This window comes from Hydra vulgaris, chromosome 01 (assembly GCF_038396675.1).
Source record: "Hydra vulgaris chromosome 01, alternate assembly HydraT2T_AEP".
NCBI lineage: Eukaryota > Metazoa > Cnidaria > Hydrozoa > Anthoathecata > Hydridae > Hydra > Hydra vulgaris.
In genome coordinates, this window is record NC_088920.1 from 34,880,678 (window position 1) to 35,015,000 (window position 134,323).

At 28.7% G+C, this 134,323-nt stretch overlaps 4 protein-coding genes across 4 annotated transcripts in view; all 4 read right to left on the reverse strand.

Annotated features, from left to right (window-relative positions):
• The window catches only part of LOC136075303 (fibrillin-2-like), a 79,587-nt gene extending 67,327 nt beyond the window's left edge, over positions 1-12,260 (reverse strand). The window contains exon 1 of the mRNA XM_065787985.1: positions 12,167-12,260. Within this exon, the coding sequence (XP_065644057.1) occupies positions 12,167-12,169 (3 nt within the window). The 5' untranslated portion in view covers positions 12,170-12,260. The remainder of the gene's footprint in view (positions 1-12,166) is intronic.
• An 18,830-nt stretch (positions 12,261-31,090) lies between these two features.
• On the reverse strand, positions 31,091-103,445 carry LOC105845966 (fibrillin-2). Its single transcript, XM_065786674.1, has 88 exons — positions 103,051-103,445; positions 102,758-102,904; positions 102,479-102,625; positions 101,734-101,880; positions 101,441-101,587; positions 101,162-101,308; positions 100,417-100,563; positions 100,112-100,303; positions 99,845-99,991; positions 99,100-99,246; positions 98,807-98,986; positions 97,490-97,636; positions 96,161-96,352; positions 95,894-96,040; positions 95,301-95,447; positions 95,017-95,163; positions 94,127-94,273; positions 93,392-93,538; positions 93,190-93,254; positions 92,220-92,369; positions 91,495-91,642; positions 91,309-91,362; positions 88,449-88,595; positions 85,775-85,959; positions 85,525-85,675; positions 84,652-84,801; positions 83,701-83,787; positions 82,748-82,894; positions 80,143-80,289; positions 79,861-80,005; positions 79,209-79,303; positions 78,240-78,386; positions 78,051-78,103; positions 74,421-74,568; positions 72,518-72,664; positions 72,325-72,378; positions 70,576-70,760; positions 70,418-70,477; positions 69,488-69,583; positions 68,762-68,854; positions 68,428-68,572; positions 67,599-67,744; positions 66,598-66,663; positions 65,639-65,786; positions 64,953-65,048; positions 64,692-64,763; positions 63,014-63,157; positions 62,726-62,875; positions 61,845-61,991; positions 61,110-61,256; positions 60,825-60,971; positions 59,933-60,079; positions 59,206-59,352; positions 58,925-59,068; positions 58,034-58,180; positions 57,296-57,442; positions 55,393-55,539; positions 55,109-55,255; positions 54,219-54,365; positions 53,484-53,630; positions 53,200-53,346; positions 52,310-52,456; positions 51,857-51,875; positions 51,575-51,774; positions 51,291-51,437; positions 50,401-50,547; positions 49,666-49,812; positions 49,382-49,528; positions 48,492-48,638; positions 47,757-47,903; positions 47,473-47,619; positions 46,583-46,729; positions 45,848-45,994; positions 45,564-45,710; positions 44,674-44,820; positions 43,939-44,085; positions 43,655-43,801; positions 42,765-42,911; positions 42,030-42,176; positions 41,746-41,892; positions 40,857-41,003; positions 40,122-40,268; positions 39,838-39,984; positions 38,948-39,094; positions 37,217-37,336; positions 36,555-36,698; positions 31,891-32,013; positions 31,091-31,553 (listed from the first exon to the last, which is right to left on the reverse strand). The coding sequence occupies exons 1-88, from the start codon at positions 103,118-103,120 to the stop codon at positions 31,462-31,464; spliced, it is 12,006 nt and encodes a 4,001-aa protein (XP_065642746.1). The 5' UTR covers positions 103,121-103,445; the 3' UTR covers positions 31,091-31,461.
• A 300-nt stretch (positions 103,446-103,745) lies between these two features.
• Positions 103,746-106,595, reverse strand: LOC136074368 (adhesion G protein-coupled receptor E2-like). Its single transcript, XM_065786675.1, has 7 exons — positions 106,430-106,595; positions 105,685-105,831; positions 105,392-105,538; positions 105,113-105,259; positions 104,368-104,514; positions 104,075-104,221; positions 103,746-103,942 (listed from the first exon to the last, which is right to left on the reverse strand). The coding sequence occupies exons 1-7, from the start codon at positions 106,593-106,595 to the stop codon at positions 103,746-103,748; spliced, it is 1,098 nt and encodes a 365-aa protein (XP_065642747.1).
• A 69-nt stretch (positions 106,596-106,664) lies between these two features.
• On the reverse strand, positions 106,665-119,750 carry LOC136074369 (fibrillin-1-like). The gene is made up of 23 exons (XM_065786676.1): positions 119,423-119,750; positions 117,447-117,494; positions 116,991-117,137; positions 114,903-115,049; positions 114,610-114,756; positions 114,331-114,477; positions 113,586-113,732; positions 113,281-113,472; positions 113,014-113,160; positions 112,269-112,415; positions 111,964-112,155; positions 111,697-111,843; positions 110,953-111,099; positions 110,648-110,839; positions 110,381-110,527; positions 109,636-109,782; positions 109,343-109,522; positions 109,064-109,210; positions 108,319-108,465; positions 108,026-108,172; positions 107,747-107,893; positions 107,002-107,148; positions 106,665-106,888 (listed from the first exon to the last, which is right to left on the reverse strand). The coding sequence occupies exons 1-23, from the start codon at positions 119,748-119,750 to the stop codon at positions 106,665-106,667; spliced, it is 3,708 nt and encodes a 1,235-aa protein (XP_065642748.1).
• Positions 119,751-134,323: the final 14,573 nt, after the last annotated feature.

Below are 134,323 nucleotides of genomic sequence, written 5' to 3' on the forward strand. Positions count from 1 at the left end.
CCATTTTCCTTGGCATATTGAATAGATTCAAGAGATACATGAGATTCATGATTGTCCAACAGCAGCAGGAAAGGTTGTTCAACTGTTGGTTTACAATGTTTCACAAAATGTTTCAAAAATAGAAAAAAATTCTCCCTTGTCATCCAGCCAGAAGTATGACATGCTCTAACAGAGCCGGGGGGACCTCAATCTACCATTCGTTCACTATACCTGACCCTAGGAAATATGAACATTAGAGGACATGCATGTCCCAAGGCATTGACTCCACAGCACAAGGTTACTAATTTACCCCTCTCTGCACTTGTTACAGCTCCCACTTGTTTGACGCCTTTTGGAGCTACTATTTTTGATGGTTTCTGAACTGTGGTTAGTCCGGTCTCATCCACATTCCAAATGTTGTGTGGTTCGAAATGGAAACGAGTGTACAGGCTCTCTAAATTGTTCTAAAACAAATCAACATTTACCCTGCTAAAACTCATTCTACTTAAAGAAGTGGCCTCGGGCGTTCTGATAGACAGGACATTTTCATGTCTTTTCATGAGCCCTTTAAACCAGTCTACTCCTGCAGATTGAATGGCATGCCAGGAACAAGGAATCATTTTTTGTAGACTCTTAGCATACTGATATGCAAGCTTTCTTGTTTCTTTTGGCGAAAGACCAAAAATGTTTTCGCTACGTCTAGCCGATAATTAACAAGTTCTTGCTCCCCTGCAGCAGTAAATAATAGTTTGTGTTTGGAATAACCAGATGTGGAAACTCCTTCCTTGACTTTTTTTGTAGAAACAAATTAATGTCATTTTATCTAAGCCATGGGTCAAGGCGGCAGTTCTGAGACTTTGCTTTTTTGAAATAACTTTCTCAGCAGCAAGTTTAAGGACTTCCAATGAGGCCGTAAAAGTAGTTTTTCTTTTATATGTTCGCACCATCTGAAATTATAAAAAATTAAAAATGTTTACTTTCTCTGGTAATTTAAATTTATATTTAATACCAATATAATCACAATACGAACTTTTAAAATGTTTACAAATATACGAAAACATTGATACTAGCGGTACGGCAACTTAAACTCTGTTATAATTTTCATTGGTTGATTTTGAAATTTGGGCGCGTTTTTTTAGAAACGTGAAATATGAGAATGGAACAACTTAGTTGGGTTGCAATCCAAAAGATTGGATTGCAAAAATTTTAAATAGTGGTATTAATAATAGTTAGGTCGTTGACCTAACAATGTTTTATTAGGCCTATTCACCTATTTACTATCTCTGCGAGAAAAAAAACATTAGTCTACCCCAAACAATTTAATTGCATTAATGCAAATACATAAACAAAATATTTTCAGCCATATTCAAATGCTTTACCAAAGGGAAAAGATAATACAGTGTATCAATTTGCCCAAAGTGGTCTGTATCAACGTGCCCCTTTAGACAGCGTTGCATTAAATTCGTGTTAAATTTTAACAGAAGCAACGAACAAACAAATGACATATACAAAATCATTTAGCAATGTTTTCTTAAACTTATGGAAGGGTTGATGAGCTAAATGTACTTACCTTTTTTGTAAAATCTCTTACGAAACACGTTGTCAGTTTTTTTCGAAAGTTGCTCGATTTACAAAATGCTTCTCAGCTTGATCAATTTTGAAATGAACGGAAATCTTTTTACATCGGACGTTTGGGAACTAAAAAGCTATTTCCCGTACCAAATCTTATTCGCGCAATTAGTGTAATAACTGTTTTATTAGCTTTGTATCAATTTGCCCCCGTATCAATTTGCCCCCCTCGTCCCTACATTGCAAAACCTATACAAAGAACAGTCAAAGCTTTTTGATAATAACTGCAAGAATGTAAAGGCCTTAAAAGATGATAAAATTGGAACCAAAATTAGAAACCTCATTGCATACTTTAAACAATTCTTTACAAAGAAATTATTTAAAGATAACTATATAATAAAATTTGTATTCTTCACATATAATCCTAATAAATATTAGTGGTCACCAAAACCCTCTATAAAATTTTTAAGTTCTCAAGCTGTCTCAAAAATGTCTCTAATTTGTTACAAATGGTAACAAGGTTACGCTTTTTTACTTATAACTAAATAAAATAACTTTAAAATGCAATAAATGCTTGTTTATTATTGTCATATTGCTATTTATCACGTTTTAATTTATTTTTAATGTACAAATATTTTGTCTTAATTGGTTACTTTGTAACAAAAAATAAATAAAGTTATAATTTGCAACAATGACAAAATTTTTTTAAATAATCCTAAAATTCCTTATATTTTTTACAATATCTTTCGTTTCAATCAGTTACACTTTTAAGATATGCATACCCTATAACATATTAAAGTTACGTTACGACTTAATCGGTTACAATTGTTAACAAGGTTACATTCTCTAACTTTTAATTAAATGTTAAGTAAATAAACTTGATAATGCAAAATGTTTGTTTATCGTTACCGTATTGCAAAATACTATCTTGTATGTTATTTTTATTGTAAAATAGCATTCATCTCAATTGGTACCGTCACAATTGCGAAACGAGCTTATTCGCTAAACGACGTTTTGAAGTCTATAAAAAATTTTTGTAGGTCAAACAGATATAATTGTGAAAAAGAAAATTTTTATATACCAAAATGTTTATAATAAAATTTTATTTTCAGTGTAGCAACATATGAACATTTTAAGGTTTTATTTTTTAAAATAACGATAAAATACCAAATTTCTTTCGAAACGAAACTCTTTCGCACCGCAACAAGCGTAACAGTTCTTATCGGAAAAAAACTTACGAAACGCGGCATAATAAATATATTTAATTACCTTTTATGAATCAAATACGTATAATTAACTAAGTAATTAAAATACTAATTTTTTATATGATATTGATAAGTTTCAGTTTTAAACTTCTATAAAGGAATCAAGACTTTCATAAAATATACTTTTTAGAATGTCATTTAATGAATAAGAATTAAATAATGAAGATAATTTGAACAACGTTAATATACGAATGCAATTGCGAAATTGGGAAACAATTCCTTTGTTGAAATCAAAAAAGACCTAATTTAAGTGATGAATGCTAAAACTTAATTATATAATAAAATGCCTAAAAATAGCTCTTACTTGTTTTCAAATAGAATAACTTTATGTTTAGTCAGCTTCAATTTTTCTATTTTTAAGGTGCTCTGTTTAATGCTCCTTTGCTTTTATTACCTCAATAACAACAAGTAAATTTAAAAAAACTTAATCACATCCTTTTCAATGATTTTTTCTTAAATATTTTCCTTAATAAATAAAAAAGTAAGGGCGGGAGGGTGGGAAGGGCATTTGTTGTCCCTTTTACCATTGGCCCTGGAAAATGCTTTGAATTTCAACATCCCAACGTTATTGGGACTATACAACTGCTGAAAGTTTTAAAGCTTTAGCTGTTTCGGAGAGAAGTAAAAAATTAATTGCGAGATTTTGTAGCAAAAAAACTTACAATACGACTCTTCCCCGGGTCTTTACGCCTGGAAAAAATTTTAACATAGAAGCTCACCAGGACTATACAAACGCTGACTAGATTCACAGTTGTAGCTAGTCTAAGAGGTAGTGATAATTTAATTGCAAGATTCAGTAAGAACTGACAGCGGTCAAACAACACTTAAAGTTCAATTAAAATTTGTAATGGAACCAAATATTTTACTAAGTTTTTATATATGAGAATATAAAAAGTAAGCCTCCAATTCTGCTAAGCCAAAGGCAATAAACAACCGAGTATAAACATTAATAAAAACTGGCATAGAGACATGTTGCGGAGGGAGCGTTGCCCTTTCTCTTAAAACTAACTCAAAGTTTCAGTTTTTTCTATTTTAATTTTAGCTGCGTTAGACCCCCTTACTTTCTGTTTCAGCCCCCCACCCCACCTCCCACCCTGCATCCTAACTTTCTTAACATTTCTAGGTCACTGTATATATATATATGTATATATATATATATATATATATATATATATATATATATATATATATATATATATATATATATATATATATATATATATATATATATACATATATATATATATATATAGAATCATAGAATCATTTAACAACATTATCTACTTAAATAATAAGTAATAACACTTTTTGTTTAACAGCTTAATAAATGCTTTCGAGTCTATTCCGTAAGCGCACATTGCGAAACACTAAAGAACTGTTTCGTAAGTATTCTTTCGAAATGATTTGTTTCCGTAGTTTCTTTTCGTAAATGGTTTTTACGGAATTATTATTATTTATTTTTTTCGGATAATGCATTTCGGAAGGTGAATTTGCGCAAGAACAACTTCCGCAATAGCAACTTGAAATACGGAAGATAAAAATGCGAAGTTTTTGTTTACGGCAATCAACCCTATCTCAAACATATTTTTTTAACGTTATGTTTCGTCATAATTTGTTACACTTTAAAGAAAAAAAAAGACGTAACGTAACATAAAAAATTTTATATTTTGTGACGTACTTTAATTGCGTTAACGTAATTAAAATACGTCAATTAAATACATTTAAGAATTAAAACGTTTTAATTCTTAAATGTTTTACGTTATGTTACTTCCGATAGGTTATACCTTTAAAGGTAATAAGTACCTTAGATTGCTTAACCGTACCGTAAGTTATTTTAACTTTTAAAGGTACATTTTTTGTGTTTTTCGTTACGTTACTTTTAAAGCTTTAAAAGTTGTATTTACCTTTAAAAAGTATTTTAAAAAAAAAAAAACCACAAGCGTGGGTTAATTTTTTAAAATACTTTTTTAATTAAAATATTTTTGAAAAACGTGTTATTGCGTTTCAATCAAATACATAAATAATCAAATACCTAAATAATATTGTAAATAAAACAATTTTGTTAAATACCGTAACTCATGATCATAAGTTTTTTAATTAAAATATTTTTGAAAAACGTGTTATTGCGTTTCAATCAAATACATAAATAATCAAATACCTAAATAATATTGTAAATAAAACAATTTTGTTAAATACCGTAACTCATGATCATAAGTTATGGTATTTAACAATGGTATCATTATGGTATTTAACAATGCGTTTGTCGAGACATTTGTAAATAAAATTTTTTTTTTTAAACTGCTAAATATTATTGTTTATTTTAATTGTAAAATAGATTCATTTTAATTAGTTAATATTTTTTTTGTAACTAATTTGTCGCGAAAAAAAAAATTTCAACTCGCAAAGTTACGTTTCTTTAACTGAAACATAAATTAACGTTGAAAAAAATCTATATATTACAATATTATGTTACAATATTACGTCTCGGTTACGTAAAAATAACGGACATTTTGCACGTAACGTAACGAATCCCGTTTACGTTACAATGTGTAACGTAACTTTAAAATGTTATAGGGGATATACTTTTAGTATTTTTTGTCAATCAGTTGTCAACCAACTGAGACGTAACGAACCGTACCGTTACGTTACGCATAAAATGAATGTAAAATATACGTATATTTTATAAGTGGAATTAAGACGTAAGGTGACGTAAAAAATATTATAAGCATTAAATAACAAAATTACGTCACTTGGACGCGATATTTATTTTTCGTGACAAAGTAACCAATAGAAACAAAACTTTTTTACATTAAAAATAAAATAAATATAATATAAACGCGTATAAACAGGTAAAAATTGTTTACCGGACTTAATACTATAATCACATTTTATCTTTAGTGTTGGTTTGTTCAAACAATGCAAGCGAAATAAATGAAATACGCATGCAAATTTTTTTTATACTATTTTGTGCTAGATTAAAGATGTAATAATGGAGGAGTCTAGTATTATTTGAATTACTCTTTATATATAAGAACTTCAGAAGAATATATAATATTGCAGTGTATTTTGCGTTGTGTATGCGTAATTATACTACCTATGAGTAGCACCTGCAAGTGACAAAATAGTTTAGCCCCAATCGGTTTATTTGTAACGGAAAAAAAAAAAGATTTTACGTTTTTTGAGATTTTATAATCCCATAAGCAAAAAATGTATATAAAATATCAACTCTTATTTTGTTTTAATTTAACAATAGTTGAAGTTTTCATGTCATGGTTTAAATATTATTATTCAAAGTAGTGATTTTTAAATATACTTGACTAATCTAACTCTTTTTTATATATTCTTTTAAATATACTTAAAATTTTTACAGATTCTTTGAAACCATTTTTAAATATAAAACATATAAATATTATTTTAAAATCAAAAAAAGTTTGTTATATTTAAGTATTTATAAAATACCACGCATTTCCACACATTACATTGTTATACCTCATTACGTAAAAATGTTACGTCTCAGTTGAGTAAAAATGTAAAACAGAAAATTCTAACCAAACTGTAGCGTATAATGTTACGTCTCAATACATATCATTGTTTTAGGGAAAATGAGCTTAAAAATTTTTTCGGGTTTCTCATGTGGATGCCAAACTTTCAAACACAAGAATACACTGGAAAGGGTCCTTGATTAATTTCTTAGGTCCTAAACTTTTTAGTAAGAATATATCGTAAACAATAAAATAAATTTGCACTTTAGTGACAACAGTTATATACCCAAAATGGCTCAAATTTTAATAAGCTTTTTAAAATAAGAACAGTAATTTCGAGGTTATGAAAAAGAAATATATTGGGAACTCCAAATGACATTTTATCTGTGTTGATAAGCAAATGGTTCCATTCAAAAAGCATTCTTGAAGCGTTGTATGCCAAACAAAGGTCATAAGTAGAGTTATAATTTTTTTTATTCAATTTTGAGTTCTATATCAGGTGCTAATCTTATAGAAATCAAAGAATTTCAGAAGGAAAGTGGACACAAGAAGGAAAAGAAACAACTATAGATAATGTATGAGCAAGAGTTATAAAATTAATATGAAAGTTATCTTTGTTCTACGTTTGCAGAACCGTTGAATGAGCGTTAATTTTATGATGATAAATAAAGAGAAGTTTTAACTCTTCTTAAGCCAAAGATTGCTAACATTTGCAACACTTTTATGGGAGGTGTTTATTTACTCGACTGCTTGATATTACTAAACAGAATTAATGTTTTATCAAAGAAATTTTACCAAAAGTTTTTTTTTTCAATTCATTGAAATGGCTGTTATCAGTTCTTGACTTTTTTACAGAAAAAATTCTGTTAATTATAACACTTGATTAAGGAATAGGTTTAACTTAAAAGATTCCAAAATTGAATATTTTAAAACCTTTGCTCCTAGAATCTAAACATGGTGATATATCTTCATAAGGCAGCCAGCACCCAGCCTTGATAGTGAAATTTTTACGAAAGAAAAAAATTAGTCACTTAACAAAGTCTATACCAAATCAATTAGCGCGAATTAGTGGGTATTACCATTTCCCGGAACTTAATCTAAGCAGAGATACATAAACCCAAGCTGTGTAGAAAAGCCAGTTTAAAAATGTTCAACGAGTAATGTACCTCTGTATTAGCTCCAAAAATAACTTCTTTATAAAGCTTCATTCAGCATATTTTTGGCTAAGAACTTGATATTATTTTTTATAGAATTTTTTTAAGCAGTTAAAGAATTTCTTTATTATTATAATAGAGTATTATGATTGTAGTTAATTTTCTTCAAACTTTATGAATGTTTAACTTTAAAGCTCATAAAGACAAGCTGAATTTTTTTTGTAGTTATTAATGTGATTTGAAAGAATTTTTTGGTTTTATCACAGAACACGGTGGACTAGGAAATTCACGCCTCCTTCTTTACCCATATCCATACCTTACTAATAATATACAATGCCCATATGGGCATTGTATATTATTAGAAATTCAAAACTTTGACTTTTTTTAGTCATTGGCAACATAAACTAAAACAAAAAGAAAAAAAAAATTGACCAGTTATCATTAAATAACACATTTGAAATTTTCAATTATTTCAGCAAAATCCGGCTGAAAGATAAATCCAAAGCAAGCTTTTACAACTAATTAGAAACTTTTGAATGCTTCAATTATGTGAAAAAAATTGAGAACCAAGTTTTTGACAATCATCTTGAAAAGATGATTGACAACTCCTATAAGAGATGCAATTCCATCGGTGGGATTATTTCCAAACTCAGAACATTGTCAGGCCTACTGATGATTGGCTTTCAAATGACATTGCAAAATAACTTTGCACGATCAACATCCCCGCCAGGTTGCAGAAAAGACTCAAGTTTAGATTTGATTGAGCCCAGTATACAAGTTTCCAGATTTGGTAAGATACTTGAATTTGACGTCACGCCATCTATTAGCGTGCATACTTGAATGGGTTTGAAGACCACAAATTATATTTCCAACTTATTGCAAGTCAAAATTAGTTTAACTCCATTAGTATTAATCAATGGTAAGATTTATTCAATGTTGCAGTAAATTTTAGGCAAATCTTCTGATACCGCACGAAGAATTTGTCTCTTAACTCTAGTGTCTTTGCCATTCCTTTGAGTGAGAGGTTGTTTTTGAGGCGGTGAGCTAATATCATTCTTAGAGCAGTATCAACAATGCTTGAATAAAACTTGAGAAAACCTTTACCACCATCAATTCCGAGCTTAACAAAATATCCAACAGAAATTTTGCGAGATTAAATAACATGATTTACGAAATTTAATAAACCATTTCAGTGAACAACAACCCGAACTGTACCAGAATATCCTTTTCCTTCGGTAATACTTAAGCCACTGCAGGTGAAGAAACCACTCAAGTGTTAACCTGCTTTTAGGAAATTCTTATAAATATTAGGTTCTACCATCTTGCTGCATGATGTTTAGTTTACACTAAACTAAATTTGTTCTTCACAATTCGCAGAGTTCTTGTGGCACCTGACAATCACTGATATTGATCTTTGTCTCGTTCAGTTGGTATACTTAATCTACTCGTAAAGCAGTAAGCTGTCTTAAACATTTTTTAAGAAAATCCAACTATACTAAATCAAACTATCCCTTTTACAAAACTTAACCTGAATTTATATTGCATAACAATCCATACCTACAAATATTATTAATTGCAAACGATTAAAATCAAGGAAATAATTACTTAAGTTACAAGGAAATAATTCTTACATAATTCTTTCCTTTAAAGGAAATAGATATTTAAATTAATGACACTTGTCATATTTTGACAAATAGAGATTGTCATAGATTGACAAATGAGATTTTATTTGATGACACAAAAAAATATTACTGCTCTTTAAAAGACTATCTTCCTTTTCATAAGCAGATTTTAGTGCGACTATTGCTACATTTGCACAAATTTTTATTAAATAATATAAAGTGGTTCTTATTTTACAGGTGTTTTTATTGTCGCATTAAGCGTCGCAAGTCAAAGTTTCACTTAGTTTGAACATACAAATTAAATTATTTTCCGCGGACAAAATTAAAAGTTTTCAAAGTTTGCATCATAGGGTACCTTGATGTGTACGCTCTCACCCCATATAAGTGACGTTAGCATTATTAGGATCCATGCTAACCGTGTATCAAAAAATAGATGTACCACTCTGAAACCGCACGAGTACGCTACAAATTTATACTGACTTCTAGCCACTAGGCATATCAAGTAAGCAAGAAACACCAAAAAGTCCAAAAAATCACCAAAGAATCATCAAAAAGTCATAGAAGCACTTAAGAGATTACATGTTGGGCCAACTTCATTTTTTTTTAAGCTGGTACAACAGCATTGTAAATATTCAACTCAGTGACGTCATTTTTATGTCAAATCTTTAGAGTCGCGTAAAAAAAATTTTTTGTACAGCCTTGACATTGTGTAAAGAATAGGTGTACACGAATAACCATCTAGTCATCCATGTACTCCTTTTGTTTAAAAACTTCTTAAAAAACCCTAACAGAAAAAGCTACTAGCGCGGCAAAATGCAGGTTCACTAAAACTGTGATGTTTCTGAATAAAAGGAACCACTCATTTGATGATACAATCTGGTGATACAAAGTAAATTTCTTTGTTTAAAGCCACTCTAGTCAAGTCTACCAAGCCAAACAAAAACATTCGACTAATTTTTTATTATTATTATGATGCATCATCAGGCTTTTAATTCCATTCATTTGAAAAGTTCAAGTTATTACAAGTTAAACGAAAACAAAACAAATAATGCGTTTTACTAAAGTATTAGGTATATTCTTTATTTTATGTTCAGGGTGATGGCTATTATAGTTTATATAATGATGTAAATTTATAAGTTTATAATTTTTTGTAATTTTATGAAACGAAAAGTTTGATAATGATGCCCCAATGCAATGCCAATTAAGTGAAGTTTGCATTATACTAACTAAGCACTTCTGTCAGCAAAAGAAACAGATAAAACTATGTATAAAGATTGGACATATATACTTTTAACAATAATGATTATATACAATACCAACATACCCGCCTATCATATTCCAACGCATTGCGAACAGTAACACCTCGTCAAGTTGATATAGCGCCTATAACCTTATATTATTGGTGCGCTAACGTAAGCCAACCTAGCAAAATATACGTTATATGAAAAGGGTTGCCAACTGTAGAACTTAGTATAGCCAAAGTAACGCCGATAAATTAAATCAAAAGTTGGCAAACATATTTTCAACAAGGTTGAGCATATAAAATTCCAACATAGGCACGATGGGCAGCCGACCATATATTAACACAACCCCAGTATGCAGCCGACTAAAACACTATGTCGGCTTAACAATAACAAATGCGTTCGGCAAACTAAATTGTGCTGCTTGGGGTGTCAGAGTCATGTTTTTTTGTTTTTTTTACATTTAATGTAAATTACACATATGAGATATAGTAAGTAATATAGTAAAGTTAGTAATTTGTAAAATGATATTTGGAATTATATATATATATATATATATATATATATATATATATATATATATATATATATATATATATATATATATATATATATATATATATATAGATATATATATATATATAGATATAGATATAGATATAAATATATATAAATATATATATATATTATATATATTATATATATATATATATATATATATATATATATATATATAAATATATATATAGATATAGATATAGATATAAATATATATATATATATATTATATATATATATATATATATATATATATATATATATATATATATATATATATATATATATATATATATATATATAGATCTTTAAACACACATCACACAAACATTTACTTTTTTGAAATCAACGAAACCCTATGTTAAAAAAAATTGAAATATTCATAAAAAATAACATTAGTATAGCTATCATAACTTTGTAACTCCGATAAAAAAAATTACATTAGTGTAACCAACGTTATTACAACGTTGTAGTTCTGATGAAAAGTAAGGTTATAGTAACCAACGTTAAAACAACGTTGTAATTCTGATAAAAAAAATAACGTTAGCGTAACCAACATTATTACAACGTTAGATTTAGTTGGTCAATGTCGCCTAACATGACCCAACATATATCCAACGTTGTATCGAAGTTGTATGCACACTGTTATACCGATAAAATACCTAAAAAAATATAAATACCTATATCAAAACAAATACTTAAAAACATAAAATTGTTGAAATGTTGAATTATATTTAAAAATTTATTTATTCTTAATAACTAATCATCGATTTTAAAAGACTTTATATAAAAAGTAATATGAAATAGTTAGAGAAAACTTTCTTCATCCGGGTTGTGTTGCGCAAATATTAAATTAACTTTCTTAATTATATTTTTTAATATTCTATTATTTCCTATGATTATTAAATATTATTTTAACTCTTAGCTTTACACGCATTATGAATATAATTCTGATTTTTCACTCAATATGAGTCATAGTAAAATTGACTAATTAACAAATACGTCATTACACAAGCTTGAATCTGTAATCTTCAGGTATTTGAAATCTTTAACATTTGTCGAAGTATAAATGGCGTAAGGCGTGTGGTAAAAAAAACGTGAGTACTTATTGAGTTTATTTAGTTTAGTCTCTACTACTCAAAATACTGCTATTAATGACAGCTGGTGTTTATTGATTAAATAAGTTTAAATTAAAAAAAAAAAGTGCGCTTAATCAACTCATTTTAAAACGTGTGCTTTGTAGTAAATTGTTTTTTACTAATGTCAGTTCGAAAATATAATATAAAGTTTTCTTACCATTTCTTTTCAAAAAGCAAGATTTTTTCTAATATTCCATTATAGTAATATTTGGCACGTTACCATTTGATACGAGTGGATTATAGTATTTACATTATTCTATGGATTAACTTCATACTTTATAATAAGTTATTGTACGCTTTATTTAAACTTAATGCACCATTTTAAAAAACAACAAAACTTTTTAGACTATAAAACTTTGTAGAACAAAATATTAAAAAGATGTTGAAAACATTCCGGACTTCGCAGGGATATTATAGTTTTTTTTTTTTTTTTGCTTACTTAAGTCTGCTTTGTTAAGCAGACTTAAGTAACTAATTGTTCAGTCATCATTTGATCATACTTTTTACGTTCCCTACATAATTACTTTATCAACCTAATTAGTAAACCAGTCTGCAACGAATTATACTATTTTTCATATAATTTGTTTATAAATAAAGAATAAATCATAATGTTATTTTTTGTTTTTGAATTATTTGTTGAAATTATGCAGTACCATCAAAAATGCGGATTGAAGGCTTGTTTTCACAATTGGAAATTGTGTTGTAACAGTTGAGCAATTTGTAATACAACAATTGTCACTTCATTAAGGACTCAAACCCAAAACTTTTATCATATAGTTTTAAGCACTGGATTTACCGCATAGACGGTTAGTACAGAAGCGGTTTTTTTCGATTATGCAAAAAAATAAGTGATAAAAAATCGCATTGAATCGCACGTGATTTTTTCGATAAAAATTGGCTCTCAATAAATCTTTAGCAGGTTAATCAAAATCGAAAAAACCATGTTGCAATTACCAAAACTAAATATTGCAATCGTAACTATTCACCCTTTATTCCTTACCTAAAAATCATTACCGAAATTTATCACATCATCGCGTTGCGGTAACTCCAGTGATTAGTTTGTTTAAAAATTTCAATTAAAAGTTTCAGCATTATTTATGTTTTTTTTACAATAAATAAAAACTTACAAAAATTGCAATTTTTATTTATAAATCTACTTTTAAGTTTAGATTTTTTTTACAACATGCACATTTTTTAATAAAAAAACACTTTTTTGTGGCATTGAAAAGCTTTAATTAATAGACATGAGTCCTTTTCAAAATAACAGATTTAAGGCAGCAGAATTCCATGATAATCAAAAAAAATTCCAAAATTTTTTTAAATTGATTTTAATGATAAACTTAACAGAGAAAACACTTTGTTGTAAACTAATTTAGTTTCTTAATTAATTATATTTTAGTGCAACTTATTTTATTTTTATTTAATATTTAATATATTTATTCAATATTTAATAATATATTTATTTAGTATTTTAATTAATATATTTTTAACATTTAATATAATTGTTTAATTTATTTAGTGTATAAGGGTTGCACTTTTGCTTTTCAGACTTTCCTAGCAACCCCCATAGCAACGAATTTGTCTATTGGTTTTTTAACTTTATAGTGAGGTTTTTGGAGAAAATTTTAGCCTTAAAAACATCCTGTTCGCCTAATATTTCACCAGTGCTCAAAAAAAATCTTTTGATAAGTATCACAGCTTGAAGTTAACTAATAATATCAAATCTTTTGATTATATTTGTATGCTCGCTTAAAAACTATTTTCATTAAAAATTTGATTGCATCTTTTATTTAAATAACGACTCGTTGTACGATTAAAAAAGATAAATATAATTTCAAAGACTTCGTTCAAAGTTGCATGCAACGAAAGGAAATTAAACTACAGCGTAATAACATGCTTTCTAGTACAAAAAAGTTTTTTTTTCTATAATGAATATATGACAAAAAAGGCTTCCACAGTAGGTTTCAGCAAAAAAAAAATTTTCTGATACCTAATACCAATTAAAGTTGGTAAAAGTTATGAAAAAAAGGTTTGCTGACAAAAACAAAAACAAAAAACGAATAAGGGACTTTGTATTCTGTAGCGATTTTTAGAATGATAAGAATTTTATGATTTTTTGTATGACGCAATATTTATCAACATTTTTCCGGCGTTTGATTTTTTTAATACTTTGCAGCACATAAAACTGGTTTAAAACTGGTTTTCTCAACTTCTAATAAAGATTATGATTTAAAATTTTTAGAAAAATTTCCTTGTTGTGTTGTCTGATACCGCAACAAAAGTCTAATCTTTCTTTTTAGTATATATTTTTATTTTTTAGAAACTTCATTTTACTGCTTTTAAAAAAAAGTTAAAAAAATCTTAAAAATTATTATCCGTTTTACACAAACGTGATAAAAACCCTAGTTAATAGTAGAGGAACCTATTGTACCTTTGACCTCGTTGTACCTTTGGTCACTCTACCCTGTCAGTCTACTATTATTATTTTGAAAAAACGAGAAATGCCATTTGAAATAATAGTCCATGACAACTCTTCTTACCGTGAAAGATTATACTTGGGATGATTAGTTATAATTTTTGGCTCGTAAAAAGTAAATATTTGTGTTAAACTTATTTTGGTATTAAAACTGTCATAAATTGTTATTTGAATAATGTATGACATTATAAACATTACCCAACACCTTTTTTGTTATGAAAAGGTTTGGATGATTATTTCTTACCGTAAATGAAGATAAAGACGATGATCGTTATAGAAACCCATCTCGTGTACCTTTGACCAGACTAGGACGTTGTACCTTTGATCGGAAAAAATTCTTTCCTCGATTATTTGCGAACATTAATTTATGAAATTCATTATCGAGTTTATCAGGCGGCTGTGCTTTATTGCTCGGTAAGCAGAAGATAGTATAGCTCAAAATGAGGTTTGTTTAGCTTTCAAAAAATGCAGACCAGACGTTATATTGATATAATGAGAACATGTAAGGGAGTGCTTCTCCATCGATTAATTTAGGTAAATCATGCAAGGGGATGCTGCCACATCGAATGAGGGTTTGAGTTAGGGAAGGTATAAACCAATCAATGTAGCAGCGCTCTTAAATTTCTTGCAAAAACAGTATGATATCTGGTCTGCATTTTTCTAAAAACTTAAAACCTCATTTTGAGCCACACAATCTTCTGCTTACGGTAAAATTTAACAATCTTAAAAAATAATAAAACAAAAAAACGTTTTTAAGTTTTTATAACTGTTTTCTTTCCTTATTACCTAATTGCCCATGCATGCAATGCTGTTGCTAGTATTATATAAATGAAATTAATCCATTGAATTGTAATTTAATTTACTATTTATTCTCGGACCACTACGGACCACTTGGAATAATTAATTTTGTTAATTAAGTTAATTAGACAGCTGTATCAATATTACTATCAACTTCATTTTATTACTTAATTTCCGCACAGCTAACTAGGGCAAAGGGAATTACAAGCATAAAATAGTTAATCAATTATGTTAATATGTTAATAAAATGCCAAGGAACAAGGTTGGTGTTTTTTGCAAGAAGATTTCTGAAACGGATACGCTTAACGCAGTGAATTTTGCGCTTGAACAAAAAAATGAGTTTAAGTGAGCTGCAAGACATTGCAACATTAAAAAATCTTTGATATGTCAGTTGAAGCAGTTTAAAAAACCTGGAAGTTGTGAATTTTCATATTCGCATACAAGACCAAAAAAATATTCTCAACAGAAAATAACTAATTTTGATAAACCACGGGACAAATGCTGCAATTATGCATTACTCATAAAATTGAAATTTCATGGATAAAAACTAAATGTGTTGTTGAACAATGGCTGCAAGTTTTTTTTTAACGATATAATAATAAGTTACTTCTATGTAAACCACAGTCTACAAGTCTTAGTAGAACTTCTGCATTTAATAGGCAAACCGTAAAATTTTTTTATATCAAATTTGCATAATCTTTTAAAATGTCATCATTTTGAACCATCTAACATTAAGAACTGTGATGAAACAGGAATTAATACAGCCCACGTACCCCAAGAATTCTAGCTCCAAAAGGCAAAACACAAATAGGGAGCATGACTGAAAATGTTTTTAGTGATATTAAATTTTTAGCTGCAAGTATTACTTATAGGCCAGTAGTGAATAATGAAACTTGCATTTCTAATGATAGTATTGATGTTAAAACTTAAAAAAATTAGTAAATACTAATAAGTAATACTGACTGAGTATCGTAACTTCGATACACAAGTCTTTGCAAGATTGTAGGGATTTTTCTAAATATTTTTAGATCAGGATAAGGCTTAAGAATTAGGATTTTCTAGATTAGGGTTTGGGATTGAGATTAGGATTACAAAATAGTAAAATAATAGTAAAATATATATTTTTTTTATTGAAGTGAGGTAGGCCAGAAATATCTTTATAATATATAACAAACTAAAATATTAAGAAGGTCAAAAGATTGCATGATATTTTAATAGTAACATTTTGATCATAAAAACAAAATGCATCAAAGGTACAACCTACGTGTTATACCTTTGACTAATTTGACTTCTTTTTTAAAATGCGGGAAAAAAATACTTCTTGGGGTCAATGAGAAAAAAATCTTAAGTAAAATTTATGCGCAAAATATGAGAGAATATTGCAAAGTGTAAATTATTTAAATTTATTCAATAGACTACACAAAAAACAACTTAAAGCAAATAGTGGTCAAAAGTACAACAGGTTTACCTACTCATACTATACCCAGAAAACTTGGAGTTGGCATTTGTGAAACTTTTATTAACATGTTTGAAAATTTCTCAAAATGGCTGCTTAAATGTGTAATTAATCCTTGATTACCTTTTTTTTTTTTAAATTTTATATTAATAGAAATAATAAGTTTTATATTAAAAAAATATTTAATTAACTATAAAACAAAATTTAATTGCAGTTGATGTTCCATAACAAAAACTTTAACAACTTTATTTTAGATGGATCTGCTAACATAATTGTTACAAAAACTGGTTTGTTTCTATTATCGCGAAATTTTTTTTTTAAATTAAGTTATGCAAAGTACGCAACAAAACATTTCTCAACAAAAATTTATATGTTTTGAAACCATTTTATGCTATTTCTGCAACTAATGGAAACTAGCCTAAAATGTGTAAGTTCTCCTTTACTCTATTAAAACCGATATTTTTAATAGAGTATCGATATTTTTAATAGATTCCGATTTTTTGAATATTATTGTTTTTATTTATTATTTTTTACTTTATAATTACTTTTTTGTTTATTACTTGTATTATTGTAGTTTACTCTTTTTATTATTTCCTTGTCTTAACATTTTTTTATTTTATTTGTTTATTTTAACAAAGTGTTACTTGTTTTATTAAAGAATAATTCAGTAATTTCAGTAATTTCAGATATTAAAGATTCAGTAATTTATGATATTATTAAAGTGTTACCATTGACTAGTTTTTAACTATATGAGTGACACCGAACCTAATTTTATAAGTTATAATTAAATTTGAAATTTTTAATTTTATGGTTAAATAAAAGGATTAAAAAAATGTTATTATAACTTTGATGTATTTTAATACTTTAGGCGTTAAACAACATGTTGGCAACATTTTTTACACAAATTTGAAATGCCCTCGTATTTATGCCTTTAATGTTACAAAGATTTTACCTAGTTGCTGAAAGTTGGTCTCTTAATAAATTTAAATGTTGAGGAACCAACTATAGTTTTGCCAAAATTACAAGACTACCCAGATAGCACATAACATTATTTCAACGCTGAGATTCGGTTGATACATGGTTGAAAAATAATGATATATTTAATAATATTTATGATGATGAAATTGGGTACTTATTTTAAGAAGCATTTAAAACAGATGTGCAAAGTATCCGTAAAACTTCGCATTTTACAAACTACTATTTGATTTTATAAATATTTAGAATGTCTAAATGGCTTCTAACTCAGGACGGGCCAAACGGGTTACCTATGAAGTCACGCAATCTGGCCGGATGGAAAGACCTGCTTCTGATGGATGGTTTGATATTTGCTCCGCATTGCCGTAAGCTTAAAGGTTCCAAAGTCCTTTTTCTAGACGACCATGTTTCACATGTAACGCTAAAACTAATTCACTTTGAAAAAAGGAGAGTGTTATTATTTTAGTTACCGGTTCACACAACTCACGTGCTGCAGCCACTTGAAGCGTTTTCAGAACAGTGATAATTAAATGGCGCGGAATCCTGTATAAGCATTTTATTCAAAACAGTTTCGAAAATCTCACAATACCTAGCTACCCTGGGTTGCGGCTATGTGCGTTCCGGCTTCAGAGCAACAGCTATTTTTCCATTGTGTCGGAAAAAAATAACTAATTAAAAATTAGCTATTGGATGAATTTTTGCGCCGAGTACACGAACCTTACCAACACTGCCTATACCAGTCACCGTTATTCCAGAAGTTCTTGCAATTATACAAAAGCATAGAATTTTAAGTACACAAACTTCTTCGAGCTCATTAAAACATGTTAAAGACCTTCTTTAGCATGCTGCACAAGTGTTTATGAGCATTTAAAGAAATCCGTTTTAAACACACTACATTCTGGCATGTCCAAAGCATCCGTTTCAAAGTCAAAGCTAAATGTTCCTAATAACATATGTTTAATGAAAAGTTAAATTATGACTTCTGAAGCAGCTTTGATGAACTTACGAACAAGAAAATAATGGCACAAAATAAAAAGAACAAAACACAAGCTAGAAAGGTTTTGCGTGAAAAAACAAAACAGGAGGCTAATTAAAATAGAACTCAAAACATTTAGCAAAGAAAGCTGAATAACAAACCCACAATTAAACAACGGAAGCGACAACTAGTGGAGGTAATCGAAATTCTGACTATATCAGAATCCAAAGCAAGTTCCATATATCAAAACAGTCAATTTGATAGTATTTTGAATTCAAAATAATGTCAAGGCTGTGACATTTTTTTTTGAAACAAAATTACAGCTCAACATCAATTATAGATGCGTTGTGAATCATGTGACGATTGGTTGTTAGATCTGGCTGCCCTCCTTTGGTCAACAATACGCGCAAGAAAAGCCAATAAACATACAAATCTTATTTAAAGCAAAGTAGAATTTTTTTTTAATGGAAAAAACCTTTTTAACTTAATTGAAAAATATATTTTTAATTTTATTAAACTGTGGCGTAGAAAAGTGATAAAGGTCAAAGTAATAAATAGTTAACTAATTAAAATTTTATGCCTTTTTTATGTGCTCCTTGTTGTTTTATTTGGCGCCGAAAAAAACTTTTTATTTTGAGCCAGGGTCGACGCCCTGCTTATTTATTGGTGTTATTTGATATCATATCATCAGTTTATAATAAAACATCGTCTAAAAATTAGTTTTCATTATTTGTAACCTAAAGTTTGTGATGCGTTGTTAGGATTTATATTGCAACCGAACTGATGAGATGGTATTGAAAGTTCGGTCAAGGTACACTTTGACCTTTATTATATTATACTTAATTTCTCATTAATTTATCTTAAAAACTTATTATAATAAATTAATATATTATATTTAGTTATTATGACTATATATTATACTCAATTTCAAATGAAAACATCCATAGATGTTCTGAAATTAAATATTGAGTTCTAGTTTTTATTTTCCAATTTTTATTTTTCCAATTATCGATAAATAATTACAATTAACGATTAATAATCGATATAAATGTTTGTATGGAAAAAAAAGTTGAAAATTTTTATTAGTGATTGATAAATTCAAAGTTTAAGTGATTTGACTTTTTGACTTTTTACGGTATTTGAATATATTTGAAGTTACAATTAATAATATAAAATTATTAATAAATACTTCATTTAAAAAAATTTATTTATTAAGTAATTTAAATTATTAACAAAAAGTTTTCAATTGTTAGTTAGCTACAAAGAAAAATGGAAAATCTTGCTTTAAAGCATAGTTAAAGCAAGATTCTAAAGTAAATTTTATAATTTTTGTTATTATTTAAAAATTTAATGATTTTTAAATAATCATGGTCGTTCAACTTAAAATTGCGTTTTTTTGTGAAGGTAAATGGTTTAATCAAAATTACAACATGTGAAATACCAAAATTTTCCGCCCCAGTTTACAATAACCGCGAGAAAATATAACGAAACAAGTTAAACGGTTACCAAGAATTGTTATTTCAACCAAATGGTTAGAGATTCAAATAGCTAAAGAAAATGCAAATTAAGAAAAAGATATCAAAAAAATCAAACGTAAAATGAAGCTGCTGGAAAAAAGAATAAAGAGGATTGAGGAAAAAAAGAAAAATCTATAAGAAAACAAACTGGCGCGCAAGAAAGTATAAATTAAAGACAAAATAGTGTAAAAAAAGAAATTAAAAGAAAAAAATCTCCGATTCAGACAAAAGTTTCGATGGATACTTTTTTAATTAAAAAATGTTTCCTTTATTTAGAAATCATACTAAATTTATGCATTTTTACTTAATTTAAATGAATAAAATCAAAATTGAAATAAATATTTTTTATTCATGGTAGGTGAAGAATCATTCACAGTAGGTGGCGTCGTCAGGCCCGTTTTTAGGTCATCTTGGCCCATCAGCAAAATAATGGTTCTGGCTTCTCCAGTCTACCCTCCTCCCCACCCGCACAAAAATTCGTACTTAAACAAGGTGTTTTTTAGATGCTTTACATAATAAATACAACTGTATAAAATCAGAAACCAACAAGTAAATGTGGTAATTGTAATAAGGAAATCCAAATAATAAACATTGGACAATCAGATCTTTTTTATATATAATCAAAACACTTCAGCAGGTTAAAACAAGATATAGATATTTCTAAAGTATAAATAGTTCTCATTTGTGCTACATATTTCCATTCATAAGTTGATAAATTATTTTGACATCTTGCGGCGGCTTTTTAAATCAACGAAACGATCAATCACACCTTCCACGTTGATATCTTTTAGAAGAACTATTTCAAATTGAAAAACGGCTAGCGCTGACAGGCGTTTTTGTCCACTATTAAAACTTCAGCAATTTTTCATCCTTTTTAAAGTTGAAAATGATCTTTCACCAGTACAATTTTTAAACATCAGCAGAAAGAAATATCTTTAGAACAACGTCGACACTAGGAGTGTGGATTAAAGTTTCTTTGATCGAATAATCAAAAGTAAATCTAAATGATTTGGTTTTCTAGTTTCACCAGTACCAATTTCAATTGAAGTGGGAACAAAGTATTTGAAATGCAGTCATTAATTCGGAAAATAAATATCTGCATTGTTTAGTTAGATTTTTTCTTGGGCGTGCAATGTGATTGCAACAGAATCTATATCTGGAAAACAGACAATAAATCCAAAACGAGAGATAAGTAGAGCATAAGCTTGCTTTCTCCTCTCAAGCTGAGTAAAAGTTCAACCCATGATGATATTAAGCTCAGCAATCGTTTTTCTTCTTCCAGTTTTCTGATGTCTATATAAACGTCAATCCGTCATGTTGGTTTTTGTGCGTTTCTTTTCGTTTCTGGTCATCAGAATACTTGTCATTGTCCACCAACATCATAGCTACTTTTTCAAATTTGTCAAAACTTGATCTAACTTCTTGTAAAAAAATAGAAAGAGAATTATACAGTTCATTCGTTATTGTTAAGTAGATTTTAACGGCTTAAAGCATTTTGTTCACTCTGTTGTTAAACACAAATCGTTAGATTTTGTTAATAGGCCTTCATAAATATAGTAAAAAAATAGGTTAAAAAAATGAATAATCTTAAAATATGAATGTAGTTAAACTTTACCTGAAAGAAAAAATTTGGTGAAAGATATCACCCGACGTTACACATTTCTCCAATATTTCTTTTCACTTTAAACAATATTGCAACTGTTCAACAATATTGCAATTAATCCTGCATTCACTTTGATTAGCTAGGTTTGCAGAAAACACTATCCCTCTTAGAATAATATACCAGCCAATAGCATTTTTTTACTTTTCCATTTACTAGTTTTCAAAAAAATAACTCTTTTAAGCCGCGTAAAAAAGTTTCAGAATTATCATGGTTTCAGACCTCAAGAAACCAGTGGCGTTGAAGTCTTATTTTTGCTGATTTGTTGTGATGAACTCGTTCAGGCTATTATTTTGACGTATTCAGTCGGCAGGGTCGATAGAATATACTTTGACGTTCTAAGCTAATTTTTCACTGCACACTAATGGAGTCCAAAGTTGCTGCCTCTTCATTAAGATCTTCATCTCCAATCAACGATTCAGAAATACAAAATTTTAACTGTGAGCTCTAATAAAATTGAAAACTTTAAAATATGTTGTTACTTTTTTAGTTATCATAAATCATTATCTAGCATAGTACCTAAAAATACAAACATACTTATTATTAATAAATGGTTAAGCTCAAAATTTGACTCAAAAACGGAGTTATAGTCAATTAGCGTAATTTTTGTGAACTTAAAATAGCTAAAGCCCTTGGTTTAATGTAAAAGTTTATTTTCAAAATTAGCCTTTTATCTACCATATTTATAAAAAATACCTATTGGGTATTGTAAGAATAAAATAACATAGACTTATCATTAATTATCATTTTTATTAAGAGTCACCATCTTTGTTTTTTTAATTAAGAAACGCCATCATCAGACAGAGAATCAGAGCAGAGAATTAGAGTAGAGAATCAGACAGAGAATCAGGCAAAGCTCATTAGCGAGGTGTTTCAAAATTGTTATTTTTTTAATACGCTGTTGCTATTCTTAATAGAAGATCAATGGTAAAACTTTTATTGCAAAAATTATTTATTTGTTTTTTATATATTGTACTTCAAAATTGACAAATGTTTTAGAATTATCAACCAAATGGTGTCAAACGCATTTTCAAACAATGCCCATACTTTCCCATGGTGATTTCTTTTCATTATTGTATATTAGCGAGTTGAGACCAAAAAAAGGTAAAATATAATTTATTTTGTTCTTTTTATTACATTTTAAATAAGCAATATTTAAAATACAAATATATAATGATAATAAAAAATATATATAACGATCCGTTATAAAATATAAAAGAACGCGGGGACTCGTAGAAGACCATAAGATCTTGTCGTCGAGCACCGCAAAAAATGTTCGTGTTAAAATTTATAAGATATTTACAAGATAATAGTATTTACAAAATATTATTTTCAAAAATTATTACAAAATATAAGATATGATATTTACAAAAATAAGTTAACAAAGTAAGAAACTTAAAATATCCTGGTATAAATACAAGATGAGTTATATCTATTATATATGTACATTACAGTTGTTAATGATACATATCATATTTTTATAAATTCATGTTAAAATAGGGGTTAAAGATGGAAGATCACTAAAAATTATAAGAAATATATCATTAAATCTTCAATTGTAAAGTAAGTTCTTTAAGCTGATACAATGTCATTAGGAAGAGAGTTCTAATTATTTATTATTCTATGAGAAAAAATGTTCATACGTAAGTTTAGTCATGAAGAATATTTTTTTAGCTTATATACATGACCACGAGTAATAAATTGGCAATCTGTTTCAAATAGACTTCTATCACAATTATTATTTTTTGCACTATTTATAGACGTTAATAAGATCTGCACAAAGTATTTTACAGTTGTCATATTTAACACCAACAATCTTTGTTCATACGGTAGATCATGTAATCCTTTGATTCGTTTCGAAGCTCTTCTTAACACAATTTCTATTTGCCGTTTGTCTTTGAGAAGTCCAAGGTTACAAATTGATCCACAGAACTAGGTGAGGGCGGACTAGAGTTGAAATTAGTTTTTTGAATGATAATAAATCTGGATATGATGTAAATGTTCATTTTATTATTCCTATTATTTATGTTCCTTTGTTGACTTGAATAGTTGTGTGTTTGGAAAATAATAAGTTCGAATCTTTGTGAGCACCTAAATCACGTTCGCAATTTGTGGGTTTAATGTTTACTCTTATACTTTGTATTTTAAATCAAAACCAACTAAACTCAAAATCAAATGGTATTGTATTTAGTAAATTCGAAGCAAAAGATTATTTATCTAACCCTTAAGATGGGCTCAATATGACTAGATACAAAACATGATATCAGAGTAAGTAAAAAATCGTTAAAAGTTTTCGGCGAACAGATGTGTTTTATTGCAAAGAATTTTTTTTTTTTACAAATTTAAAAAAAAGTTTTATAAGTTAACATTTGTCATCAATTTAATTGTTAAATATGGCAGTTACCATTAGCGAAATAAGAAATATGTTTAGAGAAATGTTCGCTGAGTACAAGAAAGAGAGTTACTAATAAAAAAACAAGAAGAAAACGTTCTTACAGACAGTAACAGACAACAAAAAGCAGAATTAAATATTATCGACAGTATGGAAAAAATTAAAAGACTGTAAAAGGATGTAGTTGATATAAAAGAGAGCTTAAATTTTCTCGAAGAACTCATTGAAAAAAAGATTAAAAATAATATTGAATCTATCGAGAAAGAAAGAGTTTCCAAAAATGTAGCACATAAAAATATTGAGCTTACCGACCTTAAAAAAAAGCTTAGAGAAATTGAAGATTGGTCACGAAGAAATAATCTCAGGATCGATGGACTGAAAGGAAACGAAAATGAAACATGGGCGGAAAGTGAAACAAAGGTGATCAAACTGTTTGAACAGACTTTAGGGGTAAAATTTGTTAAAATTGAACGAGCACATCGCTGCGGATACAAAGATGCAAAAAAGCCACGAACAATCATGATAAAACTTTTAGATTACAAAGATAAAGTAGAAGTTTTAAAAAATTCTTTTAAATTAAAGGGTGAAAGTATTTTCATTAATGAAGATTTTTGCTATGAAACTAACGTAATAAGAAAAGACTTGAGAGAAAAAATGAAAACTGAAAGGCAACTGGGAAAATTTGCATATATATCGAATGATAATTGTACGCGATTGGGTGTCAAAAAAACCGTGCCAAGAAAGCAAGAGTTAAGTTTTATTGTTTTATTTGCAATTTTGTGTTTATACAAATGTCCTTTTTATTTTCTATTATTATCATTTTTTTTTTTTTTTAAACAAAAACAAATAAACAAAAAAATGGAGGAAAACCTAATAATTAACTTTTTTGATGAAAATATCATTTTTGGGGACGAGAATGACTTTGATAATTTTAACCAACAAATATTTAAAAGTCAATACTATACAGTTTTCGAACCTTTCCAATATCTACAAAAAAAGGAAACTTTTTTTTCCAATTTTAAACATTAATATTCAAAGTTTAAAAAAAAATTTCCAAAACTTTAAATTTTTGATGGATGAATTAAAACATGACTTTAAAATTATTTGTCTAACGGAAACTTGGTGTAAGTGTGGTAAAACAAATGCGCAATAGTATTTTTATCCACGACTCAATTAATTATAGTTTACGAAACGATCTCTGTGTGAATGAAATAGATTGTGAGTCATTATGCATTGAATTAAAAAACAAAAACACAAAAAACATAATTGTAAACGCGACATATAGACCACCATCAGATAATTTAAAAAAATTTCAAACTCATCTTAAATCATTCATAACAGCTATCAATAAAACGCGAGATCATGTCTTTTTAGCTGGGGATCTAAACATTGACTTAAAAAAAACTGCTTCAAATAATAATGTAAAAAATTTTTATAAACACTCTTCTTCAAAATAACTTAATTCCAACATTAGACAATCCAACTAGAGTGACTAAAAACTCTTCTACACTTCTTGATAATATAATAACTAATAACTTTCATAATAACCATCTTAACACAGATGTAATCAAAACTGACTTATCAGATCATTTCCCAACATTCTTAGTTACTAATAACATAATAAATAACAACATTCATTCTAAAACTACCGTATTTAGGCAACAGATCAATGAAAACTCTGTAAAATAGTTTCAAAACCTTTTAAGAAACAACGTTGATTGGAATTTGGTATTGTAATCAAACGATGCTAACAACTCATATAATCTATTTCTAAGTCAATTCTGCAAGCAATATGAAGCAGCATTTCCTGAAAAAAAAAAGATTGAGAACACAAAAACAGTTATGACTCCATGGATGTCTAATGGGTTACTAAAATTCTCAAAAAGAAAACAAAAATTATTTGATAAATGCTAAAAAAAAAAAATTATAAAAACGAAATGACATATAAAAACTACAAAAATTTTAAAACAGGTATTGTCCCGGAAAATTAAAAAATTGCACGAATCACATTGGTTTTTAAGACTGGCGATAACTTTATTATTTCCAATTATAGACCTATATCTATATTACCGTGTTTCTCAAAATTGCTTGAAAGAATAATGTACAACAGGCTATTTAATTATTTATCAGAAAACGATATGCTGTTTTCAAAACAGTTTGGCTTCAAAAAAAAAAATATTCCACTGAACATGCAGTGGTTGAAATAGTCAATTAAGTAACAAACGCATTATGTAATAACTACTTTATATTAGGAGTTTTCAGTAATCTGTCAAAGGCTTTTGATACTGTAAACCATAGCATACTAATAAAAAAACTTGAATATTATGGAGTAAAAAAATAATAACTTAATTTGGTTCAAAAGTTATTTGACCAATAAAAAGCAATTTATCCAATCTGAGCAAAAGCAAACAATATCATGTTGTAACTTGTGGTGCCCCAGGGCTCTATTTTAGGACCCTTATTATTCTTTGTATATATAAATGGTTTAAATTTTGCAACAAACTTCTTAAATTGTATTCTTTTTGCAGATGACACCAGTCTTTTTTATTCCCACAGAGATCTTAAAACACTTTTTGAAACAGGTAACAGAATTGGGTAAGGTTAATGAATGGTTTATGGGTAATAATCTGTCTCTAAATGTGAATAAAACCAAATTTATTTTATTTCATAAAGTAAATAAATTAAAAAATATTCCCATTAAACTGCCAAATCTTATAATTAATAACGCTAACATTAAAAGAGAAACTTCAGTAAACTCTTTGGGCGTAATATTAGGTGAACATTTACTTTGAAATGGTCATATAAAAAGTATTGAGAAATAAATATCAAAAAATATTGCCATGATATATAGGGCTAAACCATTTCTAAATAATAAATCTTTAAAAAGTTATTATTTTTCTTTCATTCATTGTATTTGGTTTATTGTAATATTGCATGGACAAGTACAAATCATACAAAATTGAAAAAATTGTACAGTAAAAAACATGCGTGCAGAATATTATTTGGAGCTAATAAAATTATACCATGCGAGCCTCTTCTGCGTATACTAGGCGCATTAAAACGTTTATAAAATAAACTTACAACAAGTCTTAATGTTCATGCATAAAATAAAGCTGGGACTATCTCGTAAAATAATTCAGTCCTATTTTGAAAAAGTAGTGCATAAATACGCGACAAATTTATTAGATAATAACTACTTTGTCCCTAAATATAATTCGAAACAAATTTCTTATTCAATTCAATTTCGTGGACCTTATTTGTGGAAAAAGTTTCCTAATATTGCAAATACGAAAAAAGTTAGTATACAACAGTTTAAAAATGAATCGAAGCAGGTGTTATTACTTATGGATTTTAACATATCCAATTTTAAATGCTTCTTTTAAACTAAAATTCACTTATATAAAATATGTCTCAGAGTTTATCAACTTTATTTTTTCATTAATTCAGTTTATGGTGCTTCCTCTAATCTTAAAAGTTATTGTTGAAATCTAATCTGAGTTCCTGAATATATATACATTTTTATACTATTAATGAATTGTTATTTATTTTACTTTTATTCAAATTGGTTTTAAAATATTCATAAATATTACTTATAATATTATCTTAATTTTTGCAAACTAAGTGGTCTTTTATTTTTAATTTTTTATTCTTTATTTAAATATTACTTTATTACAAATTGTTATATATTTTATTTTCATACTTTTCAATAAGTACTTTGTATAATATACGCAGATAGCGTGGCTCTCGTAAATACCTGCTATACGTACTATAATTAATTAATTTATTTTTTGTTTTTCTTTTTTTACTTTTCTTTCAGTTTTTCTTGTTTACTTGATTATTACTCTTAAAATAAATATATTGTTCTCGAAGTATTTCTAAACCTAATTGTTATTTATTCTTACATTTATAATTTTCAATAAATTATTTGTTAAGTATAAATATATTATGTGGCTATTGTAAATACGTACGATTAGGGCTCGGTGATAAGATAAAATAATGTCTTCTACTTGCCCCGCCATTCTTTTTTATTTATAAACTTTTAAATTGTAAAAGTTATTAAACGGCGAAATAAACAAACAAATAAAAATAAATAAAAAAAAGTAAAAAAAGATGTCTAAAAAAAATAGGAATAATAATTTAAATAAAATTCAAGTCATTTAAGTTAATTTATTACATTTTAATTAATCTTAAAAATTTTAATATTTGTAATTTTTTTTTTTTCTTTATAGTTGCCCCTAGAAGTCTTAACGGACTTATCACAGAGCACCGCGAATGATCATTTAATAGGAAGTGTACGCCTCCTTCCCAACCAATGTCGCAAAATTTGCCCAGAGGTGGGATTTGAACCACAAATCTTACGATTTTAAAGAGTTTTTATTTTGTTTTTATGTTTAGAGATTATAATTTCCTTTGCAGTTGAAATGGAATCACAAAAGCTAGCGATAGATTCACTTTATATTAAGGGTTATTGATTTATGTTAACTTGATACATTTTAATTATTTTTATAAATTTCAATATTTGTTTTTTTATGTTTATGTTTTTATATTTTTATGCAATATTTATTTTTTTAGTTTCATAACTATTGTAAGTAGAATGCTTTTTCAAGAAAAATTAAAAAGTTTAAAGATATAATTGTTTAACTCCATACAATATTGCTAATTTGATAGGTCGACATGGCTAGCATTTTTTATAATATTACCAAAGTAAATATTCAACTGATTCCAATTAGTAGGTAGCATTTTCTTCTCATCTTTCTACTGAAATCAGTTTTTCGAAAATTCGAATTGGTGTTCCTTTTATATTCAGCACTATAAATTTTATTTTGGGGTTTTTTAGTGCTGGGAGGGGGGGGGGGGGAATTAAATATAGTGTTACTTTTAATAAATTTAAAAGTAATTTTATTTTTGTTTTTAGGTTTTTTTAATTGCTTTACATATATCTATAGTAACTATTTGAGATTTATAAATATGTTTGAATGCCATTTAATAGATAAACTTGCAGAAGAGCTAGCATTACGATCGGTAAAGATGGTTTCGACAAATATGTTAACATGCGTATTCAACCGAATCTTAGAAATGTATTATTGATGACTCTGATAATAAATTACACTTCTACATGACACAATTTCAGACAAATAAAACCATAAACACAATTTCAGAAAAAGGTTCACGTGAACAGAAATAATTTACTATGATTTAAAAAAAGAATAAAGCATTTTTTGTTACATAATATGCAAATAAATGTTATTACATGTTTGCGCAAAAAAAAAAAAAAAAAAATGAGTCTAATTTAATTTAGATTTTAATTTATTTTAAACCTTTACATATTTGTACAATTTAATTCCAAAACTAATTTCAAATCTTGGTTTTATTAATACAGATGTTCATTTAATATTAGATACCAGATAGTCGAGCCAGAAATTTGAACTGTTATTTCAATATTATTCAAAATGTCATAAGTACATGAACAACTCGCATCTTTTCAAGGGAATGATATTCAGGAACTATGTAGGTATTTAAAATCTTTTTTAGCAAACTAGTAGTTGAGTTAAGTATATTGTCAAGTACCATAATAGAGTTATTTTGTGTAACACCAGTTATTGCTTTTTTTCAGGTAGAAATTTGATTAGTTAATTTAATTCAAATCTTAATCCTTAGTTTGGCACATAAAAAGTGAACAAGTTGAGTTTATATGGAAAATAAGGTTGTAGTTTTTGGCGATATATTCAGTAAAAATGGCAATATGCCCAGGAAAGTATGGCGGTATACCCAGTAAAAATAACTATTTTCAGACCTGTAAAATATATTTCGCCCAGAAATGAAATGTAGAAATTTACATTCAATTTATAATTATGTTTCTTTTGTTGTTGTTGTTTTGGTTGTTAAGATGCTTTCTGAGGTTCTTACACTTTTATAACAGAGCACTGCAGAAGAGCATTTAACTAAGAAGTTCATGCTTCCTTGCCTATTTTGCAACTATGGCCACACCTGGCATCGTACCTCGGATCTCTTGGTTTTTTTTCACTGAAACTATATAAATATATTTTCAGTGAAAAAAAAGAGATAATTAAGATTTTATTTAAAAGAATTGAAGTTACATTCTTGGAAAAGATCTTTAAAAGTAATTAAAACTATATTGTTCCGTAAATATGGTCAGCGAAATAAATAAAAAATTCTAAAACTAGTTTGAAATAACTGCCATCGAATTAAGTTATCATTCCATTAAGTATATTTATTTCTACCGCTTTCCAAGTTCAAACATCGAGAAGAGCCGGGGATGAGTTGATTTTACATTTATACAAAGTACAATAGCTGGTATATAAAAAAAAGAGCTTTTTTTTGAATACAAAACAGTATTTGCATGCGCAAAGCACCCTTTAAAATTTATAATGCGTACTCCATACTACAGTTAAACACTGTAAAAATGTTGTAGTAAGATTTCGGTAAATGTTTTTTTACGATTATGATCAAAAATAGTTAAAATGTTATAAATTGCTTAACCAATGATTTTTTAATATTAAATATTAAATCATTTTTTATTATTAAAACTTATAAATATTAAAATAATATAATAAAATGTTATAAAGCGCCTAACCAGTGATTTTTATTTATTTACTTATTCTTGCCAACTAAACAAAAAAGCTAACTTAAAAAAATAGGATAAAATAATAATAATAAATATATCGGTTTTATCTACTAACAATGTTAGAAATTTTAAATCGTTTATATAACAATAAAAAGTATCAATATCAAAGCTTTTAAAATAGAAAAATAAAGGTAAACAAAAATAAACATGAAAAAAAATAAATAAAAAAAAGGTAAACAAAAGTAATTTAAAAAATATATTATTTTTTTGTATATTAAAAATTTATAAACAATAAGCATTCAAAAAAAAAATTAAAATTAAAAAATTTTTTTAACAAAAATTTTAAACTATAAACTCATAATTTGCATAATTTAGCGGGTTTTTTTAAAGCCGATTCTGAAAAAAAAACAGATGTCCCAACTTTAACAACAAGTCATATCTTTTAACTAACTTTTTAGGGTTATAAATATCTGAATTATGACTTTATATTCAGATTGGATCTTATTGAGGTCTTATTTTCAAGCCTCATTTCGAACTTAGAAAAAAATTCTTTATGATGCTTTTTCAAAACTTTTTTAATAACCACATTTCTGATGAATAAAGTGGCAACTTTACTTTAACCACATTTCTGTCGAAGAGAACGACAGCCTCTTTTTTTTAATAACGCCATAACTTTATAAAATTCGTCAGAGGTTTCATTTTTAGTTCCTAAATTATTCAATAATAATTAAATAAGTAATAAATATATAAACAACAAATTATTAATTAATATGACTTGAAATAGGAATTAGAATTTTCGAAGGAAAAAATAAAAAAATATCTTTAAATTATATATATATATATATATATATATATATATATATATATATATATATATATATATATATATATATATATATATATTATATATATATATATAATTATAATATATATATACAATAATTATATAATATATATATAATTAAATATATATAATTATATATATTTATAATATATGAAAGTTTCAGAAATATTTTTTACTTTTCTTTAAATCATTAATACTCACGAGTACACTGATGTATTCCGTAATTAAATGAATAACCACCGGCACACGTGCATTTATAACCACCAGCATAGTTTTCACATTTTGCATTTGGACCTAAACACCACGTTAAGCACTCATTGACATCTAAAGCAAATAACAACAAAACGTATCAAGTTTCAACTTATCAATGACAAGAGCGATAAAAAAAGTGAAAAAAAAAAATCCTAAAGAAATATCTACTCTAGTAGCAAGCAACATTGGTGCAATATTGCACCACTATTGCACCACTATTTCTTGTTACTAGGAGATATACAAAAGTGTATAGATATTTCTTTTTAAAATTTCTATTCACTTTTTTAAATCTTGACACTGTTGATTTAACATTTCTAACTTAAAAATTAGAAATTTATATAAAAAATTAGAATTAAATTTCTGTTCATATTAAGATACACCAAGTGCCGAACGTCAATGCTTAAAAGTATTGAAAAGAAAATTTGTGGTGGAGGTAGATTAAAGGCAAGGTCAGCTAAAGGCAAAGCACTTGGTGTTTAACAATTAAAAATCTTTGCTAAATCGCTTTTTTTATTTAAAAACATTCCTATTTTGAAAATAAATAAATTTGATAACAACTGGGGTTTAGTAATATACAGGGAGCCAAAGTTCTAAGCATATTTGGAAGCTGGTAGGGAAGAAACTTATTTGAAAGAGACGAATCAGGTAAAGAAGATTTTAAAATGATTAATTCAAGAAATCATTTTTTTTAAAGATTCAAGCTAATTAGTTTATTGTTAAAACGTTTAAATTTTTTTGTGACAGTAATAAAAAGAAAATTATCAAAGAACTTCAATGCGATGCATATTTCACCAAAAATTCAAGATCTTGCACATAAGTAAATGATCGATTCTAAATTATTCAAATGCTTGGTATCTTACGTAATAAGTTTTTCATTCGTAATAAAGCCTTTTCATTTTGTCAATCGATTTGAATATTTTAAATAAAATGATAGTGCAAAATGTAAAGTGCTAATACCAGTGCATAGTGCATATACGCTGGTAACGAACCCAGAAAAAATTCTATTACCGATGCACCAATCATATCACATTATTTTTGGAATGCGACACGCGCATATTAAAACTGAAATTAAGTAAATTTCAAAAAGGTATTTAAATTTATTGAGCGTATTTAAACTGAAAATAAATAAATTTAAAAAAACTTAAAAAAGATTTTTCTTTAAATTGATAGATTGCTTGTACAATCCAAAACCCTCAGTCGATGTATGTACACTTCCTGCATGTTCTACCTATTTAGTCAATCGTTGTATGTACACTCCTGTATGCATGTTTTACCTTTAAGTCAGTCGAATTATGTACACTCCTTCTATGTTCTACCAGTATGTCGATGTATGCACGCTTCCACCAATAAAATAGATAAATAAACATTTGACAAAAGTATAAAACGATAAAAAAAGCAACTCAATATTTATGTAAAAAAAGAAATCACGTGTTAAAAATATCAGTGTTAGTTATCAAAATATGATTGGCGCACTGGTAATAGCAATGTTCGATGGTTTATTGCAGATGCACTGGCAATAGATTTTACGGTAGAAAATTATAACCACATTTTAATTTTGTTCAATAAAATGTGTTTTATCTCAATTTTTATTTATTCATAATACTTTGCTTTATTGTCGTAATTCTGAATGACCTCAAATAAACAATATGGCATACTTTCCGATTGTTTTCTGAGATTAGAAAGAGATAAATTCTTTCAAACATTTAAAACTACCTTTTTTTAATTCATTGAAATATGAACACTGTTTCCTTTCTGCGTAAACACATACGTTTTCAATAGAATTTACATCAAGTGAAAGGTTAGCCATTCCAATAATTGACTTTTCTTACTGTTGAACCATAGGATATTTGACTTTGCTCTGTAAATTGGAGCATCATCTTGCTGGAAAAAAAAAATTTGAGTTATCAAACTTTTATGAAAATTCATCAAATGATCTTCCTACAGATTTCTATAACCTTCAGCATTTAATTTAGTAGTGATAAAGCCAATTGCATTTTTTTTCAAAAAAACTGAACGCATTCAAAATCATTACTTCTCTGCCTTCCATGATCTTTTTTTTTTTAATGTTTTCTTTTTTCAAATATCATGTTCTAATTGAAGCCATCTAGACCATCAAGATCGATTTTTTGTCTTGAAAAAAAATCAATGGTCAAAAACCACATGATTTGGAAAAATAAATTGTCATTTATTTTACCGAATTATGTGGTTCTTGGCCCATTAAAGACGTTTGTGCGTTTTAGTTGGAGATGTGCGTTATTTTTCATATCTGAGAACGCCTAACTTATTAATTGCACAATTAACTGTCCATCTTAAGCATTTCAATCGCAAATCAGTGCCGAAATGGCACTGATTTTGAATTGAAAAATGCAGAATTGTTGTTGTCAGCAAGCTTTAGGTATCGGTCTTTTACCACTTGGATGATACTTGCAATAACTTGTTAAATTATTCACAAAATTATTGATCAAATAAGGTGAGCACTTCATTTCGCAAGGAATTGTCCTGTTTAATAAAGGCTATTATTTGCAGACTTCAATCTCGACTTCAATCTTGCCTTTTTCTTTGTCAGAGAGTGTATAGTTTAATATGGGATTCATTAACTCGTATTTGATAATAAACTCAATTTTTGGAATTCACCGCTATTTTTCAATGGTTTTTGATGCAATCTATATGGGGATTTTATATTATGCACTCTTGTTTTAAACAAGATTATAATTTGAACTAATTAAAGTATAAATAAAATTAATTTATGCTCTTAATTCTTATTTTCTTTCAATTAAAATTAAAAACAAATTTTTAACTTAAATTTTTATATCTATATAAAAAATATCATATTTATGCGCTTGTAAGCTAAAATATCTTTAGAAATAATAGTGGGCTCATTTTCACTCATCAAATTTTCAAGAAGTGTCCGATGATAAATGATAATATTAAATAATTGTTGTTTACCCTAAAACACGAGTCATAGGGCAATATCTAAAATATCCGTTATCTAAAACTGTTTTAAAAAGTTTTAGAAAAGAGTCAAAGCTATTAACAAATTGCTGACTCCATGCAAAAAAATCAGCAATTTTATAAGACCCTTGTGATCTGCTTTAACTCTAAAAAAAACATTGAATAATTGACTAAGTTTAGTAGTTGCTTCACTTCTAAGATTTTTAAAAGACATTTAAATTGAACCTGCATAAACATACATAACTCAACACAAGTTATGTATGTTTATATTATTTTGTTTATATTATTTCATTTAGTTACCTATATATTCGTTTTAAACATATTTCATTACAAATAAAGTTCTATGTTACAAAACGAAAATACTAAATATCACCATAAAATTAAAATGATATACTGACAATATTTAAAATCAATAGATTGAAAAAAAACTTTTACTCACATTGTAATATTTCTTTAATCTAATCAACTTTATAATGGTATTTTTTTTAAACTAATAAGTTACTCTACTACTCCTAAGAAGGCTGCCAGAACTATTTAGGTTGCGTGTTACCAGAAAACAAAGAATATTGTTTAAGAGCAATCAAACGGTTGCTTGGAAACAGGACTTGGAAAACTGTAAATTGAGTCGGAAAATATGGAAACAGAACAAAGATTCAAAGTATTAATGTGTGTAGAAAAAGATATTTATAGAGGTAGAGAATGAAATTGAGAGAAAAGAAATAGCAAATACAATAATGAAAGGCAACCTAAGCAGGTGCTAATGAATGGTATATATGGTTTCCATGAGCGATCAGTAGCAAATGATAATATGAGAAAACGTTAAGCATAGGACGGTTGCCATTCAACAATACATGCCATAGAGTGCTGCCATTCATCCATACAAAAATATCACTTGTTCTAAGCAATCAAATAGTGATGGCATCTTGTCAAGACCGAGGTGTACTGTTGTGTTATTAGTAAATAACCACTTTGAAGTAAAAGATAAGATAAGATGTGTAAACCAGCCCATGTGTAAACTGCTGGCAGCGATTAGACTCCAACTCATAAATATATAATGCTTTATACTATTTAATTTAACAATTTGATAAAATAATAACTTTTTAATAAATATTTTGAAAATAAATAACATTCAAAATATTAAAAACTTCATCATAAACTTTTAAAATAATAAACAGTTAAACTAATCACTATACATATATCTAAAATATATAAATATATATTTACAAATACTAGTATAAATTCATTTCCAATATAAATTTTGTTCAGTTTAAAATTTGGCCAAAATATAATAAACAAATATTAAAAAAAGAGTTTAAAAACTTTGCTAATAAATATTAACTTTTAATATGTAATTAAAAAAAAAAATAAAGTCTGTAAAGTAATAAATCGGTAGTTAAGTCAAATAGTACATATAATGAGAATAATAACCCCTACGCCCCCCCCCCGCTACTTTGCGACGGCCCTGCATACAATTAGAATAATAATATGATTATTACACCAAGAGCTGGAAAGCATCAAATTTATTTTATTACAAAATGCTTACATTTGAACCAATTTGAGTTATGTCTTACTCATGGAACCTCGGTTACACTCAACACTAAAGTTTTAAATAATTAGAGTTTTAAAAATTAAACCCAAATACAAAAAAATTATATGCAAACCTTCACATATATGTGTTTCTAATGATATTGCATAGCCTTTTGGACAAACACATTTAGGTTGTAAAGGAAAGTGAACATTAACACACAAGCCATCAGTTGGATTGCATTTATACTTGTTTATTATTCCTTGGCATTCATTTACAACTAAATAAAAATAACTAATATGACAAATAACAAATAAAATAACAAACAGTTTATGTCAAGAAAATAAATTTAAGTTTCATCCAAGAAAATATTCTTGGATGAAACTTAAATTTATTTTAGATTTATAACTTATTATACATCTTTTTAAAAATAATAAAAAAATAAAAAGCAAACTACAAATTAACTATATATAAGTAAATAAGTAAATAAACTAAGTGAACTAATGGAAAAAAAAAATTAAGCTAAAGTAATATAATTGTGTGATAGGTGAACACAATGTTTTCTTAAAAATTTTTTGTTTTTGAAACATCTACCTTAAAAACAGACACTCTCCATTTTATTTAAATTTAAGTTTTAACTTATGCTTGCTTTATAATATATGAATATTTATGAATATTTGTTATAATAAAGTATAAAAATTTATAAATCATTAATAAATAATATTTTGCATTTATACATGTGTGTGTGTTTAATATTGTAATATTCTGTAATTTTGAATATTCAAAAATTTAAGCGACCTTCACACATCATTGATGATGAATTGAATATTGTTCCAAACAAGCACTGACATTCATAAGAACCAATTTTGTTCACACAATTCAAATCTCCACATACACTTTGAGAACATTCATTAAAATCTAAATAAAGTAAAAAAAAATTGTTAATATTTATAAAGCTTAATTTTGAGAATTCATCAATAAGTTAGTTTAGAAATTATTGTACCAACACAGTTGAGATTGTTGCTTCCTCGTATACCTTGCTATTATTTAATCTTTCAATAGGGTTATAAGATAATTAAGTTAATTAAAAATAATAATAAATATATTTAATACAAATAAAAAAATTTTTTCATTCTAATTCACCCTCAACAGGGCTGCAAGCAACTACTATTATCTTGGGAGTTGCTTTAAAACAAAAAATAAAGTTAAGGAACAAGGAAATGGTTGATACAAGACTTGAAAAGTTGTAGGGTTGACCTTTTACCCAAAATTTACCGTTAAGTCAGTAAAATTGTTTTACCAACTTACCGGTAAAATTATAAATTTAAATAATATAAATACCGGTAAATTTCAGTAAATGATAATTTTTTTCTAACTAATGTGGGAAAAGTTGACAACAAAACCTGTAAAAAAATTCAAAAAGCCTAGGATTTTAAATTTTTTCCCGAAGAAACCAATTGAAGAAGTGATTTTGTAACTTACAGCATTGAGCATCAAACATATTACACCTATAGACAGTTTTAAAACCTATTTGACAGTTCAAGAAGTTCTGTACAGGAAGTCTTTCCAAAAAATCAATAATAACACACTGCAAGTAACAAGCGACGAAGATAATGTCAGCAATGACAAATTCAAATCTGACATCAGAATCAATTTTCTTGGTTATTCCATGGATGAAAATATTTTCATTCCAAAAATAAAACTACACTTGCAAACTCTAATCACAGTCCAAAATATCTATTATATTGCGATCTCTAATCACAAGTCCGAAAAATAGTCAAGTTGTTTCGAAAATCCCCAGTCAAAAATGGCGTCCTTGAAGTAGAAATCAAGAATGAGCATGGAAAAGAGATTCGCCTATTTGTGTCTGCAGATAAAACACTTAACTTAAGATGGCTCAATATTTTCTCAAAACTAAAGGTTCTATCAGAAAAGTAATGAAAGACGTTTCTCCACGTTAGATTTGCAGTGATGATGAAGTAAAAACACATTCAAAAATAAACTCGAGGAAGCAACTCAGCATTGGGTCAAAAACAGTGCTGCAATTTAAGCGATGAATTCAAATCCATTTCAAAAGATATGTTGGTTTATAAAGCTACTGGAAAGAAAACTAGAAATCTTGAACTTTTGTTCAATGCAGTGAAGACTCTTTCTCCAACAAGTATCTAGTCTGAGCAAGTTATGCTGCAGGATTATTGTTGATTGTTTGTTACAAACTTGATCCAGCAAAAATGACAAAATGGTTCTCTTAGTTTCATCAAAGCTAATTTTTTATCAATACAACAATTATCAATAAAGAAATTAGAAACAAATTTTATAAACACAGTTTAAAACAATTGTTGGCAATGTTTTGAGACAATTGAAAAAAAAGTTCATGCTGATTATTAGGCCGCATGGAACACACAAAAAATATTTTCATCACATCATTCTTTGTTAGACTTGTTAAAACAGAAGTTAGCATATCACAAAAACACAATATTAGTTTCAACAAAAATAACCATATCCCGTTTTTTTTAAAAGCTACATTACCTAGACATTGATTTGAGAGCAACTCAACTCCGCCATTAGTTGTGTTGAAACCACTTTTACACGTGCAGTTGTATCCACCAACAAAATTGTTACAGGTTGCATTAACTGAGCAGTTGTTATTGTCGGACAAGTCACATTCATTGACGTCTACAAATCGTTACAAACAAGAAAAAATGTATTTAGTAAGAAATAACATCATTTCTAGAGAAAACAAACAACAAAATTCAATAAAACAAACCAGTTTGAAAAACACAACTTTCAACAATGATATTTTCGAATGATGAAAATTCATCGAGTGAAAATGATGTGTAGATATTGCATTTAATACGGGCTCTTTATTTATGCAATATTTAAATGAAACTATACAAACAATTAACTGGTCATACATTTTTATACCTAATGCTAAAATAGCTAGTAACCTAAATAAACATTCATTCGACGTCTAACAAATTATAAAGCATTCAACAAAGCATATCAGCATTAACGAAAAACTCAAATTATATGGTCTTGTGACAATGTGCTCATATCTCGCTCAGTAACAAACGCTCTGTAAGTAATGAAAAACTATACGACATAGTGAAAAACATTAAAACATGAAGAAAAAAAAGGTCATTTTTAATCGACAATACTGTTATGAAAAAAAAGATGCTCATATATAAAAGCATCAAAATTTCTGCTCAGTTGAAAAACTAAGATAATTATTTGATGCATTTGTTAATTGTTCACACTGAATTTATTGCAACAAGATATCTTTTCTTTTTTGTCTTTTACTATTCAAACTGTTTTATTTATATGAATGTTTGTACAAAACTTTTGTACTTTTTTAGTATTTTTTTCGTTGGTTTCATTGAACTCAAATAAATGTGTTTACTGCGTACATATTTTATTACCGAGGCATTGGTCTGTGAGCAACTCGATTCCACCGTTACTCGTATTGAAACCACTTTTACATGTGCAGTTGTACCCACCAACCACATTGTTACATATTGCATTAACTGAGCAGTTGTTTTCGTTTGACAAAACACATTCATTAATATCTATAAGCATAAAAAAAAACTTATTAGTTGCAAAGTAACATATTGAAACAGAAGCTATCATATCATAAAAATGCAATAGCGTTCAAAAACAAAACTGACAACCAAAAAGAACTTAGAAAAATAATCGCTTATATTACCCAGACACTGATCGGAAAGAGATTCTATTCCTCCGTTACTTGTATTGAACCCACTTTTACATGTGCAGTTGTATCCACCAACCAAATTATTACATATGGCATTAGCAGAGCAGTTGTTTTCGCTCCACAATTCACATTCGTTAATGTCTACAACCAAAAAAGATATTAGATTGCACAAATTTTTATTCAAATTTAACAATCTTAAAAAAGATTAAAACAAAAAAACGTTTTTTCGTTCTTTTAATTGTTTGCTTTCCAATTTGCAAATAGCATAGAACAAACAAAACATGTGTTCCATCTCCTTTAATTCATATTATTCATGAAGTCATACTTTTTGTATGGTTTGTTGGCACAGGCCATCGTTTTCAACTAAATCTTGCTATATTATGCTGATTTCAAACTTGCTTTTAAGGCATAAGATTGACAGTTTGCCTCACAAAGATTACAACACGTTTCCAGCCTTTTAAGAAGATCATGCTGATGAAATTCGCTGTTAACCGATTCCTCCAATTTGCAAATGATCAACTTTCATGCAACGACAATTGTTGGCAATGTTTTGAGACAATTGAAAAAAAAGTTCATGCTGATTATTAGGCCGCATGGAACACACAAAAAATGTTTTCATCGCATCATTCTTTGTTAGACTTATTAAAACAGAAGTTAGCATATCACAAAAACACAATATTAGTTTCAACAAAAATAACCATATCCCGTTTTTTTTAAAAGCTACATTACCTAGACATTGATTTGAGAGCAACTCAACTCCGCCATTAGTTGTGTTGAAACCACTTTTACACGTGCAGTTGTATCCACCAACAAAATTGTTACAGGTTGCATTAACTGAGCAGTTGTTATTGTCGGACAAGTCACATTCATTGACGTCTACAAATCGTTACAAACAAGAAAAAATGTATTTAGTAAGAAATAACATCATTTCTAGAGAAAACAAACAACAAAATTCAATAAAACAAACCAGTTTGAAAAACACAACTTTCAACAATGATATTTTCGAATGATGAAAATTCATCGAGTGAAAATGATGTGTAGATATTGCATTTAATACGGGCTCTTTATTTATGCAATATTTAAATGAAACTATACAAACAATTAACTGGTCATACATTTTTATACCTAATGCTAAAATAGCTAGTAACCTAAATAAACATTCATTCGACTTCTAACAAATTATAAAGCATTCAACAAAGCATATCAGCATTAACGAAAAACTCAAATTATATGGTCTTGTGACAATGTGCTCATATCTCGCTCAGTAACAAACGCTCTGTAAGTAATGAAAAACTATACGACATAGTGAAAAACATTAAAACATGAAGAAAAAAAAGGTCATTTTTAATCGACAATACTGTTATGAAAAAAAAGATGCTCATATATAAAAGCATCAAAATTTCTGCTCAGTTGAAAAACTAAGATAATTATTTGATGCATTTGTTAATTGTTCACACTGAATTTATTGCAACAAGATATCTTTTCTTTTTTGTCTTTTACTATTCAAACTGTTTTATTTATATGAATGTTTGTACAAAACTTTTGTACTTTTTTAGTATTTTTTCGTTGGTTTCATTGAACTCAAATAAATGTGTTTACTGCGTACATATTTTATTACCGAGGCATTGGTCTGTGAGCAACTCGATTCCACCGTTACTCGTATTGAAACCACTTTTACATGTGCAGTTGTACCCACCAACCACATTGTTACATATTGCATTAACTGAGCAGTTGTTTTCGTTTGACAAAACACATTCATTAATATCTATAAGCATAAAAAAAAACTTATTAGTTGCAAAGTAACATATTGAAACAGAAGCTATCATATCATAAAAATGCAATAGCGTTCAAAAACAAAACTGACAACCAAAAAGAACTTAGAAAAATAATCGCTTATATTACCCAGACACTGATCGGAAAGAGATTCTATTCCTCCGTTACTTGTATTGAACCCACTTTTACATGTGCAGTTGTATCCACCAACCAAATTATTACATATGGCATTAGCAGAGCAGTTGTTTTCGCTCCACAATTCACATTCGTTAATGTCTACAACCAAAAAAGATATTAGATTGCACAAATTTTTATTCAAATTTAACAATCTTAAAAAAGATTAAAACAAAAAAACGTTTTTTCGTTCTTTTAATTGTTTGCTTTCCAATTTGCAAATAGCATAGAACAAACAAAACATGTGTTCCATCTCCTTTAATTCATATTATTCATGAAGTCATACTTTTTGTATGGTTTGTTGGCACAGGCCATCGTTTTCAACTAAATCTTGCTATATTATGCTGATTTCAAACTTGCTTTTAAGGCATAAGATTGACAGTTTGCCTCACAAAGATTACAACACGTTTCCAGCCTTTTAAGTAGATCATGCTGATGAAATTCGCTGTTAACCGATTCCTCCAATTTGCAAATGATCAACTTTCATGCAACGACAACTGTTGGCAATGTTTTGAGACAATTGAAAAAAAAGTTCATGCTGATTATTAGGCCGCATGGAACACACAAAAAATGTTTTCATCGCATCATTCTTTGTTAGACTTATTAAAACAGAAGTTAGCATATCACAAAAACACAATATTAGTTTCAACAAAAATAACCATATCCCGTTTTTTTTAAAAGCTACATTACCTAGACATTGATTTGAGAGCAACTCAACTCCGCCATTAGTTGTGTTGAAACCACTTTTACACGTGCAGTTGTATCCACCAACAAAATTGTTACAGGTTGCATTAACTGAGCAGTTGTTATTGTCGGACAAGTCACATTCATTGACGTCTACAAATCGTTACAAACAAGAAAAAATGTATTTAGTAAGAAATAACATCATTTCTAGAGAAAACAAACAACAAAATTCAATAAAACAAACCAGTTTGAAAAACACAACTTTCAACAATGATATTTTCGAATGATGAAAATTCATCGAGTGAAAATGATGTGTAGATATTGCATTTAATACGGGCTCTTTATTTATGCAATATTTAAATGAAACTATACAAACAATTAACTGGTCATACATTTTTATACCTAATGCTAAAATAGCTAGTAACCTAAATAAACATTCATTCGACGTCTAACAAATTATAAAGCATTCAACAAAGCATATCAGCATTAACGAAAAACTCAAATTATATGGTCTTGTGACAATGTGCTCATATCTCGCTCAGTAACAAACGCTCTGTAAGTAATGAAAAACTATACGACATAGTGAAAAACATTAAAACATGAAGAAAAAAAAGGTCATTTTTAATCGACAATACTGTTATGAAAAAAAAGATGCTCATATATAAAAGCATCAAAATTTCTGCTCAGTTGAAAAACTAAGATAATTATTTGATGCATTTGTTAATTGTTCACACTGAATTTATTGCAACAAGATATCTTTTCTTTTTTGTCTTTTACTATTCAAACTGTTTTATTTATATGAATGTTTGTACAAAACTTTTGTACTTTTTTAGTATTTTTTTCGTTGGTTTCATTGAACTCAAATAAATGTGTTTACTGCGTACATATTTTATTACCGAGGCATTGGTCTGTGAGCAACTCGATTCCACCGTTACTCGTATTGAAACCACTTTTACATGTGCAGTTGTACCCACCAACCACATTGTTACATATTGCATTAACTGAGCAGTTGTTTTCGTTTGACAAAACACATTCATTAATATCTATAAGCATAAAAAAAAACTTATTAGTTGCAAAGTAACATATTGAAACAGAAGCTATCATATCATAAAAATGCAATAGCGTTCAAAAACAAAACTGACAACCAAAAAGAACTTAGAAAAATAATCGCTTATATTACCCAGACACTGATCGGAAAGAGATTCTATTCCTCCGTTACTTGTATTGAACCCACTTTTACATGTGCAGTTGTATCCACCAACCAAATTATTACATATGGCATTAGCAGAGCAGTTGTTTTCGCTCCACAATTCACATTCGTTAATGTCTACAACCAAAAAAGATATTAGATTGCACAAATTTTTATTCAAATTTAACAATCTTAAAAAAGATTAAAACAAAAAAACGTTTTTTCGTTCTTTTAATTGTTTGCTTTCCAATTTGCAAATAGCATAGAACAAACAAAACATGTGTTCCATCTCCTTTAATTCATATTATTCATGAAGTCATACTTTTTGTATGGTTTGTTGGCACAGGCCATCGTTTTCAACTAAATCTTGCTATATTATGCTGATTTCAAACTTGCTTTTAAGGCATAAGATTGACAGTTTGCCTCACAAAGATTACAACACGTTTCCAGCCTTTTAAGTAGATCATGCTGATGAAATTCGCTGTTAACCGATTCCTCCAATTTGCAAATGATCAACTTTTATGCAACGACAACTGTTGGCAATGTTTTGAGACAATTGAAAAAAAAGTTCATGCTGATTATTAGGCCGCATGGAACACACAAAAAATGTTTTCATCGCATCATTCTTTGTTAGACTTATTAAAACAGAAGTTAGCATATCACAAAAACACAATATTAGTTTCAACAAAAATAACCATATCCCGTTTTTTTTAAAAGCTACATTACCTAGACATTGATTTGAGAGCAACTCAACTCCGCCATTAGTTGTGTTGAAACCACTTTTACACGTGCAGTTGTATCCACCAACAAAATTGTTACAGGTTGCATTAGCTGAGCAGTTGTTATTGTCGGACAAGTCACATTCATTGACGTCTACAAATCGTTACAAACAAGAAAAAATGTATTTAGTAAGAAATAACATCATTTCTAGAGAAAACAAACAACAAAATTCAATAAAACAAACCAGTTTGAAAAACACAACTTTCAACAATGATATTTTCGAATGATGAAAATTCATCGAGTGAAAATGATGTGTAGATATTGCATTTAATACGGGCTCTTTATTTATGCAATATTTAAATGAAACTATACAAACAATTAACTGGTCATACATTTTTATACCTAATGCTAAAATAGCTAGTAACCTAAATAAACATTCATTCGACGTCTAACAAATTATAAAGCATTCAACAAAGCATATCAGCATTAACGAAAAACTCAAATTATATGGTCTTGTGACAATGTGCTCATATCTCGCTCAGTAACAAACGCTCTGTAAGTAATGAAAAACTATACGACATAGTGAAAAACATTAAAACATGAAGAAAAAAAAGGTCATTTTTAATCGACAATACTGTTATGAAAAAAAAGATGCTCATATATAAAAGCATCAAAATTTCTGCTCAGTTGAAAAACTAAGATAATTATTTGATGCATTTGTTAATTGTTCACACTGAATTTATTGCAACAAGATATCTTTTCTTTTTTGTCTTTTACTATTCAAACTGTTTTATTTATATGAATGTTTGTACAAAACTTTTGTACTTTTTTAGTATTTTTTTCGTTGGTTTCATTGAACTCAAATAAATGTGTTTACTGCGTACATATTTTATTACCGAGGCATTGGTCTGTGAGCAACTCTATTCCACCGTTACTCGTATTGAAACCACTTTTACATGTGCAGTTGTACCCACCAACCACATTGTTACATATTGCATTAACTGAGCAGTTGTTTTCGTTTGACAAAACACATTCATTAATATCTATAAGCATAAAAAAAAACTTATTAGTTGCAAAGTAACATATTGAAACAGAAGCTATCATATCATAAAAATGCAATAGCGTTCAAAAACAAAACTGACAACCAAAAAGAACTTAGAAAAATAATCGCTTATATTACCCAGACACTGATCGGAAAGAGATTCTATTCCTCCGTTACTTGTATTGAACCCACTTTTACATGTGCAGTTGTATCCACCAACCAAATTATTACATATGGCATTAGCAGAGCAGTTGTTTTCGCTCCACAATTCACATTCGTTAATGTCTACAACCAAAAAAGATATTAGATTGCACAAATTTTTATTCAAATTTAACAATCTTAAAAAAGATTAAAACAAAAAAACGTTTTTTCGTTCTTTTAATTGTTTGCTTTCCAATTTGCAAATAGCATAGAACAAACAAAACATGTGTTCCATCTCCTTTAATTCATATTATTCATGAAGTCATACTTTTTGTATGGTTTGTTGGCACAGGCCATCGTTTTCAACTAAATCTTGCTATATTATGCTGATTTCAAACTTGCTTTTAAGGCATAAGATTGACAGTTTGCCTCACAAAGATTACAACACGTTTCCAGCCTTTTAAGTAGATCATGCTGATGAAATTCGCTGTTAACCGATTCCTCCAATTTGCAAATGATCAACTTTCATGCAACGACAACTGTTGGCAATGTTTTGAGACAATTGAAAAAAAAGTTCATGCTGATTATTAGGCCGCATGGAACACACAAAAAATGTTTTCATCGCATCATTCTTTGTTAGACTTATTAAAACAGAAGTTAGCATATCACAAAAACACAATATTAGTTTCAACAAAAATAACCATATCCCGTTTTTTTTAAAAGCTACATTACCTAGACATTGATTTGAGAGCAACTCAACTCCGCCATTAGTTGTGTTGAAACCACTTTTACACGTGCAGTTGTATCCACCAACAAAATTGTTACAGGTTGCATTAGCTGAGCAGTTGTTATTGTCGGACAAGTCACATTCATTGACGTCTACAAATCGTTACAAACAAGAAAAAATGTATTTAGTAAGAAATAACATCATTTCTAGAGAAAACAAACAACAAAATTCAATAAAACAAACCAGTTTGAAAAACACAACTTTCAACAATGATATTTTCGAATGATGAAAATTCATCGAGTGAAAATGATGTGTAGATATTGCATTTAATACGGGCTCTTTATTTATGCAATATTTAAATGAAACTATACAAACAATTAACTGGTCATACATTTTTATACCTAATGCTAAAATAGCTAGTAACCTAAATAAACATTCATTCGACGTCTAACAAATTATAAAGCATTCAACAAAGCATATCAGCATTAACGAAAAACTCAAATTATATGGTCTTGTGACAATGTGCTCATATCTCGCTCAGTAACAAACGCTCTGTAAGTAATGAAAAACTATACGACATAGTGAAAAACATTAAAACATGAAGAAAAAAAAGGTCATTTTTAATCGACAATACTGTTATGAAAAAAAAGATGCTCATATATAAAAGCATCAAAATTTCTGCTCAGTTGAAAAACTAAGATAATTATTTGATGCATTTGTTAATTGTTCACACTGAATTTATTGCAACAAGATATCTTTTCTTTTTTGTCTTTTACTATTCAAACTGTTTTATTTATATGAATGTTTGTACAAAACTTTTGTACTTTTTTAGTATTTTTTTCGTTGGTTTCATTGAACTCAAATAAATGTGTTTACTGCGTACATATTTTATTACCGAGGCATTGGTCTGTGAGCAACTCGATTCCACCGTTACTCGTATTGAAACCACTTTTACATGTGCAGTTGTACCCACCAACCACATTGTTACATATTGCATTAACTGAGCAGTTGTTTTCGTTTGACAAAACACATTCATTAATATCTATAAGCATAAAAAAAAACTTATTAGTTGCAAAGTAACATATTGAAACAGAAGCTATCATATCATAAAAATGCAATAGCGTTCAAAAACAAAACTGACAACCAAAAAGAACTTAGAAAAATAATCGCTTATATTACCCAGACACTGATCGGAAAGAGATTCTATTCCTCCGTTACTTGTATTGAACCCACTTTTACATGTGCAGTTGTATCCACCAACCAAATTATTACATATGGCATTAGCAGAGCAGTTGTTTTCGCTCCACAATTCACATTCGTTAATGTCTACAACCAAAAAAGATATTAGATTGCACAAATTTTTATTCAAATTTAACAATCTTAAAAAAGATTAAAACAAAAAAACGTTTTTTCGTTCTTTTAATTGTTTGCTTTCCAATTTGCAAATAGCATAGAACAAACAAAACATGTGTTCCATCTCCTTTAATTCATATTATTCATGAAGTCATACTTTTTGTATGGTTTGTTGGCACAGGCCATCGTTTTCAACTAAATCTTGCTATATTATGCTGATTTCAAACTTGCTTTTAAGGCATAAGATTGACAGTTTGCCTCACAAAGATTACAACACGTTTCCAGCCTTTTAAGTAGATCATGCTGATGAAATTCGCTGTTAACCGATTCCTCCAATTTGCAAATGATCAACTTTCATGCAACGACAACTGTTGGCAATGTTTTGAGACAATTGAAAAAAAAGTTCATGCTGATTATTAGGCCGCATGGAACACACAAAAAATGTTTTCATCGCATCATTCTTTGTTAGACTTATTAAAACAGAAGTTAGCATATCACAAAAACACAATATTAGTTTCAACAAAAATAACCATATCCCGTTTTTTTTAAAAGCTACATTACCTAGACATTGATTTGAGAGCAACTCAACTCCGCCATTAGTTGTGTTGAAACCACTTTTACACGTGCAGTTGTATCCACCAACAAAATTGTTACAGGTTGCATTAACTGAGCAGTTGTTATTGTCGGACAAGTCACATTCATTGACGTCTACAAATCGTTACAAACAAGAAAAAATGTATTTAGTAAGAAATAACATCATTTCTAGAGAAAACAAACAACAAAATTCAATAAAACAAACCAGTTTGAAAAACACAACTTTCAACAATGATATTTTCGAATGATGAAAATTCATCGAGTGAAAATGATGTGTAGATATTGCATTTAATACGGGCTCTTTATTTATGCAATATTTAAATGAAACTATACAAACAATTAACTGGTCATACATTTTTATACCTAATGCTAAAATAGCTAGTAACCTAAATAAACATTCATTCGACGTCTAACAAATTATAAAGCATTCAACAAAGCATATCAGCATTAACGAAAAACTCAAATTATATGGTCTTGTGACAATGTGCTCATATCTCGCTCAGTAACAAACGCTCTGTAAGTAATGAAAAACTATACGACATAGTGAAAAACATTAAAACATGAAGAAAAAAAAGGTCATTTTTAATCGACAATACTGTTATGAAAAAAAAGATGCTCATATATAAAAGCATCAAAATTTCTGCTCAGTTGAAAAACTAAGATAATTATTTGATGCATTTGTTAATTGTTCACACTGAATTTATTGCAACAAGATATCTTTTCTTTTTTGTCTTTTACTATTCAAACTGTTTTATTTATATGAATGTTTGTACAAAACTTTTGTACTTTTTTAGTATTTTTTTCGTTGGTTTCATTGAACTCAAATAAATGTGTTTACTGCGTACATATTTTATTACCGAGGCATTGGTCTGTGAGCAACTCGATTCCACCGTTACTCGTATTGAAACCACTTTTACATGTGCAGTTGTACCCACCAACCACATTGTTACATATTGCATTAACTGAGCAGTTGTTTTCGTTTGACAAAACACATTCATTAATATCTATAAGCATAAAAAAAAACTTATTAGTTGCAAAGTAACATATTGAAACAGAAGCTATCATATCATAAAAATGCAATAGCGTTCAAAAACAAAACTGACAACCAAAAAGAACTTAGAAAAATAATCGCTTATATTACCCAGACACTGATCGGAAAGAGATTCTATTCCTCCGTTACTTGTATTGAACCCACTTTTACATGTGCAGTTGTATCCACCAACCAAATTATTACATATGGCATTAGCAGAGCAGTTGTTTTCGCTCCACAATTCACATTCGTTAATGTCTACAACCAAAAAAGATATTAGATTGCACAAATTTTTATTCAAATTTAACAATCTTAAAAAAGATTAAAACAAAAAAACGTTTTTTCGTTCTTTTAATTGTTTGCTTTCCAATTTGCAAATAGCATAGAACAAACAAAACATGTGTTCCATCTCCTTTAATTCATATTATTCATGAAGTCATACTTTTTGTATGGTTTGTTGGCACAGGCCATCGTTTTCAACTAAATCTTGCTATATTATGCTGATTTCAAACTTGCTTTTAAGGCATAAGATTGACAGTTTGCCTCACAAAGATTACAACACGTTTCCAGCCTTTTAAGTAGATCATGCTGATGAAATTCGCTGTTAACCGATTCCTCCAATTTGCAAATGATCAACTTTCATGCAACGACAATTGTTGGCAATGTTTTGAGACAATTGAAAAAAAAGTTCATGCTGATTATTAGGCCGCATGGAACACACAAAAAATGTTTTCATCGCATCATTCTTTGTTAGACTTATTAAAACAGAAGTTAGCATATCACAAAAACACAATATTAGTTTCAACAAAAATAACCATATCCCGTTTTTTTTAAAAGCTACATTACCTAGACATTGATTTGAGAGCAACTCAACTCCGCCATTAGTTGTGTTGAAACCACTTTTACACGTGCAGTTGTATCCACCAACAAAATTGTTACAGGTTGCATTAACTGAGCAGTTGTTATTGTCGGACAAGTCACATTCATTGACGTCTACAAATCGTTACAAACAAGAAAAAATGTATTTAGTAAGAAATAACATCATTTCTAGAGAAAACAAACAACAAAATTCAATAAAACAAACCAGTTTGAAAAACACAACTTTCAACAATGATATTTTCGAATGATGAAAATTCATCGAGTGAAAATGATGTGTAGATATTGCATTTAATACGGGCTCTTTATTTATGCAATATTTAAATGAAACTATACAAACAATTAACTGGTCATACATTTTTATACCTAATGCTAAAATAGCTAGTAACCTAAATAAACATTCATTCGACGTCTAACAAATTATAAAGCATTCAACAAAGCATATCAGCATTAACGAAAAACTCAAATTATATGGTCTTGTGACAATGTGCTCATATCTCGCTCAGTAACAAACGCTCTGTAAGTAATGAAAAACTATACGACATAGTGAAAAACATTAAAACATGAAGAAAAAAAAGGTCATTTTTAATCGACAATACTGTTATGAAAAAAAAGATGCTCATATATAAAAGCATCAAAATTTCTGCTCAGTTGAAAAACTAAGATAATTATTTGATGCATTTGTTAATTGTTCACACTGAATTTATTGCAACAAGATATCTTTTCTTTTTTGTCTTTTACTATTCAAACTGTTTTATTTATATGAATGTTTGTACAAAACTTTTGTACTTTTTTAGTATTTTTTTCGTTGGTTTCATTGAACTCAAATAAATGTGTTTACTGCGTACATATTTTATTACCGAGGCATTGGTCTGTGAGCAACTCGATTCCACCGTTACTCGTATTGAAACCACTTTTACATGTGCAGTTGTACCCACCAACCACATTGTTACATATTGCATTAACTGAGCAGTTGTTTTCGTTTGACAAAACACATTCATTAATATCTATAAGCATAAAAAAAAACTTATTAGTTGCAAAGTAACATATTGAAACAGAAGCTATCATATCATAAAAATGCAATAGCGTTCAAAAACAAAACTGACAACCAAAAAGAACTTAGAAAAATAATCGCTTATATTACCCAGACACTGATCGGAAAGAGATTCTATTCCTCCGTTACTTGTATTGAACCCACTTTTACATGTGCAGTTGTATCCACCAACCAAATTATTACATATGGCATTAGCAGAGCAGTTGTTTTCGCTCCACAATTCACATTCGTTAATGTCTACAACCAAAAAAGATATTAGATTGCACAAATTTTTATTCAAATTTAACAATCTTAAAAAAGATTAAAACAAAAAAACGTTTTTTCGTTCTTTTAATTGTTTGCTTTCCAATTTGCAAATAGCATAGAACAAACAAAACATGTGTTCCATCTCCTTTAATTCATATTATTCATGAAGTCATACTTTTTGTATGGTTTGTTGGCACAGGCCATCGTTTTCAACTAAATCTTGCTATATTATGCTGATTTCAAACTTGCTTTTAAGGCATAAGATTGACAGTTTGCCTCACAAAGATTACAACACGTTTCCAGCCTTTTAAGTAGATCATGCTGATGAAATTCGCTGTTAACCGATTCCTCCAATTTGCAAATGATCAACTTTCATGCAACGACAACTGTTGGCAATGTTTTGAGACAATTGAAAAAAAAGTTCATGCTGATTATTAGGCCGCATGGAACACACAAAAAATGTTTTCATCGCATCATTCTTTGTTAGACTTATTAAAACAGAAGTTAGCATATCACAAAAACACAATATTAGTTTCAACAAAAATAACCATATCCCGTTTTTTTTAAAAGCTACATTACCTAGACATTGATTTGAGAGCAACTCAACTCCGCCATTAGTTGTGTTGAAACCACTTTTACACGTGCAGTTGTATCCACCAACAAAATTGTTACAGGTTGCATTAACTGAGCAGTTGTTATTGTCGGACAAGTCACATTCATTGACGTCTACAAATCGTTACAAACAAGAAAAAATGTATTTAGTAAGAAATAACATCATTTCTAGAGAAAACAAACAACAAAATTCAATAAAACAAACCAGTTTGAAAAACACAACTTTCAACAATGATATTTTCGAATGATGAAAATTCATCGAGTGAAAATGATGTGTAGATATTGCATTTAATACGGGCTCTTTATTTATGCAATATTTAAATGAAACTATACAAACAATTAACTGGTCATACATTTTTATACCTAATGCTAAAATAGCTAGTAACCTAAATAAACATTCATTCGACGTCTAACAAATTATAAAGCATTCAACAAAGCATATCAGCATTAACGAAAAACTCAAATTATATGGTCTTGTGACAATGTGCTCATATCTCGCTCAGTAACAAACGCTCTGTAAGTAATGAAAAACTATACGACATAGTGAAAAACATTAAAACATGAAGAAAAAAAAGGTCATTTTTAATCGACAATACTGTTATGAAAAAAAAGATGCTCATATATAAAAGCATCAAAATTTCTGCTCAGTTGAAAAACTAAGATAATTATTTGATGCATTTGTTAATTGTTCACACTGAATTTATTGCAACAAGATATCTTTTCTTTTTTGTCTTTTACTATTCAAACTGTTTTATTTATATGAATGTTTGTACAAAACTTTTGTACTTTTTTAGTATTTTTTTCGTTGGTTTCATTGAACTCAAATAAATGTGTTTACTGCGTACATATTTTATTACCGAGGCATTGGTCTGTGAGCAACTCGATTCCACCGTTACTCGTATTGAAACCACTTTTACATGTGCAGTTGTACCCACCAACCACATTGTTACATATTGCATTAACTGAGCAGTTGTTTTCGTTTGACAAAACACATTCATTAATATCTATAAGCATAAAAAAAAACTTATTAGTTGCAAAGTAACATATTGAAACAGAAGCTATCATATCATAAAAATGCAATAGCGTTCAAAAACAAAACTGACAACCAAAAAGAACTTAGAAAAATAATCGCTTATATTACCCAGACACTGATCGGAAAGAGATTCTATTCCTCCGTTACTTGTATTGAACCCACTTTTACATGTGCAGTTGTATCCACCAACCAAATTATTACATATGGCATTAGCAGAGCAGTTGTTTTCGCTCCACAATTCACATTCGTTAATGTCTACAACCAAAAAAGATATTAGATTGCACAAATTTTTATTCAAATTTAACAATCTTAAAAAAGATTAAAACAAAAAAACGTTTTTTCGTTCTTTTAATTGTTTGCTTTCCAATTTGCAAATAGCATAGAACAAACAAAACATGTGTTCCATCTCCTTTAATTCATATTATTCATGAAGTCATACTTTTTGTATGGTTTGTTGGCACAGGCCATCGTTTTCAACTAAATCTTGCTATATTATGCTGATTTCAAACTTGCTTTTAAGGCATAAGATTGACAGTTTGCCTCACAAAGATTACAACACGTTTCCAGCCTTTTAAGTAGATCATGCTGATGAAATTCGCTGTTAACCGATTCCTCCAATTTGCAAATGATCAACTTTCATGCAACGACAACTGTTGGCAATGTTTTGAGACAATTGAAAAAAAAGTTCATGCTGATTATTAGGCCGCATGGAACACACAAAAAATGTTTTCATCGCATCATTCTTTGTTAGACTTATTAAAACAGAAGTTAGCATATCACAAAAACACAATATTAGTTTCAACAAAAATAACCATATCCCGTTTTTTTTAAAAGCTACATTACCTAGACATTGATTTGAGAGCAACTCAACTCCGCCATTAGTTGTGTTGAAACCACTTTTACACGTGCAGTTGTATCCACCAACAAAATTGTTACAGGTTGCATTAACTGAGCAGTTGTTATTGTCGGACAAGTCACATTCATTGACGTCTACAAATCGTTACAAACAAGAAAAAATGTATTTAGTAAGAAATAACATCATTTCTAGAGAAAACAAACAACAAAATTCAATAAAACAAACCAGTTTGAAAAACACAACTTTCAACAATGATATTTTCGAATGATGAAAATTCATCGAGTGAAAATGATGTGTAGATATTGCATTTAATACGGGCTCTTTATTTATGCAATATTTAAATGAAACTATACAAACAATTAACTGGTCATACATTTTTATACCTAATGCTAAAATAGCTAGTAACCTAAATAAACATTCATTCGACGTCTAACAAATTATAAAGCATTCAACAAAGCATATCAGCATTAACGAAAAACTCAAATTATATGGTCTTGTGACAATGTGCTCATATCTCGCTCAGTAACAAACGCTCTGTAAGTAATGAAAAACTATACGACATAGTGAAAAACATTAAAACATGAAGAAAAAAAAGGTCATTTTTAATCGACAATACTGTTATGAAAAAAAAGATGCTCATATATAAAAGCATCAAAATTTCTGCTCAGTTGAAAAACTAAGATAATTATTTGATGCATTTGTTAATTGTTCACACTGAATTTATTGCAACAAGATATCTTTTCTTTTTTGTCTTTTACTATTCAAACTGTTTTATTTATATGAATGTTTGTACAAAACTTTTGTACTTTTTTAGTATTTTTTTCGTTGGTTTCATTGAACTCAAATAAATGTGTTTACTGCGTACATATTTTATTACCGAGGCATTGGTCTGTGAGCAACTCGATTCCACCGTTACTCGTATTGAAACCACTTTTACATGTGCAGTTGTACCCACCAACCACATTGTTACATATTGCATTAACTGAGCAGTTGTTTTCGTTTGACAAAACACATTCATTAATATCTATAAGCATAAAAAAAAACTTATTAGTTGCAAAGTAACATATTGAAACAGAAGCTATCATATCATAAAAATGCAATAGCGTTCAAAAACAAAACTGACAACCAAAAAGAACTTAGAAAAATAATCGCTTATATTACCCAGACACTGATCGGAAAGAGATTCTATTCCTCCGTTACTTGTATTGAACCCACTTTTACATGTGCAGTTGTATCCACCAACCAAATTATTACATATGGCATTAGCAGAGCAGTTGTTTTCGCTCCACAATTCACATTCGTTAATGTCTACAACCAAAAAAGATATTAGATTGCACAAATTTTTATTCAAATTTAACAATCTTAAAAAAGATTAAAACAAAAAAACGTTTTTTCGTTCTTTTAATTGTTTGCTTTCCAATTTGCAAATAGCATAGAACAAACAAAACATGTGTTCCATCTCCTTTAATTCATATTATTCATGAAGTCATACTTTTTGTATGGTTTGTTGGCACAGGCCATCGTTTTCAACTAAATCTTGCTATATTATGCTGATTTCAAACTTGCTTTTAAGGCATAAGATTGACAGTTTGCCTCACAAAGATTACAACACGTTTCCAGCCTTTTAAGTAGATCATGCTGATGAAATTCGCTGTTAACCGATTCCTCCAATTTGCAAATGATCAACTTTCATGCAACGACAATTGTTGGCAATGTTTTGAGACAATTGAAAAAAAAGTTCATGCTGATTATTAGGCCGCATGGAACACACAAAAAATGTTTTCATCGCATCATTCTTTGCTAGACTTATTAAAAACAGAAGATTAGCATATCACGAAAACTCCAATATTCATTTCCAACAAAAATAACCATATCCCGTTTTTTTTAAAAGCTACAATACCTAGACATTGATTTGAGAGCAACTCAACTCCGCCATTAGTTGTGTTGAAACCACTTTTACACGTGCAGTTGTATCCACCAACAAAATTGTTACAGGTTGCATTAACTGAGCAGTTGTTCTGTCGGACAAGTCACATTCATTGACGTCTACAAATCGTTACAAACAAGAAAATCTATTGATTAAGAAATAACATCATTTCTAGAGAAAACAAACAACAAAATTCAATAAAACAAACCAGTTTGAAAAACACAACTTTCAACAATGATGTTTTCGAATGATGGAATTTCATCGAGTGAAAATGATGTGTAGATATTGCATTTAATACGGGCTCTTTATTTATGCAATATTTAAATGAAACTATACAAACAATTAACTGGTCATACATTTTTATACCTAATGCTAAAATAGCTAGTAACCTAAATAAACATTCATTCGACGTCTAACAAATTATAAAGCATTCAACAAAGCATATCAGCATTAACGAAAAACTCAAATTATATGGTCTTGTGACAATGTGCTCATATCTCGCTCAGTAACAAACGCTCTGTAAGTAATGAAAAACTATAGGAACCATAGTGAAAAACATGAAAACATGAAGAAAAAAAAGGTCATTTTTAATCGACAATACTGTTATAAAAAAGATGCTCATATATAAAAGCATCAAAATTTCTGCTCAGTTGAAAAACTAAGATAATTATTTGATGCATTTGTTAATTGTTCACACTGAATTTATTGCAACAAGATATCTTTTCTTTTTTGTCTTTTACTATTCAAACTGTTTTATTTATATGAATGTTTGTACAAAACTTTTGTATTTTTTTGATATTCTTTCGTTGGTTTCATTAAAATCAAATAAATGTGTTTACTGCGTAAATATTTTATTACAGAGGCATTGGTCTGTGACAACTCTATTCCACCGTTACTCGTATTGAAACCATTTTTACATGTGATATTACCACAACCACATTGTTACATATTGCATTAACTGAGCAGTTGTTTTCGTTTGACAAAAACACATTCATTAATATCTATAAGCATAAAAAAAAACTTATTAGTTGCAAAGTAACATATTGAAACAGAAGCTATCATATCATAAAAATGCAATCAGTTTAAAAACAAAACTGACAACCAAAAAGAACTTAGAAAAATAATCGCTTATATTACCCAGACACTGATCGGAAAGAGATTCTATTCCTCCGTTACTTGTATTGAACCCACTTTTACATGTGCAGTTGTATCCACCAACCAAATTATTACATATGGCATTAGCAGAGCAGTTGTTTTCGCTCCACAATTCACATTCGTTAATGTCTACAACCAAAAAAGATATTAGATTGCACAAATTCTTATTCAAATTTAACAATCTTAAAAAAGATTAAAACAAAAAAACGTTTTTTCGTTCTTTTAATAGTTTGCTTTCCAATTTGCAAATAGCATAGAACAAACAAAACATGTGTTCCATCTCCTTTAATTCATATTATTCATGAAGTCATACTTTTTGTATGGTTTGTTGGCACAGGCCATCGTTTTCAACTAAATCTTGCTATATTATGCTGATTTCAAACTTGCTTTTAAGGCATAAGATTGACAGTTTGCCTCACAAAATTTCAACACGTTTCCAGCCTTTTAAGTAGATCATGCTGATGAAATTCGCTGTTAACCGATTCCTCCAATTTGCAAATGATCAACTTTCATGCAACGACAACTGTTGGCAATGTTTTTGAGACAATTGAAAAAAAAGTTAATCCAAGAAATATTAGGCCGCATGGAACACACAAAAAATGTTTTCATCGCATCATTCTTTGTTAGACTTATTAAAACAGAAGTTAGCATATCACAAAAACACAATATTAGTTTCAACAAAAATAACCATATCCCGTTTTTTTTTAAAAGCTACATTACCTAGACATTGATTTGAGAGCAACTCAACTCCGCCATTAGTTGTGTTGAAACCACTTTTACACGTGCAGTTGTATCCACCAACAAAATTGTTACAGGTTGCATTAACTGAGCAGTTCTTATCTTGGACAAGTCCACATTCATTGACGTCTACAAATCGTTACAAACAAGAAAAAATGTATTTAGTAAGAAATAACATCATTTCTAGAGAAAACAACCAACAAAATTCAATAAAACAAACCAGTTTGTAAAACACAACTTTCAACAATGATATTTTCGAATGATGAAAATTCATCGAGTGAAAATGATGTGTAGATATTTCATTAATACGGGCTCTTTATTTATGCAATATTTAAATGAAACTACTACAAACAATTAACTGGTCATACATTTTTATACCTAATGCTAAAATAGCTAGTAACCTAAATAAACATTCATTAGACGTCTAACAAATTATAAAGAATTCAACAAAGCATATCAGCATTAACTAAAAACTAAAATTATAAGTACTTGTGAAAATGTGCTCATATCTCGCAAAGTAAAAAACGCTCTGTAATTAATGAAAAAAAATACGACATATTGAAAAAAATTAAAACATGAAGAAAAAAAAGGTCATTTTTAATCGAAAATACTGTTATTAAAAATAAGATGCACATATATAAAAGCATCAAAATTTCTGCTCAGTTGAAAAACTAAGATAATTATTTTATTCATTTGTTTTTTGTTCACACTGAATTTATTTCAACTTGATATCTTTTCTTTTTTGTCTTTTAATATTCAAACTGTTTTATTTATATGAATGTTTGTACAAAACTTTTGTACTTTTTTAGTATTTTTTTCAGTTTTTTCATTGGAACTCAAATAAATGTGTTTACTGCGTACATATTTTATTACCGAGGCATTGGTCTGTGAGCAACTCGATTCCACCGTTACTCGTATTGAAACCACTTTTACATGTGCAGTTGTACCCACCAACCACATTGTTACATATTGCATTAACTGAGCAGTTGTTTCGTTTGACAACACATTCATTAATATCTATAAGCATAAAAAAAAACTTATTAGTTGCAAAGTAACATATTGAAACAGAAGCTATCATATCATAAAAATGCAATAGCGTTCAAAAACAAAACTGACAACGAAAAAGAACTTATAAAAATCATCGCTTATATTACCCAGACACTGATCGGAAAGAGATTCTATTCCTCCGTTACTTGAGTTGAACCCTCTTTTACAAGTGCAGTTGTATCCACCAACCAAATTATTACATATGGCATTAGCAGAGCAGTTGTTTTCGCTCCACAATTCACATTCGTTAATGTCTACAACCAAAAAATATAGATTGCACAAATTTTTATTCAAATTTAACAATCTTAAAAAGATTAAAACAAAAAAACGTTTTTTCGTTCTTTTAATTGTTTGCTTTCCAATTTGCAAATAGCATAGAACAAACAAAACATGTGTTCCATCTCCTTTAATTCATATTATTCATGAAGTCATACTTTTGTATGGTTTGTTGGCACAGGCCATCGTTTTCAACTAAATCTTGCTATATTATGCTGATTTCAAACTTGCTTTTAAGGCATAAGATTGACATTTTGCCTCACAAAGATTACAACACGTTTCCAGCCTTTAAGTAGATCATGCTGGAATGATACGATCTAACAAATTCCTAAACTGCAAATGATCAACTTTCATGCAACGAACAATGTTGGCAATGTTTTGAGACAATTGAAAAAAAAGTTCATGCCGAATATTAGGCCGCATGGAACACACAAAAAATGTTTTCATCGCATCATTCTTTGTTACAAGTTATTAAAACAGAAGTTAGCATATCACAAAAACACAATATTAGTTTCAACAAAAATAACCATATCCCGTTTTTTTTAAAAGCTACATTACCTAGACATTGATTTGAGAGCAACTCAACTCCGCCATTAGTTGTGTTGAAACCACTTTTACACGTGCAGTTGTATCCACCAACAAAATTGTTACAGGTTGCATTAACTGAGCAGTTGTTATTGTCGGACAAGTCACATTCATTGACGTCTACAAATCGTTACAAACAAGAAAAAATGTATTTAGTAAGAAATAACATCATTTCTAGAGAAAACAAACAACAAAATTCAATAAAACAAACCAGTTTGAAAAACACAACTTTCAACAATGATATTTTCGAATGATGAAAATTCATCGTAAAATGATGTGTAGATATTGCATTTAATACGGGCTCTTTATTTATGCAATATTTAAATGAAACTATACAAACAATTAACTGGTCATACATTTTTATACCTAATGCTAAAATAGCTAGTAACCTAAATAAACATTCATTCGACGTCTAACAAATTATAAAGCATTCAACAAAGCATATCAGCATTAACGAAAAACTCAAATTATATGGTCTTGTGACAATGTGCTCATATCTCGCTCAGTAACAAACGCTCTGTAAGTAATGAAAAACTATAAAAAAGTCCTAAGTGAAAAACATTAAAACATGAAGAAAAAAAAGGTCATTTTTAATCGACAATACTGTTATGAAAAAAAAGATGCTCATATATAAAAGCATCAAAATTTCTGCTCAGTTGAAAAACTAAGATAATTATTTGATGCATTTGTTAATTGTTCACACTGAATTTATTGCAACAAGATATCTTTTCTTTTTTGTCTTTTACTATTCAAACTGTTTTATTTATATGAATGTTTGTACAAAACTTTTGTACTTTTTTAGTATTTTTTTCGTTGGTTTCATTGAACTCAAATAAATGTGTTTACTGCGTACATATTTTATTACCGAGGCATTGGTCTGTGAGCAACTCGATTCCACCGTTACTCGTATTTGAACCACTTTTACATGTGCAGTTGTACCCACCAACCACATTGTTACATATTGCATTAACTGAGCAGTTGTTTTCGTTTGACAAAACACATTCATTAATATCTATAAGCATAAAAAAAAACTTATTAGTTGCAAAGTAACATATTGAAACAGAAGCTATCAATATCATAAAAATGCAATAGCGTTCAAAAACAAAACTGACAACCAAAAAGAACTTAGAAAAATAATCGCTTATATTACCCAGACACTGATCGAAAAGAGATTCTATTCCTCCGTTACTTGTATTGAACCCACTTTTACATGTGCAGTTGTATCCACCAACCAAATTATTACATATGGCATTAGCAGAGCAGTTGTTTTCGCTCCACAATTCACATTCGTTAATGTCTACAACCAAAAAAGATATTAGATTGCACAAATTTTTATTCAAATTTAACAATCTTAAAAAAGATTAAAACAAAAAAACGTTTTTCGTTCTTTTAATTGTTTGCTTTCCAATTTGCAAATAGCATAGAACAAACAAAACATGTGTTCCATCTCCTTTAATTCATATTATTCATGAAGTCATACTTTTTGTATGGTTTGTTGGCACAGGCCATCGTTTTCAACTAAATCTTGCTATATTATGCTGATTTCAAACTTGCTTTTAAGGCATAAGATTGACAGTTTGCCTCACAAAGATTACAACACGTTTCCAGCCTTTTCATCAGATCATGCTGATGAAATTCGCTGTTAACCGATTCCTCCAATTTGCAAATGATCAACTTTCATGCAGACGACAACTGTTGGCAATGTTTTGAGACAATTGAAAAAAAAGTTCATGCTGATTATTAGGCCGCATGGAACACACAAAAAATGTTTTCATCGCATCATTCTTTGTTAGACTTATTAAAACAGAAGTTAGCATATCACAAAAACACAATATTAGTTTCAACAAAAATAACCATATCCCGTTTTTTTTAAAAGCTACATTACCTAGACATTGATTTGAGAGCAACTCAACTCCGCCATTAGTTGTGTTGAAACCACTTTTACACGTGCAGTTGTATCCACCAACAAAATTGTTACAGGTTGCATTAACTGAGCAGTTGTTATTGTCGGACAAGTCACATTCATTGATGTCTACAATAAACAAACAAGAAAAAATGTATTTAGTAAGAAATAACATCATTTTCTGAGAAAACAAACAACAAAATTCAATAAAACAAACCAGTTCAGAAACAGATTTTCAACAATGATATTTTCGAATGATGAAAATTCATCGAGTGAAAATGATGTGTAGATATTGCATTTAATACGGGCTCTTTATTTATGCAATATTTAAATGAAACTATACAAACAATTAACTGGTCATACATTTTTATACCTAATGCTAAAATAGCTAGTAACCTAAATAAACATTCATTCGACGTCTAACAAATTATAAAGCATTCAACAAAGCATATCAGCATTAACGAAAAACTCAAATTATATGGTCTTGTGACAATGTGCTCATATCTCGCTCAGTAACAAACGCTCTGTAAGTAATGAAAAACTATACGACATATTTAAAAAAATTAAAAAATTAACAAAAAAAAAGGGCATTTTTAATCGACAATACTGTTATGAAAAAAAGATGCTCATATATAAAAGCATCAAAATTTCTGCTCAGTTGAAAAACTAAGATAATTATTTGATGCATTTGTTAATTGTTCACACTGAATTTATTGCAACAAGATATCTTTTTTTTCTCTTTACTATTCAAACTGTTTTATTTATATGAATGTTTGTACAAAAACTTTTGTACTTTTTTAGTATTTTTTCGTTGGTTTCATTGAACTCAAATAAATGTGTTTACTGCGTACATATTTTATTACCGAGGCATTGGTCTGTCAGCAACTCTATTCCACCGTTACTCGTATTGAAACCACTTTTACATGTGCAGTTGTACCCACCAACCACATTGTTACATATTGCATTAACTGAGCAGTTGTTTTCGTTACAACAAAAACACATTCCATTAATATCTATAAGCATAAAAAAAAACTTATTAGTTGCAAAGTAACATATTGAAACAGAAGCTATCATATCATAAAAATGCAATAGCGTTCAAAAACAAAACTAACAACCCCAAAAGAACTTATAAAAATTATCGCCTATATTACCCAGACACTGATCGGAAAGAGATTCTATTCCTCCGTTACTTGAGTTGAACCCTCTTTTACAAGTGCAGTTGTATCCACCAACCAAATTATTACATATGGCATTAGCAGAGCGGTCTTCGCTCCACAATTCACACTCGTTAATGTCTCAACCAAAAAAGATATTAGATTGCACAAATTTTTATTCAAATTTAACAATCTTAAAAAAAGATTAAAACAAAAAAACGTTTTTTCGTTCTTTTAATTGTTTGCTTTCCAATTTGCAAATAGCATAGAACAAACAAAACATGTGTTCCATCTCCTTTAATTCATATTATTCATGAAGTAGTCTTTTATCATTTATAGGCCATCGTTTGCAACTAAATCTTGCTATATTATGCTGATTTCAAACTTGCGCCGGAGGGCACAGATTGACAGTTTGCCTCACAAAGATTACAACACGTTTCCAGCCTTTTTAAGTAGATCATGCTGATGAAATTCGCTGTTAACCGATTCCTCCAATTTCCAATAAAGCGTTCATGACAATTGTTGGCAATGTTTTAGAACAATTGAAAAAAAAGCTCGTGCTAATTATTAGGCAGGGCATTGAACACACAAAAATGTTTTTTAATTCATCATTTATTTATTCATTTATTAAAACAGAAGTTAGCATATCACAAAAACACAATATTAGTTTCAACAAAAATAACCATATCCCGTTTTTTTTAAAAGCTCACTCCTAGAACATATGATTTGGAGCAAATTCAACTCCGCCATCTAGTTGTGTTGAAACCACTTACAGTCATGTTTATATGCACCAACAAAATTGTTACAGGTTGCATTAACTGAGCAGTTGTTATATATGAACAGTCACAGTACATTAATGCTGCAAACAATTCTTAGGACAAAAATGTATTTAGTAAGAAAACATATAGTTTCTAGAAACAAACAACAAAAATAAATAAAAACAAACCAGTTTGAAAAACACAACTTTCAACAATGATATTTTCGAATGATGAAAATTCATCGAGTGAAAATGATGTGTAGATATTGCATTTAATACGGGCTCTTTATTTATGCAATATTTAAATAAAACTATACAAACAATTAACTGGTCATACATTTTTATACCTAATGCTAAAATAGCTAGTAACCTAAATAAACATTCATTCGACGTCTAACAAATTATAAAGCATTCAACAAAGCATATCAGCATTAACGAAAGACTTCAAATTATATGGTCTTGTGACAATGTACTCATATCTCGCTCAGTAACAAACGCTCTGTAAGTAATGAAAAACTATACGACATAGTGAAAAACATTAAAACATGAAGAAAAAAAAGGTCATTTTTTAATCGACAATACTGTTATGAAAAAAAAGATGCTCATATATAAAAGCATCAAAATTTATGCTCAGTTGAAAAACTAAGATAATTATTTGATGCATTTGTTAATTGTTCACACTGAATTTATTGCAACAAGATATCTTTTCTTTTTTGTCTTTTACTATTCAAACTGTTTTATTTATATGAATGTTTGTACAAAACTTTTGTACTTTTTTAGTATTTTTTCGTTGGTTTCATTGAACTCAAATAAATGTGTTTACTGCGTACACATGTTTTCTTCCAGAGGCATTGGTCTGTGAGCAACTCTATTCCACCGTTACTCGTATTGAAACCACTTTTACATGTGCAGTTGTACCCACCAACCACATTGTTACATCTTGCATTAACTGAGCAGTTGTTTTCGTTTGACAAACACATTCATCAATATCTATAAGCATAAAAAAAACTTATTAGTTGCAAAGTAACATATTGAAACAAGAAAAGTTATCATATTAGTAAAAATGCAATAGCGTTCAAAAACAAAACTAAGACCAAAAAGAACTTAGAAAAATAATCGCTTATATTACCCAGACACTGATCGGAAAGAGATTCTATTCCTCCGTTACTTGAGTTGAACCCTCTTTTACAAGTGCAGTTGTATCCACCAACCAAATTATTACATATGGCATTAGCAGAGCAGTTGTTTCGCTCCACAATTCACATTCGTTAATGTCTACAACAAAAAAGATATTAGATTGCACAAATTTTTATTCAAATTTAACAATCTTAAAAAAGATTAAAACAAAAAAACGTTTTTTCGTTCTTTTAATTGTTTGCTTTCCAATTTGCCGTCATAGAACAAACAAAACATGTGTTCCATCTCCTTTAATTCATATTATTCATGAAGTCATACTTTTTGTATGGTTTTCTGTTGGCGCAGGCCATCGTTTTCAACTAAATCTTGCTATATTATGCTGATTTCAAACTTGCTTTTAAGGCATAAGATTGACAGTTTGCCTCACAAAGATTACAACACGTTTCCAGCCTTTTAAGTAGATCATGCTGATGAAATTCAAGGTATTTTAACCGATTCCTCCAATTTGCAAATGATCAACTTTCATGCAACGACAATTGTTCGCAATGTTTTGAGACAATTTGAAAAAAAAAGTTCATGCTGATTATTGGCCGCATGGAACACACAAAAAATGTTTTCATCGCATCATTCTTTGTTAGACTTTAAAACAGAAGGAGCTAGGCATATCACAAAAACACAATATTAGTTTCAACAAAAATAACCATATCCATTTTTAAAAGCTACATTACCTAGACATTGATTTGAGAGCAACTCAACTCCGCCATTAGTTGTGTTGAAACCACTTTTACACCGTGCAGTTGTATCCACCAACAAAATTGTTACAGGTTGCATTAACTGAGCAGTTGTTATTGTCGGACAAGTCACATTCATTGACGTCTACAAATCGTTACAAACAAGAAAAAATGTATTTAGTAAGAAATAACATCATTTATTAAGAGAAACAAACAACAAAATTCAATAAAACAAACCAGTTTGAAAAACACAACTTCAGACAATGATATTTTAAATAATGAAATTCATCGAGTGAAAATGATGTGTAAGTATTGCATTTAATACGGGCTCTTTATTTATGCAATATTTAAATGAAAACTCCTACAAACAATTAACTGGTCATACATTTTTATACCTAATGCTAAAATAGCTAGTAACCTAAATAAACATTCATTCGACGTCTAACAAACTATAAAGCATTCAACAAAGCATATCAGCATCGCCGAAGACAATTCTATGGTCAATGAATGATATCTCGCTCAGTAACAAACGCTCTGTAAGTAATGAAAACAACATAGTGAAAAACATTAAAACATGAAGAAAAAAAAAGGTCATTTTTAATCGACAATATTGTTATGAAAAAAAAGATGCTCATATATAAAAGCATCAAAATTTGCTAAGATTGAAAAACTAAGATAATTATTTGATGCATTTGTTAATTGTTCACACTGAATTTATTGCAACAAGATATCTTTTCTTTTTTGTCTTTTGTTATTATTCAAACTGTTTTATTTATATGAATGTTTGTGTCAAAACTCTTGTACTTTTTTAGTATTTTTTCGTTGGTTTCATTGAACTCAAATAAATGTGTTTACTGCGTACATATTTTATTACCGAGGCATTGGTCTGTGAGCAACTCGATTCCACAGTTACTCGTATTGAAACCACTTTTACATGTGCAGTTGTACCCACCAACCACATTGTTACATATTGCATTAACTGAGCAGTTGTTTCGTTTGACAAAACACATTCCATTTAATATCTATAAGCATAAAAAAAAACTTATTAGTTGCAAAGTAACATATTGAAACAGAAGCTATCATATCATAAAAATGCAATAGCGTTCAAAAACAAAACTGACAACCAAAAAGAACTTAGAAAAATAATCGCTTATATTACCCAGACACTGGAAAGAGATTCTATTCCTCCGTTACTTGAGTTGAACCCTCTTTTACAAGTGCAGTTGTCTATCCACCAACCAAATTATTACATATGGCATTAGCAGAGCAGTTGTTTTAGCTCCCACAATTCACTCGTTAATGTCTACAACCAAAAAAGATATTAGATTGCACAAATTTTTATTCAAACAGCTGAATAATCTTAAAAAAGATTAAAACAAAAAAACGTTTTTTCGTTCTTTTAATTGTTTGCTTTCCAATTTGCAAATAGCATTAGACAAACAAAACATGTGTTCCATCTCCTTTAATTCATATTATTCATGAAGTCATACTTTTTGTGTGTGTGTGTGTGTGTGTGTGTGACTTATGTGGCACAGGCCATCGTTTTTGACTGAATATCTACTATGTATGATTCCGACCTTAAGCCCTAAGATTGACAGTTTGCCCTCACAAAGATTACAACACGTTTCCAGCCTTTTAAGTAGATCATGCTGATGATACAAACTGCACACAAACATCCAATTTGCAAATGATCAACTTTCATGCAACGACAATTGTTGGCAATGTTTTAGAGACAATTCTAAAAAAAAGTTCATGCTGATTATTGGCCGCATGGAACACACAAAAAATGTTTTCATCGCATGATTCTTTGTTAGACTTATTAAAACAGAAGTTAGCATATCACAAAAACACAATATTAGTTTCAACAAAAATAACCATATCCCGTTTTTTTTAAAAGCTACATTACCTAGACATTGATTTGAGAGCAACTCAACTCCGCCATTAGTTGTGTTGAAACCACTTTTACACGTGCAGTTGTATCCACCAACAAAATTGTTACAGGTTGCATTAACTGAGCAGTTGTTATTGTCGGACAAGTCACATTCATTAACGTGTACAGAACAACAACAGAAAAAATGTATTTAGTAAGAAATAACATCATTTCTGAGAAACAAACAACAAAATTAAATAAAACAGGTTTTGAAAAACACAACTTTCAACAATGATATTTTCGAATGATGAAAATTCATCGAGTGAAAATGATGTGTAGATATTGCATTTAATACGGGCTCTTTATTTATGCAATATTTCAAATGAAACTATACAAACAATTAACTGGTCATACATTTTTATACCTAATGCTAAAATAGCTAGTAACCTAAATAAACATTCATTCGACGTCTAACAAATTATAAAGCATTCAACAAAGCATATAGGCATTAACGAAAAACTCAAATTATATGGTCTTGTGACAATGTGCTAATATCTCGCTCAGTAACAAACGCTCTGTAAGTAATAGAAGAGCTTCTTCGACATAGTGAAAAACATTAAAACATGAAGAAAAAAAAGGTGATTTTTAATCGACAATACTGTTATGAAAAAAAAGATGTATATATAAAAGCATCAAAATTATGCTCAGTTGAAAAACTAAATAATTATTTGATGCATTTGTTAATTGTTCACACTGAATTTATTGCAACAAGATATCTTTTCTTTTTTGTCTTTTACTATTCAAACTGTTTTATTTATATGAATGTTTGTACAAAACTTTTGTACTTTTTTAGTATTTTTTTCGTTGGTTTCATTGAACTCAAATAAATGTGTTTACTGCGTACATATTTTATTACCGAGGCATTGGTCTGTGGGCCAACTCGATTCCACAGTTACTCGTATTGAAACCACTTTTACATGTGCAGTTGTACCAACCACATTGCTACATATTGCATTAACTGAGCAGTTGTTTTCGTTTGACAAAAACACATTCATTAATATCTATAAGCATAAAAAAAAACTTATTAGTTGCAAAGTAACATATTGAAACAGAAGCTATCATATCATAAAAATGCAATAGCGTTCAAAAACAAAACTGACAACCAAAAAGAACTTAGAAAAATAATCGCTTATATTACCCAGACACTAATTAAGAGATTCTATTCCTCCGTTACTTGTTATCGAACCCACTTTTACATGTGCAGTTGTATCCACCAACCAAATTATTACATATGGCATTAGCAGAGCAGTTGTTTTCGCTCCACAATTCACATTCGTTAATGTCTACAACAAAAAAGATATTAGATTGCACAAATTTTTATTCAAATTTAAATTTTTAAAAAATTAAAACAAAAAAACGTTTTTTCGTTCTTTTAATTGTTTGCTTTCCAATTTGCAAATAGCATAGAACAAACAAAACATGTGTTCCATCTCCTTTAATTCATATTATTCATGAAGTCATACTTTTTGTATGGTTTGTTGGCACAGGCCATCGTTTTCAACTAAATCTTGCTATATTATGCTGATTTCAAACTTGCTTTTAAGGCATAAGATTGACAGTTTGCCTCACAAAGATTACAACACGTTTCCAGCCTTTTAAGTAGATCATGCTGATGAAATTCGCTGTTAACCGATTCCTCCAATTTGCAAATAATAAACTTGCTCATGAACGACAACTGTTGGCAATGTTTTGAGACAATTGAAGAAAAAAGTTCATGCTGATTATTAGGCCGCATGGAACACACAAAAAATGTTTTCATCGCATCATTCTTTGTTAGACTTATTAAAACAGAAGTTAGCATATCACAAAAACACAATATTAGTTTCAACAAAATAACCATATCCCGTTTTTTTTAAAAGCTACATTGCCTAGACATTGATTTGAGAGCAACTCAACTCCGCCATTCGTGTTGAAACCACTTTTACACGTGCAGTTGTATCCACCAACAAAATTGTTACAGGTTGCATTAACTGAGCAGTTGTTATTGTCGGACAAGTCACATTCATTGACGTCTACAAATCGTTACAAACAAGAAAAAATGTATTTAGTAAGAAATAACATCATTTCTAGAGAAAACAAACAACAAATTGAATAAAACAAACCAGTTTGAAAAACACAACTTTCAACAATGATATTTTCGAATGATGAAAATTCATCGAGTGAAAATGATGTGTAGATATTGCATTTAATACGGGCTCTTTATTTATGCAATATTTAAATGAAACTATACAAACAATTAACTGGTCATACATTTTTATACCTAATGCTAAAATAGCTAGTAACCTAAATAAACATTCATTCGACGTCTAACAAATTATAAAGCATTCAACAAAGCATATCAGCATTAACGAAAAACTCAAATTATATGGTCTTGTGACAATGTGCTCATATCTCGGCTGGTAAACCGTTCTGTAAGTAATGAAAAACTATACGACATCATGAAAAACATAAAACATGAAGAAAAAAAAGGCGATTTTTAATCGACAATACTGTTATGAAAAAAAAGATGCTCATATATAAAAGCATCAAAATTTCTGCTGAGTTGAAAAACTAAGATAATTATTTGATGCATTTGTATAATCTTTCACACTGAATTTATTGCAACAAGATATCTTTTCTTTTTTGTCTTTTACTATTCAAACTGTTTTATTATATGAATGTTTGTACAAAACTTTTGTACTTTTTTAGTATTTTTTCGTTGGTTTCATTGAACTCAAATAAATGTGTTTACTGCGTACATATTTTATTACCGAGGCATGGTTTTATGAGCAACTCGATTCCACCGTTACTCGTATTGAAACCACTTTTACATGTGCCAGAGTGTGCCCCACCAACCACATTGTTACATATTGCATTAACTGAGCAGTTGTTTTCATTTTTTGACAAAACACATTAAGCATTAATATCTATAAGCATAAAAAAAACTTATTAGTTGCAAAGTAACATATTGAAACAGAAGCTATCATATCATAAAAATGCAATAGCGTTAAAAAACAAAACTGACAACCAAAAAGAACTTAGAAAAATAATCGCTTATATTACCCAGACACTGATCGGAAAGAGATTCTATTCCTCCGTTACTTGTTATCGACCCACTTTTACATGTGCAGTTGTATCCACCAACCAAATTATTACATATGGCATTAGCAGAGCAGTTGTTTTCGCTCCACAATTCACATTCGTTAATGTCTACAACCAAAAAAGATATTAGATTGCACAAATTTTTATTCAAATTTAACAATCTTTTTTAAAAAAGATTAAAACAAAAAAACGTTTTTTCGTTCTTTTAATTGTTTGCTTTCCAATTTGCAAATAGCATAGAACAAACAAACATCTTGTTCCATCTCCTTTAATTCATATTATTCATGAAGTCATACTTTTGTATGGTTTGTTGGCACAGGCCATCGTTTTCAACTAAATCTTGCTATATTATGCTGATTTCAAACTTATTAAGGCATAAGATTGACAGTTTGCCTCACAAAGATTACAACACGTTTCCAGCCTTTTAAGTAGATCATGCTGATAAAATTGACTATTAACCGATTCCTCCAATTTGCAAATGATACAACTTCATGCAACGACAATTGTTGGCAATGTTTTGAGACAATTGAAAAAAAAAGTTCATGCTAGTTATTAGGCCGCATGGAACACACCAAAAAATGTTTTCATCGCATCATTCTTTGTTAGACTTATTAAAAACAGAAGTTAGCATATCACAAAAACACAATATTAGTTTCAACAAAAATAACCATATCCCGTTTTTTTAAAAGCTACATTACCTACGACATTGATTTGAGAGCAACTCAACTCCGCCATTAGTTGTGTTGAAACCACTTTTACACGTGCAGTTGTATCCACCAACAAAATTGTTACAGGTTGCATTAACTGACAGTTGTTATTGTCGGACAAGTCACATTCATTGACGTCTACAAATCGTTACAAACAAGAAAAAATGTATTTAGTAAGAAATAACATCATTTCTAGAGAAAACAAACAACAAAATTCAATAAAACAAACCAGTTTGAAAAACACAACTTTCAACAATGATATTTTCGAATGATGAAAATTCATCGAGTGAAAATGATGTGTAGATATTGCATTTAATACGGGCTCTTTATTTATGCAATATTTGAAATGAAACTATACAAACAATTAACTGGTCATACATTTTTATACCTAATGCTAAAATAGCTAGTAACCTAAATAAACATTCATTTCGACGTCTAACAAATTATAAAGCATTCAACAAAGCATATCAGCATTAACGAAAAACTCAAATTATATGGTCTTGTGACAATGTGCTCATATCTCGCTCAGTAACAAACGCTATAATAATAGAAACTATACGACATAGTGAAAACCATTAAAACATGAAGAAAAAAAAGGTAACGTCGACAATACTGTTATGAAAAAAAAGATGCTCATATATAAAAGCATCAAAATTTCTGCTCAGTTGAAAAACTAAGATAATTATTTGATGCATTTGTTAATTGTTCACACTGAATTTATTGCAACAAGATATCTTTTCTTTTTTGTCTTTTACTATTCAAACTGTTTTATTTATATGAATGTTTGTCAAAACTTTTGTACTTTTTTAGTATTTTTTTCGTTGGTTTCATTGAACTCAAATAAATGTGTTTACTGCGTACATATTTTATTACCGAGGCATTGGTCTGTCAGCAACTCGATTCCACCGTTACTCGTATTGAAACCACTTTTACATGTGATTATTACCACCGCCACCCATTGTTACATATTGCATTAACTGAGCAGTTGTTTTCGTTTGACAAAACACATTCATTAATATCTATAAGCATAAAAAAAAACTTATTAGTTACAAAGTTGAACATATTGAAACAGAAGCTATCATATCATAAAAATGCAATAGCGTTCAAAAACAAAACTGACAACCAAAAAGAACTTAGAAAAATAATCGCTTATATTACCCAGACACTGATTGGAAAGAGATTCTATTCCTCCGTTACTTGTATTGAACCCACTTTTACATGTGCAGTAGTATCCACCAACCAAATTATTACATATGGCATTAGCAGAGCAGTTGTTTTCGCTCCACAATTCACATTCGTTAATGTCTACAACCAAAAAAGATATTAGAATTGCCAGAATTTTTATTCAAATTTAACAATCTTAAAAAGATTAAAACAAAAAAACGTTTTTCGTTCTTTTAATTGTTTGCTTTCCAATTTGCAAATAGCATAGAACAAACAAAACATGTGTTACCATCTCCTTTAATTCATATTATTCATGAAGTCATACTTTTTGTATGGTTTGTTGGCACAGGCCATCGTTTTCAACTAAATCTTGCTATATTATGCTGATTTCAAACTTGCTTTTAAGGCATAAGATTGACAGTTTGCCTCACAAAGATTAAGAACACGTTTCCAGCCTTTTAAGTAGATCATGCTGATGAAATTCGCTGTTAACCGATTCCTCCAATTTGCAAATGATCAACTTTCATGCAACGACAATTGTTGGCAATGTTTTGAGACAATTGAAAAAAAAGTTCATGCTGATTATTAGGCCGCATGGAACACACAAAAAATGTTTTCATCGCATCATTCTTTGTTAGACTTATTAAAACAGAAGTTAGCATATCACAAAAACACAATATTAGTTTCAACAAAAATAACCATATCCCGTTTTTTTTAAAAGCTACATTACCTAGACATTGATTTGAGAGCAACTCAACTTGACAGTTGGTTGTCTGAAACCACTTTTACACGTGCAGTTGTATCCACCAACAAAATTGTTACAGGTTGCATTAACTGAGCAGTTGTTCTGGACAAGTCACATTCATTAGACATCTTCAATAACAGAACAAGAAAAAATGTATTTAGTAAGAAATAACATCATTTCTAGAGAAAACAAACAACAAAATTCAATAAAACAAACCAGTTTTGAAAACAGGGAATTTCAACAATGATATTTTCGAATGATGAAAATTCATCGAGTGAAAATGATGTGTAGATATTGCATTTAATACGGGCTCTTTATTTATGCAATATTTTAAATGAAACTATACAAACAATTAACTGGTCATACATTTTTATACCTAATGCTAAAATAGCTAGTAACCTAAATAAACATTCATTCGACGTCTAACAAATTATAAAGCATTCAACAAAGCATATCAGCATTAACGAAAAACTCAAATTATATGGTCTTGTGACAATGTATAATATCACTCAGTAACAAACGCTCTGTAAGTAATGAAAAACTATACGACAGTGAGTGAAAAACATTAAAACATGAAGAAAAAAAAGGTCATTTTTAATCGACAATACTGTTATGAAAAAAAAGATGCTCATATATAAAAGCATCAAAATTTCTGCTCAGTTGAAAAACTAAGATAATTATTTGATGCATTTGTTAATTGTTCACACTGAATTTATTGCAACAAGATATCTTTTCTTTTTTGTCTTTTACTATTCAAACTGTTTTATTTATATGAATGTTTGTACAAAACTTTTGTACTTTTTTAGTATTTTTTCGTTGGTTTCATTGAACTCAAATAAATGTGTTTACTGCGTACATATTTTTACTACCGAGGCATTGGTCTGTGAGCAACTCGATTCCACCGTTACTCGTATTGAAACCACTTTTACATGTGCAGTTGTACCCACCAACCACATTGTTACATATTGCATTAACTGAGCAGTTGTTTTCGTTTAACAAAACACATTAGTCATATACTATAAGCATAAAAAAAACTTATTAGTTGCAAAGTAACATATTAAAACAGAAGCTATCATATCATAAAAATGCAATAGCGTTCAAAAACAAAACTGACAACCAAAAAGAACTTAGAAAAATAATCGCTTATATTACCCAGACACTGATCGGAAAGAGATTCTATTCCTCCGTTACTTGTATTGAACCCACTTTTACATGTGCAGTTGTATCCACCAACCAAATTATTACATATGGCATTAGCAGAGCAGTTGTTTTCGCTCCCACAATTCACATTCGTTAATGTCTACAACCAAAAAAGATATTAGATTGCACAAATTTTTATTCAAATTTAACAATCTTTAAAAAAGATTAAAACAAAAAAACGTTTTTCGTTCTTTTAATTGTTTGCTTTCCAATTTGCAAATAGCATAAAACAAACAAAACATGTGTTGCATACTCTTTAATTCATATTATTCATGAAGTCATACTTTTTGTATGGTTTGTTGGCACAGGCCATCGTTTTCAACTAAATCTTGCTATATTATGCTGATTTCAAACTTGCTTTTAAGGCATAAGATTGACAGTTTGCCTCACAAAGATTACGACACGTTTCCAGCCTTTTAAGTAGATCATGCTGATGAAATTCGCTGTTAACCGATTCCTCCAATTTGCAAATGATCAACTTTCATGCAACGACAACTGTTGGCAATCTTTTGAGACAATTGAAGAAAAAGTTCATGCTGATTATTAGGCCACATGGAACACACAAAAAATGTTTTCATCGCATCATTCTTTGTTAGACTTATTATAACATAAGTTAGCATATCACTAAAACACTATTTTAGTTTATCTTTAAATATCCTTATCGCGTTTTTTTTAAAATATACTTTACCTATTCATTGATTTGAGAGCAACTCAACTCCGCCATTAGTTGTGTTCAAACCACTTACACGTGCAGTTGTATCCACCAACAAAATTGTTACAGGTTGCATTAACTTGAGCAGTTGTTATTGTCGGACAAGTCACATTCATTGACGTCTACAAATCGTTACAAACAAGAAAAAATGTATTTAGTAAGAAATAACATCATTTCTAGAGAAAACAAACAACAAAATTCAATAAAACAAACCAGTTTGAAAAACACAACTTTCAACAATGATATTTTCAATAATGAAGAATCATCGAGTGAAAATGATGTGTAGATATTGCATTTAATACGGGCTCTATTTTATGCAATATTTAAATGAAACTATACAAACAATTAACTGGTCATACATTTTTATACCTAATGCTAAAATAGCTAGTAACCTAAATAAACATTCATTCGACGTCTAACAAATTATAAAGCATTCAACAAAGCATATCAGCATTAACGAAAAACTCAAATTATAGGTTACTGTGACAATGTGCTCATATATTCGCTCAGTAACAAACGCTCTGTAAGTAATGAAAAACTATACGACATAGTGAAAAACATTAAAACATGAAGAAAAAAAAGGGCATTTTTAATCGACAATACTGTTATGAAAAAAAAGATGCTCATATATAAAAGCATCAAAATTTCTGCTCAGTTGAAAAACTAAGATAATTATTTGATGCATTTGTTAATTGTTGACCACTGATTTGAGACAGATATCTTTTCTTTTTTGTCTTTTACTATTCAAACTGTTTTATTTATATGAATGTTTGTACAAAACTTTTGTACTTTTTTAGTATTTTTTCGTTGGTTTCATTGAACTCAAATAAATGTGTTTACTGCGTACATATTTTATTACCGAGGCATTGGTCTGTGAGCAACTCTATTCCACCGTTACTCGTATTGAACCAGCTTTTACATGTGCAGTTGTACCCACCAACCACATTGTTACATATTGCATTAACTGAGCAGTTGTTTTCGTTTGACAAAACACATTCATTAATATCTATAAGCATAAAAAAAAAAAAACTTATTAAGTTGCAAAGTAACATATTGAAACAGAAGCTATCATATCATAAAAATGCAATAGCGTTCAAAAACAAAACTGACAACCAAAAAGAACTTAGAAAAATAATCGCTTATATTACCCAGACACTGATCGGAAAGAGATTCTATTCCTCCGTTACTTGTATTGAACCCACTTTTCCTGTGCAGTTGTATCCACCAACCAAATTATTACATATGGCATTAGCAGAGCAGTTGTTTTTGGCTACCACAATTCACATTCGTTAATGTCTACAACCAAAAAAGATATTAGATTGCACAAATTTTTATTCAAATTTGACAATTTTAAAAAAGATTAAAACAAAAAAACGTTTTTCGTTCTTTTAATTGTTTGCTTTCCAATTTGCAAATAGCATAGAACAAACAAAACATGTGTTCCATCTCCTTTAATTCATATTATTCATGAAGTCATACTTTTTGTATGGTTTGTTGGCACAGGCCATCGTTTTCAACTAAATCTTGCTATATTATGCTGATTTCAAACTTGCTTTTAAGGCATCTAGACTGACAGTTTGCCTCACAAAGATTACAACACGTTTCCAGCCTTTTAAGTAGATCATGCTGATGAAATTCGCTGTTAACCGATTCCTCCAATTTGCAAATGATCAACTTTCATGCAACGACAACTGTTGGCAATGTTTTAGACAATTAAAAAAAAGTTCATGCTAATTTATCAGGGCCGCATGGAACACACAAAAAATGTTTTCATCGCATCATTCTTTGTTAGACTTATTAAAACAGAAGTTAGCATATCACAAAAACACAATATTAGTTTCAACAAAAATAACCATATCCCGTTTTTTTTAAAAGCTACATTACCTAGACATTGATTTGAAGCAACTCAACTCCGCCATTAGTTGTGTTGAAACCACTTTTACACGTGCAGTTGTATCCACCAACAAAATTGTTACAGGTTGCATTAACTGAGCAGTTGTTATTGTCGGACAAGTCACATTCATTGACGTCTACAAATGAGCCAAACAAGAAAAAATGTATTTAGTAAGAAATAACATCATTTACTAAGAGAAAACAAACAACAAATCAAATAAAACAAACCAGTTTGAAAAACACAACTTTCAACAATGATATTTTCCGAATGATGAAAATTCATCGAGTGAAAATGATGTGTAGATATTGCATTTAATACGGCTATTTATTTATGCAATATTTAAATGAAACTATACAAACAATTAACTGGTCATACATTTTTATACCTAATGCTAAAATAGCTAGTAACCTAAATAAACATTCATTCGACGTCTAACAAATTATAAAGCATTCAACAAAGCATATCAGCATTAACGAAAAACTCAAATTATATGGTCTTGTGACAATGTGCTCATATCTCGCTCAGTAACAAACGCTCTGTAAGTAATGAAAAACTATACGACATAGTGAAAAACATTAAAACATGAAGAAAAAAAGGTCATTTTTAATCGACAATACTGTTATGAAAAAAAAGATGCTCATATATAAAAGCATCAAAATTTCTGCTCAGTTGAAAAACTAAGATAATTATTTGATGCATTTGTTAATTGTTCACACTGAATTTATTGCAACAAGATATCTTTTCTTTTTTTGTCTTTTTACTATTCAAACTGTTTTATTTATATGAATGTTTGTACAAAACTTTTATTATTTTTTAGTATTTTTTTCGTTGGTTTCATTGAACTCAAATAAATGTGTTTACTGCGTACATATTTTATTACCGAGGCATTGGTCTGTGAGCAACTCGATTCCACCGTTACTCGTATTGAAACCACTTTTACATGTGCAGTTGTACCCCACCAACCACATTGTTACACATATTGCATTAACTGAGCAGTTGTTTCGTTTGACAAAACACATTCATTAATATCTATAAGCATAAAAAAAACTTATTAGTTGCAAAGTAACATATTGAAACAGAAGCTATCATATCATAAAAATGCAATAGCGTTCAAAAACAAAACTAGCAACCAAAAAGAACTTAGAAAAATAATCGCTTATATTACCCAGACACTGATCGGAAAGAGATTCTATTCCTCCGTTACTTGTATTGAACCCACTTTTACATGTGCAGTTGTATCCACCAACCAAATTATTACATATGGCATTAGCAGAGCAGTTGTTTTCGCTCCACAATTCACATTCGTTAATGTCTACAACCAAAAAAGATATTAGATTGCACAAATTTTTATTCAATTTTAACAATCTTCAAAAGATAAAACAAAAAAACGTTTTTTCGTTCTTTTAATTGTTTGCTTTCCAATTTGCAAATAGCATAGAACAAACAAAACATGTGTTCCATCTCCTTTAATTCATATTATTCATGAAGTCATACTTTTTGTATGGTTTGTTGGCACAGGCCATCGTTTTCAACTAAATCTTGCTATATTATGCTGATTTCAAACTTATTAAGGCATAAGATTGACAGTTTGCCTCACAAAGATTACAACACGTTTCCAGCCTTTAAGTAGATCATGCTGATAAATTCGCTGTTAACCGATTCCTCCAATTTGCAAATGATCAACTTTCATGCAACGACAACTGTTGGCAATGTTTCTGAGACAATTGAAAAAAAAGTTCATGCTGATTATTAGGCCGCATGGAACACACAAAAAATGTTTTCATCGCATCATTCTTTGTTAGACTTATTAAAACAGAAAATTAGCATATCACAAAAACACAATATTAGTTTCAACAAAAATAACCATATCCCGTTTTTTTTAAAAGCTACATTACCTAGACATTGATTTGAGAGCAACTCAACTCCGCCATTAGTTGTGTTGAAACCACTTTTACACGTGCAGTTGTATCCACCAACAAAATTGTTACAGGTTGCATTAACTCAGCAGTTGTTATTGTCGGACAAGTCACATTCATTGACGTCTACAAATCGTTACAAACAAGAAAAAATGTATTTAGTAAGAAATAACATCATTTCTAGAGAAAACAAACAACAAAAATTGAATAAAACAAACCAGTTTGAAAAACACAACTTTCAACAATGATATTTTCGAATGATGAAAATTCATCGAGTGAAAATGATGTGTAGATATTGCATTTAATACGGGCTCTTTATTTATGCAATATTTAAATGAAACTATACAAACAATTAACTGGTCATACATTTTTATACCTAATGCTAAAATAGCTAGTAACCTAAATAAACATTCATTCGACGTCTAACAAATTATAAAGCATTCAACAAACCATATGGCATTTAACTAAAAACTCAAATTATATGGTCTTGTGACAATGTGCTCATATCTCGCTCAGTAACAAACGCTCTGTAAGTAATGAAAAACTATACGACATAGTGAAAAACATTAAAACATGAAGAAAAAAAAGGTCATTTTTAATCGACAATACTGTTATGAAAAAAAAGATGCTCATATATAAAAGCATCAAAATTTCTGCTCAGTTGAAAAACTAAGATAATTATTTGATGCATTTGTTAATTGTTCACACTGAATTTATTGCAACAAGATATCTTTTCTTTTTTGTCTTTTACTATTCAAACTGTTTTATTTATATCAATGTTTGTACAAAACTTTTGTACTTTTTTAGTATTTTTTTCGTTGGTTTCATTGAACTCAAATAAATGTGTTTACTGCGTACATATTTTATTACCGAGGCATTGGTCTGTGAGCAACTCGATTCCACGTTACTCGTATTGAAACCACTTTTACATGTGCAGTTGTACCCACCAACCACATTGTTACATATTGCATTAACTGAGCAGATTGTTTTCGTTTAACAAGACATAGATTAATATCTATAAGCATAAAAAAAAACTTATTAGTTGCAAAGTAACATATTGAAACAGAAGCTATCATATCATAAAAATGCAATAGCGTTCAAAAACAAAACTGACAACCAAAAAGAACTTAGAAAAATAATTGCTTATATTACCCAGACACTGATTGGAAAGAGATTCTATTCCTCCGTTACTTGTATTGAACCCACTTTTACATGTGCAGTTGTATCCACCAACCAAATTATTACATATGGCATTAGCAGAGCAGTTGTTTTCGCTCCACAATTCACATTCGTTAATGTCTACAACCAAAAAAGATATTAGATTGCACAAATTTTTATTCAAATTTAACAATCTTAAAAAAGATTAAAACAAAAAAACGTTTTTTCGTTCTTTTAATTGTTTGCTTTATTCCAGAATGGCATAAAACAAACAAAACATGTGTTCCATCTCCTTTAATTCATATTATTCATGAAGTCATACTTTTTATCGTTTGTTGGCACAGGCCATCGTTTTCAACTAAATCTTGCTATATTATGCTGATTTCAAACTTATTTCATAAGATTGACAGTTTGCCTCACAAAGATTACAACACGTTTCCAGCCTTTTAAGTAGATCATGCTGATGAAATTCGCTGTTAACCGATTCCCTCCAATTTGCAAATGATCAACTTTCATGCAACGACAACTGTTGGCAATGTTTTGAGACAATTGAAAAAAAAGTTCATGCTGATTATTAGGCCGCATGGAACACACAAAAAATGTTTTCATCGCATCATTCTTTGTTAGACTTATTAAAACAGAAGTTAGCATATCACAAAAACACAATATCATTTCAACAAAAATAACCATATCCATTTTTAAAAGCTACATTACCTAGACATTGATTTGAGAGCAACTCAACTCCGCCATTAGTTGTGTCGGTTAACTTCTCACGTCAGTTGTATCCACCAACAAATTGTTACAGGTTCATTAACTGAGCAGTTGTTATTGTTGGACAAGTCACATTCATCGGCGTCTACAAATCGTTACAAACAAGAAAAAATGTATTTAGTAAGAAATAACATCATTTCTAGAGAAAACAAACAACAAAATTCAATAAAACAAACCAGTTTGAAAAACACAACTTTCAGACAATGATATTTTCAATGATGAAAATTCATCGTAAAATGATGTGTAGATATTGCATTTAATACGGGCTCTTTATTTATGCAATATTTAAATGAAACTATACAAACAATTAACTGGTCATACATTTTTATCCTTAATGCTAAAATAGCTAGTAACCTAAATAAACATTCATTCGACGTCTAACAAATTATAAAGCATTCAACAAAGCATATCAGCATTAACGAAAAACTCAAATTATATGGTCTTGTGACAATGTGCTCATATCTCGCTCAGTAACAAACGCTCTGTAAGTAATGAAAAACTATACGACATAGTGAAAAACATAAAACATGAAGAAAAAATTTAATTTTTAATCGACAATACTGTTATGAAAAAAAAGATGCTCATATATAAAAGCATACAAAATTTCTGCTCAGTTGAAAAACTAAGATAATTATTTGATGCATTTGTTAATTGTTCACACTGAATTTATTGCAACAAGATATCTTTTTCTTTTTGTCTTTACTATTAAACTGTTTTATTTATATGAATGTTTGTACAAAACTTTTGTACTTTTTTAGTATTTTTTTCGTTGGTTTCATTGAACTCAAATAAATGTGTTTACTGCGTACATATTTTATTACCGAGGCATTGGTCTGTGAGCAACTCGATTCCACCGTTACTCGTATTGAACCACTTACATGTCAGTATACCCACCAACCACATTGTTACATATATTGCATTAACTGAGCAGTTGTTTTCGTTTGACAAAACACATTCATTAATATCTATAAGCATAAAAAAAAACTTATTAGTTGCAAAGTAACATATTGAAACAGAAGTTATCATATCATAAAAATGCAATAGCGTTCAAAAACAAAACTGACAAAGAAAAAGAACTTATAAAAATCATCGCTTATATTACCCAGACACTGATCGGAAAGAGATTCTATTCCTCCGTTACTTGTATTGAACCCTCTTTTACAAGTGCAGTTGTATCCACCAACCAAATTATTACATATGGCATTAGCAGAGCAGAGTTGTTTTCGCTCCACAATTCACATTCGTTAATGTCTACAAAAAGATATTAGATTGCACAAATTTTTATTCAAATTTAACAATCTCGGGACAACAAAAAAACGTTTTTCGTTCTTTTAATTGTTTGCTTTCCAATTTGCAAATAGCATAGAACAAACAGAACATGTGTTCCATCTCCTTTAATTGATATTATTCATGAAGTCATACTTTTTGTATGGTTTGTTGGCACAGCCATGGTTTTGAACTAAATCTTGCTATATTATGCTGATTTCAAACTTGCTCTTAAGGCATAAGATTGACAGTTTGCCTCACAAAGATTACAACACGTTTCCAGCCTTTTTTAAGTAGATCATGCTGATGAAATTCGCTGTTAACCGATTCCTCCAATTTGCAAATGATCAACTTTCATGCAAGGACAATTGTTGGCAATGTTTTGAGACAATTGAAAAAAAAGTTCATGCTGATTATTAGGCCGCATGGAACACACAAAAAATGTTTTCATCGCATCATTCTTTGTTAAGACTTATTAAAACAGAAGTTAGCATATCACAAAAACACAATATTAGTTTCAACAAAAATAACCATATCCCGTTTTTTTTAAAAGCTACATTACCTAGACATTGATTTGAGAGCAACTCAACTCCGCCATTAGTTGTGTTGAAACCACTTTTACACGTGCAGTTGTATCCACCAACAAAATTGTTACAGGTTGCATTAACTGAGCAGTTGTTATTGTCGGACAAGTCACATTCATTGACGTCTACAAATCGTTACAAACAAGAAAAAATGTATTTAGTAAGAAATAACATCATTTCTAGAGAAAACAAACAACAAAATTCAATAAAACAAACCAGTTTGAAAAACACAACTTTCAACAATGATATTTCGAATGATGAAAATTCATCGAGTGAAAATGATGTGTAGATATTGCATTTAATACGGGCTCTTTATTTATGCAATATTTAAATGAAACTATACAAACAATTAACTGGTCATACATTTTTATACCTAATGCCTAAAATAGCTAGTAACCTAAATAAACATTAATTTAGAAGTCTTAACAAATTATAAAGCATTCAACAAAGCATATCAGCATTAACGAAAAACTCAAATTATATGGTACTGTGACAATGTGCTCATATCTTCACTAGTAACAGAACGCTCTGCAAGTAATGAAAAACTATACGACATAGTGAAAAACATTAAAACATGAAGAAAAAAAAGGTCATTTTTAATCGACAATACTGTTATGAAAAAAAAGATGCTCATATATAAAAGCATCAAAATTTCTGCTCAGTTGAAAAACTAAGATAATTATTTGATGCATTTGTTAATTGTTCACACTGAATTTATTGCAACAAGATATCTTTTCTTTTTTGTCTTTTACTATCAAACTGTTTTATTTATATGAATGTTTGTACAAAACTTTTGTACTTTTTTAGTATTTTTTTCGTTGGTTTCATTGAACTCAAATAAATGTGTTTACTGCGTACATATTTTATTACCGAGGCATTGGTCTGTGGAGCAACTCGATTCCAGCGTTACTCGTATTGAAACCACTTTTACATGTGCAGTTGTACCCACCAACCACATTGTTACATATTGCATTAACTGAGCAGTTGTTTTCGTTTGACAAAACACATTCATTAATATCTATAAGCATAAAAAAAAACTTATTAGTTGCAAAGTAACATATTGAAACAGAAGCTATCATATCATAAAAATGCAATAGCGTTTCAAAAACAAAACTGACAACCAAAAAGAACTTAGAAAAATAATCGCTTATATCTACCCAGACACTGATTGGAAAGGATGCTTATTCCTCCGTTACTTGTATTAAAACCACTTTTACATGTGCAGTTGTATCCACCAACCAAATTATTACATATGGCATTAGCAAGCAGTCTTTTTCAGTTCCCACAATTCACATTCGTTAATGTCTACAACCAAAAAAGATAGATTGCACAAATTTTATTCAAATTTAACAATCTTAAAAAAGATTAAAACAAAAAACGTTTTCGTTCTTTTAATTGTTTGCTTTCCAATTTGCAAATAGCATCAACAAACAAAACATGTGTTCCATCTCCTTTAATTCATATTATTCATGAAGTACCAACATTTTTGTATGGTTTGTTGGCACAGGCCATAGTTTTCAACTAAATCTTGCTATATTATGCTGATTAGAAACTTGCTTTTAAGGCATAAGATTGACAGTTTGCCTCACAAAGATTACAACACGTTTCAGCCTTTTAAGCAGATCATGCTGATGAAAATTCGCTGTTAACCGATTCCTCCAATTTGCAAATGATCAACTTTCATGCAACGACAACTGTTGGCAATGTTTTGAGACAATTGAAAAAAAAAGTTCATGCTGATTATTAGGCCGCATGGAACACACAAAAATGTTTTCATCGCATCATTCTTTTATTCATTAAAACAGAAGTTAAGGTATAAGAAAACACAATATTAGTTTCAACAAAAATAACCATATCCCGTTTTTTTTAAAAGCTACATTACCTAGACATTGATTTGAGAGCAACTCAACTCCGCCATTAGTTGTGTTGAAACCACTTCTGTTACACGTGCAGTTGTATCCCACCAACAAAATTGTTACAGGTTGCATTAACTGAGCAGTTGTTATGCTGGACAAGTCACATTCATTGACGTCTACAAATCGTTACAAACAAGAAAAAATGTATTTAGTAAGAAATAACATTAACCTAGAGAAAACAAACAACAAAATTCAATAAAACAAACCAGTTTGAAAAACACAACTTTCAACAATGATATTTTCGAATGATGAAATTCATGAAGATGAAAATGATGTGTACGTACATTAATACGGGCTCTTTATTTATGCAATATTTCGTGAAACTATATTACAAACAATTAACTGGTCATACATTTTTATACCTAATGCTAAAATAGCTAGTAACCTAAATAAACATTCATTCGACGTCTAACAAATTATAAAGCATTTCAACAAAGCATATCAGCATCAAAAGCTCAATTATATGGTCTTGTGACAATGTGCTCATATCTCGCTCAGTAACAAACGCTCTGTAAGTAATGAAAAACTATACGACATATAGTGAAAAACATTAAAACATGAAGAAAAAAAAGGTCATTTTTAATCGACAATACTGTTATAAAAAAAAGATGCTCATATAAAAGCATCAAAATTTCTGCTCAGTTGAAAAACTAAGATAATTATTTGATGCATTTGTTAATTCTTCACACTGAATTTGAGCAATTTTTGCTTTATTTTATTATTGGAACTTGTTTTATTTATATGAATGTTTGTACAAAACTTTTGTACTTTTTTAGTATTTTTTTCGTTAGTTTCATTGAACTCAAATAAATGTGTTTACTGCGTACATATTTTATTACAAAGGGCACATAGTTCTGTGAGCAACTCGATTCCACCGTTACTCGTATTGAAACCACTTTTACATGTGCAGTTGTACCCACCAACCACATTGTTACATATTTGCATTAACTGAGCAAGTATTTTCGTTTGACAAAACACATTCATTAATATCTATAAGCATAAAAAAAAACTTATTAGTTGCAAAGTAACATATTGAAACAGAAGCTATCATATCATAAAAATGCAATAGCGTTCAAAAACAAAACTGACAACCAAAAAGAACTTAGAAAAATAATCGCTTATATTACCCAGACACTGATCGGAAAAATCTTCTATTCCTCCGTTACTTGTATTGAACCCACTTTTACATGTGCAGTTGTATCCACCAACCAAATTATTACATATGGCATTAGCAGAGCAGTTGTTTTCGCTCCACAATTCACATTCGTTAATGTCTACAACCAAAAAAGATATTAGATTGCACAATTTTTATTCAAATTTAACAATCTTAAAAAAGATTAAAACAAAAAAACGTTTTTTCGTTCTTTAATTGTTTGCTTTCCAATTTGCAAATAGCATAGAACAAACAAAACATGTTACCATCTCCTTTAATTCATATTATTCATGAAGTCATACTTTTTGTATGGTTTGTTGGCACAGGCCATCGTTTTCAACTCAATATCTTGCTATATTATGCTGATTTCAAACTTGCTTTTAAGGCATAAGATTGACAGTTTGCCTCACAAAGATTACAACACGTTTCCAGCCTTTTAAGTAGATCATGCTGATGAAATTCGCTGTTAACCGATTCCTCCAATTTGCAAATGATCAACTTTCATGCAACGACAACTGTTGGCAATGTTTTGAGACAATTGAAAAAAAAGTTCATGCTGATTATTAGGCCGCATGGAACACACAAAAATGTTTTCATCGCATCATTCTTTGTTAGACTTATTAAAACAGAAGTTAGCATATCACAAAAACACAATATTAGTTTCAACAAAAATAACCATATCCCGTTTTTTTTAAAAGCTTATTTACCTAGACATTGATTTGAGAGCAACTCAACTCCGCCATTAGTTGTGTTGAAACCACTTTTACACGTGCAGTTGTATCCACCAACAAAATTGTTACAGGTTGCATTAACTCAGCAGTTGTTCTGGACAAGTCACATTCATTGACGTCTACAAATCGTTACAAACAAGAAAAAATGTATTTAGTAGAATAACATAGATTTCTAGAGAAAACAAACAACAAAATTCAATAAAACAAACCAGTTTGAAAAACACAACTTTCAACAATGATATTTTCGAATGATGAAGAAATTCATGAAGTGAAAATGATGTGTAGATATTGCATTTAATACGGGCTCTTTATTTATGCAATATTTAAATGAAACTATACAAACAATTAACTGGTCATACATTTTTATACCTAATGCTAAAATAGCTAGTAACCTAAATAAACATTCATTCGACGTCTAACAAATTATAAAGCATTCAACAAAGCATATCAGCATTAACGAAAAACTCAAATTATACTGGTCTTGTGACAATCTGCTCATATCTCGCTCAGTAACAAACGCTCTGTAAGTAATGAAAAACTATACGACATAGTGAAAAACATTAAAACATGAAGAAAAAAAAGGTCATTTTTAATCGACAATACTGTTATGAAAAAAAAGATGCTCATATATAAAAGCATCAAAATTTCTGCTGAGTTGAAAAACTAAGATAATTATTTGATGCATTTGTTAATTGTTCACACTGAATTTCTTGCAACAAGATATCTTTTCTTTTTTGTCTTTTACTATTCAAACTGTTTTATTTATATGAATGTTTGTACAAAACTTTTGTACTTTTTTGATGTTTTCCGTTGGTTTCATTGAACTCAAATAAATGTGTTTACTGCGTACATATTTTATTACCGAGGCATTGGTCTGTGACAACTCGATTCCACCGTTACTTAATTCTGAAACCACTTTTACATGTGCAGTTGTACCCACAGACCACATTGTTACATATTGCATTAACTGAGCAGTTGTTTTGGTTTGACAAAACACATTGATTAATATCTATAAGCATAAAAAAAAACTTATTAGTTGCAAAGTAACATATTATGAAACAGAAGCTATCATATCATAAAAATGCAATAGCGTTCAAAAACAAAACTGACAACCAAAAAGAACTTAGAAAAATAATCGCTTATATTACCCAGACACTGATCGGAAAGAGATTCTATTCCTCCGTTACTTGTATTGAACCCACTTTTTAGTGTCCGTATATCCACCAACCAAATTATTACATATGGCATTAGCAGAGCAGTTGTTTTCGCTACCACAATTCACATTCGTTAATGTCTACAACCAAAAAAGATATTAGATTGCACACAAATTTTTATTCAAATTTAACAATCTTAAAAAAGATTAAAACAAAAAAACGTTTTTTCGTTCTTTTAATTGTTTGCTTTCCAATTTGCAAATAGCATAGAACAAACAAAACATGTTGTTCATCTCCTTAATTCATATTATTCATGAAGTCATACTTTTTGTATGGTTTGTTGGCACAGGCCATCGTTTTCAACTAAATCTTGCTATATTATGCTGATTTCCGACCTTTCAAGGCATAAGATTTGACCGTTTGCCTCACAAAGATTACAACACGTTTCCAGCCTTTTTAAGTAGATCATGCTGATGAAATTCGCTGTTAACCGATTCCTCCAATTTGCAAATAATAGACTTTCATGCAACGACAACTGTTGGCAATGTTTTGAGACAATTGAAAAAAAAAGTTCATGCTGATTATTAGGCCGCATGAAAAACACACAAAAATATTTCATCGCATCATTCTTTGTTAGACTTATTAAAACAGAAGTTAGCATATCACAAAAACACAATATTAGTTTCAACAAATGGGCCACCCGTTTTTTTTAAAAGCTACATTACCTAGACATTGATTTGAGAGCAACTCAACTCCGCCATTAGTTGTGTTGAAACCACTTTTACACGTGCAGTTGTATCCACCAACAAAATTGTTACAGGTTGCATTAACTGAGCAGTTGTTATTGTCGGACAAGTCACATTCATTGACGTCTACAAATAGTTACAAACAAGAAAAAATGTATTTAGTAAGAAATAACATCATTTCTAGAGAAAACAAACAACAAAATTCAATAAAACAAACCAGTTTGAAAAACACAACTTTCAACAATGATATTTTCGAATGATGAAAATTCATCGAGTGAAAATGATGTGTAGATATTGCATTTAATGGGCTCTTTTATTTATGCAATATTTAAATGAAACTATACAAACAATTAACTGGTCATACATTTTTATACCTAATGCTAAAATAGCTAGTAACCTAAATAAACATTCATTCGACGTCTAACAAATTATAAAGCATTCAACAAAGCATATCAGCATTAAAAGTCAAATTATATGGTCTTGTGACAATGTGCTCATATTTCGCTCAGTAACAAACACTATGTAAGTAATGAAAAACTATACGACATAGTAAAAACATTAAAACATGAAGAAAAAAAAGGTCATTTTTAATCGACAATACTGTTATGAAAAAAAGATGCTCATATATAAAAGCATCAAAATTTCTGCTCAGTTGAAAAACTAAGATAATTATTTGATGCATTTGTTAATTGTTCACACTGAATTTATTGCAACAAGATATCTTTTCTTTTTTGTCTTTTACTATTCAAACTGTTTTATTTATATGAATGTTTGTACAAAACTTTTGTACTTTTTTAGTATTTTTTTCGTTGGTTTCATTGAACTCAAATAAATGTGTTTACTGCGTACATATTTTATTACCGAGGCATTGGTCTGTGAGCAACTCGATTCCACCGTTACTCGTATTGCAACCACTTTTACATGTGCAGTTGTACCCACCAACCACATTGTTACATATTGCATTAACTGAGCAGTTGTTTTCGTTTGACAAAACACATTCATTAATATCTATAAGCATAAAAAAAAACTTATTAGTTGCAAAGTAACATATTGAAACAGAAGCTATCATATCATAAAAATGCAATAGCGTTCAAAAACAAAACTGACAACCAAAAAGAACTTAGAAAAATAATCGCTTATATTACCCAGACACTGATCGGAAAGAGATTCTATTCCTCCGTTACTTGTATTGAACCCACTTTTACATGTGCAGTTGTATCCACCAACCAAATTATTACATAGCAGAGCAGTTGTTTTCGCTCCACAATTCACATCGTTAATGTCTACAACAAAAAAGATATTAGATTGCACAAATTTTTATTCAAATTTAACAATCTTAAAAAAGATTAAAACAAAAAAACGTTTTTTCGTTCTTTTAATTGTTTGCTTTCCAATTTGCAAATAGCATCCAACAAACAAAACATGTGTTCCATCTCCTTTAATTCATATTATTCATGAAGTCATACTTTTTGTATGGTTTGTTGGCACAGGCCATCGTTTTCAACTAAATCTTGCTATATTCTGATTTCAAACTTGCTTTTAAGGCATAAGATTGACAGTTTCCCTCACAAAGATTACAACACGTTTCCAGCCTTTTAAGTAGATCATGCTGATGAAATTCGCTGTTAACCGATTCCTCCAATTTGCAAATGATCAACTTTACATGCAACGACAACTGTTGGCAATGTTGACAATTAAAAAAAAGTTCATGCTGATTATTAGGCCGCATGGAACACACAAAAAATGTTTTCATCGCATCATTCTTTGTTAGACTTATTAAAACAGAAGTTAGCATATCACAAAAACACAATATTAGTTTCAACAAAAATAACCCATGTCCGTTTAAAAGCTACATTACCTAGACATTGATTTGAGAGCAACTCAACTCCGCCATTAGTTGTGTTGAAACCACTTTTACACGTGCAGTTGTATCCACCAACAAAATTGTTACAGGTTGCATTAACTGAGCAGTTGTTATTGTTGGACAAGTCACATTCATTGGCGTACCCAAATCGTTACAAACAAGAAAAAATGTATTTAGTAAGAAATAACATCATTTCTCAAGAAAACAAACAACAAAATTCAATAAAACAAACCAGTTTGAAAAACACAACTTTCAACAATGATATTTTCAATGATGAAAATTCATCGAGTGAAAATGATGTGTAGATATTGCATTTAATACGGGCTCTTTATTTATGCAATATTTAAATGAAACTATACAAACAATTAACTGGTCATACATTTTCTATACCTAATGCTAAAATAGCTAGTAACCTAAATAAACATTCATTCGACGTCTAACAAATTATAAAGCATTCAACAAAGCATATCATCATTAACGAAAAACTCAAATTATATGGTCTTGTGACAATGTGCTCATATCTCGCTCAGTAACAAACGCTCTGTAAGTAATGAAAAACTATACGACATAGTGAAAAACATTAAAACATGAAGAAAAAAAAGGTCATTTTTTAATCGACAATACTGTTATGAAAAAAAAGATGCTCATATATAAAAGCATCAAAATTTCTGCTCAGTTAAAAACTAAGATAATTATTTGATGCATTTGTTAATTGTTCACACTGAATTTATTGCAACAAGATATCTTTTCTTTTTTGTCTTTTACTCTCAAACTGTTTTATTTATATGAATGTTTGTACAAAACTTTTGTACTTTTTTAGTATTTTTTTCGTTGGTTTCATTGAACTCAAATAAATGTGTTTACTGCGTACATATTTTATTACCCGAGGCATTGGTCTGTGAGCAACTCTATTCCACCGTTACTCGTATTGAAACCACTTTTACATGTGCAGTTGTACCCACCGGCACTTGTTACATATTGCATTAACTGAGCAGTTGTTTTCGTTTAACAAAACACATTCATTAATATCTATAAGCATAAAAAAAAACTTATTAGTTGCAAAGTAACATATTGAAACAGAAGCTATCATATCATAAAAATGCAATAGCGTTCAAAAACAAAACTGACAACCAAAAAGAACTTAAAAATCATTATATTTACCCAGACACTGATTGGAAAGAGATTCTATTCCTCCGTTACTTGTATTGAACCCACTTTTACATGTGCAGTTGTATCCACCAACCAAATTATTACATATGGCATTAGCAGAGCAGTTGTTTTTCGCTCCACAATTCACATTCGTTAATGTCTACAACCAAAAAAGATATTAGATTGCACCGTTTCTCAAATATCACAATCTTAAAAAAGATTAAAACAAAAAAACGTTTTTTAGTTCTTTAATTGTTTGCTTTCCAATTTGCAAATAGCATAGAACAAACAAAACATGTGTTCCATCTCCTTTAATTCATATTATTCATGAAGTCATACTTTTTGTATGGTTTGTTGGCACAGGCCATCGTTTTCAACTAAATCTTGCTATATTATGCTGATTTCAAACTTGCTTTTAAGGCATAGAATTAGACAGTTTGCCTCACAAAGATTACAACACGTTTCCAGCCTTTTAAGTAGATCATGCTGATGAAATTCGCTGTTAACCGATTCCTCCAATTTGCAAATGATCAACTTTCATGCAACGACAACTGTTGGCAATGTTTTGAGACAATTGAAAAAAAAGTTCATGCTGATTATTAGGCCGCATGGACACCACGAAACCTTTTCATCGCATCATTCTTTGTTAGACTTATTAAAACAGAAGTTAGCATATCACAAAAACACAATATTAGTTTCAACAAAAATAACCATATCCCGTTTTTTTTAAAAGCTACATTACCTAGACATTGATTTGAGAGCAACTCAACTCCGCATAGTTGTGTTGAAACCACTTTTACACGTGCAGTTGTATCCACCAACAAAATTGTTACAGGTTGCATTAGCTGAGCAGTTGTTATTGTCGGACAAGTCACATTCATTGACGTCTACAAATCGTTACAAACAAGAAAAAATGTATTTAGTAAGAAATAACATCATTTCTAGAGAAAACAAACAACAAAATTCAATAAAACAAACCAGTTAAAACAACTTTCAGACAATAATATTTCGAATGATGAAAATTCATCGGGTGAAGTCATCTGTAGATATTGCATTTAATACGGGCTCTTTATTTATGCAATATTTAAATGAAACTATACAAACAATTAACTGGTCATACATTTTTATACCTAATGCTAAAATAGCTAGTAACCTAAATAAACATTCATTCGACGTCTAACAAATTATAAAGCATTCAACAAAGCATATCAGCATTAAACGAAAAACTCAAATTATATGGTCTTGTGACAATGTGCTCATATCTTCGCTCAGTAACAAACGCTCTGTAAGTAATGAAAAACTATACGACATAGTGAAAAACATTAAAACATGAAGAAAAAAAGGTCATTTTTAATCGACAATACTGTTATGAAAAAAAAGATGCTCATATATAAAAGCATCAAAATTTCTGCTCAGTTGAAAAACTAAGATAATTATTTGATGCATTTGTTAATTGTTCACACTGAATTTATTGCAACAAGATATCTTTTCTTTTTTGTCTTTTACTATTCAAACTGTTTTATTTATATGAATGTTTGTACAAAACTTTTGTACTTTTTTAGTATTTTTTTCGTTGGTTTCATTGAACTCAAATAAATGTGTTTACTGCGTACATATTTTATTACCGAGGCATTGGTCTGTGAGCAACTCTATTCCACCGTTACTCGTATTGAAACCACTTTTACATGTGCAGTTGTACCCACCAACCACATTGTTACATATTGCATTAACTGAGCAGTTGTTTTCGTTTGACAAAACACATTCATTAATATCTATAAGCATAAAAAAAAACTTATTAGTTGCAAAGTAACATATTGAAACAGAAGCTATCATATCATAAAAATGCAATAGCGTTCAAAAACAAAACTGACAACCAAAAAGAACTTAGAAAAATAATCGCTTATATTACCCAGACACTGATCGGAAAGAGATTCTATTCCTCCGTTACTTGTATTGAACCCACTTTTACATGTGCAGTTGTATCCACCAACCAAATTATTACATATGGCATTAGCAGAGCAGTTGTTTTCGCTCCACAATTCACATTCGTTAATGTCTACAACCAAAAAAGATATTAGATTGCACAAATTTTTATTCAAATTTAACAATCTTAAAAAAGATTAAAACAAAAAAACGTTTTTTCGTTCTTTTAATTGTTTGCTTTCCAATTTGCAAATAGCATAGAACAAACAAAACATGTGTTCCAGCTCCTTTAATTCATATTATTCATGAAGTCATACTTTTTGTATGGTTTGTTGGCACAGGCCATCGTTTTCAACTAAATCTTGCTATATTATGCTGATTTCAAACTTGCTTTTAAGGCATAAGATTGACAGTTTGCCTCACAAAGATTACAACACGTTTCCAGCCTTTTAAGTAGATCATGCTGATGAAATTCGCTGTTAACCGATTCCTCCAATTTGCAAATGATCAACTTTCATGCAACGACAACTGTTGGCAATGTTTTGAGACAATTGAAAAAAAAGTTCATGCTGATTATTAGGCCGCATGGAACACACAAAAAATGTTTTCATCGCATCATTCTTTGTTAGACTTATTAAAACAGAAGTTAGCATATCACAAAAACACAATATTAGTTTCAACAAAAATAACCATATCCCGTTTTTTTTAAAAGCTACATTACCTAGACATTGATTTGAGAGCAACTCAACTCCGCCATTAGTTGTGTTGAAACCACTTTTACACGTGCAGTTGTATCCACCAACAAAATTGTTACAGGTTGCATTAACTGAGCAGTTGTTATTGTCGGACAAGTCACATTCATTGACGTCTACAAATCGTTACAAACAAGAAAAAATGTATTTAGTAAGAAATAACATCATTTCTAGAGAAAACAAACAACAAAATTCAATAAAACAAACCAGTTTGAAAAACACAACTTTCAACAATGATATTTTCGAATGATGAAAATTCATCGAGTGAAAATGATGTGTAGATATTGCATTTAATACGGGCTCTTTATTTATGCAATATTTAAATGAAACTATACAAACAATTAACTGGTCATACATTTTTATACCTAATGCTAAAATAGCTAGTAACCTAAATAAACATTCATTCGACGTCTAACAAATTATAAAGCATTCAACAAAGCATATCAGCATTAACGAAAAACTCAAATTATATGGTCTTGTGACAATGTGCTCATATCTCGCTCAGTAACAAACGCTCTGTAAGTAATGAAAAACTATACGACATAGTGAAAAACATTAAAACATGAAGAAAAAAAAGGTCATTTTTAATCGACAATACTGTTATGAAAAAAAAGATGCTCATATATAAAAGCATCAAAATTTCTGCTCAGTTGAAAAACTAAGATAATTATTTGATGCATTTGTTAATTGTTCACACTGAATTTATTGCAACAAGATATCTTTTCTTTTTTGTCTTTTACTATTCAAACTGTTTTATTTATATGAATGTTTGTACAAAACTTTTGTACTTTTTTAGTATTTTTTTCGTTGGTTTCATTGAACTCAAATAAATGTGTTTACTGCGTACATATTTTATTACCGAGGCATTGGTCTGTGAGCAACTCTATTCCACCGTTACTCGTATTGAAACCACTTTTACATGTGCAGTTGTACCCACCAACCACATTGTTACATATTGCATTAACTGAGCAGTTGTTTTCGTTTGACAAAACACATTCATTAATATCTATAAGCATAAAAAAAAACTTATTAGTTGCAAAGTAACATATTGAAACAGAAGCTATCATATCATAAAAATGCAATAGCGTTCAAAAACAAAACTGACAACCAAAAAGAACTTAGAAAAATAATCGCTTATATTACCCAGACACTGATCGGAAAGAGATTCTATTCCTCCGTTACTTGTATTGAACCCACTTTTACATGTGCAGTTGTATCCACCAACCAAATTATTACATATGGCATTAGCAGAGCAGTTGTTTTCGCTCCACAATTCACATTCGTTAATGTCTACAACCAAAAAAGATATTAGATTTCACAAATTTTATTCAAATTAAACAATATTTGCACAGGTTATCGCTTTTAACTCAAACTTGGTATGTTATGCTTATTTCAACTTTGTTTTAAAGCATATTATATAGCGGACAGTTTGTGTCAAAAAAAAAAAGAATAGAAACACCATGTTTCTACGCAAACAATGCTAATGAAAGTTGCTCTACAAATAGTGACAAACTTTGATAGGGCGTCATTCGTTGTTAATGATTTTTAAATACACTTTTGCTACATTTTATGCTGATCTTTAGGCAAGTAACACGAGTTTACAAAAAAATGTTTTGATAAGATCATTTTTTTGTTACACTAATAAATGCAGAAGTCAGCATATGACTTAAACACAATTATATTTGACTAATCGAAAAAGAAAATAACAATATATATTTTATTATAAGTTTTATTACCAAGACATTGACTTAACAGCAACTCTATTCCACCATTACTTGTGTTGAAACCACTTTTACATGTGCAGTTGTATCCACCAACAAAATTGTTACAGGTTGCGTTCACTGAGCAGTTATTTTTGTTTGACAAAGCGCATTCATTAATGTCTATAACCATAGAAAACATAATGAGTTTATGCAACACATTGAAACCTGAAACTTTTATATCTTAAACATGCGGAATCGCTAAAAATAATTAGCAATCAAAAATAACTGATAATTTATCACTTGTATTTTTACCCAAACACTGATTTAAAAGAGATTCTATTCCTCCGGTACTTGTGTTGAACCCACTTTTACATGCGCAGTTGTATCCACCAACTAGATTGTTACATGTTGCATTCACTGAGCAGTTGTTTTTGTTTGACAAAGCACATTCATTAATATCTATAAACATAAATAAATGTCGATAGACGCAAACTTTATGCAACAAATTTAAACAGAAACTTTTATATCAAAATAAAATGCAACATTCTTTTAAAAATAAATTGAAACAAACGAAAAAACAACATACTCATAATCACTTATATTACCTAAACACTGGTTTGAAAGATATTCTATTCCTCCGCCACTTGTATTGAACCCACTTTTACATGTGCACATGTATCCACCAACCAAATTGTTACATATTGCATTAGCAGAGCAGTTGTTTTTGCTTGAAAATTCACACTCATTAATGTCTATAACCAAAAAAGATACTAGATTTTACAAATTATAATTCAAATTTTATGATCTTAAAAAAGATTTAAACAACTTTTTTAATTTTTTTTAAGATTGTTAAATTAAAAGCAGAGCAGTTGTTTTTGCTTGAAAATTCACATTCGTTAATGTCTACAACCAAAAAAGATATTAGATTTCACAAATTTTTATTCAAATTAAACAATATTTGCACAGGTTATCGCTTTTAACTCAAACTTGGTATGTTATGCTTATTTCAACTTTGTTTTAAAGCATATTATATAGCGGACAGTTTGTGTCAAAAAAAAAAAGAATAGAAACACCATGTTTCTACGCAAACAATGCTAATGAAAGTTGCTCTACAAACAGTGACAAACTTTGATAGGGCGTCATTCGTTGTTAATGATTTTTAAATACACTTTTGCTACATTTTATGCTGATCTTTAGGCAAGTAACACGAGTTTACAAAAAAATGTTTTGATAAGATCATTTTTTTGTTACACTAATAAATGCAGAAGTCAGCATATGACTTAAACACAATTATATTTGACTAATCGAAAAAGAAAATAACAATATATATTTTATTATAAGTTTTATTACCAAGACATTGACTTAACAGCAACTCTATTCCACCATTACTTGTGTTGAAACCACTTTTACATGTGCAGTTGTATCCACCAACAAAATTGTTACAGGTTGCGTTCACTGAGCAGTTATTTTTGTTTGACAAAGCGCATTCATTAATGTCTATAACCATAGAAAACATAATGAGTTTATGCAACACATTGAAACCTGAAACTTTTATATCTTAAACATGCGGAATCGCTAAAAATAATTAGCAATCAAAAATAACTGATAATTTATCACTTGTATTTTTACCCAAACACTGATTTAAAAGAGATTCTATTCCTCCGGTACTTGTGTTGAACCCACTTTTACATGCGCAGTTGTATCCACCAACTAGATTGTTACATGTTGCATTCACTGAGCAGTTGTTTTTGTTTGACAAAGCACATTCATTAATATCTATAAACATAAATAAATGTCGATAGACGCAAACTTTATGCAACAAATTTAAACAGAAACTTTTATATCAAAATAAAATGCAACATTCTTTTAAAAATAAATTGAAACAAACGAAAAAACAACATACTCATAATCACTTATATTACCTAAACACTGGTTTGAAAGATATTCTATTCCTCCGCCACTTGTATTGAACCCACTTTTACATGTGCACATGTATCCACCAACCAAATTGTTACATATTGCATTAGCAGAGCAGTTGTTTTTGCTTGAAAATTCACACTCATTAATGTCTATAACCAAAAAAGATACTAGATTTTACAAATTATAATTCAAATTTTATGATCTTAAAAAAGATTTAAACAACTTTTTTAATTTTTTTTAAGATTGTTAAATTAAAAGCAGAGCAGTTGTTTTTGCTTGAAAATTCACATTCGTTAATGTCTACAACCAAAAAAGATATTAGATTTCACAAATTTTTATTCAAATTAAACAATATTTGCACAGGTTATCGCTTTTAACTCAAACTTGGTATGTTATGCTTATTTCAACTTTGTTTTAAAGCATATTATATAGCGGACAGTTTGTGTCAAAAACAAAAAGAATAGAAACACCATGTTTCTACGCAAACAATGCTAATGAAAGTTGCTCTACAAACAGTGACAAACTTTGATAGGGCGTCATTCGTTGTTAATGATTTTTAAATACACTTTTGCTACATTTTATGCTGATCTTTAGGCAAGTAACACGAGTTTACAAAAAAATGTTTTGATAAGATCATTTTTTTGTTACACTAATAAATGCAGAAGTCAGCATATGACTTAAACACAATTATATTTGACTAATCGAAAAAGAAAATAACAATATATATTTTATTATAAGTTTTATTACCAAGACATTGACTTAACAGCAACTCTATTCCACCATTACTTGTGTTGAAACCACTTTTACATGTGCAGTTGTATCCACCAACAAAATTGTTACAGGTTGCGTTCACTGAGCAGTTATTTTTGTTTGACAAAGCGCATTCATTAATGTCTATAACCATAGAAAACATAATGAGTTTATGCAACACATTGAAACCTGAAACTTTTATATCTTAAACATGCGGAATCGCTAAAAATAATTAGCAATCAAAAATAACTGATAATTTATCACTTGTATTTTTACCCAAACACTGATTTAAAAGAGATTCTATTCCTCCGGTACTTGTGTTGAACCCACTTTTACATGCGCAGTTGTATCCACCAACTAGATTGTTACATGTTGCATTCACTGAGCAGTTGTTTTTGTTTGACAAAGCACATTCATTAATATCTATAAACATAAATAAATGTCGATAGACGCAAACTTTATGCAACAAATTTAAACAGAAACTTTTATATCAAAATAAAATGCAACATTCTTTTAAAAATAAATTGAAACAAACGAAAAAACAACATACTCATAATCACTTATATTACCTAAACACTGGTTTGAAAGATATTCTATTCCTCCGCCACTTGTATTGAACCCACTTTTACATGTGCACATGTATCCACCAACCAAATTGTTACATATTGCATTAGCAGAGCAGTTGTTTATGCTTGAAAATTCACACTCATTAATGTCTATAACCAAAAAAGATACTAGATTTTACAAATTATAATTCAAATTTTATGATCTTAAAAAAGATTTAAACAACTTTTTTAATTTTTTTTAAGATTGTTAAATTAAAAGCAGAGCAGTTGTTTTTGCTTGAAAATTCACATTCGTTAATGTCTACAACCAAAAAAGATATTAGATTTCACAAATTTTTATTCAAATTAAACAATATTTGCACAGGTTATCGCTTTTAACTCAAACTTGGTATGTTATGCTTATTTCAACTTTGTTTTAAAGCATATTATATAGCGGACAGTTTGTGTCAAAAAGAAAAAGAATAGAAACACCATGTTTCTACGCAAACAATGCTAATGAAAGTTGCTCTACAAACAGTGACAAACTTTGATAGGGCGTCATTCGTTGTTAATGATTTTTAAATACACTTTTGCTACATTTTATGCTGATCTTTAGGCAAGTAACACGAGTTTACAAAAAAATGTTTTGATAAGATCATTTTTTTGTTACACTAATAAATGCAGAAGTCAGCATATGACTTAAACACAATTATATTTGACTAATCGAAAAAGAAAATAACAATATATATTTTATTATAAGTTTTATTACCAAGACATTGACTTAACAGCAACTCTATTCCACCATTACTTGTGTTGAAACCACTTTTACATGTGCAGTTGTATCCACCAACAAAATTGTTACAGGTTGCGTTCACTGAGCAGTTATTTTTGTTTGACAAAGCGCATTCATTAATGTCTATAACCATAGAAAACATAATGAGTTTATGCAACACATTGAAACCTGAAACTTTTATATCTTAAACATGCGGAATCGCTAAAAATAATTAGCAATCAAAAATAACTGATAATTTATCACTTGTATTTTTACCCAAACACTGATTTAAAAGAGATTCTATCCCTCCGGTACTTGTGTTGAACCCACTTTTACATGCGCAGTTGTATCCACCAACTAGATTGTTACATGTTGCATTCACTGAGCAGTTGTTTTTGTTTGACAAAGCACATTCATTAATATCTATAAACATAAATAAATGTCGATAGACGCAAACTTTATGCAACAAATTTAAACAGAAACTTTTATATCAAAATAAAATGCAACATTCTTTTAAAAATAAATTGAAACAAACGAAAAAACAACATACTCATAATCACTTATATTACCTAAACACTGGTTTGAAAGATATTCTATTCCTCCGCCACTTGTATTGAACCCACTTTTACATGTGCACATGTATCCACCAACCAAATTGTTACATATTGCATTAGCAGAGCAGTTGTTTATGCTTGAAAATTCACACTCATTAATGTCTATAACCAAAAAAGATACTAGATTTTACAAATTATAATTCAAATTTTATGATCTTAAAAAAGATTTAAACAACTTTTTTAATTTTTTTTAAGATTGTTAAATTAAAAGCAGAGCAGTTGTTTTTGCTTGAAAATTCACATTCGTTAATGTCTACAACCAAAAAAGATATTAGATTTCACAAATTTTTATTCAAATTAAACAATATTTGCACAGGTTATCGCTTTTAACTCAAACTTGGTATGTTATGCTTATTTCAACTTTGTTTTAAAGCATATTATATAGCGGACAGTTTGTGTCAAAAAGAAAAAGAATAGAAACACCATGTTTCTACGCAAACAATGCTAATGAAAGTTGCTCTACAAACAGTGACAAACTTTGATAGGGCGTCATTCGTTGTTAATGATTTTTAAATACACTTTTGCTACATTTTATGCTGATCTTTAGGCAAGTAACACGAGTTTACAAAAAAATGTTTTGATAAGATCATTTTTTTGTTACACTAATAAATGCAGAAGTCAGCATATGACTTAAACACAATTATATTTGACTAATCGAAAAAGAAAATAACAATATATATTTTATTATAAGTTTTATTACCAAGACATTGACTTAACAGCAACTCTATTCCACCATTACTTGTGTTGAAACCACTTTTACATGTGCAGTTGTATCCACCAACAAAATTGTTACAGGTTGCGTTCACTGAGCAGTTATTTTTGTTTGACAAAGCGCATTCATTAATGTCTATAACCATAGAAAACATAATGAGTTTATGAAACACATTGAAACCTGAAACTTTTATATCTTAAACATGCGGAATCGCTAAAAATAATTAGCAATCAAAAATAACTGATAATTTATCACTTGTATTTTTACCCAAACACTGATTTAAAAGAGATTCTATTCCTCCGGTACTTGTGTTGAACCCACTTTTACATGCGCAGTTGTATCCACCAACTAGATTGTTACATGTTGCATTCACTGAGCAGTTGTTTTTGTTTGACAAAGCACATTCATTAATATCTATAAACATAAATAAATGTCGATAGACGCAAACTTTATGCAACAAATTTAAACAGAAACTTTTATATCAAAATAAAATGCAACATTCTTTTAAAAATAAATTGAAACAAACGAAAAAACAACATACTCATAATCACTTATATTACCTAAACACTGGTTTGAAAGATATTCTATTCCTCCGCCACTTGTATTGAACCCACTTTTACATGTGCACATGTATCCACCAACCAAATTGTTACATATTGCATTAGCAGAGCAGTTGTTTATGCTTGAAAATTCACACTCATTAATGTCTATAACCAAAAAAGATACTAGATTTTACAAATTATAATTCAAATTTTATGATCTTAAAAAAGATTTAAACAACTTTTTTAATTTTTTTTAAGATTGTTAAATTAAAAGCAGAGCAGTTGTTTTTGCTTGAAAATTCACATTCGTTAATGTCTACAACCAAAAAAGATATTAGATTTCACAAATTTTTATTCAAATTAAACAATATTTGCACAGGTTATCGCTTTTAACTCAAACTTGGTATGTTATGCTTATTTCAACTTTGTTTTAAAGCATATTATATAGCGGACAGTTTGTGTCAAAAAGAAAAAGAATAGAAACACCATGTTTCTACGCAAACAATGCTAATGAAAGTTGCTCTACAAACAGTGACAAACTTTGATAGGGCGTCATTCGTTGTTAATGATTTTTAAATACACTTTTGCTACATTTTATGCTGATCTTTAGGCAAGTAACACGAGTTTACAAAAAAATGTTTTGATAAGATCATTTTTTTGTTACACTAATAAATGCAGAAGTCAGCATATGACTTAAACACAATTATATTTGACTAATCGAAAAAGAAAATAACAATATATATTTTATTATAAGTTTTATTACCAAGACATTGACTTAACAGCAACTCTATTCCACCATTACTTGTGTTGAAACCACTTTTACATGTGCAGTTGTATCCACCAACAAAATTGTTACAGGTTGCGTTCACTGAGCAGTTATTTTTGTTTGACAAAGCGCATTCATTAATGTCTATAACCATAGAAAACATAATGAGTTTATGCAACACATTGAAACCTGAAACTTTTATATCTTAAACATGCGGAATCGCTAAAAATAATTAGCAATCAAAAATAACTGATAATTTATCACTTGTATTTTTACCCAAACACTGATTTAAAAGAGATTCTATCCCTCCGGTACTTGTGTTGAACCCACTTTTACATGCGCAGTTGTATCCACCAACTAGATTGTTACATGTTGCATTCACTGAGCAGTTGTTTTTGTTTGACAAAGCACATTCATTAATATCTATAAACATAAATAAATGTCGATAGACGCAAACTTTATGCAACAAATTTAAACAGAAACTTTTATATCAAAATAAAATGCAACATTCTTTTAAAAATAAATTGAAACAAACGAAAAAACAACATACTCATAATCACTTATATTACCTAAACACTGGTTTGAAAGATATTCTATTCCTCCGCCACTTGTATTGAACCCACTTTTACATGTGCACATGTATCCACCAACCAAATTGTTACATATTGCATTAGCAGAGCAGTTGTTTATGCTTGAAAATTCACACTCATTAATGTCTATAACCAAAAAAGATACTAGATTTTACAAATTATAATTCAAATTTTATGATCTTAAAAAAGATTTAAACAACTTTTTTAATTTTTTTTAAGATTGTTAAATTAAAAGCAGAGCAGTTGTTTTTGCTTGAAAATTCACATTCGTTAATGTCTACAACCAAAAAAGATATTAGATTTCACAAATTTTTATTCAAATTAAACAATATTTGCACAGGTTATCGCTTTTAACTCAAACTTGGTATGTTATGCTTATTTCAACTTTGTTTTAAAGCATATTATATAGCGGACAGTTTGTGTCAAAAAGAAAAAGAATAGAAACACCATGTTTCTACGCAAACAATGCTAATGAAAGTTGCTCTACAAACAGTGACAAACTTTGATAGGGCGTCATTCGTTGTTAATGATTTTTAAATACACTTTTGCTACATTTTATGCTGATCTTTAGGCAAGTAACACGAGTTTACAAAAAAATGTTTTGATAAGATCATTTTTTTGTTACACTAATAAATGCAGAAGTCAGCATATGACTTAAACACAATTATATTTGACTAATCGAAAAAGAAAATAACAATATATATTTTATTATAAGTTTTATTACCAAGACATTGACTTAACAGCAACTCTATTCCACCATTACTTGTGTTGAAACCACTTTTACATGTGCAGTTGTATCCACCAACAAAATTGTTACAGGTTGCGTTCACTGAGCAGTTATTTTTGTTTGACAAAGCGCATTCATTAATGTCTATAACCATAGAAAACATAATGAGTTTATGCAACACATTGAAACCTGAAACTTTTATATCTTAAACATGCGGAATCGCTAAAAATAATTAGCAATCAAAAATAACTGATAATTTATCACTTGTATTTTTACCCAAACACTGATTTAAAAGAGATTCTATTCCTCCGGTACTTGTGTTGAACCCACTTTTACATGCGCAGTTGTATCCACCAACTAGATTGTTACATGTTGCATTCACTGAGCAGTTGTTTTTGTTTGACAAAGCACATTCATTAATATCTATAAACATAAATAAATGTCGATAGACGCAAACTTTATGCAACAAATTTAAACAGAAACTTTTATATCAAAATAAAATGCAACATTCTTTTAAAAATAAATTGAAACAAACGAAAAAACAACATACTCATAATCACTTATATTACCTAAACACTGGTTTGAAAGATATTCTATTCCTCCGCCACTTGTATTGAACCCACTTTTACATGTGCACATGTATCCACCAACCAAATTGTTACATATTGCATTAGCAGAGCAGTTGTTTTTGCTTGAAAATTCACACTCATTAATGTCTATAACCAAAAAAGATACTAGATTTTACAAATTATAATTCAAATTTTATGATCATAAAAAAGATTTAAACAACTTTTTTAATTTTTTTTAAGATTGTTAAATTAAAAGCAGAGCAGTTGTTTTTGCTTGAAAATTCACATTCGTTAATGTCTACAACCAAAAAAGATATTAGATTTCACAAATTTTTATTCAAATTAAACAATATTTGCACAGGTTATCGCTTTTAACTCAAACTTGGTATGTTATGCTTATTTCAACTTTGTTTTAAAGCATATTATATAGCGGACAGTTTGTGTCAAAAAGAAAAAGAATAGAAACACCATGTTTCTACGCAAACAATGCTAATGAAAGTTGCTCTACAAAAAGTGACAAACTTTGATAGGGCGTCATTCGTTGTTAATGATTTTTAAATACACTTTTGCTACATTTTATGCTGATCTTTAGGCAAGTAACACGAGTTTACAAAAAAATGTTTTGATAAGATCATTTTTTTGTTACACTAATAAATGCAGAAGTCAGCATATGACTTAAACACAATTATATTTGACTAATCGAAAAAGAAAATAACAATATATATTTTATTATAAGTTTTATTACCAAGACATTGACTTAACAGCAACTCTATTCCACCATTACTTGTGTTGAAACCACTTTTACATGTGCAGTTGTATCCACCAACAAAATTGTTACAGGTTGCGTTCACTGAGCAGTTATTTTTGTTTGACAAAGCGCATTCATTAATGTCTATAACCATAGAAAACATAATGAGTTTATGCAACACATTGAAACCTGAAACTTTTATATCTTAAACATGCGGAATCGCTAAAAATAATTAGCAATCAAAAATAACTGATAATTTATCACTTGTATTTTTACCCAAACACTGATTTAAAAGAGATTCTATTCCTCCGGTACTTGTGTTGAACCCACTTTTACATGCGCAGTTGTATCCACCAACTAGATTGTTACATGTTGCATTCACTGAGCAGTTGTTTTTGTTTGACAAAGCACATTCATTAATATCTATAAACATAAATAAATGTCGATAGACGCAAACTTTATGCAACAAATTTAAACAGAAACTTTTATATCAAAATAAAATGCAACATTCTTTTAAAAATAAATTGAAACAAACGAAAAAACAACATACTCATAATCACTTATATTACCTAAACACTGGTTTGAAAGATATTCTATTCCTCCGCCACTTGTATTGAACCCACTTTTACATGTGCACATGTATCCACCAACCAAATTGTTACATATTGCATTAGCAGAGCAGTTGTTTTTGCTTGAAAATTCACACTCATTAATGTCTATAACCAAAAAAGATACTAGATTTTACAAATTATAATTCAAATTTTATGATCTTAAAAAAGATTTAAACAACTTTTTTAATTTTTTTTAAGATTGTTAAATTAAAAGCAGAGCAGTTGTTTTTGCTTGAAAATTCACATTCGTTAATGTCTACAACCAAAAAAGATATTAGATTTCACAAATTTTTATTCAAATTAAACAATATTTGCACAGGTTATCGCTTTTAACTCAAACTTGGTATGTTATGCTTATTTCAACTTTGTTTTAAAGCATATTATATAGCGGACAGTTTGTGTCAAAAAGAAAAAGAATAGAAACACCATGTTTCTACGCAAACAATGCTAATGAAAGTTGCTCTACAAACAGTGACAAACTTTGATAGGGCGTCATTCGTTGTTAATGATTTTTAAATACACTTTTGCTACATTTTATGCTGATCTTTAGGCAAGTAACACGAGTTTACAAAAAAATGTTTTGATAAGATCATTTTTTTGTTACACTAATAAATGCAGAAGTCAGCATATGACTTAAACACAATTATATTTGACTAATCGAAAAAGAAAATAACAATATATATTTTATTATAAGTTTTATTACCAAGACATTGACTTAACAGCAACTCTATTCCACCATTACTTGTGTTGAAACCACTTTTACATGTGCAGTTGTATCCACCAACAAAATTGTTACAGGTTGCGTTCACTGAGCAGTTATTTTTGTTTGACAAAGCGCATTCATTAATGTCTATAACCATAGAAAACATAATGAGTTTATGCAACACATTGAAACCTGAAACTTTTATATCTTAAACATGCGGAATCGCTAAAAATAATTAGCAATCAAAAATAACTGATAATTTATCACTTGTATTTTTACCCAAACACTGATTTAAAAGAGATTCTATTCCTCCGGTACTTGTGTTGAACCCACTTTTACATGCGCAGTTGTATCCACCAACTAGATTGTTACATGTTGCATTCACTGAGCAGTTGTTTTTGTTTGACAAAGCACATTCATTAATATCTATAAACATAAATAAATGTCGATAGACGCAAACTTTATGCAACAAATTTAAACAGAAACTTTTATATCAAAATAAAATGCAACATTCTTTTAAAAATAAATTGAAACAAACGAAAAAACAACATACTCATAATCACTTATATTACCTAAACACTGGTTTGAAAGATATTCTATTCCTCCGCCACTTGTATTGAACCCACTTTTACATGTGCACATGTATCCACCAACCAAATTGTTACATATTGCATTAGCAGAGCAGTTGTTTTTGCTTGAAAATTCACACTCATTAATGTCTATAACCAAAAAAGATACTAGATTTTACAAATTATAATTCAAATTTTATGATCTTAAAAAAGATTTAAACAACTTTTTTAATTTTTTTTAAGATTGTTAAATTAAAAGCAGAGCAGTTGTTTTTGCTTGAAAATTCACATTCGTTAATGTCTACAACCAAAAAAGATATTAGATTTCACAAATTTTTATTCAAATTAAACAATATTTGCACAGGTTATCGCTTTTAACTCAAACTTGGTATGTTATGCTTATTTCAACTTTGTTTTAAAGCATATTATATAGCGGACAGTTTGTGTCAAAAAGAAAAAGAATAGAAACACCATGTTTCTACGCAAACAATGCTAATGAAAGTTGCTCTACAAACAGTGACAAACTTTGATAGGGCGTCATTCGTTGTTAATGATTTTTAAATACACTTTTGCTACATTTTATGCTGATCTTTAGGCAAGTAACACGAGTTTACAAAAAAATGTTTTGATAAGATCATTTTTTTGTTACACTAATAAATGCAGAAGTCAGCATATGACTTAAACACAATTATATTTGACTAATCGAAAAAGAAAATAACAATATATATTTTATTATAAGTTTTATTACCAAGACATTGACTTAACAGCAACTCTATTCCACCATTACTTGTGTTGAAACCACTTTTACATGTGCAGTTGTATCCACCAACAAAATTGTTACAGGTTGCATTCACTGAGCAGTTATTTTTGTTTGACAAAGCGCATTCATTAATGTCTATAACCATAGAAAACATAATGAGTTTATGCAACACATTGAAACCTGAAACTTTTATATCTTAAACATGCGGAATCGCTAAAAATAATTAGCAATCAAAAATAACTGATAATTTATCACTTGTATTTTTACCCAAACACTGATTTAAAAGAGATTCTATTCCTCCGGTACTTGTGTTGAACCCACTTTTACATGCGCAGTTGTATCCACCAACTAGATTGTTACATGTTGCATTCACTGAGCAGTTGTTTTTGTTTGACAAAGCACATTCATTAATATCTATAAACATAAATAAATGTCGATAGACGCAAACTTTATGCAACAAATTTAAACAGAAACTTTTATATCAAAATAAAATGCAACATTCTTTTAAAAATAAATTGAAACAAACGAAAAAACAACATACTCATAATCACTTATATTACCTAAACACTGGTTTGAAAGATATTCTATTCCTCCGCCACTTGTATTGAACCCACTTTTACATGTGCACATGTATCCACCAACCAAATTGTTACATATTGCATTAGCAGAGCAGTTGTTTTTGCTTGAAAATTCACACTCATTAATGTCTATAACCAAAAAAGATACTAGATTTTACAAATTATAATTCAAATTTTATGATCATAAAAAAGATTTAAACAACTTTTTTAATTTTTTTTAAGATTGTTAAATTAAAAGCAGAGCAGTTGTTTTTGCTTGAAAATTCACATTCGTTAATGTCTACAACCAAAAAAGATATTAGATTTCTAAAACTTTTATTCAAATTAAACAATATTTGCACAGGTTATCGCTTTTAACTCAAACTTGGTATGTTATGCTTATTTCAACTTTGTTTTAAAGCATATTATATAGCGGACAGTTTGTGTCAAAAAGAAAAAGAATAGAAACACCATGTTTCTACGCAAACAATGCTAATGAAAGTTGCTCTACAAACAGTGACAAACTTTGATAGGGCGTCATTCGTTGTTAATGATTTTTAAATACACTTTTGCTACATTTTATGCTGATCTTTAGGCAAGTAACACGAGTTTACAAAAAAATGTTTTGATAAGATCATTTTTTTGTTACACTAATAAATGCAGAAGTCAGCATATGACTTAAACACAATTATATTTGACTAATCGAAAAAGAAAATAACAATATATATTTTATTATAAGTTTTATTACCAAGACATTGACTTAACAGCAACTCTATTCCACCATTACTTGTGTTGAAACCACTTTTACATGTGCAGTTGTATCCACCAACAAAATTGTTACAGGTTGCGTTCACTGAGCAGTTATTTTTGTTTGACAAAGCGCATTCATTAATGTCTATAACCATAGAAAACATAATGAGTTTATGCAACACATTGAAACCTGAAACTTTTATATCTTAAACATGCGGAATCGCTAAAAATAATTAGCAATCAAAAATAACTGATAATTTATCACTTGTATTTTTACCCAAACACTGATTTAAAAGAGATTCTATTCCTCCGGTACTTGTGTTGAACCCACTTTTACATGCGCAGTTGTATCCACCAACTAGATTGTTACATGTTGCATTCACTGAGCAGTTGTTTTTGTTTGACAAAGCACATTCATTAATATCTATAAACATAAATAAATGTCGATAGACGCAAACTTTATGCAACAAATTTAAACAGAAACTTTTATATCAAAATAAAATGCAACATTCTTTTAAAAATAAATTGAAACAAACGAAAAAACAACATACTCATAATCACTTATATTACCTAAACACTGGTTTGAAAGATATTCTATTCCTCCGCCACTTGTATTGAACCCACTTTTACATGTGCACATGTATCCACTAACCAAATTGTTACATATTGCATTAGCAGAGCAGTTGTTTTTGCTTGAAAATTCACACTCATTAATGTCTATAACCAAAAAAGATACTAGATTTTACAAATTATAATTCAAATTTTATGATCTTAAAAAAGATTTAAACAACTTTTTTAATTTTTTTTAAGATTGTTAAATTAAAAGCAGAGCAGTTGTTTTTGCTTGAAAATTCACATTCGTTAATGTCTACAACCAAAAAAGATATTAGATTTCACAAATTTTTATTCAAATTAAACAATATTTGCACAGGTTATCGCTTTTAACTCAAACTTGGTATGTTATGCTTATTTCAACTTTGTTTTAAAGCATATTATATAGCGGACAGTTTGTGTCAAAAAAAAAAAGAATAGAAACACCATGTTTCTACGCAAACAATGCTAATGAAAGTTGCTCTACAAACAGTGACAAACTTTGATAGGGCGTCATTCGTTGTTAATGATTTTTAAATACACTTTTGCTACATTTTATGCTGATCTTTAGGCAAGTAACACGAGTTTACAAAAAAATGTTTTGATAAGATCATTTTTTTGTTACACTAATAAATGCAGAAGTCAGCATATGACTTAAACACAATTATATTTGACTAATCGAAAAAGAAAATAACAATATATATTTTATTATAAGTTTTATTACCAAGACATTGACTTAACAGCAACTCTATTCCACCATTACTTGTGTTGAAACCACTTTTACATGTGCAGTTGTATCCACCAACAAAATTGTTACAGGTTGCGTTCACTGAGCAGTTATTTTTGTTTGACAAAGCGCATTCATTAATGTCTATAACCATAGAAAACATAATGAGTTTATGCAACACATTGAAACCTGAAACTTTTATATCTTAAACATGCGGAATCGCTAAAAATAATTAGCAATCAAAAATAACTGATAATTTATCACTTGTATTTTTACCCAAACACTGATTTAAAAGAGATTCTATTCCTCCGGTACTTGTGTTGAACCCACTTTTACATGCGCAGTTGTATCCACCAACTAGATTGTTACATGTTGCATTCACTGAGCAGTTGTTTTTGTTTGACAAAGCACATTCATTAATATCTATAAACATAAATAAATGTCGATAGACGCAAACTTTATGCAACAAATTTAAACAGAAACTTTTATATCAAAATAAAATGCAACATTCTTTTAAAAATAAATTGAAACAAACGAAAAAACAACATACTCATAATCACTTATATTACCTAAACACTGGTTTGAAAGATATTCTATTCCTCCGCCACTTGTATTGAACCCACTTTTACATGTGCACATGTATCCACCAACCAAATTGTTACATATTGCATTAGCAGAGCAGTTGTTTATGCTTGAAAATTCACACTCATTAATGTCTATAACCAAAAAAGATACTAGATTTTACAAATTATAATTCAAATTTTATGATCTTAAAAAAGATTTAAACAACTTTTTTAATTTTTTTTAAGATTGTTAAATTAAAAGCAGAGCAGTTGTTTTTGCTTGAAAATTCACATTCGTTAATGTCTACAACCAAAAAAGATATTAGATTTCACAAATTTTATTCAAATTAAACAATATTTGCACAGGTTATCGCTTTTAACTCAAACTTGGTATGTTATGCTTATTTCAACTTTGTTTTAAAGCATATTATATAGCGGACAGTTTGTGTCAAAAAAAAAAAGAATAGAAACACCATGTTTCTACGCAAACAATGCTAATGAAAGTTGCTCTACAAATAGTGACAAACTTTGATAGGGCGTCATTCGTTGTTAATGATTTTTAAATACACTTTTGCTACATTTTATGCTGATCTTAAGGCAAGTAACACGAGTTTACAAAAAAATGTTTTGATAAGATCATTTTTTTGTTACACTAATAAATGCAGAAGTCAGCATATGACTTAAACACAATTATATTTGACTAATCGAAAAAGAAAATAACAATATATATTTTATTATAAGTTTTATTACCAAGACATTGACTTAACAGCAACTCTATTCCACCATTACTTGTGTTGAAACCACTTTTACATGTGCAGTTGTATCCACCAACAAAATTGTTACAGGTTGCGTTCACTGAGCAGTTATTTTTGTTTGACAAAGCGCATTCATTAATGTCTATAACCATAGAAAACATAATGAGTTTATGCAACACATTGAAACCTGAAACTTTTATATCTTAAACATGCGGAATCGCTAAAAATAATTAGCAATCAAAAATAACTGATAATTTATCACTTGTATTTTTACCCAAACACTGATTTAAAAGAGATTCTATTCCTCCGGTACTTGTGTTGAACCCACTTTTACATGCGCAGTTGTATCCACCAACTAGATTGTTACATGTTGCATTCACTGAGCAGTTGTTTTTGTTTGACAAAGCACATTCATTAATATCTATAAACATAAATAAATGTCGATAGACGCAAACTTTATGCAACAAATTTAAACAGAAACTTTTATATCAAAATAAAATGCAACATTCTTTTAAAAATAAATTGAAACAAACGAAAAAACAACATACTCATAATCACTTATATTACCTAAACACTGGTTTGAAAGATATTCTATTCCTCCGCCACTTGTATTGAACCCACTTTTACATGTGCACATGTATCCACCAACCAAATTGTTACATATTGCATTAGCAGAGCAGTTGTTTTTGCTTGAAAATTCACACTCATTAATGTCTATAACCAAAAAAGATACTAGATTTTACAAATTATAATTCAAATTTTATGATCTTAAAAAAGATTTAAACAACTTTTTTAATTTTTTTTAAGATTGTTAAATTAAAAGCAGAGCAGTTGTTTTTGCTTGAAAATTCACATTCGTTAATGTCTACAACCAAAAAAGATATTAGATTTCACAAATTTTTATTCAAATTAAACAATATTTGCACAGGTTATCGCTTTTAACTCAAACTTGGTATGTTATGCTTATTTCAACTTTGTTTTAAAGCATATTATATAGCGGACAGTTTGTGTCAAAAAAAAAAAGAATAGAAACACCATGTTTCTACGCAAACAATGCTAATGAAAGTTGCTCTACAAACAGTGACAAACTTTGATAGGGCGTCATTCGTTGTTAATGATTTTTAAATACACTTTTGCTACATTTTATGCTGATCTTTAGGCAAGTAACACGAGTTTACAAAAAAATGTTTTGATAAGATCATTTTTTTGTTACACTAATAAATGCAGAAGTCAGCATATGACTTAAACACAATTATATTTGACTAATCGAAAAAGAAAATAACAATATATATTTTATTATAAGTTTTATTACCAAGACATTGACTTAACAGCAACTCTATTCCACCATTACTTGTGTTGAAACCACTTTTACATGTGCAGTTGTATCCACCAACAAAATTGTTACAGGTTGCGTTCACTGAGCAGTTATTTTTGTTTGACAAAGCGCATTCATTAATGTCTATAACCATAGAAAACATAATGAGTTTATGCAACACATTGAAACCTGAAACTTTTATATCTTAAACATGCGGAATCGCTAAAAATAATTAGCAATCAAAAATAACTGATAATTTATCACTTGTATTTTTACCCAAACACTGATTTAAAAGAGATTCTATTCCTCCGGTACTTGTGTTGAACCCACTTTTACATGCGCAGTTGTATCCACCAACTAGATTGTTACATGTTGCATTCACTGAGCAGTTGTTTTTGTTTGACAAAGCACATTCATTAATATCTATAAACATAAATAAATGTCGATAGACGCAAACTTTATGCAACAAATTTAAACAGAAACTTTTATATCAAAATAAAATGCAACATTCTTTTAAAAATAAATTGAAACAAACGAAAAAACAACATACTCATAATCACTTATATTACCTAAACACTGGTTTGAAAGATATTCTATTCCTCCGCCACTTGTATTGAACCCACTTTTACATGTGCACATGTATCCACTAACCAAATTGTTACATATTGCATTAGCAGAGCAGTTGTTTTTGCTTGAAAATTCACACTCATTAATGTCTATAACCAAAAAAGATACTAGATTTTACAAATTATAATTCAAATTTTATGATCTTAAAAAAGATTTAAACAACTTTTTTAATTTTTTTTAAGATTGTTAAATTAAAAGCAGAGCAGTTGTTTTTGCTTGAAAATTCACATTCGTTAATGTCTACAACCAAAAAAGATATTAGATTTCACAAATTTTTATTCAAATTAAACAATATTTGCACAGGTTATCGCTTTTAACTCAAACTTGGTATGTTATGCTTATTTCAACTTTGTTTTAAAGCATATTATATAGCGGACAGTTTGTGTCAAAAAAAAAAAGAATAGAAACACCATGTTTCTACGCAAACAATGCTAATGAAAGTTGCTCTACAAACAGTGACAAACTTTGATAGGGCGTCATTCGTTGTTAATGATTTTTAAATACACTTTTGCTACATTTTATGCTGATCTTTAGGCAAGTAACACGAGTTTACAAAAAAATGTTTTGATAAGATCATTTTTTTGTTACACTAATAAATGCAGAAGTCAGCATATGACTTAAACACAATTATATTTGACTAATCGAAAAAGAAAATAACAATATATATTTTATTATAAGTTTTATTACCAAGACATTGACTTAACAGCAACTCTATTCCACCATTACTTGTGTTGAAACCACTTTTACATGTGCAGTTGTATCCACCAACAAAATTGTTACAGGTTGCGTTCACTGAGCAGTTATTTTTGTTTGACAAAGCGCATTCATTAATGTCTATAACCATAGAAAACATAATGAGTTTATGCAACACATTGAAACCTGAAACTTTTATATCTTAAACATGCGGAATCGCTAAAAATAATTAGCAATCAAAAATAACTGATAATTTATCACTTGTATTTTTACCCAAACACTGATTTAAAAGAGATTCTATTCCTCCGGTACTTGTGTTGAACCCACTTTTACATGCGCAGTTGTATCCACCAACTAGATTGTTACATGTTGCATTCACTGAGCAGTTGTTTTTGTTTGACAAAGCACATTCATTAATATCTATAAACATAAATAAATGTCGATAGACGCAAACTTTATGCAACAAATTTAAACAGAAACTTTTATATCAAAATAAAATGCAACATTCTTTTAAAAATAAATTGAAACAAACGAAAAAACAACATACTCATAATCACTTATATTACCTAAACACTGGTTTGAAAGATATTCTATTCCTCCGCCACTTGTATTGAACCCACTTTTACATGTGCACATGTATCCACCAACCAAATTGTTACATATTGCATTAGCAGAGCAGTTGTTTTTGCTTGAAAATTCACACTCATTAATGTCTATAACCAAAAAAGATACTAGATTTTACAAATTATAATTCAAATTTTATGATCATAAAAAAGATTAAAACAACTTTTTTAATTTTTTTTAAGATTGTTAAATTAAAAGACTTTATTTTGTTCTTTTAATTGTTTGCTTTTATTTTGGAAATAGCATAGAACAAACAAAATGTGTGTTCTATTTCTTTATATTTTTTATATTATTCATATTTTTTATGAAGTACATATTGTATTTACTGTGCTATTGTATTAATTGTGTATTGTACTGTACAGTGTAGTGTTACAGTAAGCATATTGTATTTACTGAGCAGTTTTTTTTGTTTGACAAGCATTCAATAATATCTATAACCATAGGAAAATGTTTGAAGTTTATGCAACATATCGAAAAGAAAACTTTGTCTTAAAAAAAATTTTTTGGACCTAATTTCTGTAATAGAAAAGTACTTAAGCGATTGGTAATAATTTTTTAAATAACAAGTTTCATGTTGTAAATTAAAGTAAGGCATGTATTTATAAATGCCTTGACTATTTTTATGGTTAAACATTACCAGCATTAAAAATTGTAAAATATTATGGTTTTCCTATTAAATTTATATTAATTTTCTTATGACATTAGGAGGACTCCATAAGATTTAACTGCCAGTTTAAAACCTAAAATGTTTTTTTTTTTTTTAAAGCAATGAAATTCTAAAAAATCTCAAACTTACTCAGATGGTCATCTTCGGCAAATCTGAATCTCACTTAGGTATTAACTTTTAGGTAACCTTTAGGTACTTAGGTACTATCTTTCGGCTAATCAGAAATACGACTTACAAGGCTGTATTTAACTAAATTATTGTATATATTAATAGCAAAGAAGTTGTTTTTCTCAGGTAAAACATATTCATTAATGTTCATCAACCAAAATAAATATATACATATATTTATATTATTAATCTTGGTAATTAAGAGAAAGAAAAATTTAAAGCTTGAAAAATTTAACACATCCTAAGGATAATAATTTTATTATGACTTTTAAACTTTTATTAACAAAACATTGATCAGAGAGGGATTCTATTACACCATTACTTGTGTTGAAACCATTTTTACATATACATTTGTATCCACCAACCAAATTGTTGCAGGTTGCCTTGACTGAGCAGTTGTTTTTGCTGGTCACAGCACATTCATTTATATCTATATATCAGATGGCATGAAATAAAAATAAAATTAATATAAAAAACAAAAGATTTTAAAACATTCATATTGGAATCAAAGGCTAATTTAATGCTATATACAATAAATTTAAAACAGTCAAATGATTCAAAATAAAATGCAGAAATGAAAATGAAAACTTAAAACAGGTATTGTCTTTATGATATTTAATATTTATCTCTAATAAATAAATTATTTTAATCAATAACTAATAAACTACATAGCTTTAATTAATAAAGTTATTATAATTAATCAACTTTTTAAAGTCAATCAACTTTTTAATTAAGTTTTTATTTAAAGAGAGATGGTAGGTAAAATATTTTTTCTTTGTGATTGCTTTTAACAAGTTATTTTAAGCTTTAATCAATTCTCTATCAAATCATGTCTATCAAAACAATTAAGAAGAACCTAAGAAGGTCTTGAACACAAACAATATCAAGACTAACACCAGACCAAGCACACAAACAACAATTAAAAATACAAAACTACTGACAAAAGTGAGACTTTTCAAGATGACTTCAAATTTAAACCAAAAGAATAGAATAAGGAGTTGAAGTTATATTTAACCAAATGTAAATTAAAAAATATTATAGCTTTGATTATGGAGAATTAACAAAACATCTCAAAGGATTAAAATGTTTAAAAAATTTATACTTATTAAAATCATAACAGAATTATGCATTTCTATTATTATGATTAATTTTATAAAAATAAAATCAAACTAATATATTAAGTATTCTAAGTTACCTAGACAAAGATTAGAGAGCAATTCTATATCACCATTACTTGTATTAAAACCACTTTTACATGTGCAATTGTATCCACCAACGAAGTTATTACAACTAGCATTAGCTGTACAATTGTTTGTACTTGATAAAGCACATTCATTAATGTCTAAAAACAAATACTTGATTATTCTTACAATTATTATAATCATTGTTGTGGGGGATTAGATTTATTGCAGCAATATTTTTGTGGGAAATTTTTTCCAATATGTTGTTGTTATGTTGTTGTTTCAAGATGTTGTTGTCATGGGTTTTCTTGCTGCTTTTTTTTATTTCAGTTTGCAACATGATTGATTTTTTTAAAGTTAGTTTTGTCAATGTGAACTTTGTTATGACAGATCAAAAAATGAAAACAGTATTGACAACAGAAAAAAAACTCTTCTTTTTTTTATTTCATAAACAAAATCTCAATGTTTACCTTCGCATAGATTGGATGTGTCATTGAATGCAAAACCAATTTTACAGACTAAAAACAAAAAATTATACAAATTTTTAAAAATTAAATGCAATCATGGTTTTACATATATTTGCATAAATATATATATATACATATATATATATACATATATATATATATATATATATATATATATATATATATATATATATATATATATATATATATATATATATATATATATATATATATATATATATATATATATATATATACATACTCGGTGCTTACAGGGACATGTTTCTTTGTTCCCGTTTTGTTTTTTGTTTTTTCTATACTATTTTTATCATAAATATAATATTTTTTTAATTTTTATCACATTTTTGTTTATATTTATAGATATTTAAATTCATTTTTTATTATAAAACTATGTTTTTTATATTTATTTTTGTTATTTTTATTTATTTGTTATATATTATATATTTCGTTTTTATTTTAATCTATTTACAAAAATGATTAATTACAGTAATATAACCATATTTAAACCTTTCCGTAACCCTAACCCTGAGCCTGATCTTGATGCTGATCCAAACCAAACCCTCAGTCAATGTAGTAGAACTCCACTGCGAGTCAGTCTATTTGATAGTTGATGTATGTACTTTTCATTTTCTATAAAAGATGCTTATGGGGACATTTTTTTTACAAAAAAACGATGCTAATGGGGACAAAAAATTAACGGGTACACTAAAATCTCCCTAATAATGCTAATGTCCCTGTAAGTGTTCATTTTACTGTAAAATTTTTCCCCGTAAGTGATACTACAAGTGTATGCATATATTAAGTATATGAATATATATATATTTATTCATTTATATATATATAAATATACATATATATATATATATATTTATATATTCATATGACTACCCGATATATATACACACATATATATATATATATATATATATATATACACATATATATACATATATATATACATATATATATACATATATATATATATATATATATATATATATATATATATATATATATATATATATATATATATATATATATATATATATATATATATATTATTAAATACATATATATATATATATATATATACATATATATACATATATATATATACATATATATATATATATATATATACATATATATATATATATATATATATATATATATATATATATATATATATATATATATATATATATATATACATATATATATATATATTCAGTAATAAAAAAAATTTTTAACAAATATTATATTAACATAAGTAATTAAAAATAACAAATATGAGTAAAAGTTCCAGGAAAAGAAAAACTAAAGAAAAACAGTTAATACTTTGATGAATAAAGTATATTTGTTAGAAAAATTTTAACAAATATTTTCATTTTTTCTTTAACAAAGAAGACCTTTCATATAAAATATTCAGCTGTGTATGAGATTTACTAAACTATAAAAACCTCTTTATATTGAACTTCCAATAAAAAATTTTTAAAGGGAATTAATTTTTATATAAAAAAAAAAAAAATTAATTAACAATTATATAGCATAACTTGATTTTTATTGGTAAGGAAATATTAAAAGTAATGTGAAAATTACTTATTGCTTATATGTTCATTGTGCCATGTCCCTGTTTATGTAGGTGAGTTCATAAATAAGAAGTAAATTCTTATTTGAGAGTTTTAACATTGGAAATAATTTAAAAAAAGGTTCATTTTTATATATTAATAACTTAAGATTAAGTAACTTAAGATAAACTAATCTGTATATCTACACATGCACTAATCTACAATCTACACATACACTAGAACAGGTGTTTGTTCAGATAAATTAGCTTTTTAATTGCCATAAAAATTTTCTTAAAAAATGAAATACAAATTGTTTTTTAAAAAAAACACTGTATTATGTGGTAATTTGGTATTCCATTTTAGCTAGTAGCCTAATGAAATCCCAATCACCTTTGACATATGTCTTCAATTTTAGTTGAAGAGGTGATAAGATTTTTTCAATGAGTACAAAATGATATTGTGTAGGTGAAAAAGAACCTCCTGCTATTGGTCTTCCTTTTAGATCATCTGGGCATAAACATTTAATATAATCTTTATTGGATTCTTCAACAACACCTTGTATTGCAATTGATTTGTGAATTTTTGATAACACATAAAAATAGATAGTTTTCCATACAGTGTCTTTTATATAGGTAGTTTCCTTTTTAATTAAACATTTACTGAGCTTATCAACGAGATTTATGAGTTTTTTTGAAACAATTATCTGTCTTGCTGTCATTTTTATTATATATTTTTAATAATAAATGGTCTTGATATACAAGTTTATCTCTATAGTTATCTACATCCACCCAAACCAAGCAACCTCCTTTATCAGCAGATTTAATGACAATCCCTTTTTAACTCTTCAGCTCCTCTAAAGCATATTTGTTGCATAATGCTTGATAAAAAGGGATTAGGTTTGAACATATCGGGGTTAGATTTATTTTGACTAAAGAATTATCACTGTATTCATTTTCATAAAATTTATTAATGATTACTTTGCTTGTACAATCTTTTAAATCAGATTTCAGTGAAAGTAAATTACCTTTGGTTGAGGGAGTAAAATTTAGAATTTTAAGTAATGGAGATATTTGTAGCTTTGTTAACTTCGTTTTGGATAAATCTGAAATTTTACCAGTTATTTTTTCAATTTCACTGCTTATTGGGGTCGCTGGTTATTTTTTCATGTTAAAGTACTATCAGATGAAAATGAATCATTAATTTGAAAAGTGTTTTTTTGTTGTTGTTCAGTTTCAATACCCTGACTATTGGTTGTAATTTGGCTAATATTTGTTGTTTTATTGTTTTTTTTAATAATGATTTTGATTTTAGTTTGTCGCTTTCATATACTTTTCTTATTCATTTAATTCTGTAGGCCCACTTTTTGTTTGTATAAAACGTTTTGCGGCATATTGATGCTTCTTCTTTCTCTTTTATGTCAATATTATTGTTTCAAAATTTACAGAGTATAAGTAAATTCTCTTTTTTCAATTCATTTTTTTCATTCATTCATCCATTCATACATTCAGTGTAAATCTTCGGTATAGTTCTTTTAGAGCGTTGATGTTGATTAAAAACTTTTTGACTTTTGTCAAAAAAAGAAGTCAACTGTTTATTTACAGAAAATTTATTATTAACTCCAAAATCTCCCATATTTAATAAAAAATTTTATGCAACAAGTAAAATGAATTTTTGAAAACTCGAATATATATACACAGTATACATATATAAATATATATTAAAATACACAATATTTACCAGCCAAAATCTATATGTACTAATATGTACCAACTGATTTTTTGTTAACAATTGAAAAAAACTGACCTTAATCGTGAAATATTAGTTAAAATAAACTTAAAATTTTTCAGCTTTACAAATATGAGGTAAATCTTGCATTAATTTTTAGTTTTAGCATTACTTCTTGTAAAATCTGTCAAGTCCTTCATAACGCTAAGATTTTCATTCATAACGCTAATTTAACAGAGAAATTAAATATTGTATTTTGAATTATACGAGATTATACTCTGCATAATATAATCTCCTTTTGAACATTTAGTCTTAACTTTGAACCTCTTTTTCAGAAATTTGGATAAAAAAATAAGGGTGTTCAAAGGCATTTGTCCATTTAAGTATAAGTTTAATATATATGGTCCATGAATTCCATCTGACATTTTGTACAGAGGGTAAATTACACCATTCACCAAAAGCATGTCTTTTTTAAAAAACCAACAAAATACTTCACTTAACTTAAATAGAAGAATATCAAGAATTAATAGAAATTTAAAATCATCTCTCAAACCTAGACTTTCAATGTCATTTTCAGGCTTTAGAACAGCAGCAACTAATCGCAATGTTTTAGCCTACACATATTCATAATTACAATGTTTTAGCCTACACATATTCATAATTACAATGTTTTAGCCTACACATATTCATAATTAAAATGTTTTGAGCCTATACATAATCATATGCTAAAATGTTGATGAAGGTTGAAACTGTAATATCAAACTTATAGTTTTAACAAGAATCTTTATACTGTGTTGATTAAGACATGCTATCCATTGCATCTAGCTGTTTTGTACCCAGTGCCACTGTGTCACATGATCATTAAAAAAAACTTCAGGCATTAAAATCATACAACAAACATTTTTTTAAAGTATCCAGTGAACTTGGTAGTATCTACTGAATCTAGTGAACAGTGCAAAAGTTTTGAAAAGACCTGATTTTACTTATGATTATTCAAAACTTTTTTTTTTTATTTTTTTTTATATATATTATCAAAATAGAGTCAGAATAAATTATTACTACTTACTAAATACTTAATTGATGGTGATGAAAGGTTCCTTCAATGACTAAACTAACAAAAACTTTAATGTTTTATTAGAAACAAATTTTAGGAAACTTGTAGCCTAGCTTATGAAATATTAGTCGCTCACACTCTATTTGAAGGGTGCATTTAAGATCAATGAGCAATTCGATAATTTTGGTTTTCTTTCTTCTCAGCAGTAAATTTTTTGTCTGTTGAAAAAAATTTTGGTGATTTATAAAATATCTTTTTGGTATTATCGAGTGACTGATAAATGTTTCAATAATTAGGATATTCTTGTTGTATTACCAGAAAGATATTGCCTTTACGATTGCATATTTTTTCAATGTATTGAATTCATTTACTAATAGTAGTGTTTACAATATCAAGTCTGGCTAACAGAGCCAAATGTTGATTAATTAAATTACATTTTTAAATGTACATAAAGTATTAAGTAAAAAACCTGTTTTAAATATAAATAATTTATAGATGATAATTGTGACAAAAAAAATAAAAATAAAATTGCATTTTTCTATATTTCTATATTTCTTTTTATGAGGAGATTTTCAAATCTATAACACATACACACAGACTCTACTGAACAACATAAACAGCACAGACTTACACATTACACCTATACACCCTTATGCACATACAGCCTTTTTACATCGTTTCCATGCTTTTTATTCTTTTATTAGATAAACTATCTTTGTTTGAACTCATTCTTATTTAGATAATATTTTCTTTTAATAGATAGTATGTGGTTGTAATGTAGATATAGATTTGTATGTCATGTACATGTGGTTATCATGTGTGATTGAGTTTTAATTTTAGGGTTCATATACATTCAATTTTGTATTGTAGCTTATATATATATATAAGAGCGATTGTTTTTAACTAGAGGCTTTCGAAGTGTTTTGTTGATGGACATCTTTTCAATGTTGTTTTGTTATTGTCTCAAAATTACATTTAATTCAGACCATACAGATAGCTTTACTTTTTGGAAATTTCAATTTAGATATGGTCTCAAAGTTACTTTTAATACGAACCATAGAGAAAGCTTTACTTTTTGGAAATTTTGATTTAGATATGGTCTCAAAGTTACTTTTAATTTGGACCGTAGAGAAAACTTTACTTCTAAACAATATTTTTTCCTGCTTCATACATCTTTTTTATATCACAACTTATATTATTGTTATATCATCCAAAAATAACTTTTTAAGTACTTATTTGGCTAAAATTTATCTGGTCTTATTTTAGTATTTAGTTAATCTTATTACAATATTTTTAATATATTATTTATCCGCTGATTTTCATATTATTACTATTATCAAGGAACTTTTATGCTATATTATCTTACATTCATTACTCAGCTTTGTTTTAATTTCCACACGCACAATTTTCGTCTTTTATTATTATTCAGAGAATTTCTTTTATCTTCCACCACATGTTTAAATCTTAACATATTTGCAGGCAATATAAATATATATATATATATATATATATATATATATATATATATATACATATATATATATATTTCTACTACCATATATTACTTGATTTTTAGTAATGATTTTAAGTTGCGTCGGTTATTCATTTTCTTACACTTTAGATTGGTTAACAAAATTCAAATGAAGTATCTATGATAGCGTTAGAGTTTTTTTGAAGACACTATTGTGTTTTATTTAATTTTAAAAGAGTTTTTAATAGGGTATATTGCTATTTGATTGTTTTTGGTTTATTTATGCTAGAAGTACCTATTTGGATTGAGTTAGGGGAAGATTTATTAGTATTTTCTGTTTGCATACTTAAATTGCTTTAGTTTTGTTCCGGTGTTTTTATTAGAATTTTAATTTATTGTGCTTAGTGTTTTCTACCGGTGGTATGGTAAGTGGTTTATTTAGTTATTTTTATTTATATTGTATAGTAAATCTACACTTTTTACGTCATCTCATCAAAAAATATCAGTGTTATACAAAGTTGGATATGGTTGGGTTTTGGCTATTTGTAGTGAGTCCTTTTTTACTGCAGTATGGATCAGGCGTAAGTCGCGGGGTAAAACATAAGTTTGTCTGACAAGATAAACTAATTAGTGCTGATCCTCATCAAAACGCCAGTAATAATAGACGCAACTCTGGGGAGATGTTTATTACTTAATCACTACACAAATTATGTGTACACATTAGCATTAATGTTTTTTTTCCATTCTGAGGCCTTTCATTGTTGTATGCTTTCTAGTTTTGTAATCAAATTTTTGTTATGTTTATTTTTTGTTTAGTGACTTATTTTTTGTATATCTTCGTTAATATTAATGTTTATAAAACAATTTACTGTTTATTATTATTGTTAGTGCTGTTTAGGTGCATTGTCTGTCTTATCTATTTTTTAAATATTCCTCTATTAATCTTTATTTTTGTCTTGACATCTGTCAAAATATGCTTTGTTCGATAAATAGTTCTCTTTTATTCTAATGTACTTCATTTCTTCCCTCAGGCGTTCACTGCTCGTGTGTGACCATTCGGCGAATTTTATATGCCAATGTTTTAAAATAATATATAGATGATTATTGTGACAAAAAAAATAAAAATAAGTTTGCATTTTTCAAGTTATTTTAATAGTTTGTCACATTAAAAATGTGACAAACTATTAAAATAAATGATTAATTCAATAAGCTTCAAAGTATCAAACAATTAAAAAAATAGTTTTTGAATAATAAACAATTAATTGGTGCTGAATTTCATTGTATTCAACAGATAGAAAAAAGTATTTAAGATCAATTACAGGAGAAACTACAGTACAAAAAAATTTTTTTTCGCCATGCTCTGGGTGCCTATCACACACATAATCAAGACATTGGTTTCTTCATCAGTTCAGTCAAGACTTATGTAAAAAATCTTTTATTCAATGTAAAAACAATAAGTATATTAGAAAAGCAACTTAAAGTATAAAGCACCTTGATAAATGCAGATATCGTCAAACCTTATGAATTCACCATTTCCATAAAGATTAAACTAAATATAAATACAAAACTTCTTTAATAAAATCTTAAAATCAGCTTTATATATCATAACATGGTATATGAACTGTATATACCACATCATTAACTATAAATTACATATCAAACTAAATGAAGTTATAATTAAAGGATGAATTTAGCTGTTTTCAAAAAACAAACACAATGAAAATAAGTTTACTATGCAATTTTTTAAGACTTTTTTATAAACCTAATGGTATAAAGATAGCATTTTGTATTGTTCCTCAAATAGATCAACCATTATGATCCAAAATTATATTTCAACTAAGGCAAGATTTTATAAACTTTATATATGGATCCTATATTATGAGGAAAAAGAAGATTGTTTTTAAATAGATGTACTTGAACAAGTAACACTAACAACATACATTATAACACTAACAACATACTTGTAACACTAACAACATACATTATAAAATGAATTTAATGCTTATAACATTATAAGCATTAAATTCATTTTATAATGTATGTTGTTAGTGTTACAACCCTAGTAGAAAAACTAACTACATTTTGTGATTTTCTGTTAATGAATTTACATCATTTTTCACTTTCATTGTCTTTTGTTTTTTTTGCCATTTGTTTGGTAAACTTTAAAGCCCAAACCTCATGTTAATATATCATGTTAATATATTCAGACAAACTTAAAAGTATTTTTTAGGGATTGTTCCATGAGTAAATTTATTTATGTAAAGCTGAAATAACTATCTAATCAAATACTCAACATTTAAAAAACACAACTCTACTGATTCCCATTAAATAAAAGTTTTTGAAAAGTTTTACCTCAACTGTAAATGAAAAAAAATATACAAAAAATGAAATAAAATTTTTGGACTTTTTTTTCTGCTACTTTTATGTATAAAATAACTTCAGAAAAACAAGAATATTTTATAAGAGTTCTACTACAATTACATCCATAAGTGATTATTTGAACACTCAAAATAAAAAAATGTTCATCATCCTTTCTAAGAATAATACACTTTAACTCACAATCTGCTGTTTTAAAATAACTTTAAAATATATAATAAACTTTATTAAGCAATAGACTTTTTTTTCTTTTTTAAATAATTTACTCTCAACAGCGCTGCAAGCAACCTAAAAGTTGTACTGTTTTAAAACACTGTTTAAGTTTGGAGTTAGGAGAACACAAATTGTTAAGGAACAAGAAAAGAGTTGACAGACAATTTAAAAAAACTGTAAATTGTTTGAGCCAGGAAAAAAGGATGATTGATGAGAATTCTAAAGCATTGATGTACAAACAAACTAAACAAAAAAACTAGAAGAACATGGTTATAAATGCAACAGCCTGTTTGAGCAGGAACCATGATACCAATTATAGAAAACAGAAAGTGGTGCAACCTTTTGATGATAATGCAGAGGCTCAGTTTGGCAGCTAAAGCAGGTTCAACAACATTTGCATTATATTTTAGACCTTTCCTAGAAGAGAAAGGCCATTATTAGAAAAACCAGCACAAATATGACAACGATATTTCCATTCCATAGGAATAATAAGAGAATCTGTAATAAAAAAACAAAAACATGAAAAAGAGAAACAACTTCAGCAAATGCTAACTTTGCAATAGATATTTTATATGGTTTCCATTAATGAATGATAATCCAAGAGGACATTAAGTAGTGGACTGAGTAAGAGTGTTCCTATTCATTAATAAAGGAAAATCAACAACATGGCAACAAGAGTTATCAATAGGAAACAAGTCAATTTTGTTTAAAATTCACCATCTCAACCCTGTCAAAGGAAAGACCACACTCATAGCCAGCTGTTCTAAGTAATCAAATTTTTCTTTACTTATAACAGACAGCATTATCATTAAGAACAGACAGCATTATCATTAAGAACAGACAGCATTATTATTAAGAACAGACAGTATTATCAAACATTATAATTATAACTGGCTTATCATTATTAAATTGTTTAGAGAGCAATCAAGATTTTCTGGACATCACTATAGTAAGAATATGTTGTCTGAACTACAAACAGTAGATGAGCTTAGAGAGAAATAACTCAAGTAGTTGAAGTCAGAGTAATTTAGAAGGATAACAATTGATTAACTATGGATAGATTGACTTTGCTTGAAAATTGTTCTTTTGAAAAAAAAGTGGTGCTACTGTTGCATAAATTTTTTTACACACACAATACAGAACGCTTGTATGAAAAAACTTATCTTTAGTTGTTAATTATAACCATATAATTATTATTATTACCTTTGTGTACTTTAAGTAATTAATAAATTAGTTTAACATTATTTTTTAGTTTTTAAGTATTATTTTTAGCAACCTGTTTTCAGACTTTTATATTGTTACTTTGAACTATTTGTCACTTAATAGAAACACTCATTAAATATGCGTAATATATATATATATATATATATATATATATATATATATATATATATATATATATATATATATATATATATATATATATATATATAAATAGATAGATAGATAGATAGATAGATAGATAGATGTAGATATAGATATTCTCCGGCTTTATTTTACTCCTCAAAATAAACAAAATTTATGTAAACAGTTATAATGTTAACTTCTAAATTTATTAGCAATAATAACTTTTGCTGATAGATAAAAAAGAAAGTGCTTGGTCAATATATTCAGAAATAAAATTAAAAAGAGTACAGTCTAGGTAAGCTAGGTGAGAAGGAGAAGAATAAATTAAACAAAAGGAAGGTGATTAAGTCAAGAAGTGCTAAACGAAAACATATAAAAGAATAATCAGAGGATTCAAACCTAATACAATGACAAATAGTATAAAAACTAATATACAAATATATGCCCAAGTCTTTCCCAGGTCTTTTCGCAGATCTTTCTAAATCAAAGGATAACAGCCATCAACACTTAAATCCAAAGATAAAACTTTAACTTCAGCTAAATCTTACTTAGTCTGACTAAGAGCAAGTAAGTCAGAAGTTCAAAAGAATACTAACATACATTGACATATGTTTACATACAATCTAATTAAATGTTTACAAACAATCTGACATTTTGTTTTTTAAATTTTTATCACGTTAAAATAAAAATTACATTATTAACTTTAAAAATAATGTAATTTCTTATTTTGATGTGTTAAGAATTTTCTTAATTTAATTAATATGGAAAAATTTTACTGCCTACACTCAATGCCATGCTAGTCAATATTGCAATAGTATTACACTTAAAGGGTAAAAAGTCTTAAACTCTATTCCAGCTTCTAGTCCAGCTCAATTCTTAGAGATCATAAAAATTTGGTAAGGGATGTGTGTAGTGTAAATTTTTGTACAATCAAATAAAAAGACATACAAATATACATTTTTGTATGCACATATATTAAAATAAACATATACAAGATGCTTAAATAGAATGCCAAACAGATAAAAATAACACAAAACAGATAAAAAAAGTTCACTTCACACAAAACAGACTCAGGGCATAATCAAAAATCATTTGCAAAGATAAAAAAAAAAAAAAAAAAATCAGTAGACAATTCCAATACTTAAAAAAAAAGATAAAGCAATAAGTATGATATATTATGATAATATTGTAATAGAGGTCTGGTGTCAAGTATAAGTATTTTTTAGCATTTTTTAGGTATGCAAATACCTGGTTATTAATTTCAAGGTTTTCTCTACATTATGAATGTTTCCTTTTTGATTATAAATATGTTGATAGATGGTTATAATCTAAATATATATACTAAATATATATACAATATATAAACTTTATATTTATACTTTTAGGTCAAGCTCAGTGTTTGTGGTTTACCATGTTCTTATTTTACCTCTTTAAGCAATCACATTGCTCTCATTCATCTGCTCTTGCTTATGGTATGGGCTTTCAGTATTTCTGTTGTTAGCTTTTATTAAAATGCTTTCTAGTTTAGCATTTTTTTGATTAACTATTTTTATGATTAAATATTTTTGTCATTATTTTAAAGAACATTTATGTGGTATAATCAGAGGATTCAAACCTAATACAATGACAAATAGTATAAAAACTAATATACAAATATATGCTCAAGTCTTTCCCAGGTCTTTTCGCAGATCTTTCTAAATCAAAGGATAACAGCATCAACACTTAAATCCAAAGATAAAACTTTAACTTCAGCTAAATCTTACTTAGTCTGACTAAGAGCAAGTAAGTCAGAAGTTCAAAAGAATACTAACATACATTGACATATGTTTACATACAATCTAATTAAATGTTTACAAACAATCTGACATTTTGTTTTTTAAATTTTTATCACATTAAAATCGTTTTATATTACTATACCTATATTGTGAATGCTCTGTTTTTGCTCAGTGCATACCAACAAAAACAGAGTTATAATGAGTGCTTATAATGAGTCTTATAATGAGTCTACATCGTTATAATGAGTCTACATCGAATATCAGGAAACAAAAATGACCTCAAAAAATAAGAATAAAAACATAATAGAGATTTCACCATTCTTTGAACCTCAATTCACCTATTTACAGCGCAATGGGATACAGTATCTCTAGATTGAGACAGGATTTTATTTAATTAGTCAATAAAAAGTAATTTTCAATCATCACATGAATGTCAAACAATTATTTTAAATGGTGATTTCAAAAGTTTTTACATATTTAAAAGTGTTGAATTGTTTATATATATAGTTTATTTTTCTACATGTTAAAAGGTGTTGCATTGTTTATATGTATAGCTTATAACTACATGTTAAACGTTTCAAAACCAATTTTATAGTTTAACACAATAAATTTCAAGAAATAAACAACTTACACTAAAACCAGGCGAAGTAAGAGGATATCTTGCATTTAAAACAACCCAATTGACTGTATATGAGCTATTTGTAAGAACACTTAAATAATTATAAAAAACTCTGTTGGTATTTGCCACTCCAAAATCTATAAAAATATAGAGAACCTATAACAACAACAATAGTGATATAGCCATAAAAAATAATTTCTCACTCTTAAATCTCAAATGTATTTAAAAAAAATATTATTTAGAAGTAAAGAAAAGTTACTAAAAATATTGAAGATTTTATGTTTTGTTCAAGTGTAAACTGCAGAACAAAAGCCTTTTTAAAATTTAATACACACATAATATTCAGAAATTACAGTCAAAATTCAAAAATTCAAACAAAACAGAGAAATTACACAATCTTTTAAAAGATCTAATTGATTGTTATGAGTATTATGTTATATGTATTGCAAGATTACCTATAGCTAAGTACGAAATTATAAACCAATCCAATTTGTGAACAAGTAACATGTGACATATACTGTTTAAGACAAATGGAGCTGAGAAAATTAGAAGAATTTGATTACAGTGCAACAGTTGTGAGGTTAAACTGTATAATAAAACATCAAAACAAAAGAAAAGGATGATATGAAGAATGTTATTGAGACAATAGATAGGGAAAACATGAAAGGCAAGGATGCAATTATGAATTATGGAAAGAGTAATAACAAAATGCAAAAATTAACACAATATTTTGATTTTTTCAAAAAGAATTTAACAATTGAAGCAAGCTAAATCAGAAAATTAAAATTATATACAAAATAAATTAACAAATTATAAAAAGAAATATAATGAATACAAAAGAAAAAATATAAAAATAATAAAAATAAAAGTAAATCTTACAATATGTTCCCTTTGTAAAGAAATACCCAATTGTTAAATAAAGATCAAAATTTTTTATATCATTATATGAGGTTGCAGGAACATCAATACGAAATGAACCAACATCTCCATAAACATATCCAGGACCATTGCCTTAATAAAAAAAGAAAAAGCAAGCTTAACTTGTGCAAAAATACATACATTTGTATCACAGTATTGACTAATGTTAATTTCTACAAATTAATTCATTATTGAAATAATTTGTAGAACTTGACAAACTTTGATTTTAAAATTAAACTTTATCATTTTCATTAAGGCTTTTTCAAGACCACATATTTTTAATGTGTCCTAGTATTTTTGAAAGGGATACCAACCAAAACCTCAAAAGGAACAGAATAAAGAACTAAATTGGAAAAAATAAAATTTTATTATAAGTTGAAAAAGTAAAGAATAAAAATAAAAACTTTTTTTTTCGAATATTTTTACAGACATTATTTTTTCTTTGTGAAAATAATGTTTTCAAATTCAGTTTGTTCACATTATTAAAACAAATATTTAAATATGTTGAAGAAATTCTTTACAGATATTAAGGTGCTATATATAAAAGGTCCTGGAGCCTGAAGAAGTTATTTAATTAGAAAAGACTTATTTCTTTAATTTTGCTTTTTTTTTAATTTTCTTTCGATTAAAACAATAGGGAACAGTTTGTAACCGCAATAAATATATATATATATATATATATATATATATATATTAAGGCGGGTCATACTTTTTTTTTTGTGTGGCTATAGCATAAAAAGTTGTTCTATTGGTCCAAAATCTAGGGACCATAAGATTTTTTAAATTTTAAGCTCAGTAAGTACTTGCAACTTGTAGTTGAAAATGTGGAAATAATGTGAAAACGTATATCAATTTTATAAAGGCATATTCTTATTAGTGTTCACTGCGTTTAGTTTATATTACATTCGCTGGTACATGAAATGAGATTAGATAAGTCTAAGTAACCATAAATTAATCATACATTACCTTAACTCAACCAAAAGTAATCCTAGCATATCGTAAATTTACCCTCATCAAACTCTGTATTACGGTAATATATGTGTTTAACATGTTCTGTTTTATATTTTAGATTGTTTAAAAAAAGTGGTAATTGATTCTTGCTACAACAGGGTTTATTTCAATCAGTTGTTTATAATCAATCTTTTCTAATTGTAATATGATATTGTTTGGACAAGTTGGTTTCCATTGTATTGAGTATTAATAAATGGCGTCCGTCAGCACAAGACTTGGGACTAAACACTCGGTTCTGGGGCAGCCTGCAGTTATAAAAAAAAATCAACTTCCTACATCTAGTGATGTTTACAGACTGTATGACTACTACTTAAAGCACAATAAATATGATTGTATGCAGAAGAGAGTGACAGCTGTAGCACATGAAGTTGTAAGTATCTACAACACTGCGAGTATCCCAGTAATTGACACAAAGAGTGTAGTCAATCGTATAAAGAAATTGATTGATAAAGTTAAGGGTCTTGCTAAATATCCCAGTTCTAAGAAGACATCCATCAACTACCAAGACTGTTTGAAATCATTACAAACTGTATTTGATATATGTACTTGTAAATATGTTGACAGCGGTATACAAGAGAATTCACAATGTATTTGTCCACTGTCGCATAAAATACCTCCAACAGAATGGTCTTTCTGGTTGGACCAAAAAACTGAAAGGAAAATGTGTATAGGTGCTATAGATATAAAAGCAACAGGTATGTTGCAAAAGAAAGAAATGAGAGCAGTCAAACGTTTAAAATTTGAGCCCAATCAGAAAATAAAATATGAGACAAAAATAAATTATATCTACAACAACATGAGTGATGATGCTGATGATGATGGTGGTGAGGACGTAGAACTTCAACTAAACATGGGTGATGAAGTTCTTGATTATGAAATTTCCAGTGGTGAATCTGATGATGGTGTTGCAGCACCCAGAAACATGAAACAATATCCGGAGTTGTGCAAAGCTTTGGACAGATGCAAGATTAGTAACAGAGAAGCTTGTCTTGTAGTGAATGCAGTGCTAAAAGATATGAAGCTATTTTTGGCAGAAACTGCAATAGATCCTGCAAAACTTAGACGTCAGAGAGGTCTTTGGCGGCAGAAACAAGTTTCTAAGCATGCTGCCGAGATGCAAGAACTAATTTGTATTGGATTTGATGGGAAGAAAGACTTAACTTTTGTTAAGGGTGTCTGGTATACGTAGAAGCATAAAGGAAGAACATTATGTTATTGTATCATTTCCAAACAATAACTACATTGATCATGTAATGCCAGAAACAGGTAAAGCAGTTGACGTTGCAAATGAGATATTATCGATAATTGCAAATACAAATTCAGCAAGTACGCTACTAGCAGTTGTTTGTGACAGTACAGTAACCAATACAGGCAAACGAAATGGTGTGATTCGAAAATTAGAGAAAGGCTTTGCAAGACCACTACAATGGCTTGTTTGCCTGTTGCATGCTAATGAACTACCATTTCGGAAATACATTTCTGCTATTGATAGAGGATGTACAAGAGGTCCTAGTAGTTCCAGTGGTGTAATTATGAGTGCGCTAGACTTTGACTCCAAGGATTTACCAATCTCAAAGTTTAAAGCTATGTTAGGAAAAGTGGTTGAGATTAATGATGAGGTTAAGAACAGTCTAAGTATAGATCAAATATATCTTCTTAGAGCATGCTTAGCAGTGCAGCAAGGTTATACAAATAGTGATGAAATTAGGTCTTTACAGAACGCAATGCCAGGAAATTTAAACCATGCTAGGTGGCTGACAAAAGCCAACAGAATTTTGAGATTGTATATGTCAAAAGAAGTCTGTTCCCCATCACTATACAAAATTGTACGCTTTATAGTAAATGTTTACGCTCCTTCATTGTTCAATATCAAGAGTCATCCTTCTTGCGCTGATGGTGCAAAGAACTTTTTTTACTTGCTGAAGCAGTGTCATAAGCTTGGAGCAGAAGATTGGAAAATATTAGAGCCTGTGTTGCAGAACAACAACTACTTTGCCCACTCCGAAAACATTCTTCTTTCTGGTGTTTGTGACAATGATGATTCTGTGCGACATTTCTGTTGTGAAAAAATAATTAATTTAAGAAGTACTTCGTGTAGTTCTTCTGTGCGTGTTTTTGATAAGTCAAGTATCAAGCTAAACGCCAATGCTTTGACTTACGTTGATATGACTGGACTACAGCTAACCTCACACCACCACCGTTGCTAGCAGCTATTGAAAGTGAAAAACTTCAACACTGTCAGTTTGATTTCATTTTTGGTATACCCTGTCACTCTCAGGCAGTTGAGCGTGCTATCCAAGATATCTCTGCAGCAAGCTCAACCGTTTTTGGGCATGAATCGCGACATGGAATGATTTTACAGTGTACTGCATCAAGAACAGAACTACCTAGTGTTAGCTGTAAATCAGACTTTTTGTAAATTACGTTTGATTATATTGTTTCATTGAACTAATAATATCTAGAACTTCACCATTTAAGTGAATTTTATGTTTCGACGTCGATAACACCCCCTTATCGTTGACAGGGCCGCAATTAAGGGGGTGCATCTTTTTTTTTAACTTTTTTTTATAGTAAGCAAAAAATGCTTATAAAACCCCCAAAAAAATACTTTTTTGCGCTAGCCATGGATATGGCCTTTGTATCATATTATCATATATGCTTGATGAATTTCTTATATTTTTAGCTATAAGCCATTAAAGGGTAAATCTTTGCGGTAAAGTTGCAAGTACAAGACACCTGTTGTTTTAAATGTTTTTGGCCTTTTTACAATAAGTAGCACCTA

Coding starts and splice junctions, on each gene's coding strand:
- LOC105845966 (XM_065786674.1), bottom strand. CDS start 103,120: ATGTGCACATGTAAAAGTGGGTTCAATACAAGTGGCGGAGGAATAGAA. Junction 99,992..100,111: donor GTGTTTGGGTAAAAATACAA/GTGATAAATTAT, acceptor CTATGGTTATAG/ACATTAATGAATGCGCTTTG. Junction 55,256..55,392: donor TCTTTCCGATCAGTGTCTGG/GTAATATAAGCG, acceptor TTATGCTTATAG/ATATTAATGAATGTGTTTTG.
- LOC136074368 (XM_065786675.1), bottom strand. CDS start 106,595: ATGTTTTCTATGGTTATAGACATTAATGAATGCGCTTTGTCAAACAAA. Junction 104,222..104,367: donor TCTTTCAAACCAGTGTTTAG/GTAATATAAGTG, acceptor TTATGTTTATAG/ATATTAATGAATGTGCTTTG. Junction 103,943..104,074: donor TCTTTTAAATCAGTGTTTGG/GTAAAAATACAA, acceptor CTATGGTTATAG/ACATTAATGAATGCGCTTTG.
- LOC136074369 (XM_065786676.1), bottom strand. CDS start 119,750: ATGACAGCAAGACAGATAATTGTTTCAAAAAAACTCATAAATCTCGTT. Junction 109,523..109,635: donor TCTTTCAAACCAGTGTTTAG/GTAATATAAGTG, acceptor TGTTGCATAAAG/TTTGCGTCTATCGACATTTA. Junction 108,173..108,318: donor TCTTTCAAACCAGTGTTTAG/GTAATATAAGTG, acceptor TTATGTTTATAG/ATATTAATGAATGTGCTTTG.